The sequence below is a fragment of the Chenopodium quinoa genome, unplaced genomic scaffold, assembly GCF_001683475.1.
Source record: "Chenopodium quinoa cultivar QQ74 unplaced genomic scaffold, ASM168347v1, whole genome shotgun sequence".
Classification (NCBI taxonomy): domain Eukaryota; kingdom Viridiplantae; phylum Streptophyta; class Magnoliopsida; order Caryophyllales; family Amaranthaceae; genus Chenopodium; species Chenopodium quinoa.
In genome coordinates this window covers 2,259,548-2,403,726 of record NW_018743327.1, presented here as the reverse complement: position 1 = coordinate 2,403,726, position 144,179 = coordinate 2,259,548, and positions in this window count along the sequence as shown.

Below are 144,179 nucleotides of genomic sequence, written 5' to 3'. Positions count from 1 at the left end.
GAAGCAGAGACAGAGAATCATAGAGCAGAGAGAAAAATCAGCCAATCAGAAAGCAATCAATCATCAGGAAGACAGATATCAAGAACTAGATCGTCAATATATCATCAGCAGCAGAAACCATCAGACAAATAACAAAACCATGAAACATCAGCAGAATACTATCACAAGGAACATACAACAGCATAAATCATCAGCAGAAAAAGACACCAAGTGTGAGATAAAGCTATAGTGAACCATAAAAAGCAAGGGGGAGAAAAAAGAAGCATAGCAGACATAAGAATATTCCCCCAAGCTAAAAATGAGCTTTCCCCCAAGCTAAAACCAAGCTACAAGCTGGCAATGAAACAAAAGAAAAGCACTCAAGCATAAAAGGGAAGGTAGCTAATATGGTATCACTCGGCACTGTGGTGAGAGGTAGAATGAGTACTCCCCTCACTAACATCAGAAGAATCCTGACTAGAAACATCATCCATAAGCATAGGGTCCTTACCCTTAAACCCACTCGCCCCCAGCTCTATCCCTAGCAAAAAGGTGGGACCAATCATCAAGGACCGGCTCGCCCGATAACCCCCATCGGCCAAAAGTCTCAGGTGAGGGAAAAGGGTTAGGGTTTGCCGGATAGTATGCAAAATCGCACCCTCCCGGCCTCTTATAATCGTAAGAGGTCGGGGAGGACCCCTAATGGCATGGGGTGGTACATTAGGCCCCTCTCAATAAGGATAACACAACCTAGGGTCGATGGACTCATAAAATGGCTCCCACTAAGCCACGAGTCCTTGTTGGACCGGGAGGTACGGGTAGTTAACATATGGTTGGATATCCCCCCTTATGACATGTAAATTGTAGACTTGCCTAGCATGATAGTCATAGCCTAAAAAAAATCATACCCCAAAGGAAAACAATTTATAACATTATCTATGGAATCAATTTTTGCACGCAAAATAGACAAGTCAATAGTAGAAATGGTACAAGAAGAGGGAGGATTCGAGGATGTACCTCCCCGGGGTGAAAAGGGAGCAAGAGGGAGATATGGATTATGCCGTAGGTTAGGCAACAGAACTCTCTTGAAGGCTTGATTAATCGACACCTAGTTAGGTCTCCATGGAAGAGGGGTGTCCACACATCTAACCATAGCCTTGGGGTGAGGGATAGGGCACCAATCCATAGTCCTTGTAACTTTCCAAATGTACAAGTTTGCTTTAGTGGTGCGCTCCAGAAAACGTCGATTTATCATGGCATAGATGCTTAAGAAGTGGTAAGGGGCTTTCTCCCATTTATCATGGATTGGGACAAGTGACTCGAGAATTGCTTCATACCTCTTGTTGAGGGAAAGAATCAAAATGGTAATCATACCCCCTAGTTGGATACTTCCGGAGAGAAAAATACCATCTCTAATATCGATGAAACGATCAAGCAAATGCGAAGCGAAGTCAAAGATCGCCACCCCTTCCTCAAATGGCTTTTCCTTAAGCCACAACCAACTCAAACCCTCTCGGCAAATAGCACCAAGGGACTCCTTAGAGAAAAAGGCATATGTAAGAAGTCGGCTAAAATACCATAAAGCCGCATGAATTATTGTGCCGATTTTGAATATTGAGGACTATATGTGTCCTTAATAGAAATATGCCTCCACCACTTGAACTCATAATAATTTTTATCACGTTGCAAAGTTTCAAATGCCGGAAAAACAAGAGGGACATCCTCACTTGGAGTTGGAAATTTGAAAACCTCATTGAGATAGGAAAGAGGAACCGAATGATGTCTTCGAGAAGTTTCATGAACCTCAAGAGAAGAGAGGAATTCAAAAGTAATCTGAGAGTAGGTAGGAGCATGAAGGCTTAAGAACTCTTCTAACCCCAAATTTTGAGCCAAAAATCTCAAATCATCGTCAATACCCAACGAAGTAGTTGCCCACGAATCATAGAATCTAGTAGAAAAAAGTGTTCGAGTTGAAAGCTTGGAAAATCTTTCCCAATGCTCTTCTCTGGTGAACCCAATTCCACAAGTCTCTGTGATGTGGGGAGGAGGAGGAACCACCTTTCTATAGTTAGAGCATCTAGCCCTCTTAGCTCGACAAAGAGGAACCATCTACACATTCAATTGAAAAATGCTCTAGTGAGTAAGGACCATGAGCCACAATTACGCATCATGAGCAACACTCCAAACCATCATCTAAAATCAACTATGCACATCAACACATCCAAATCATTATAATCAAACAATAAGTCCAACAAAGGTGGTGCTAAAATTATAGTATTTTCAAGCAAAATCATCAAACACAAGTTCATATAATCACCAGAATTTCATCATCAACACAACAAATGAGGTACATAGTAAGCAATATGGATACAATAATAAGGCTATCACCAAATTAATTTAAGCACTCATGGACAACCAAGGTAGAAAATTTATCATAAGAATCAATAGAAATAAAGAAATCATACCTTAGATTGATGAGAATTCACAAAGAAATGGAACACAAAGCACTAACACACACAATCAATCCAAATTGCAAGCAACAAACCCCAATCTAAAGGGTACCCAAAAATCCCAATTTTAAGAAAGAGAATACCATAATGAAAGTGTTAAAATGGGGATTAAGAGTAATAATCAACTAGATGAAGTGAGAAATAGTGAAATTTCAGTAGTAAATTAATGATGGAAAATGGTGATGATGCTTGAACAAAATCCAAGTGAAAATAAAATGAGTGGAAGAGAGAGAAAAAGAAATAAGGTCGGTGCGTTTAAGGAGTAACAGCAGGGGTGCGCGGTCGCACGGCCGCGCACTGGTCGCGCGCGCCCGCACCTTTGTGGGTATGTGATCTTCCAAATCTCCTCTCGTGCGCACATCGGTGAGTACAAGGGGAATGATCATGATGAAGATTGAGGCAAGAAGTTTCTAAATCCAAGAATGAGGGTTCAACACTAGATTTTCATGAACCCACAAAACTTCAATTCTTACTCATGCTTCCAATTCATCATCTTGAGCACTTCCTCTTCAAAATAGGCACCAAAATTGTTGGAAATCCAATCAAAACCACGTAAAACACAATCAAGAAAGAAAATCAAATACGAATAGAAACAACAAAAAGAAAACAAAAATCAAGGAAAACAGAGATTTTGGTTAGAAACTCGGGTTGCCTCCCGAAAAGCGCTTATTAAACGTCATTAGCTTGACTTTCTCCACCCTTAAGGTGGATCATAGAGAGTCATATCATGAACAACTCCTTCAAAAACTCCATCATAGTAGCGCTTGAGCCTATGACAAGTGACTTTGAAAGTTCTTGAGAAATCTAAAGGAGATATTTCAACCGCACCATTAGGAAAAACCTATTGAACAACAAAAGGACCACTCCAACGAGACATTAGCTTCCCGGGAATTAATCTCATCCTAGAATTGTAAAGGAGCACCTTGTCACCAACATTGAACTCCTTCTTCTCAATAAGCTTATCATGCACTTCCTTAGTGCGAGTCTTATACATGCTTGCACAATCATATGCATCCAATCGAATTTCTTCCAACTCATGGAGATCAAGCCAACGTTTCTCACCCGCACTTGCCAAGTCGAAATTGATTTTCTTAATAGCCTAATGAGTACGATGCTCAAGTTCGACCGGAAGATGACAAGACTTCCCATAAACCAAGCAGTAAGGAGTAGTGCTAATAGGAGTCTTGAAGGACGTTCTATATGCCCATAAAGCATCATCTAGCTTATTCGACCAATCCTTCCTATTTCTTGCGACCGTCTTCTCAAGAATCAATTTGATTTGACGGTTAGACACTTCGACTTGCCCACTAGTTTAAGGGTGATAGGGGAGTCCGAAACGTTGATTAACTCCATGCTTCTTCAACATCTTGCGGAAAACGCTATGTACGAAATGAGATCCATTATCACTAATAACTGCCTTTGGGATGCCAAATCGTGGGGAAATTATCATCTTGAACATCTTCATTGCTACCTTATGGTCGTTTGTAGGTGAAGCAATATATTTCAACCATTTTGACACATAATCGACAGCAACAAGGATATATTAGTTCCTATATGAAGTAGGAAAAGGACCCATGAAGTCTATTCCCCATACATAAAAAATTTCCAACTCTAGTATAGGTTGTTGGGGCATCTAGTTCCTCTTTGAAATGTTACCGATCCTTTGGCATCAGTCACAACTCTTAACAAACTCCCAAACATTCTTGAAGAGATTTGGCCACCATAATCCGCATTCGAGCACCTTTGAAGCCGTTTTTGAAACACCCATGTAGGAAATATTTCAAGCATTACCCCAAACTTGAACCCCACTGTGATCATACACTAAAGCATGGTGGCGTCCAAAGGGAAGGTAGGTAGAGCAAAAGAGTCTCCAACAAGTTTTAGGAACTTATAAACCGTTCACAGGGTGAAGGTTACACCCCTTAACGATTCAGGAGATCGTTAACTCCAATAGGTCTGGAACCAAGACTGGAAGTTCGGAGAAGAAGGTACAAATTCAATCTAAAAGAGAAAGAACCTGCCCTAATAAGGCCTCTACTTTATTCTTCTCGTATTCATGTGCGCTTTCTGACTAACATGCAATCAATAAATTAACCCTAAACCTGTTTATCTATGTTGGTTGAATATTAATGCACAAACAAAACTATTATTGGCGATCACTTGAATCATAATCATATTAACCCTAAACAAGATTATTAATTTTCTTATTAAGCGTGATTACAAGTACAAATTCCCTTTAAACATGCATAAAAGGTGTGATCAAGCAATAACAATAAATAATCAAGCAACATAATAATAATCATAGTAATAATAATAATAATCATAATCATAACAATAATCATAATAATAAAAATCATAATCATGTTAAAGCATAATAATAGCAAGATCCTAGGCATTATACTAACAAGATTAATAACAAACCCTAGCATGTCACTAAACATTAAAGGTCATAGCTTTATCCCTAACATGATACTAACATGATATTAGGAAAGAAATAGGAAGCATCACAATAATCATACTTGATATTAGAAATATATTCTTTACCCTAAAATGATACTAGGAAGCAATAAAACACCCTAACATGATACTATGAATCAAAATAACAACCTAAACATGATTTCTATATCATAATATCAATAAAACAATTAAAGTACTTACTTGGATACCTCGTACCTCTTTCTAATAACAAAATACACACGTTAGTAACTTCAAGGAAAATATAAATTAAACAATCAAATTAAATAATTGAAATAGAGATTTTGGACCAAACCCTCAGAAATATCAAACCTTTCACATCTAGGGCGAAGGCAACTTCGAACTTGGCTAGGTGTGTCTAGTGCTAATGTATGAAGAATTTTATTTGTAAAAGGCTAGGCTTGAAAGAGGGAGAGAGATAATCAAAAAATTCTCGATGAGAGTTGATGATTTGAAAAAGGGGAGATATGAACTCTATTTATAGAGAAAAAAAAGAGGGTCAAAATATAAGAAAAGAAACCGAATTCGAATCGAAATAAAACTCGTTGGACAACAATTTTTGCGAATATTGTTTTTATAATATCTTTTGATCCAAAAGTCCAAATAAGGCATATAATATGTCGTTGGAAATCACTTGAAGTCTACTTTCTAACCCAATTATAATCAGATTAAAATCTTTTGTAGATAAAAATATATGGCCGAAATAGTGGAAGGGTGTCAGTTTTGGATAGAGTTTCATATTCCATTCATTATATCTTTTTCGTAATAGCTCGGATTTAATATTATAATATATCATTGGAAAGATAACTTCAAGATCTATCCAACCATATAAGATTTGGATAAAGATTATGAGGCACAAAAATAAAATCTGACTGTCTTTGAACATCTTTAAATTCGAATAGAATTAGGATTAAAAAAAAGGAAAGTTTTATTCAATTTCAAATTCTTTGATTTTATCTTTTCAAAAAGGATAATTATGATCTTTTAGAAAATTATAGAAGCTTCTAATTAATCCTAATTATTTTAGGAATAGCATTAGACCTTTGGACCCTCCACATGATCATTGGGCCGTAGGTAAGATCCGGTTCAAGTCCAGTTTAGTATTTTTGCCATAACTTCCTCATTATTCATCGGAATTGGGCTTATAATATATCGTTGGAAAGGTATTTTCAAGCCCCATCCAACTACACTATTATTGGACCCATATCATGGACCAAACTAAACTGGAATGCACGTTTTTCAAAAATAGGGTAAGAAAAGAAATATTTTCAAAAACAAAAAGAAGAAATATTTTATTAAAAACATCCTCATCACTAGACTTTTCACACTTTTGCTTTGTTCGATAATCTAATGACATGAAAGGTATTAATCATTGGGTTTGGTTTTGGGGAGACACATTTGGGTTTCTACAGAAGCCCCCACTTTGACGGAGTTTGGAGAAACGCAAGTTTTGAAAACAAAAGTCAAAGTAGCGATAGGGACGGAGAATGATTCAGAACTTTATGCGATCCTAAATCATTCTTGTAACGCCGATATCTCCAAACTAGTGTTAGTTAAAACATATAAGAGAGTTATGAAACGTGTATCTTGCACCGTCGAGCACACGTCTCTGGGGTAACCGATTTGTTGTTGCATTTGTCGTTGTGACAACCTTCCACAAGCTAGGTAACGCCATCTTGCTGTTTTGTCACACGTCTCTAAACAATAGAGCTTTTTTTATATGTCTACGCGTTTCTGAACAAAGAGATTCTTTTTAATATGTCCTCGCGTCTCTGAACAAAGAGCTTTTGAATGATATGCCCACGCGTCTCTGAGCAAAAGAGCTTTGATGATAGGTCCACGCGTCTCTGAACAAAGAACTTTGAATAATGTGCCCACGCGTCTCTGAGCAAAAGAGCTTTTTTTTGTATGTCCACGTGTCTCTGAACAAAGGAGCTTGAAAGGATTGTCCACGCGTCTCTGAACAATAGAGCTTTGATACTTCAATGTTTGTTGTGATCGTTTGGTTGGCTGCGCACATGAGCTTTGCTAAATAGTTGTATCCTGTAAAAATCAAAAGATTGTCAAAAGACTTTGCTAGTGCTTTTTTTAGGGTTGACCTAAGTCTTGATGTTTTTTTTCTTAGGGTTGACCTAAGGTGATTGACGGACTTGAGGTTGACTCAACGTGTGACGACTCACTTCATGTTACTCGTGTGTGCGTAGACTAAACTCAATGTGATAACACGGCATGACTCAATGTGCACATGACTCGTGTGTGCATTGTAATGTGATCGTGCGACTCGAAAATGCAAAAAAGCAAAAAATTTCCGTCATTTTTGTGGAGGGTACCGACTTTCTCCTGAACAAGAAAGACGCGAAAAAAGAAAGAAGCGAAGTTTTTGAATGCATGTTGAATGAGCTTAGTCAAATGTTGTTTGATACTATTTCTCAAGGTGCAAGGATTAATTCATCCTAGGCTATCTCAATTGTTGACTCCATGATGAAAGTATTTGGGTAACTTAGGAACGGAGGCTAAGCACTTCGTACTTTGTGATGCAATGATGAATGATGAGTGATTTTGTTATGACAAGGTATGCTTCAACGTTGTGTTAAGATTTCATGACGAAGGGTTCCTAAGGGAAGGACTATTTGGTCATGTATCTATGATGTGTGTGATAGTGACATTAAGGTTAGCCCGCAAAGACTAAGTGTGTGGAAAAATATTATTTCAAGAAGAGTCAAATGATGGTGACTCTTTAGGCTAGGTAAGTTAATAATGTAGGGATCTAGCCCCCAAGTCTAGATCTAAGTAGATAGGGATGAGCATAGGAGATCCCTTGATATGATCATGATGTAAGTGTGTGAATGTGAATATGAATGCATTTTTATTACGACCGCACCTCGATGTGAGGTTTCGTACATATTCGTTAAGAATCAAGCCGAACGTAGCTCTAGCCGAACCTCGCACAAGTGTGTATACTTCAAAAAGGTCTTTTTAAGGGTTGTAACGTGGTTAGGCTAAAGGTTATAGAAGAAAGGGATAAAGGCTCAAGACCCTAGATAAGCCCCCCAAGGTGTGGAACCTTGCTTTTGAATCTTTATATTATTATGCTTGAGGTTTCTCACTTTTGAGCTCTTTCTTTTTTTTTTGCTCTCTTTTTTTTTTTTTTTTTTATAAGTGTGGGATTCCCGATCATGCGGTCTATCACTCACTTGGCATTAATGTTTCTTAGGCACGGTACTGAGCACTCGATAAGAGACGTAATCTGAGATGTGTTCATATCAAAGACATTTTCATATCAAAGACATTGGAACACTTGCCCTTTTGTACACTTTTATTTTTTGCTTATTTTTATCAATTTTAATCTTTTGAATCGCTCAAGCTTTTGAAATTGCATAAGTTACACTCCATTCCATCCCAAGGTTAGGTAAATGTGGGTTGAAGAAAGAAAGGTCTATGGTTAGACGAGGCGTAAAGTTGTGTACCAAGAAAGTGATTATATATATAAAGGTGAAAGTGATACAAGCTACAAGGGGTGCCTGTAATCATGGGTATATCTTGTGCTTAGTTTAACATGATTTTTTTTTTATTTTTTTAATGCGATGTAATTAAATGATCATATCCAAGAAAATAAATGCTCATTTTTATTAAAGGAAAAGAAAGAAAAAAAAATCTACAAAGTAAATCTAAGGAAAAATAGAAGGTTCCTATGTTAGACTTATTGGGGAAAGGAAGAAATGAAAAAAAAAGAGAAAGAGGTCGCGAAATCTTGTCGTTGAAGCTCGCCTCGTGTCTTATGCTTTATCATCACTCGGATTTCTTTCCGTGTAGAGGTATTGGAAGCTTATTATTATAAATTAGATATTGGATGACCTCTTTTAACTTCCAACATCTCTCAGTATTATGACCCCTAACTTGATGGTACTTGCAGTGTTCATCTGGATTCCAACTAGGTAACCTCTTCTTAGGTGCGGGATCTTGAATAGGTCCAAAGGGAGTTATGAGACCTTTAGCATGAAGGCGATCGAATGTTGTGTCATAACTTATGCCAATAGGTGTAAAGGTTCTCTTTTGGTCTCGTTTGTTCATGTCAAGGACCTCATCCAAGCTAACGTTGTTCGAGTAGGTAGTTTTGGAAGAAGAAGGATTGTCGTTCTTCTTTCCTTTCCAGCCACTGTTGCTATTGTTACTAGCCTTGGCCTTCTTGTCACGCGAAGGAACATGAAGGAGATATGAATCAATGAGGTCTTGAACGCGATCTTTAAGGGAGAAACATACTTCGGTGGTGTGACCACGACCTCTATGGTATTAGAAATAAGATTTTGGGTCCCAATTGGGAGACCGTTTTTCAGGCGAAGGATCTAGACTAGGACCAATGGGGTGAATGAGACCTTGATCGTGAAGACAGTCAAAAGCTTTATTATAAGTCATCCCTATTGGTGTGTATTCTTCAACGATCCGTTTTACGCGTGGCTTAGGAGCATTGAGTTCTTTATTAAATCCTTGGTGAGAATTTTGTTCGATAACCATCATCCGATTTGCTAATCCTTCTACCACATTCAAGAGCATGGCAATGACAACTTGCAGTTTTCGAACGTCCTCTTTTAGACTTGACAAGTTTTCCCTGGTATTATCTAAGAAAATACTTTCATCCTCCTCAATCATGGCCACTTCATCAAGAGAGGTTGTTTTGGGTATTTTATACCCGATCAAGTGGCCCAATCAGAACCTGACACATGTCACTAGAAGGAGCGCCACCTTGGACCTTCCAGATGGTGATACGTGTCAGGTAGATACAGCCCTGATCTGGGGTATTTTATGATCCCAAGTGGACGAATAAGAGAGAGTGATACGTGTCGCCCTGAGAGACGCCCAAATGGCCTCTTAGGATGAATGACACGTGTCACTCAAATATCGTCTCTGAAATAGCGGCCTTCAAGGCCCAAACTCTGAGGGCGCCACAAAACGGCGTGCCCTAATCCCTAGGTCATCAAACCATAGGGAGGGCACACTTCCCAACGACCCTATAAATAGGGACATTACCCTCATTTATGGGGACACGTAACATTAATTATTGCAATTATTACTGAGCTGTCGTTCTCAAGAAACAGACAGCACCTGAGCTTGGAATCCAAGCAGATAACTTAATTTCCGCACGTTTTATTCCAAACCCTTTACTAACTTAATCTTCGAAGGCGGACCACCAACCTTCCGGCGGTCCGTTTGTTTAGCAGGTACATGATACCTTGTGAATCCAGTCTTGAGCTGTAACTCTCCCGAGGGACACATAAAACCCCGAAACATTTGGCGCCGTCTATGGGGAGAGTACCTCTAAGATGGCTTCTCAAGATAATCTTGTGCCGCCTCCAGAGACCAACCGGCCTCTGGAAGAAGTACATGTCCAGACGGACCATGACTCAGGTGACGACACTGATGCCGAAACCTATGTGGCCCCTAATGGGTCACAAATCTCTAAGCGCCTCCGTCGGAAAAACAGGCGGGAGCGCAATGCTAACTATCAGCCCTTGGACTGGGCAGCTTCGGCTACAAAACCTTGGGGAGCAGCCCTCTACGTTCTCGAGGGAAATAGCTGAGGCCGAACAACCGGCCAAGGTTAAAAATGTCATGGTTGGGACCTATGATGGTACTTCTAACCCTGAAGACCACCTCTTGGCATACACCCACCTCACGTACTTACAGGGGTTGGACGATGCTGCCTGGTGTCGATGCTTCCCAGCCACCCTGAAGGGCATAGCCCAGCAGTGGTTTGGCAATCTGCCGGCTGGTTGCATAAACAGCTTCAAGACGCTTGCGTTCTTGTTTTGGCAATCTTCCGGCTGGTTGCATAAACAGCTTCAAGACGCTTGCGTTCTTGTTTGCTTCTAACTTCTCTATGAACATCCCTGCAAAGAAAATGAGCCTTGATTTTGGCCTTGTGCAGCAGGGAGATAGAGAAGGGATGTGATCATACGTCAGATGGTTTAATCTGATGAGAATCCAGATACAAGGACTATTTGACGAAGTGGCTTTCACAGATTTTTTTCAAAGGTCTAAAGGACAGGTCGACTTTCTCGTTTGAACTCGTCCGTAAGAAAATCTTCACCCTCCAAGGAGCCTTGATGGAGGCGGACGCTTATATACAAGACACTAAGCTCTGCTCCTCTAATAAGCAGTCGGACTCTAAGAAGTCTGACCGGCAGAAGGAGAGTCGGCCTGCTCAGCTGTCTCTAAAACCAGAAGAGAGTAAAAAGAAAACACAAATCTGGGCGGTTGATAACTCCAATCAGCCAGCCCAGAAGAAAAAGAAAGAGTGGAAGCCGAACGTTCCAAGGTACGAGTTCCACAAGGACAACTACTCCATCCTCATGGAGATTAAGGATCGGCTGACTCTTGAGAAGCCGACTCCTATGAAAGGTTCCGCTGAAAATCGGAACAAGAACATACACTGTCACTACCATGAGGATGTCGGCCATGACACCAACGACTACTTCAGCCTCAAGTGGGAGCTTGACCGTTTGGCCGACAAAGGAGCGCTTAAATCCTATGTGAAGTCCAAAGTGGCTTCCAAATTGAATCTTGGAAAGTCAAGCAAAAAGACTCCCAAGCCTTCTATCAGCTCTGAAACGGATGAGGAACCGGTCTATACGATTGCAGGCGGATTCGCCGGTGGTGGTCCAACCATCCGGGGAAACAAGGATTATCTGAGAAGGATGGTCCATTCTGTTGATGAGGGACAGGCGGCTAGCACATTCGCCTTCCCTAAAATCATCATCACCGAGAAGAATAGAGGCAAAGTTCGTCGGCTGCATGATGACCCTGTGGTCATAGAATGAAAAGTGGCCAACCAATTAGTTGGTCGCATCTTAATTGAAATAGGAAGCTCCTCAAACATCATCAGATACAAATGTCTATCCAACCTACAATACAGGCTGGACAGTATGATGGATGTCTCCCATCCCCTTATGGGTTTTGGGGGAGGAGTTGCGCATCCGGTCGGACGCATTGATTTGACCATCCGACTAAGAGAAAAAGGTAGCGGTTAGCACATGACCATCCGGTTCCTGGTGGTCGAAGAGCTGACCGCCTACAACCTCATCCTTGGCCGCCCCACTCATAACGAGTGTAAGGCATTCATCACTCCAGCCCTCATGCTTGTCAAGTATGAGAGGGATGATGGAACTGTTGGCTCCCTGAATGGGGACCAGAAGACGGCTCGAGAATGCTATCTCTCGGACGTCAAGCCTGCGGCAGCTGCTGCTGTACAGGGCAAAGAGCCAATTGATCTTGATGAGGTTAAAGATGACCATCCGGCCCAACCAGTCGTTAAGAAACGAAAGCCTTATCCGCTAGTGGTGGTAAAAAAAAAAGCAATAGCAATCACTTACCGGGGAACGATTAGATGACCTCCGTCCCCAGCCGGCTAGTGAACACACTGATATTCCTCTGGACGACGGTCGTCCAAAGCAAACTGTTAAGGTGGGGACGGCTGCTTTTGCTAAGTTGGGCACAAGTCTGCTCCAACTCTTGAAAGAATTAAAGGACATTTTTGCCTTTGAAGTGGAGGAGATGCCAGGCATCATCCCGGATCTTGTTATCCATAAACTCGCCGTGGATCTAAAAAAGAAGCCCATTTGGAAAAAGAAAAGAAACCATGGCGAGGAAAAGAGGCGACAGCCGCCGAAGTTGAAAAGATGTTCGACGCTGGGTTCAATCGGCCATGTAGCTTCCGTGACTGGGTTGCGAATGTTGTGCTTGTAAAGAAGCCGAATGGCACCTAGTGCATGTGTGTAGATTACACTGACTTGAACAGAGCATGTCCGAAGGATAGTTATCCACTTCCAAAGATCGACAGTCTGTTCGATTCTACACCCTGACATGCCCTGATGTGTTTTATGGACGCCTATTCAGGCTTTCATTAGATTCCCCTGTGGAAAAAGGTTCAAGAAAAGACGACATTCGTCACTAATCAGGGGTTATTCTGTTACAATGTGATGTCGTTTGGTTTGAAGAATGCGCCTGCTACTTTCCAACGAATGATTAATACAGTCTTCCTTAATCAAATTGGGAGGAATGTAGAGGCATACATTGATGATATGATAGTCAAATCCAAACAGCAGGCGCATCACCTGTCTGACCTCTGAGAAACATTCGCCTCACTCAGGCGACCCAAGGTCGTGCTTAATTTAAAAAAGTGTGTCTTCGGTGTTGAGTCTGGGAAGTTTCTCGGATTCTTGATTAACCAAAGGGGGATAGAGGCCAACCCTGAAAAATACAGGCTGTAATCGACATGCAGTCGCCCCATTTTGTAAAGGAAGTTCAAAAATTAACCGGTTGTCTGGCAGCTCTGGGAAGATTTCTCAGTCGGTCATGTGACAAGTGCCTCTATTTCTTCCAGGAAATCGGGAAAAAGACTAGATTTGAATGGGGGGAGGATGCTAAAGCCGCCTTCCAAAAGCTGAAAACGCATCTGCACTCTTTGCCAAGGTTGGTCAGTCCCTTGCCATAAGAATTGCTCTATATGTATTTGGCAGTTTCAGATCATGCCCTCAGTGCTGCACTCTTACTTGAAAGAGACGACATCCAGCTCCCGGTCTACTTTATAAGCCACGTTCTTAGAAATGCAGAGCTTCGGTACCCCATGGTTGAAAATTTTGGTCTCGCCCTTTTCATGGCTGTTAAGAAGTTGAAACCATACATCTTAGCGCATTCGGTCACGGTCTACACTGACCAACCGATCAAGCGGCCAATGACAACCCTGGAGCCTTCTGGTCGAATGCTCAAATGGGCTATTGAACTACAGGGACTAGAAATCACTTTCGAACCAAGGAAGGAAATAAAGGGGCAAGCATTCGCCGACTTTATTGTTGAAATGACAAGGCCGGCTGAGCTAGATCATATCAATCAGGTTTGGAACGTGTATGTGGACGGAAACTCCACGATGAACGACTGTGGTGCAGGCGTAATTTGTCAGTCTCCTAAGGTTGACAAATATTAATATGCACTATGGTTCAAGTTTAGGCCTCAAATAATGAGGCCGAGTATGAAGCCCTGTTAGCCGGTATTCGGATGTGCAAGGCGGCAGGGGCAACAAGAATTGACGCTTGCTTTGACTCTCAATTCGTCGTAAGCCAATATAATGGTGTCTATGAAGTCACCCATCCGATTATGATCAAATACTTGTAGGCGGTTGATAAGTGGCATTTATGCCACTATTTAGATCCTCTAATTGCGGTATTTTTCTACGTTTGTCCCCTGTTTGTACCCCTTTTTCTCCATTTCTCTCTTTATTATGTTTTTGTGCTTTTCCTCGTGTTTTGTAGGCTTTTGGAGTTGATTTTGAGAGAATGAAGAGCTTGGAGAATTGGAGTTCATTTGAAGAGCTACAAAGGAAGTTAAGGAGCAAGCAAGCAAGGCCATGCGGACAGCGCGGGTCGCGCTTTCAGAATGGCGCGGGCGCGCCAAACCCAGCACGGGCGTGCCTAACATTGGGGTCGAAAATATTGGAGGCAGAATGTAGGCGCGATTTGGGCACGGCTTAGGCGCGGGCGCTCCTAAGATAGGCGCGGGCGCTCCTAAGATAGGTGCGGGCGCTCAAGGGCCTGAACTCCAAAACTAACCTTTGTTTACTCTTTTAGCCATAACTTTTGATCTACAAATTGGATTAAGGTGATTCAAGTTGCATTGGAAACTAGACTTTAAGAGATTTCTAACGGTAGGTCGCACGCCCACAGAAACCTTGTAGAACAGAATTTATGGCCGTTTGAAAATGAATGTCGCTGCCAGGCCAATCCCAGTGCGCGGGCGCGCACGAGCAGCTACGGGTCTTTTAAACGCTTCTTCGTCTCCTCTTTTTGGAATTTTTTGATGGTGGGTTTCTTTGGGGTTTTCTCTCTCCTCTTTGAGGGGTTAAACCCTAACATCTCTCCATCAATCTTCACATAAATTAGGCTTAGATTTAGTTTTAATCTTTGTTTTTATACTTTGTAATGTAGATTAAGAGTAATTTAGGGTATTTTAGAGAGAGAAAGTGAAGAGCTTCAATGGTGGATTGAAGAAGATGAAGATGCAAAGTGACATTGTTTCGGATTCCTTTGCAATACTTCAATGAGCATTCTAAACTCTATCTCATTTATTGTTCTTTCTTAATTTCTTGCTTGATTAGAGTAGTTGTTTAGTTTAATTGCTTCTCTTTGTTCTTATTGTTGGGTTTTGTGTTAGTTGTTCATGATTAGTGAATAATTCCCTTTACTAAGGGATTGGTGATAGCATGTGGTGAATCTTGAATGTATTAGGCTAGACAAATGTTGGTTATATGTGATTAAATATACCTTGTAACCATGTTTTACTAATTACTCCATGTGAATGGCCAATCATGTGTTGTAATTGGGTGGATTGAACTAAGTTATGACGATAGTGTACCTTAGGGATATCCATTAGGTGATCGATTCTGTGCAAAAACCTTAACTTTCATAGCTTATGACGATAGTATGAGCATGTGTTAAGTTGGGAAAGCCTTTGACCCCGATATGTGGTTAGATGGTATTGTTGGTATTGCCTTATATGAGATATTTGGTTTGCATGTAAACTCATTTCCATTGCCTAACTTTATTAAAGATCATTGTCATGTTTGACCCTCTCCCTTGGTGTTAGTTTAACTTAATATTAATCTCATTTTGTTTATTGTTCTATCCATCCTATCTCTTTGACCTAGCTTAATTGGTGGTGGTGTTGATAGTGTTTATATCGTCTCCGTGGTTCGACCCTCTACTTACCACTAAACTTGTTTAGTGTAGTTGTAGGTTTATAAATATTGTTTGGTTGAGGGTAGTTAGTCCAACGACCTAATTATCCTTCACCAGCGGTCAAGACTGAAGCTGGGACACTTGAAGACTTCAAGTAAAGCCAACTTCCCAGATCAAAAAATAATCAGGCGGATGCCCTGCCCAAACTGGCCTCATCCGCCTCATGTGAAACGCCTCGGTCAGTCTTCTGGGAAGTCATGGAAAAGAGAACTATATCTGATGAATACCCAATTGGAGTACTTGACCGAAGCTCAACCTGGATGGAAAACATCAGGGCATACCTAACAGACAGCACCCTCCCAGATTCACCTCAGGAGGCGACCGTGTTGAGAAAACGGGCTCTAAACTTTGAGATAAGTCAAGGAGAGCTCTTCAAAGCAGGTTTCATTAAGCCTCTTTTGAAGTGTGTGACCCTAGAAAGGGGGCAAGAAATCCTCGAAGAATTGCATGCTGGATACTGCGCCTCTCATATAGGCGACAGATCGTTAGCTGTCAGGGCTAGGTGACATTACTTATGGCCGACCCTAGAGTCAGATTCTATGTAGATGGTTAAAAAATTTGACAAGTGTCAAAAGTTTGGCAAGCTGATCCATCGTCAGGCCACTGACCTGACGGCCATCCACAGTCCTGTGCCGTTTGCTAAAAGGGGCATGTACATTCAGGGTTCATATACGATTGCTCCAGGCGGCAGGTGCTACATCTTATTGGCTGTGTATTACTTTACCAAATGGATAGAGGCAGAGGCAGTAAAAAAATCAAGACAAAGGACGTAATTTCCTTCATCTAGAAGAATATCATCACTCGTTTCGGGGTGTCTATGTCTATGGTTTTTGACAATGGTCCTCAGTTTGAGATCCTCACTTGAAGACTTGGTTAGGAGATCAGGAGATCTCCAATTATTTTGCATCAGTCGGCCGACCCCAAGAAAATGGCCAAATTGAAGCCTTCAACAAATTAATCTCAAACGGCATTAAAAAGAAGATTAAGAGAGTTAGCGGCCTATAGGCGGATGAATTACCACACGTCCTTTGGGCCATCAAAACAACCGCAAAAGGGGCGACTGGTGAGACCCCATTCCTCATGGTGTACGGGGCAGAAGTTGTCTTGCCTATTGAACACTATGAGCCGACTCTTCGAATTATGCTATGTGATGAAGAGGCGAACAGGGAGGCCATGCGCCTGTCATTGGATTCACTTCTAGAGCGCAGGGGCAATGCTGCCTTGCGCCATGAGATCTACCGTATGAGAATGACTCGAGCGTACAACAAAAGAGTACACAAGCGTCCTTTAAAAGTTGGGGATTTTGGGTTACGGAAAATGGAGGCAGTCGGTAGGGCGAATGAACAAGGTAACTAACCCCAAATTGGGAAGGCCCCTACCGAATATATGAAGAAGTAAGAGGCAGCACCTACCGCCTGGAAACACCAGACAACAGGAGGCTGCCCCGAACCTGGAATGTAGATAACTTAAAAAAGTATTACTTTTGAAATTTTGTAAAGTTTTTTGACTTGTTAATGAAATTTTGTCTTCATTTCATACTTGTCTTTATTTTCTTTTCCTTATTTCGAGCACCGGTTGTACAAAGTACAGAAAGACCATGCTCATAACAATGAAGGATGCCGCCTGCACTATGTGGTGGCGGATCCTACTTACCCCCTATGGTACCGACTGCACAATGTGCAGGCGGGCGAAAAGTTTTAATAGCGACGTTGGAGTATCACCTGCTTAATATGCAGACAGCCAACAGCGAGATTCTACGAGCTACCGCCTGCCCAATAGGCAGACGACTAAGCACATTCTTAATCTAAATATAATTTCGGGATCGTCTGCCCTAACAGCAGACGCCAAAAAGAGAACCCGACTGCACCAAAGCAGTCGACCTTAAACCTATCCTTAAGCTAGGTTAATAACTTAGTAGCTAATGTCCAAGTGACGAGAGGCCAATGGCCGGATGAAAAACTAAGCCCTTAACTTAGTTATCTTTTATTTTAAGCTAAGTAAATGACTTAGTGGCTATTTACTTCTTTAACCGAGGCCAATGGCCGGATGCATATTATTTAAACTACCGTCTGCTTCAACATGAGTATGACTGTCTGCTCCAACATGAGTCAGGCAACCAGCGACGTCCATTCGGGGGAATTCATCAAGGAGAAGCATCTCCCATTTGGGTGGCACATTGCTCTACAAAAACAACAAGCGGCCCTACCGAATGCGCTAAGGAAGCGCTCGTAGTCGTTTGATTTAATCTAAGTTGAAATCTAAAAAGAACCAAGTCTTCCGCATGTTCTAGTACAGACGGATGACGACCACTATTTCAGGATTAGAGGTTATCTTACCGCCTGTCCTTGCTATGGGGCAAGGCAGGCGGACAAATATTTTCTTAATTAAAATGTTAAGTTTAAAAACATAGCAATTTTTCCATATTACTCGAGGCCTTTTGGCCGGATACATTTATGGAACCTTTTGCTCTATATAGCCGTCTGCCGCTTGGTTTGGGGCAATCACCATAGTGATTGATTAGCTCAGAAACCATTCATACTCTTTAAAGTATAAAAATTTCTAAGTCAATCAATCCACTCAACCGAAACCAAGCGACATCCGACCAGGGGCAAGAGCATTCGCATGCTATACGGGTTAAAATACTTAGCCGAAATTCTATGCATAAAAATTGAAAGTATTGAAAATTTAAAATCTTAAAGACCAATATAAATAAAACCGGTCAAAAAAACCAGATGCTTCATAAAAATACAGTCGTCAAAATTGACCACTGAAAATGTTAACTGGCAAAGCCAGAAATTGTCAAATCACCCGACCCCTTGGTCGATAAAAGATACATTAATTACTCGGCACGTAGGCCGGAAAAGCAGAATAACTGGCCATTCGGCAGTAGAAAGAAAAAACATAAAGCTTAAAGATCAGGGAGCCTCTCAGCATTGGCATCCGCCTTGTCCTCCGGCGCATGCTCCTTTGATTCCTCATCTCCCTCCTGATCTTCCTCCTTGTCCCCAGAAGACGAGCCGCCAGACAAGCTGGACTCCTCAGAGACATTCTGGGCAGCCGCCTCCTTCTCGGCCGCCTCTTGAGCTTCCCTGAGGAGTTAGGCATTGAACTCGTCGTTTGCCTTATCAAACTGGGTCTTCCAAGTTTGATAATCGGTAGACGGCTGAACATCTGCCCAGGCCACACGCATGATGACCTCATTATCGTCCATCATTTGTTTGACCAAGGTCTGTTTCTCCTCCTCCATCAAGGACCTATACTTGGTCCGGAGTTGGGTCTCCTGGTTGCTCAACCGCCCTTGGAGTCTCTTGACCGTCTCCCCAAAGTTAGACGCCTTGGATTCCGCCTCCTTGAGAGTCTCCAGCTTCTCCTCAAGGCCCTTGACTTGCTCTTGGAGCTCCTTCAGCCGCTGCTTTGCTGCGTCCAAGTTTTGCTGGTTTTGCAGATTTGCTGACGCTTGGGAATACAACATATAAAGTATTAGAATCTCATTTTGAGCAATCTTAAACTGAGCTTTGTCCAGAGTAGAGGCAGCCCGAGCATTTGCTGCCTTTACCTCCTTGGTCTTCTCATTCAGTGGCCCTTTGAGACCGCTCACGCACAGCATAGTCTGCAGTCGTCCAAAACAAGGAAATTCATCAAAAACCATTCGACAAAAAATATTAACCATGTTATAAGAAAATTTTTTACTTCGCCAAGAAGCGCCAGAATGCCATCAAGGTCCAGGGTGCCGACCACTCTGACGGCAGCATTATCCTTAAGATCAAGCGTCTTGAGCATCCACCTGACCATCTGGAGGACAGTTGGCCTCACTGGGGCATCTATTAGTACAAATACAACTAAGTTAATACTTTGAACAAGGTTACACTTCATGAAGCGCATGGTCAGATGATCGGAAGATTTACCTCCTTCTCCCCCTGCGGCTTCGCTGCCGCCTGGTGTGTCGCCAGCAATGGTGAGTGGATGTTCGCCACTCTTCGACACTCGTTGTTGAGCGTTCGGCTTTGTTGGAGTCTGAGTAGGGGAAGAGGTGCTCGTTCCCTTCTTTGGCTTAGTAGCAACGTGTTTCTTGCGATTTTGAGAAACGTCGCCAGCCGACTGCTTGCGCAGTTTGGAATCCGGTTGAGAACAGGGGCAGGCTTTGATGAGGTACCCTGAAAAGAATTCTAAGTATGAGTGACAGGGTAAAGTCGTATCCCCTAATCAAAAGTAATTACCTAAGTCCTCTAACTAAAGTAGATAGGGAAGTAGGGTCGAACTCCACAGGGAAACAAGTCTTTCTATTCCTAATTAACTAATATAATCTAGATTATGAAGTAACCAATATATAAGTTGAATATGAAACGAAACTACGAAGATTGAGAATAGGGAGAAAACAATATAAAAAAGGATCTAGGGCATAGGTTCACTAATAAATAATATTCCAGGGTAGAATATAATAATCATTCATCAATGCATATATTAATCAGATTATAAAGGGCTTTCGCTACGTATTATAATCACATAATTAATTTACCGGTATTAAATCTCATCTTTCGAATCTCGACCTAACCATTTATAAATTAACCTTCCTATTGAAACTAGACCTAAACATCAATTCTCATCTGTCGAATCTCGAATCAATATTGCCAAACTCATGCATAAAAGATCTGCGTAAATCTAGTCACAGAGCATTAAATCAATCAATCGAAAATTAATCTAACATTGACAATTAACAATAATAAATTACCTCTTCATATTATTTATGGATCCCCATAAACCCTAGAAATAAAACTACTCACACATAATTAAAACCAAACTAATCAAGACAATTAGAGGAGACATGATCAAAGAAAGAGAATAAATTACTGAAATTAAACCAAGAGTTATATAGAGAGAAAATAATAATAAGAGTTTAAGAGAAGAGAGAAAAGAGTTAGAGAGAGAAAGTCTCAGAAAAATTAAGAAAGAGTAAAAAGAAGGTAAAGAAAAGTACTAAATTCGTTTTACGGAGAAGTATTTATACTCCGTAAGAATCGTAAACTAAAACAAACTTAAACGACGCTAATCGTCTCCTAACAATAACACGCGCCCAATCGGGCGCCAGCCTTTGCTTCCCTCGCCCGGCCGGGCGCGCCTCCGGGCGCCAGCCTCTTTGGTCGGGCGCCGACCTTTGCTTCTCCCGCCCGGCCGGGCGCGCCTCCGGGCGCCAACCTCTTTGGCAGGGAGGCTCTCTTGGGCCACTATTTGGACTACAATTGGGCTCCAATTCTTCAGGCCAAACTGGGTTTCCTCTTTGGGTCTTGAATACTCGGTCCAAATGCCCCGGTATCACACATACCAAGCCCTTAATCTCAGGAAAATACTTCAAAAGTGTAAATCCCTGCAAAAGTCAACTAAATATACGAAAACACTAGAAAACACCAATTAGTAATAAAAGTGGCTCTAAAGAGCCAAAAACACTACTAATTATGACCAAGGAATGGGGGTAAAATACTATATAAAATAGACACATCAATGAGTCTTTGAGACAAAATATACAAAGTGTTTCATTGAAGAAATTTTTCAAGAGTGGAACAGTTCGTTACCTTAAGAGTGCCGCCTGGCGGCTGTTCATCTACCTGCTAGAGGATCGAGCGGTAGAAAGTGGCAGAGATAGCTAGCTTCTTGTGAGAGGGAAGCTTTGCCATTCCTTTGTCTGCAACAAACAACAAAAAGAGTTAGCAATGAAATAAATAAACAAAGTGGGTAGCAAAGCTAACAAATTCATGCAGCCAGCTACCTCTCGGCATCTCAGTACTAAGGCCGCAGGCGGCCAAGTACGTCCCGTCCAAGAGCCACTCAAATCTGGGAATATAACTTTGGGAGGTGACTTCCTTGACCCCGTCTCGTTGTTCGTTCGGACAGCCACATTAAAAAGGCCCCGATCAAAAATTTCCTCGTGTGCCCGCCTGGGAACAGGCGGAAGGGCTTTCTTACCAGCCAAGAGGAGCGGATACTGGGTCCAGCGGTTGTACCGCTTGTTTCTTTGGAGGTCTGGGGAAGAGACTATGTAAAATTTAGTTCTCCAGTTCTTCCATTTGTTCTTTTTCCCCAGCGTCATCATATAACGGGTATGGCTGGTCAGAGTAAACCAACCGATCCCGCTTGGATTGGGAATCCTGCTCAAGTAATGCATATGAGCAAACGCCTCAAAGCTAGGCTCCACCTCCAGCATCTCATAGGTGGCAACGTAGCCCAAAATGTTGACCTCAGAGTTGGGAGCTAGTAGCCAGTTACCCAGCTGGTATCCATCCAAAATCCTCTCCACAGCCGGATAGAGAGGGAAGCGTCGTAGCAGCCAAAGCACTGGTCACCATAGCAGGCCAACTCAAACCATTTCAGGTCAAGTGACCATGTCTATAGCATTCGGCACGGACAGAAGAAACCCTGTCCCATGACATGGGTAGGAAGAAATTTGGGAAGATCATCCTTCATGATCTTTCGCCTGCCTTCTGGGACGTGCAAATAATAAGGCGCACGTTCATGCTGCCTGGAAGCAGATAGCTCCTCCCAGCCTTCTCCCTTCTTAGCGGAGAGGGACTCTCTAGCATCTTGAAGATTTGACTGCGCCTCCTTCGAGTCAAGGGGGACGCAATTGGAAGATGAAGATGTAGAGTCATCATCAGAGCTCTCTTCAGATCTGGGGGCCCGCTGGCTGGAACCAGCAGTGTCCTCCCCCTGCTCATCATCCGACACCAATCCACTCGGCCCGGGGTTCTCATATTCTTCGTCACACTCCTCCAAGAATGAGTCATTGGGAGTGCTGACCGTGCTAGGGGGTTCCCTACTTATTTCAAAGACAGGCGCCCTAATGGAGCCGTTAAAAAAGACAGTCTCACTATCCGAATGGTCCCAAGAACCATCCGTCCTATATCTCCTTGTCGTCTGCTTTGTTCTGGCCATTGTTGTATTGCAGAGGCACAAACAATGTCGGATTTGGAGATGTACTTAAAGCAAAGTTCTCGAACGAGCATTCGGCACTCCTAGTTCTAGATTCAGCCATCCCCGGTGACCGATTAATCACTAATCTAGGCTGTGCCGGGTGCGTTTGGGAAACCATTTTTGATAAAGAAACAATGCAAAGAAATAAGTAAAGAAGGGATCAGGCGGTTACCTTAGAAGAAGGTAACAAGAGTCGTCGGTCTGGAGCGTCTGTTTGAGCAGGCGAACTAAGAGGGACGACTGTCGGATGCTGAAGAAGTCAAAGTCTTTGCAAGTCAAATTCAAAGATTCTCCCAAAGATTCACACAAATGTGAATTCAAGGGAGGTCAACCCCTCTATTTATAGAGGGGGTAAAATGTTCAGGGTAAAACCCTAGAGCCAAGTGAATAGTAAAAAGTAACTTTTAGGCCATTCATAGCCTAACACCCGTCATAGGCGTCATGTGCCAAGCATGTGACCCCTGTGAGGGGCAAATGTTTTGGGTATTTTATACCTGGCCAAGTGGCCCGATCAGAACCTGACACATGCATTGGAAGGGGCGCCACCTTAGACCATCCAGATGGTGACACGTGTCAGACAGATACAACCCTGATCTGGGGTATTTGATGATCCCAAGTGGACCAATAAGAGAGAAACACGTGTCGCCCTGAGAGACGCCCAAATGGCCTCTTAGGATGAGCAACACGTGTCACTCTGATATCGTCTCTGAAATGGCGGCCTTCAAGGCCCAAACTTTGAGGGCGCCGCAAAATGGCGTATCCTAATCTCTAGGTCATCAAACCCTTGGGAGGGAACACTTTCCAAGGACCCTATAAATAGGGACATTCCCCTTATTTATGGGGACACTTTACATTAATTATAGCATTTATTACTAAGCTGTCATTCTCAAGAAACAGACAGCACCTGAGCTTGGAATCCGAGCAGATAACTTAATTTTCACACGTTTTATTCCGAACCCTTTACTAAATTGATCTTCGGAGGTGGACCACCGACCATCCGGCGGTCAGTTTGTTTTGCAGGTACATGCGACCTTGTGAATCCAGTCTTGAGCTATAACTCTCCCGAGGGACACAAAAAACCCTAAAACAGAGGTTATATAAGCTATGTCGATCATGGGCTCACCTACAGGTGTGATAAGAAGTGAAGGATCGAAGGATGTTTGATCTTCTGCGATGGCTAGAATCTCGGAAGTTTTATTGTCATCGATTATATCTTAAATAGCTCCTTTGAGTTTCCAACACTCCTCAATGTCGTGACCTTTTCCTTGGTGATACTTGCAATGCTTATTAGGATCCTACTTAGGTGGCCTGGCTTTTGGAACTGGATCTTTGATAGGTCCTATGGGCATGACTAGTCCTTTGTGGTGTCGCTTTTCGAAAGCTGTTTCATAACTCATACCAAGTGGAGTGAGCACTCTTTTCGACCTTTGGATTCGTGGTTTATAGGTGTTCGTAGCATGTACTTTGTTAATGGGAGAGGAAGAAGAAGGATGGTCGTTGTTCTTTCCTCTCGCACTATTATCTTTCACAATGTCATCTTCAATGTCAATGCCTATATTATAAACAGCCTTGAAAGTATTCAAGTTCTGTTGGTATTTTAAGTGTTGTGCATATTTTTCTTGAAGGTTCTTGATGAACATCCTTACAGAATCTTTTTCGGTAGGCACCTTAACCATATTAGCAGAAGTTTCCCTCCATTTGTTGAAGAATGAAGTGAACCCTTCGTTTTCTTTTTGTTTTAACATCTCAAGTTGTCTGTGGTCTATTTCGTCTTGGATGTTACACTTATATCTATCTATGAAAGTGTTTGTTATGGAATCCCAAGAAGAGGTTTTCTCTTTGCCTAGGGAAAAGAACCATTGTTGACAAACGGTTTTAAGAGATAAAGAAAAAAAAGGAATGAAAGACTTTCCTATCAATACCCTTAATGTTCATTATGGTCTCGAATGCCCTTAAGTGGAAGTAAGGATTATCTGTTGGCTGGAACTTAGGGATGTCATTGGCATTGAACTTCTGTGGAAGAAGCTCCTTGTCCACTGAGACCCCTTGTGAGCTAATGCCCTGGAATCTATAGTCATTGGATATTTTGCTCAAGCTTTCTTGCATGAGCTCCATTTGTTGTTTTTTCACAGGGTCTTTGATTTGGAGGGTTAAAGTCTTCAACACCTCAGTCACGTCTGCCATTTGCTTCTTAAGCTCCTTGACTTCTTCTTGACTTGCCATTATCTTCTTAGCTTTTCTTTTTCGACTGACTGGTTTATCAAAAACTTAAACTTGAATGAAGGTGTTGTCCTTGATTAATCGCCCTTCTCTCCTTGACCAAGTACTGTGGAAAGGGAAATTAGGGATAAGTTTTTATTATTTATTATTTATTTTGACTCAAGCTCTATTCAACATGGAAGATAATGTGGAAGAGAATGGGAATAGATTGGACCCCCCACTTGAATGACAGAAAACGACTCATGCATGAACCTAAGACATGGTCATGGTGACATATATAAAGTGTGTGCTAAGACTAGTGAGTTTAGGTGACATATTAAGACTCGTGTCATGACCATGTGGCTAGACTATGTGACTAGACTCAAGCAAAGACTAATTTAAGACTTCATGTATATGCATTAAACTGGAGAGGTTGTGGTATTTTAGTCATAAATTTTGATCTGTGACTCTGATTGGGATGAAACCAACGCCAAATTAAGGATAAAAATAATTGGGATGAAACCAACGCCAAATTAAGCTTGTGCAGTATACGGGAATAAAAATCCGGGTTGATTTAAAGGAACTATGACTCGATTTTAGACATATTTATTAGCTCAAATTAATTAATAAATTAATTAAAAAAATTCCTTTAGTCCTTGGTTGGTTTACTAAGACTTATTTATAAACACAAGTCAAACCAAACGGTTAGTTTAGTCACTTAATAAGTATGCACAAGCAAATAATGCACAAGTAGTCAAGTAGTCACGATATGATGCAGTGAGTTTGCAACCTAACCATGGCTCTAGCTCTATAAAGTTCAAGGATATGGGTTAGTCAAAGAGGGTCCATGGTTATGAGTCTAGATGCACCGCACGGAAGCCTTACCTTTGGAAGGGTTGGCGTGAGTGGATGGGACCCTGCGAGTTAAACTCGCTTCCATGGTTCGGTGAATTCAACATTCTCGGATGTACCCTTTGTTGCTCAAAGCGTTCAATCAGGTAGATGGAGCATGAATTCCCAGAGGGTTATGTCCATATGTAGAACACATATGGGTTTCAGAAAAGGGAGAAAAACTCAATCAGGAAGTAGAATCGAGCCAACAGTGCTAGAACTGGTCGAAAAAAGAACTCATATTTCTGGTTCGGTATTGGAAGAACGCAGTGTCATCCAACAGAGACAGTCGCCGCAATAAGAGCCTTGTCGCTCAGCAACATAGCCTTATCTTCGGCGATAGGCTCTGTTTTTTAGACGCCAGTTCCTACATGCCTTAGCAGCTTTCTGTGTTCGTAAAATTTTCCAATTTTTCGCAACATTATGTCAATCCTAGTTGTGAAAGATATTCCTCAAATTTCCTACGTGTAAAAATCCTATGTTTTTTACTCATTACGGATGGTTTATCCGATGAGATCCTTTTTTATGCATATGAAAATAATGTTAATCAAAATTATGCATATGAAATACTTAAATTTTTGAGTCTCACCCACTCATTCTAAATCATTGCCGAAATAAATTTCAAGAATTAAAATAGAAATCCTCCCTAGTGGAGTCGCCAAAACCTATAGGGAATATTTCAAGCATTACCCCAAACTTGAACCCCACTGTGATCATACACTAAAGCATGGAGGCGTCCAAAGGGAAGGAAGGTAGAGCAAAAGAGTCGCCAACTAGTTTTAGGAACTTGTAAACCGTTCACACGGTTAAGGTTACACCCCTTAACGATCCAGGAGATCGTTAACTCCAATAGGTTTAGAACCAAGACTGGAAGTTCGGGGATGAAGGTACAAATTCAATCTAAAAGAGAAAGAACCTGCCCTATTAATAGGTCTCTACTTTATTCTTCTCGTATTCATGTGTGCTTTCTGACTAACATGCAATCAAAAAAATTAACCCTAAACCTGTTTATCTATGTTGGTTGAATATTTATGCACAAACAAAACTATTATTGGCGATCACTAGAATCATAATCATATTAACCCTAAACAAGATTATTAATTATCTTATTAAGTGTGATTATTAGTTCAAATTCCCTTTAAACATGCATAAAAGTGTGATCAACCAATAACAATAAATAATGAAGCAACATAATAATAATCATAGTAATAATAATAATAATCATAATCATGACAATAATCATAATAATAAAAATCATAATCATGTTAAAGCATAATAATAGCATGATCCTAGGCATGATACTAAAAAGATTAATAACAAACCCTATCATGTCACTAAACATTAAAGATCAAAGCTTTAGCCCTAACATGATACTAACATGATATTAGGAAAGAAATAGGAAGCATCACAATATTCATACTTGATATTAGAAATATATTATTTACCCTAAACATGATACTAGGAAGCAATAAAATACCCTAACATGATACTAGAAATCAAAATAACAACCTAAACATGATTTCTATATCATAAGATCAATAAAACAATTAAAGTACTTACTTGGATGCCTCGTACCTCTTTCTTATAACAAAATACACACGTTAGTAACTTCAAGGAAAATATAAATCAAGCAATTAAATGAAATAATTGAAATAGAGATTTGGGACCAAACCCTCAGAAATACCAAACCTTTCACGTCTAGGGCGAAGGCAACTTCAAACTTGGCTAGTTGTGTCTAGTGCTAATGTATGAGGAATTTTGTTTGTAAAAGGCTAGGCTAGAAATAGGGAGTAGAAATTCTCGATTAGAGTTGATGATTTGAAAAAGGGGAGATATGACCTCTATTTATAGAGAGAAAAAAGAGGGTCGAAAAATAAGAGAAGAATCCGAATTTGAATCGAAATAAAACTCGATGGACAATAGTTTTTGTGGATTTTATTTTTTTCATTTCTTTTGATCCAAAAGTCCAAATAAGGCATAAAATATGTCGTTAATGCTCTTGAAGTACACTTTCCAACCCAATTAAAATCATATTAAAATCTCCAGTGGATAAAAAGATAAGGCCGAAATAGTGGAAGGGTGTCAGTTTTGGATAGAGTTTCATATTCCATTCATTATATATGTTTCGTTATAGCTCGCATTTAATATTATACTATATCATTGGAAAGATAATTTCAAGATATATCCAATCATATAAGATTTGGATAAAGATTATGAGGCACGAAAATAAAATCTGACTGTCTTTGAACATCTTTAAATTCGAATAGAATTAGGATTAAAAAAAAAGGAAAGTTTTATTCAATTTCAAATTCTTTGATTTTATCTTTTCAAAAAGGATAATTAAGATCTTTTATAAACTTATAGAAGCTTCTAATTAATCCTAATTAGTTTAGAATAGGATTAGATCTTTTGACCCTCCACATGATCATTGGGTCGTAGGTAAGATCCGGTTCAAGCCCAGTTTAATAATTTGGCCATAACTTCCTCATTATTCATCGGAATTGGGCTTACAATATATCGTTGGAAAGGTCTTTTCAATCCCCATACAACTACACTATTATTGGACTCATATCATGGACCAAACTAAACTGGAATGCACATTTTTCAAAAATAGGGTAAGAAAAGAAATATTTTCAAAAACAGAAAGAAGAGATATTTTATTAAAAACATCCTCATCACTAGACTTTTCACACTTTCTCTTTGTTAGATAATCAAATGATATGAAAGGTATTCATCACTAGGTTTGGTTTTGGGGAGACACATTTGGGTGTCTACACCACAACTCGGATCTGAGTGGCACATCTTCAATACACTAGGTAACTCCTCATTTGGAACACATCTCCTCAATAACCCATCAAGACCCCTTTATAAAAAATCGGTTCATCCCATACATAATGCCTAGCCTCCCTCTTGAGCTTTTTTCTTCGATTCTTGGAAAATGAAAGAGGAATTTCCCCACAAGCAAGATAATTCACCAAATTGGAAACCCATGGGAGTTCCTTCACATCTATAGCATACAAAGATTTATCTAACATTCAATCTTCAATGGGAGACCCATCATCTTGAACTTGAAAATCCTCAAGTCTAGATAGATGATCCGCTACTACATTCTCCGGTCCTTTCTTATCTCTAATCTCAAGGTCAAAAGTTTGAAGTTCTAATACCCAACGAATTAGCCTTGGCTTTGATTCCTTCTTCCCAAAAAGATATTTAAGGGTCGCATGATCGGTGAACACAATTGTTTTAGACCCTAACAAATAGCAACGAAATTTTTCAAAGGAATGAACAATAGCCAAGAACTCTTTCTTTGTTGTAGTGTAATTCCGTTGAACTCCATTTAGAGTCTTGGACATATAATAAATCACATGAAGTTTCTTATCAACTCTTTGACCTAAGACTCCTCCAACGGTCGTGTCACTTGCATCACACATTAACTCGAATGGTAAATCCCATTTTGGAGCTTGAACAATATAAGTAGAGATTAGAGCTTTCTTCAACTTATTGAATGCCTCCGAACACTTATCATCAAATACAAACTCGGCATCCTTTTGAAGAAGATCATTGAGAGGCTTTGCAATGAGCGAGAAATCCTTGATGAATCTTCTATAAAACCCGGCATGGCCTAAAAATGATCTCACACCCTTCACATTAACCGAGGGTGGAAACTTTTCAATAAATTCAATCTTTGCCTTGTCCACCTCTATGCCCTTGTGAGTAATTTTGTGCCCAAGGACTATGCCTTCTTCAACCATGAAATGACATTTTTCCCAATTCAACTCCAAGTTCACTTTCTCACACCTTGCCAAGCACTTTTCAAGATTTTCAAGGCACACCTAAAAGGAAACTCCACCTACGGAAAAGTCATCCTTAAACACCTCCATCTCCTCCTCCAACATATCTCCAAAGATACTCATCATACACCGTTGGAAAGCGGCGGGAGCATTACAAAGGTTAAATATCATTCTCCTATAGGAAAAGGTACCATAGGGACAAGTAAAAGTAGTTTTCTCTTGGTCATTGGGATGAATAGGAATTTGGAAAAATCCCGAGTAACCATCAAGGAAACAATAGTACTTGTGCATCGTTAGTCTTTCAAGCATATGATCAATGAAAGGAAGAGGGAAGTGATCTTTCTTGGTGGATGTGTTTAGACGTCTATAGTCTATACACATTCGCCCGAGGACCCTATTTATAGGGAGACTTCCTCCATTTGGAGACACGTTTTACCATTTATTACACATTTACTCTTTGAAAGAGACATCTCAAGCGTGGAATTCGAGCAGATACCCACCTATATTTCCGCACCTTTTTACTCCTATTCAAGTTACTAACTTGATCATCGGAGGCGGAGCTCCAACCACCCGGAGTCTTCGTTGTTTTGCAGGTACAGCCCACGCCGGACCAGACTTTGTGACGTTACTCTCCCGAGGGACAAAAACACCCAAAGCAACAGCTTTTTGAATCAAATGAAAGTCAAACTAATTAAAACAAAGCTTTTTGATTAAAATGAAAGTCAAATGCATTCTACAAAAGTAATTGAATCAAAGGAAATTAATACACATTCAAAAAAAGCTTCTTGTATGAAATGAAAGTCAAACACATTAAAACAAAGCTTTATAAATCGAATGAAAGTCAAATGCATTCAACGAAGCTAATTGAATCAAATGAAAGTCAAATATATTCAAATAAAGCTTTTTGAATCAAATGAAAGTCAAACACATTCAAACAAAGCTTTCTAAATCAAATGAAAGTCAAATACATTCTGGTCGGGATACAATAGGTTGTTAAGCTACCACCCTAACCAAATTAGAAATTTATAATACCTAAACTTACACTAAACTAGTTAGTGGCAAGTAAAGGGTCGAACCCAAAAGCACTAAGTGTATCAATTTGTGCTAATTATACTACTAGGAAAGCTTGTGAGATAGAGAGAGGTTCAACTAAACACAACTAAGAACAAATAACTAAAACTAGGGAAAGTGGAATCCAATTACATCAATACATTCAATAACATCATACAATTAGATCAAAATGACCTTGATTAGGAACAATAAACACATTTAACTCACTCTCGCACAATTAAACATGTTAATTATCCTACTAAACTAATTCACTCTCGTGCAACTAGCCTAGCAAAGATATGGAAGAAATTAGACCTCTCAACCAACTCACTCTCGCACAATCGATTGAAAGCACAATTAAGAACATAGAATCAATTAGCTAGAAAGATTCTAATACATAAAAGAATCATCCATACACAATAATCAAGAAACAATTCCATACTAATCATAATCAATCATTCAATTTATTAACATAACCTTCATCCATTTCCCTAGAACAAAATCTAAGCTAACATAATGAAGAAAGACATGGAAAACAAGGTAAAATAAGAATAAAAACAAGATTAAACAAATAAACTAATTAATCTACTCAAGTCAATAAACAAATAGCAAAAACTAAGAATTAAGCAAGAAATAAAGGTGAGAGAAAGTTCAAAAATTCTCATTGAATAGATGAGAAGAAGTTTCACAAAGTTGCTTCTTCAACCCCTCAAAAACTCCATGGAAATCCAAGTTTTCTCTCTCTACACTACTCCTAAACTTACCCTAAGAGAGAGAAAATAAAGGCTAAACTAAAACTAATCTATCTAAAATAAAATGTTGATTGATAAGTTAGTAGAAAATAACCCCCAAAGAGGGTATTTATAATACAAGCTAAAATAACATAAAAGCAATTAAAAAAGAAATAAAACTAAACTAAAACAAATAAATTAACTAAACTAAAAGCCAAAAAAAAAACTACAATCAAATAAAAGAAAAGAAAATGAAAAGAAAAAAGAAAACAAACCCCAAAACCCACAATTCCCGTCCAAACCCACGAAACAACAACCAGACTCCTTTCTCCTTCCCTTTCGAAATGGCTGCTCACATTCTCCATCATCAACAGCAAACAATCATCACCGTTCATCGAAAATCATCATCAAGCATCACCAAATCGCAGATTTTGGATTAATTGAAGGAATCGTGGCCGTCCGATATTCATAAAAATCACGTGAAAAGCTCGTGATTGACCCACAATTGCGCGCCCGCACAGAAGTCGCGCAAAGCTTCTGCCTCGACTCTTATTTTGGACTCCATTTTGTGCGCTTTCTGATAGGGCTGCGCGGCTGCGAATTGGTTGCTCTATCAGTTTGGGTGTTGGGTGAAATGCGGCTGTAATTGGTGAGTAATTGGATTGGAGATTGGTGGTCGATTATGGGTGAAGGGCTGGTGGTTGTCGAATTGATACGGTGGTTGATTGTGGGTGAAGGAGGTTGCGGTTTATGGGAGCAAGGGATTGGCAGGTGATGTTGGTTGCGGTTTTGTGTGGTGAAAGTGGTGGAACAGGGGAGAAATGCGTGGTTGTGGAGGCTGTTGTTGGTGATTTTGGTTGTTTTGCATGGCTGTGGATTGGAGTTGAGGTGCTAGGTTGGTTGTGACGGTTTATGGGAGCGGGGAAGTAGGTTGAGTTGTTGCGCTGTGGGAGCAGGGGATTGTGCTGGTTTGCTGCAGTTGGGTTGGTAATTGGTGGTGAAGTGCGTTGTTGTGAGAGTGGTTGATTGTGACGGTGGCTGGCAGCAGGGGAGTGTTGGTGAGGGGTGATTAGAGGTGTTTTGGTGGTTCTTGGTGTATTGAGGTTGGTGTGGTGGTGTTGGTTTGGTTGTGGCTGAAGGTGTTGGCTGTTGTTGTTGTTTGGTGATGTTGTTGCTGCGTGAGGTGTGGGTGTGAGAAGGAGGAGCAGGAGCTGCGGCGCGAATTGCCTCGAACTTCGAACCCCAAACACGATTTGAACTTGAAACTCGGAACACCTACAACCAAAAACACGAGGGTATTACCACGAAATAAAATAAAATAAAAATAAAAATAAAAATAAAATAAGATAAATAATATAAAATAAAATAAGGTAAGACAAATAAAGTAAAATAAAAAGCTAAAACTAAATAAATAATAAAATTAAATGAAATAAAATAAAATAAAATAAAACAAACTAAAAACTAAAAGAAAATAAATAAAATGAGAGAAGCGGGAAATTATTAACTAAAACTAAAAAAATAAACTAAAAACTAATAAAAACTATTAAAATACTCAAAATAAAGATAAAATACGAGAATAAGCAAATAAAAGAAATAAAGAACAAAATGGGCTAAATTATTGTAAAATAAGCCGGAAAGTGACTCAATAAACACCCTAAAAGTGACATAAAAGTTACTTATCAAACTCCACCAAGCTAAACTTTTGCTCGTGCTCGAGCAAATTAACATGAAACACGAGAGAAGGAGAATGATTTATTCAAGCAAATCAAGAACTTTAAAGGAGACAAGAATGTACACTAACTCACTTTCGTAGGAATCACGGTCAATTTTAGCAACTAAAGACAAGCCCTTTAAACCCCTAGATCGCCCTAGAGGACGAGTGTGATCTCGTGAGGGTGTCCTAAGAGTTTAACCCACAACTCTAAACAAAAACCAAGGCAAGGCAATAAAAAGAAAAAGAAAAAGAAACATAAAAAGAGAAAGAAAACACAAAGTCATATTTGGACAAGAGATAGGAACAAACACCAATGAATGCAAGTCTTTCTAAGTAGACAAATGTATGCACGTTCCAAGATGTCAATGGTTGATTGAAACATAACATATGCTAAGCATAGAGAACTAATGAGGACTCAATCCACCCTAGCCCCAACCAATCGGGCCGCGTTCTCTCCACTAGCTTCAAATCAACCCTCAAGCTAGCTTCTCATGATTCCACGAAGGAACCGGAAAAAGATAAAGAAATGAAAAACTTTGAGAAGGTAATCCCGACATCTCAACTATGCATACTCTCTCCATAGGTTTGAAGTCTATCTCCCTCCACCGTTCTTTGACCTAACCCCACTAAAGTCTAAGGGTCTTTTATTTGGTTGTAAAATAAGGCTAAGGGTTAAGGCGGGGTACAAATTTAAAAATTTGGGTGATATTTTCTAAGTGAAGCAAAAGAGTGGCCTACTCTCAAAAACAAACTCAAGAAGTCACAAAATATCAAATAAAAATACCAATAATGCCATCTCCCCCAAGCTTATTCAACACTAACACAATATATACAAAAAAAATGAAGGAACGCTCCCCCCCAAGCTTGAACGAAGCATTGTCCTCAATGCTTAAACTAGGGAAGAAAACGAAACCAAACTAAAATATATTTGTGATTTTTGTTTCTTTTTCAAATAATTTTTTTTCAAGATCTTATTTGGTGTCCTTGCCTTTTTTTCAACTATGGACAGCTTTTTCTTGAAACTTTATTTGATTTTCTTGAATTGCATCTTTCTTCTCAAACTTTTTGCATTTTCTTTTCAAGCTCAACTTTCAAGACCTTACTTAAACCAATTCACAAGTTTTCTTGCTCATGATCAACACTCTCAAAACTCAAACCTCACATGCCAATGCTTCACTAACTAAATGGGTTGGTAAACATAGGCCATTAGGTTTGTAACGCGGTTTAAACAAGAGCGGGAAACATTAGGCTCAAATTGGTTAATAAGTAGGTCGATGCAAGATGGAAAACCAAATTTGTAACAAAATAAAAAGAAGATAAAGAAAAATGAGAAAAGGTGCCCTTCTCCTCCCCTAGAGAGGCTCGGTCACGATCTTGGGAGCTAGAGGTCAAAACTAGGATTAAGACATGCATAGTCAAGGGTCCTAAATAGCCGCTCAACAAGGTGATGAAGGCTAGAACAAATGAAGCTCACAAGGGATTATAACCAAATAAATACCAACCAAGGGTTTCAAATCCACTATAGAGAGCAACTCCATCTTACCACATTCCCGTGAACTAAGGCTTCATGGACCCCTAAAAGTTCTTAACCGACTACCTTAGCATATAGTATCCTAGAGTCAACCAATGACACTCTCAAACCGTGCACACATTTACCACTTAGGAAGAAAAACATTCAAGAATGCAATTCCCAAAATAGAATGTCCAAAATAAGAACAAACAAAACACATTTTTGCCAAAATTACCTTGAAAGTAAACAAAAATCTTTTTGGACTTTTCAAAATATAAGAAAAAGACATGGAAATGCATATACTCAAGTGCATGGCATAAATGAATCAACATCCCACCAAAGCATGATAGAATACCCTCCCCCAAGCTTGAGTGAGACAATATACTCAAATATAAACAAAATAATCCATGGGAGGGGAAAAGAAAGAAATCAATCCAACAAACCAACACAAGTCCAACGAGTCACCAACCATTAGAGAAAGAGCTAGGAAAGATATTACCGGATATTGGTGGGTGTAATTACCCGCAAATGAACCAATTTCACCTTTCAAAGCCGATTTCCTCTTGAATTGAATCTCGATTTCCATATGCTAGCAAAAATAGGCGTCAAACTTCCTTGATTCTTGATCCAAACCAATGCATAAGTGTATATCAAGTCATGTACCTAGAAAAAAAGCACACAAACATTTCCATGAGAGAAAATCTAATCTAAAAAGAAGAGAAAATGAAAACAATAAAAACCTCGGGTTACTTCCCGAGAAAGGCTTGTTTAACGTCCAAGCAAGACCGCTCTAGTAAATAATATTGCAACGAACGCAAGAGCTTATCAAATGCACTACTACACATTTCATATGATAACAAGTAGGAAAATGATGGGAGGAGGATGCGCAACAAGATTATTGCACGTAAATGAGGAGGAAGATGCCAAAAGAAAGAAGAAAAATCAAAAGAAAAATCAAGAAAATAAGAAGAGAAAGAAGAAGAGAAATAAGGAAAAGAATAAAAAGGCAAAACCTCCTCAAAATCTTTTTGGGTGGCATAATCACCCATTTCCTCAATAATAGGAGGATGAAAAGGAAAAGTCTCATCAAACAAGAGAGGATCCTCAATAGGCTCTTTGATAAAAGAAGGGAGGAACATGGGATAGTAGGAGATATGGTCAAATTTCCTTGACAAAGGGACATGAGGAAGGGGAGGAGAAACAATGGTCTCAAAAAGCCTCACATCTCCAATGAGGGCATGAAAATCAATCATAGAATCATCAAAAGAATTACATCTCCTTCAAACAAAAACTCTCCAATAGAAATAACCTCATCCTCCTCTCTGTCACAACGATGCACAACCACTCCCTCAACAAACTAAAAGCCTAGAGTCTCAAAACCATGCATGAAAGGATGAAGGTTTCTCTCAAACTCATCCCTTTCCCATGAAGCATTGCCAATGAACTCTCTCAAAAGGCTATAATGCTTTGTTACTCTTTCTACAAATATACTAGAAATAGCCTCAAAAGAGTCCAAAGACTCATGGATAGAAGGGTCACAAACATGCAAGGTAGACTCATCAAGATGGGGTAGGGGGTTGGAATCCTCAAAATCGACAGTTTCTTCATTCACAACTCTTCCACCATAACTCAAGGGACTCTCAATCTCTCTTGATTGCTCAAACTCATCATCATCATCCTCATGAATTCCCTCATTCAAAAATGAAGATGGCTCACTCACATCCTCACCATGGGAAGCTCTCAAAGGGGGTGAATATGGGGAAGGATGGCATTCAAGCTCTAATGGGGAATGAAAAGGATCAAAATCCTCAAAAATCCTCTCATTACAAGAAAATCTCCGCTCACCTTCACACCCATGGCCTACATCATCCTCAAAAACACTCTTACACTCCAAATGAGGTGCCTCACATCCATTTACATCAACCAAAGCACTTATCACTTGGGTAAGCCTCACTTCTCTCAATTTTGTTCCTCTTGAAGCTCTTGGAGTTGTTGGGTGAGATATTGCATTTGAGAAAGAATTTGGGCATCAATGTTATTGGGTTAAGGTTCATGATCAAAGTCAAATTGCACATCATCAAAATTAGCACAAACCTCATCAAAATGAGCATAAGCGGGAAAGGTGTCAATTTGCATACTTGGATTATCACAAGGCACATAAGAAGTATCAAAAGAATTCATGCAAAAATTAAAAGAATCTTGGCATTGAGAATCAAAGCAAGAAACATGAGATTCTCTATCAAAAGAATCCCTAGCAAACCATGTGAAGAAATCCCAAGCATCATGCATAGACAAATGACAAAATCTACCATTATTCATGTCCTCAACCATTCCACTAGAATACTCATTCATGCCCCAATAAGCTATACCACAAGCATCATTAAGAGAACACCCATGGTAACTAAGAAAACCATCTAGTCTTTCAAAGTAAGCATAGAAGGGTTCACCATCAAATTGAGGAAAAGATAAGCATGCCATTTTTATACAAAGAACAAAGAAAAGAAAACAAAAATCAAATTATATACAAGAACCTAGCTAATCTAATCAACACAAACTAATGAACGCCTTACTCCCCGGCAACGGCGCCAAAATTTGGTCGGGATACAATAGGTCGTTAAGCTACCACCCTAACCAAATTAAAAATTTATAATACCTAAACTTACACTAAACTAGTTAGTGGAAAATAAAGTGTCGAACCCAAAAGGACTAAGTGTATCAATTTGTGCTAATTAGACTACTAGTAAAGCTTGTGAGATAGAGAGAGGTTCAACTAAACACAACTAAGAACAAATAACTAAAACTAGGGAAAGTGGAATCCAATTACATCAATACATTCAATAACATCATACAATTAGATCAAAATGACCTTGATTAGGAACAATAAACACATTTAACTCACTCTCGCACAATTAAACATGTTAATTATCCTACTAAACTAATTCACTCTTGTGCAACTAGCCTAGCAAAGGTATGGAAGAAATTAGGGCTCTCAACCAACTCACTCTCGCACAATCGATTGAAAGCACAATTAAGAACATAGAATCAATTAGCTAGAAAGATTCTAATACATAAAAGCATCATCCATACACAATAATCAGGAAACAACTCCATACTAATCACAATCAATCATTCAATTTATTAACATAACCTTCATCCATTTCCCTAGAACAAAATCTAAGCTAACATAATGAAGAAAGACATGGAAAACAAGGTAAAATAAGAATAAAAACAAGATTAAACAAATAAACTAATTAATCTACTCAAATCAATAAACAAAAAGCAAAAACTAAGAACTAAGCAAGAAATAAAGATGAGCGAAAGTTAGAAAATTCTCATTGAATAGATGAGAAGAAGTTCTACAAAGTTGCTTCTTCAACCCCTCAAAAACTCCATGGAAATCCAAGTTTTATCTCTCTACACTACTCCTAAACTTACCCTAAGAGAGAGAAAATAAAGGCTAAACTAAAACTAATCTATCTAAAATAAAATGTTGATTGATAAGTTAGTAGAAAATAACCCCCAAAGAGGGTATTTATAATACAAGCTAAAATAACATAAAAGAAATTAAAAAAGAAATAAAACTAAACTAAAACAAATAAATTAACTAAACTAAAGCCAATAAAAACAAAACTACAATAAAATAAAAGAATAGAAAATGAAAAGAAAAAAGAAAACAAACCCCAAAACCCACAATTCCCGTCCAAACCCACAAAAAACAATCACACTCCTTTCTCCTTCCTTTTCGAAATGGTTGCTCACATTCTCCATCATCAACAGCAAACAATCATCATCGTTCATCGAAAATCATCATCAAGCATCACCAAATCGCAGCCTTTGGATTAATTGAAGGAATCATGGTCGTCCGATATTCATAAAAATCACGTGAAAAGCTCGTGATTGACCCACAATTGCGCGCCCGCACAGAAGTCGCGCACAAGTCGCGCAAAGCTTCTGCCTCGACTCTGATTTTGGACTCCATTTTGTGCGCTTTCTGATAGGACTGCGCGGCCGCGAATTGGTTGCTCTACAAGTTTGGGTGTTGGGCGAAATGCGGTTGTAATTGGTGAGTAATTGGGTTGGAGATTGGTGGTCGAGTGTGGGTGAAGGGCTGGTGGTTGTCAAATTGATACGATGGTTGATTGTGGGTGAAGGAGGCTGCGGTTTATGGGAGCAAGGGATTGGCAGGTGATGTTGGTTGCGGTTTTGTGTGGTAAAAGTGGTGGAACAGGGGAGAATTGCGTGGTTGTGGAGGCTGTTGGTGGTGATTTTAGTGGTTTTGCGTGCCTGTGGATTGGAGTTGAGGTGCTAGGTTGGTTGTGACGGTATATGGGAGAAGGGCAGTAGGTTTAGTTGTGGCGCTGTGGGAGCAGGGGATTGTGGTGGTTTGCTGCGGCCGGGTTGGTAATTGGTGGTGATGTGCGTGGTTGTGAGAGTGGTTGATTGTGACGGTGGCTGGCAGCAGGGGAGTGTTGGTGAGGGGTGATTGGAGGTGTTTTGGTGGTTCTTGGTGTATTGAGGTTGGTGTGGTGGTGTTGGTTTGGTTGTGGCTGAAGGTGTTGTTTGGTGATGTTGTTGTTGCGTGAGGTGCGAGAAGGAAGAGCAGGGGCTGCCGGCGCGAATTGCCTCAAACTTCAGACCCCGAACACGATTTGAACTTGAAACTCGGAACACCTACAACCAAAAACACGAGGGTATTACCACGTAATAAAATAAAATAAAATAAAAATAAAAATAAAATAAGATAAATAATATAAAATAAAATAAGATAAGACAAATAAAGTAAAATAAAAAGCTAAAACTAAATAAATAATAAAATAAAATGAAATAAAATAAAATAAAACAAACTAAAAAGTAAAAGAAAATAAATAAAATGAGAGAAGCGGGAAATTATTAACTAAAACTAAAAAAATAAACTAAAAACTAATAAAAACTACTAAAATACTCAAAATAAAGATAAAAGACGAGAATAAGCAAATAAAAGAAATAAAGAAAAAATGGGCAAAATTATTGTAAAATAAGCCGGAAAGCGAATCAATAAACACCCTAAAAGTGACATAAAAGTCACTTATCACATTCAAAAAAAAACTTTTTGAATCAAATGAAAGTCAAATGCATTCAACAAAGCTAATTGATTCAAATGAAAGTCGAACACATTAAGACAAAGCTTTTTGTATCAAATAAAAGTCAAACACATTAAAATAAAGTTTTTTGAATCAAATTAAAGTCAAATGCATTCAACGAAGCTAATTGAATTAAATGAAAGTTAACACATTCAAACAAAGCTTTTTGAATTGAATGAAATTCAAATGCATTCAAAGGAGCTTATTGAATCAAATGAAAGTCAAACACATTAAAATAAATCTTTTTAAATCAAATAAAAGTCAAACACATTCAAACAAAGCTTTTTGAATCAAATAAAAGTTAAATGCATTCAATGAAACTAATTGAATCAAATGAAAGCCAAAAACATTTAAACAAAGCTTTTTTTTTTATTAAATAAAAGTCAAACACATTAAAAAAAAAAGCTTTTTTAATCAAGGAAAATTTGAATTTTGGTACCTTGAACATGAGGCTAATTGAATTTTCATACCCGTTTAAATTTATTTTTAAACTGGTACCTCCAAAAACACATAACTATAGCTTTCAGTACCTCCGTCTATGTTCCGTTATGTTTTCCGTTTGTGGCGTCCATTATCTAATTATTTAATAAATCAAATTATTAAAAAAAAAGAAAAAACATTTTTAAATTAAAAAAAAACATAAAAAATTTAAAAAACCACCAGCTACACTTCCCAGCCACATCAGCTGCCGCCGTCGCGGCCAGGCAGGAAGCCCAGCCACAGCAGTTGTTGCCGCGGCCAGGCAAAGGTACCCATAACCCCACCACCCACGAACCCCCGAAACCCACCACCCACAATCCATGAACCCCGAAACCCACCACCCACCACCCACAACCCACGAACCCAGAAACCCACCACCCCACCACCCACAAACCCCGAAACCCCTAGAAAACCACCACATCACCGCGACCAGGAACGAGGAAAGAAGGGTAGACGGTGGATGGTTGCACTAGCGTTTAGGGGAAGGGGAAAACAAGGAGGGAAAGGGAAAGGGAGGGGGTGGGGTGCCGCGGCCAGGAACGAGGAAGGGAGGGAAGATGGTGGTGGTTGCGCTAGGGTTTCGGGCAAGGGGAAAATAGGGAGGGAAAGGGAAGGGGTGGTCGGCGCCGGTGCCAGATGAATTCGGCCACCAACAACCGGAAGCCGGCGCCGGCGCTGGTGGCAGTGGCTGATTTACTTTATTTTATTATTTTTTAAGGTTTTTTTTTATTAAAATGTTTTTTTTCTTTTTTTTAAAAAAATTAAATTATTAAATAATTAGATAATGGGCCCCACTAACGGAAAACTTAACGGAATTGGACGGAGGTACTAAAATCTACAGTTATGAGTTTTTGGAGATACCAACTTAAAAATAAATTTCAAATGGGTACGAAAATTCAATTAGCCCCATATTCGAGGTACTAAAATCCAAATTTTCCTTTAATCAAATGAAAGTCAAATGCATTCAACGAAGATAATTGAATCAAATGAAAGTCAAACTCAATCAAATAAAGCTTTTTGAATCAAATGAAAGTCAAACACATTCAAACAAAGCTTTTTGATCAAATGAAAGTCAACCACATTCAAACAAATCTTTTTGAATCAAATGAAAGTCAAACACATTCAAACACAGCTTTTTGAATCAAATAAAAGACAAGCACATTATACCATAACTTTTTGAATCAAATGAAAGTTAAACACATAAAAACAAAGATTTTTGAATCAAATGAAAGTCAAACACAATAAAACAAAGCTTTTGAATAGATGAAAGTCAAAAGCATTTAATGAAGTTAATTAAATCAAATGAAAGTCAAACACATTCAAACACAGCTTTTTAAATAAAATGAAAGTCAAACAAATTAAAACTAAGCTTTTTGAATCGAATGAAAGTCAAATGCATTCAACAAAACTAGTTGAATTAAAGGAAAGTAAAACACATTCAAATAAAGCTTTTTATATCAATTGAAAGTCTAACACAATAAAAAAATGCTTTTTGAATTGAATGAAAGTCAAATGCATTCAACGAAGCTAATTGAATCAAAAGAAAGTCAAATACATTCATATCAAGCTTTTAGAATCAAATGAAAATCAAACACATTCAAACAAAGCTTTTTAAATCAAATGAAAGTCAAACACATTCAAACAAATCTTTATGAATAAAATGAAAGTCAAATGCATTCAACAAGGATAATTGCAACAAATGAAAGTTAAACACATTCAAACAAAGCTTTTTGTATCAAATTAAAGTCAAACACATTAAAATAAATCTTTTTCAAAAGAATGAAAGTGAAATGCATTCATCAAAGCTAATTGAATTAAATGAAAGTTAAGCACATTCAAACAAAGATTTTTGAATCGAATGAAAGTCAAATGGATTCAACGAATCTAATTGAATCAAATGAAAGTCAAACACATTTAATAAAAGCTTTTTGAATCAAATGAAAGACAACAAATTCAAACAAATCTTTTTGAATAAAATGAATGTCAAACATATTCAATCAAATCTTTTTAAATAAAATGAAAGTCAAACACATTCAATCAAAGCGTTTTGAATCAAATGAAAGTCAAACACATTCAGCCAAAGCTTTTTGAATCAAGTGAAAATCAAACACATTCAAACAAAGCTTTTTGAATCAAGGGAATGTCAAACACATTCAAAAAAAGCTTTTTAATCGAATTAAATTAAAATTGCATTCAACGAAGCTAATTGGATCTAATGAAAGTTAAACACATCCAAATAAAGCTTTTTGAATTAAATGAAAGTAAAAAAAATCAATCAAAGCTTTTTAAATAAAATGAAATTCAAACATTTTCAAACAAAGTTTTTCGACTCAAATCAAATTCAAACACTTTCAAACAAAGTTTTTTGAATCGAATGAAAGTTAAATGCATTCAACGAAGCTAATTGAACCAAATGAATGTCAAACACATTTAACCAAAGCTTTTCGAATCAATAAGACAAACAAATCAAACGATGCTTTTTGAATCGAATGAAAGTCAAATGTATTCAACAAAGCTAATCGAAACAAATGAAAGTCAAACACACTCAAACAAAGCTTTTTGAATCAAATGAAAGTCAAACACTTTCAAACAAAGCTTTTTTAATCAAATGAAAGTCAATCGCATTCAAACAAATATTTTTGAATCAAATGAAAGTCAAACACATTCATTCAAAGTTTTTTGAATCAAATGAAAGACAAGCACAATCAAACAAAGCTATTTTAATCGAATGGAAGTCAAATGCATTCAATGAAGCTAATTGTAACAAATGAAAGTCAAACACATTAAAACAAAGCTTTTTTAAATCAAATGAAAATCAAACACAATAAAATAAAGATTATTAAATCAAATGAAAGTCAAATGCATTCGACGAAGATAATTAAATCAAAGGAAAGTTGAACATATTTAAAGAAAGATTTTTAAATCAAATGAAAGTCAAACACATTCAAATAAATCTTTTTGAATCAAATGAAAGTAAAACTAATTAAAACAAAGCTTTTTGAATCGAATGAAAGTCAAATGCATTTAACAAATCAAATTGAATCAAAGGAAAGTAAAACACATTCAAACAAAGCTCTTTGTATGAAATGAAAGTAAAACACATTAAAACAAAGCTTTATGAATCGATTGAAAGTCAAATGCATTCAATGAAGCTAATTGAATCAAATGAAAGTCAAGTATGAATGAAAGTCAAACACATTATAACAAAGCTTTATGAATCGATTGAAAGTCAAATGCATTCAACGAAGCTAATTGAATCAAATGAAAGTCAAATAAAATCAAATAAAGCTTTAAATCAAATGAAAGTCAAACACATTCAACCAAAGCTTTTTTAATCAAATGAAAGTCAAACCCATTCAAACAAAGCTTTTTAAATCGAATGAAACTCAAATGAATTCCACAAAGCTAATTGAAACAAATGAAAGTCAAACACATTCAAACAAAGCTTTTTGTATCAAATTAGAGTAAAACACATTAAAATAAAGGTTTTTGAATCGAAGAAAAGTCAAATGCATTCAACGAAACTAATTGAATTAAATAAAAGTTAAACACATTCAAACAAAGCTTTTTGAATCGAATGAAATTCAAATGCATTTAACGGAGCTTATTGAATCAAATGAAAGTCAAACACACTCAAACAAAGTTTTCTGAATTAAATAAAAGTCAAACACATTTAAATAAAGCTTTTTGAATCGAATGAAAGTCAAATGCATTCAACAAAGCTAGTTGAATTAAATGAAAGCCAAAAACATTTAAACAAAGTTTTTTTTATTAAATAAAAGTCAAACACATTAAATAAAGCTATTTTAATCAAATGAAAGTCAAATACATTTAACGAAGATAATTAAATCAAATGAAAGTTAAACTCATTCAAACAAAGCTTTTTGAATCAAATGAAAGTCAAACACATTCAAACAAAGCTTTTTGAATCAAATGAAAGTCAACCACATTAAAACAAATATTTTTGAATTAAATAAAAGTCAAACACATTAAAAAAAAGTTTTTTGAATCAAATGAAAGACAATCACATTATAACAAAGCTTTTTGAATCAAATGAAAGTCAAATACAAAAAAACAAAGCTTTTTAATCAAGTGATAGTCAAACATAATCAAAGAAAGCTTTTGGAATAGATGAAAGTAAAAAGCATTCTATGAAGCTAATTAAATAAAATGAAATCCAAAAACATTCAAACACAGCTTTTTTAACCAAATGAAAGTCAAACTAATTAAAACAAAGCCTTTTGAATCGAACGAAAGTTAAATGCATTTAACAAAACTAATTATATCAAAGGAAAGTAAAACACATTCAGACAAAGCTTTTTGTATCATTGAGAAAAAGCTAGAGAGAGAAAGCTCTGGTTCTGTGACGATTTTCATGGTGGTTTGATCTGAGGTTGGTTTCTCACTCAACTCTAATTATCATGGCTAAAAAGAAGAAACGAGCTACTCCACTCCCTCGATCTCTTGCTTTTGGATCTCTCACTTTTGCTGATCTTACTCGATTGAAGAACTTGAATGTGAACACCATCCCGGAGGTTGAAGATGAAACTGAGTTGGTTTCTCCGCCAGCTCATCTTGTTCATCCATCAGGTGGTAGGATCACTAGGGCTGAATTGAAGATTCTTGAGGATTCATTTGCTGCTGCTCAGTTGCAGAAATCAAGTGAAGTGGTGCCTAGGTTTTCCCCGGTTACTGTTCCATTGCCTGAAGCTACGGCTGTGCAACCAAATGATGCGATTCCGATTGTTTCTAGGTCTGCATGTCATCATGAACACCCTGGATCAGTTAATCAACCCAGGAATTCTGAGAATTGGTCGAGCCTGTTTCGTGGTAAACTGACTGCTAAGGGTGCTGCTCTAAATTTTGTGGCGCCTATTTTGAAGAGTGGAAGGCCTGTGGCCCAAATCCAAGCAGAGGAAATCGCAGAAGGTAACTCTAAGTGGTGAAATGTAATTATATTTTATGTTGGATTTTATCCTACAATTGCTGTTGTTTATAAATTCATTGCCCAAAACTAGAGTAATTTTGCTAAACCTGAGATTTTTTGGCATGACGATGGTTATTTTATAATCAATCTGTGTTCAAGTGATGATAAGAATGTTGTTCTAAGTTCAGGGCCACATATGTTTAATAATAAGCCTGCTATTGTTAAGCCATGGACTGATAAATTTAATTTTCAAGCTGAGATACTTAGAACTGTGCCTCTATGGGTTAGATTTCCAAATTTGCACCTGAATTGCTGGGGTGCAGAAACTTTAAGCAGAATTGGTAGTACAATTGGGGTGCCATTGTTTTCTAATGAGTGTACAACTAGGCAACTAGAGTCTCCTTTACTAGAGTGCTCATAGAAGTTGATATAACTAGACCTCTGCTTGCTAGTGTGACTGTTGAAAGCCCTATGGGTGAAGTGCTTGAGTTAAAGGTGCAATTTGAATGGTCTCCACCCTTCTGTAAGAAGTGTGATTAAGTGGGGCATGACTGTAATGCTCTTAGGGTCAAGCCTAAACCTAAACAAACTGTGTCTCAGCCAGTTAAACCCCCACAAGAAAAGGTTTGGGTCCAGAAACAACCTGCTCCAGTTCCTGCATCAGCTGTGGTTACTGAACAGGATCAGGAAAAGGACTAAACTACTTATTTCCAGCCTGTTGTTACTCCTGCTCATACCTCTTTTGCTGCCTATTCTGATGCTGATTGGAGGGTGGTAAGCAAAAGGGCTAGATCTCATGCTGCTGGTATTCATTAGAATATACCTAGAACTAATAATGCTTACTCTGTTTTGCTAGAAGATGAAATTGCTGAAATTCCTAACGGGGGTGATGGTAATCCCCCTCTAGTCTCATGATTAATACAACTTGGAATATTAGGGGTCTTAATGACCCTAATAAGGTGACTGCTGTAAAGTAGTTGCTCAGTGATCACTCTATTGATGTTATGGCTATTCTTGAAACTAAAGTTAAAGTGCATAAGTTTGAAGTTATGAAAAGGATATTCGGAAGAGCTTGGGAATGGATTTGTAATCATGCCTACTCTCCCAAGGGTAGGATTTGGGTTGGTTGGAAGCCAGATGTTGTGTCCCTTGATGTTATTACAGTTGCAGAACAATTTATTCATACAATTGTCACTACTAAGGATTTACAACATCAGGTTGCTTGCACTTTTGTTTATGGTCTTCATTCTATTTAGTATAGATCTGCTATGTGGGCTGGAATCAAGGCCTTGGGTAATATTTAGTTACCCTGGATTTGTATTGGAGACTACAATTCTATCCTCTCTTCTGATGATAGATTTAATGGGAATCTAGTTACTGATTATGAAGTTAAGGATTTCAAGGATTTTGTGCATGACTTGGAGCTTGTTGAAATCAAGAGTAAAGGCTTCTTCTACTCTTGGAATAATTAGGGTCATGGTATGCATAGGTCTGCTTCTCGAATTGATAGGGGGTTGATTAATGAGGCTTGGGTGCTGGCTTATGGTCAAACTGAAGCAGTCTACCTCCCTCCTTCTCTCTCGGATCACTGTCCTGTTCTAGTTGATGTTGCTCACTCAATTGCTGGAAAAGGAAAGCCTTTTAGATTTTTGAACTGTCTTGCCTCTCATCAAGATTTCCTTGAAGTTGTGTCCTCTCACTGGAATGTTCTTGTTTCTAGGAATGCTATGTTGCAGGTTTGGAAGAAACGAAAATCTGTCAAAGCTGGTCTTAAGAATCTAAACACTAAACATTATGCTAAAGTCACTGACAGATTAGAAGAAGCTAGATTCACTTTAGCTGAGGTTCAACCTCAGTTAGCAGAGGATATTACTAATGTTTCTCTCCAAACTCAGGAAGCTAGTAGAATTGAAGAAGTGAAGTTTTGGATAAATACTTATGAGAGTATTCTAAAGAAGAAATCAAGAGTAGATTGGATCAAGCTTGGGGACTCTAATTCTCATTATTTCTTTTCTATTCTTAAGCAAAGACAGAATAGGAATAGAATTGATTGCATTTACAATAATGATGATATTATTCTTAAGGATCTTGCTATGGTGCAAGCTGAAATTATTGGTTTTTACAAGAAGTTGCTTGGTTCTGCTGCTAGCACTTTGCTAGCTGTTGATATTGCTGTGGTTAGGGATGGGAAACAACTTTCTTCTGAGGATATTGCTATTCTCTCTGCTCCTATTTCTCACGCTAATATTGATCATGCTTTGGCTAGTATTGAGGATGATAAAGCTCCTAGTATAGATGGGTTCAATGCTGTGTTTTTCAAGAAAACTTGGAATCATGTGAAAACTGACGTTTACAAAGCTGTTCTAGATTTCTTTAACACTGGTGTGATAGAGAAGTCTTGGATCTGTACCACTCTCACCTTGATCCCAAAAGTTCAGAGCCCTTCCTATGCAAAAGATTACAGACCTATATCTTGATGTACCTTAGTTTATAAATTGATTTCTAAGGTCATTACTGCAAGGTTAGCAAAAGTTGTGGGGTCAGTTGTAAATGATGCTCAAGATGGTTTTATCCCTGGGAAACACATTGGTGACAACATAATGCTTGCAACATAATTAATCAAGGGTTAGTCTCACGAATATGTTACTCCAAGGTGTATGTTGAAAATTGATTTAAGGAAAGCCTATAACTCTGTGGATGGAGCTTCCTTCACACTATGCTTGGTGAACTTGGGTTTCCTAATAAGGTCATTAGCTGGATTATGGGCTGCATCACCTCTATTTCTTACTCAGTTATGATCAATGGTTACCCTTCTGCTCCTTCTCAAGCAAGAAAAGGATTAAGGCAAGGTGATCCTATGTCTCCTTTTCTTTTTGCTTTATGTATGGAATATTTGTCTAGGTGTCTGCAGGACATGACTAAGGATCCAAATTTTAACTTTCATCCTAGGTGTGGAAAACTTGGGATTACTCATTTAATGTTTGCAGATGATCCTCTCTTATTTGCTAGAGCTAATTTGGATTCTGTTAAGTTTCTTTTCATGGCATTTCAGAAATTTTTTATGGCTTCAGGCTTATGTGCAAATCTGGATAAAAGTGATGCCTATTTTGGAGGTATATCAGATCAAGATAGATTTGAGCTTCAGCAGGTCCTTGGAATGGCTAATGGTACTCTTCCCTTTAGGTATCTTGGTGTGCCCCTTTCCTAAAAAAAACTCACTATCTCTGATTGCAGACCTTTAATTGAAAGGGTCACAGGTAGAATTGACACTTGGGCTACTAAACACTTATCTTATGCTAGTAGATTGCAATTAGTTAAGAGTGCCCTCTTTGGAATTCAAGCTTTTTGGGCTTAGATCTTTGTGTTGCCAAAGAAAATTATCAGAGAAATGGAGTCCAGATTTAGATGTTTCCTTTGGTCTGGGAAAAGTAACCCCACAAAGAAAGCTTTAGTGGCTTGGAGATTTATGTGCTTACCTAAGACCTGTGGTGGATGGAACTTAACTTCGTTAGAAGATTGGAACAAAGTTGTTGTCACTAAGGTGCTTTGGGAAATGGGTTCACATCTACTATTTCGCTAGTAAGAATTTGTGGACTGCTCCTATTCCTAAAAAGGCATCTTGGATTTTGAAAAAGATCCTTGCTTCTAGAGATATTGTGAACAACATAGGTGGATGGTCAAATGTTACTGTAATTGGTAAAATGCAGATTAAGAAGCTCTACAGTATCATTAAGCCTCAGGGTCTCAAAGTTCCCTGAAAGAGAATCATTTGCAATAACCAAGCTTCTCCAAAAAGTATTTTTATCACCTGGCTTGCTGTGTTGGGCAGACTTGTTACTAAGGACAGACTTCTGGTATGGCAAATTAATTGTGACTCTTTCTGTTTCTTCTGTGCTGATGCAAATGAAGCTGTGAACCATTTATTTTTTTATTGTAGTTACTCTAAAGTAATTTGGGCTTCAATGTTACAGGCTCTTGGTTTCACTAGGTCTGTTCTTAGTTTTACTGATGAACTGCAATGGATTATAAAGTATTGTAGGAATACTGATGTCAGAAGTAAGCGTATTGTGATGTGCTTCTCTGAGACTATCTATAATATATGGCTGCAGAGGAATGCTCTGATGTTTACAGGGAACTGCAAACCAACTTCTGAGTTGATTAAAGAGATTATTTTTCTTGTTGCTTGTAGATGTAATAGCTCTGATAGATATATGTTGTATTCGTCTTAGTTGTGTTGTCCTGGTCCCTGTACTTAGTGTTTAGGGTAAAAATACCCTAGACACGTGGACTAGTAAGAGAAATCCACGTGTCGAGCTCAGGATGGCCCATGTGGCTTAACATCCTCTTGACACTTGGCGCCCTCAGATACATCTCTGAAATGACGGCCTTCAAGGGCCCAAATCCCTAGAAGCGTCGTTATTCGGCACAACCCGCTGAAATTTAGGTGACCTAAGTAGGGGCACGTTATCCAAGGACCCTATAAAAAGGGAGATATTTCCCCACTTTGGAGACACATTCAATCATTATTACACCTGCATTCTCTCACATCAGAGAAAGACATGAGCTTGGAATCCAGGCAGATCCCCACATTAATTTTTGTTCTCTTTATTTCCTTTCAAGTTATTGACTTGATCTTCGGAGGCGGAGCTCCAACCACCCGGAGCCTCCGTTATTTTGCAGGTACAGCTCAGCCGGATCAGGATTCGTGATGTAACTCTCCCAAATGAAAAAAACACCCTAAACATTTGGCGCCGTCTGTGGGGAGAGTACCTCGAAGATGGTTCAAGAGTCTGTACCACCCCCTAACCGTCTGCTGACGAGTGCTAAATCGGTCGCACAATTTAGGCTCATTCAAACACATTTATAACAAACACCTCACTCAAACAAGTACAATGGCAAGCAAGGGTTCGGTCCACGGAGAACGGGAATCAAATGCTAAATAATCTTAATGCTCAAGCTAAATCGAAATCAAGGTATAAGTGGTGATTAACTAACAAACTACAACTAAAGGTTGAATTCAAGGGATTAAAACACTAGGGGAATGGGATTCACTCAACCAATAGCAATTAGGCAAATAGGGAGGAATGAGGGTATGGAATAGCAAAGACCACATGCAAGATCAACATCAAACGATATGAAAACAACTCAGATTACTAAGCTTAGATCCCTCATTAACTTAGCAACAAAAGATACATAATCATATTGCAATAGGTAATGAAACATTCAACTCACATTTCCATGTCGAACTAAACAATTCATGCCATCAAGTTCAATAATCTAGGTTAATTACTCCTATCATGAAGAACTAACAAGCAATCCCATATAATCAAGTTTAGTCGCAATCCATCATCAAAATCACTCCTAAACTCACATAATCACAAATAGGTTGAGTTTCACCCAACCCCTAGCCAAGAGGACTACTCACAATTCATTGTGAGTACATGCAAATTCCAAGTTTGGATTATAAGAGATTCTAAGATTTGGAAAAACAAGTGATTATCTATAGACAAAGCTAACATGCAACAATAATATATCAAGATTGAGAGAAAATCAAGTGCTTACAAAACAAAGAAATAAATCAGAAAATAATGAAGGAAAAATGAAAGAAGTTACTATTGAAGCTTCAAAAATGTTGGATAATTGCTGAAATTCTTGAGATAAATCTTGAAATTTGCTTCTACAATGATTAAATTTGAGAGTTTCTAAAACTAAATCAACTAATTTAATGAAGTTGCTAACTAAGAGAGAGTATCTTTTTTTTGCTGAAAACTATTCTACTGTTTTTCTTCCCTCCCCTCGAAAAACGATCTCAAAAGGACCTTAAATAGTCCGTACAAAATTGGCTGAGATCGGGAAAAGGTCCGACCGAACTCTGGGTAGATTCGGTCGGACTCAGGGTAGGTTCGGTCGAACTCTGTGTAGGTTCGGTCGAACCTCCCTGATCCTTGTTTGGTTGAACTTTTGAGGTTCGACCTCTCCTGCAAAATTGATGAAAACTGGTTTGACACTGCCTTCACTGCACCCAGGAGGTTCGACCAAACTTTTCAAAAGTTTGACCACACCTAGGTTCGACCGGACCTTTCAGAGGTTTGGCCACACCTCCTTTTGCACTTCCTTTTCTTGCTTCCTCTCCTTCCCTTTTGCTCCTCTTGCCTTTGTCCATGGCTTCCATACATGGCCAAGGGGCCTCCCACCGTGCATAGGACCGTCATGGAACCTGCAGAAGATACTAAAGTTCACGAGAGTATGGGGATGATAAAATAATGCATAAAGATTATCAAAATAAGCGCAAAATAAGCATTACTTTTCATCAACACATAAAGAAGCCATAAGAGGATAAATGAGGTGGAAAAAACTAAGAAAAATAAGAGGAAAAAGACCTAAATGCTACCCCTACATCAAACTCCCCCACGCTAAGCCTTTTCTCTCCCTCGAGCAAAGCAAAGGAAAATGAACAAGGGAGAAAGAATTAGTTATTCAAACATGCAAGGAACAAAAGAAAAACCGAAATTGCTTTTAGCAAAAGCAACAAGCCATTTAAACCCCAAGGTCGCCGATGAGGACGAGTTGTGATCTCGTGAGGGTTTCCAAAGAGCATACCCCACAACTCTTACAAAATTGTGTTCAAGACAAACCAAAAACAAGGGAAAGAGAAACAACAAATCCAACACAAATCATAGCCAAATCGAGATTTTGGAGATAACAAACATGAATGAGTGTCAAACTTTCTGAGTAGTAGAAATGAGCCTGCAAGGGGATGCCGAAAGTGGATTGAAGGATAAGTCATGCTAAGCATAGAGAACTCAAACATGCACCACTCCCCCCGCATTCCATACAATCTTATCGCGTTCCCTCATCTAGATTCAAATCCGCCCTTGGAGATAGCATCAAGTGACTCCTCGAAGGAGCCGGAACAAAGATAAAACACTGCAAAATTGAGGAACCCGACATCTCACCAAGTCATGCCTTCTCCATATGCTTGAGTTCCAACTCCCTCCATCGACTAGTGACTCAACCAACCTAGGTCAACAGGGCATTGAAAGGGTTGTAACGTTGGCTAGGGGGTAAGGGTGTGGAGGAATTTGGAAATTGGTGCTTAGCCTAACCGTGAAGCAAGGGTGATCAAGCCTCTTTTTCAAAATCAATCATCAACCAATTTTCAAACTACGTTGCCACAATCTTGAACTATAATGCCAAACACTTTTGAGCTTTCGATTTCCTCTTACAATTCATCAACTCTTCGTTTGTCACATTCTATTTGTTTTTTTTTTTCCTTTTTTTTATTTTATATTTTTTTTTATTTTATTTTTTTTTATTATTTTTTTTTAGCTTCAAAGGCTTTTTCTAGGATTTACATTTGCTTTTCTTGAACACATATTCACAAAAACACTGCTTCACTTTCCAAGTAGAACTATTCCCTTCCAAATTTCAAATCAAAACTACAATAAGCCCTCATGGCTTGAGCTTCACGATTCTAAGGGTGAAAGTAAAACAAAAGGGCCATGGGCTTGCAATGTGCTATAATCAAGGAGGGGAAGACTCAACATGGTAAGGGCAAATGCAACCCAAAAATACAAAAGATAAAAAAAAACTAATACTAGAAAAAAAAATAGTCACCGAATGAAGAATGCCTTTGTCATTCGTAGGTTAGTTCGGTCTCGAACTCGGGAGCCAGACGCCAAGTTCTAGATCTAAGCATGCCTTGGTGAGGATCCTACGCCGCTCATACAAGTAATGTTGGAGGCTTGAACAATAAAGCTCACATCGGGTTACAAAAACCATCTCTAGGGCTTCAAATCCCCTAATGAGAGCAACACCTTCTTACCACAAACAAGTGAACTTGGGTTCGATGGGCCTAACAAGTTCTAGAACAACTACCTTAGCATGAACATGTCCTAGAGTCAACCAATGGCAATCCTGAAGCATGCAAACTTATAACACTCAAGAAGCAAAGCATTCAAACACACGAGTCAACATTATTATGCTCGAAATGAAAATGAAACAACTAAGCTTTTCGTGGTTTGCCATGAATAAAAAGGAAAATCTTTTTCATTTTTTCACATTTTTCGAATTTTTTTTTTTATTTTTTTTAATGCAAGGAGTACAAGAGAGATAAGAGGCTAGTAAACATATAATTCTCAATCGACAAACAAAGATCGTTCGGCATCAATACCAACGATCACCAGATTCCGTGGAATCAAATGCAAACAACCTCGAACAATCAACTCCATTCTAGTCTAAACTAATTATGCACACAAAGAAAAATAAAGGAAAGTAGGGAAAGATCTCACCAAATGCTGCTTGAAATAGAACACAAGGCAAAATTGCGATCTCACCAAGGTTTCCGGAGCTTGAGTTGCTCCTTATTCTATCATTTTGTGCTTCCGTTTTCAAGCTACAAGGAAAGTGAGCCAAAAGAAAAGAAACACTACAACTATACAAAGAAAAGTTAGTGAACAAAAGGAAAAGACTAGAATCATAAACAAAAGAAAATGATTGACAAAAAGCTATCTACAAAATTTGGATTAAGGGATTTGGATTTTGGGATTTGGATTATGGGATCAAGAGAGAAGAGGGAAAGACAACTTCAATTTTATTTTTTTTTATTTTTTTATTTTATTTTTTATTTTTTTTAATGAAATGAAGCTTCATAACATCATCATCATAAGAATATTACCAACCAAAAATCATCACTAACTACAATAAATTTATTATCCCAGATGGTTCTCCATATGCACAAGCTACCATCCTACCACACTACCCTCCTATGTACACTTCAACCAAAAGGAACATCCTCCCCCACGCTAGTCTTTTGCACGTCTCGAGCAAAAGGAAAAGGCATGAAAGTCCGGGGGGAAAAGGGAAGGAGAGAACCCTCATTGGGGGTTTCTATCCTCCCGTTCCTTAGGAGGGTTCATGAAATCAAACCCCGGGCGATCCATGAATGGATGGAAAGGTTGGTTAAAGTGCTCATAGGGCCACCCTTGTGTACCCCAACCACCATCAAAAGGATTCGGGGTTGATGGACTTGCCGGATCATAGGCGTAGTCACACCCACCCGGCCGATAAGGGTTGTACGGTGGGGTACCAACACGTTGGGATGGGTCGATAGGACCTTCCCAATAAGCATAGGTGTTGGGGGAGGGTTTGTTAGGGTCATAGGGGTCCCAATGTGGAACTGGACCCTCTTGAGGCGGGTGGTAGGGATAGTTAACATAGGGCGTTTGAACGCCCGCTTGCACAAGACTATCATAGTTCATCCTTGCGTAGTAACCCCATTGTTCAATAGAAGCCTGATTATCATAACGAATACCACCGAGGGTACTACACAGGGCACTCATATCAAAAGGAGAAAAGGAAGAAGAAGAAGATGTCTCACCTCCCCCACTAGGGGGGGAAAGGGATGCTCCACTTGGTAGACCGGTTGAGGGTGAGGGATTGCACCGCGGACTTGATTTTTCCTTAATTCATCAGGGATGAATTTTCGCGCAATCTTCCACCTTAGCGGGTTGGAAGGGTCTACCGAAGTGTGAGGAGGATCCGGGAGGACACACCATTCTTCTCCATTATCAACCAAGAGGATAAATTTGCGATTCTGGGTGGTGTAGTTGATGAAGCGTTGGTTGCGGAAAGCAACAATAGAAAGAGCATAAGGAGGGTAGCCGACGACCTATTCTTCTTTGTTTTGGATCACATGGGGGAGCAAATCAATTTGGTCCTTGTAAGCTCCACCATTCAAAGAAAGGGAAATGAGGGTGATCATGCCCCCCATGTGTATCTCATCACCAAGCCGCCCATCTCGAGTGTCCAACAATCTCGAGATAAAAGTGGTGGAGCATTTGAACTTTAAACGCTGAGGATTGTCGGCCAAGTAAAGGCAAGCTACCTCATCTTTCACCATAGAGCCGAGGTTTGCCTAGAAGAATACGGAATACTGAAGGAGCCGGGCAAAGTATCTCAAAGCAATATGGATGATGTTGTTGACCTTTGCGGTGTTAGTGCGAAAGACGGGCTTGGTGGAGATGCTCCGCCACCATTCTTGTTCATCATAGGGAATGCGACACATTGAGGTCATATCGGAAGGTCGATGCAACCCGGTTGCTTGCCAATGGAAGATCTCATTGAGCTCACTCTCGGTTAGGGAATGGTCTTCGTTGAACATACGAAAGTGAAGAATAATTTGAGATTCATTCCCTTCATCATCTTCTTCAATGACTTCCTTGCGGAGGGAAGCAAGGAACTCCAATGTGACGCGCTCATAGGTGTGAGCGTGGAGGTAAATGAACTCGCCCCAACCAAAGTTTTGTGCGAGCCGGACTACTTCATCCATGATGCCAAGCTTTCTTAAGGTGTTCCCGCAGAAGAACCTTGTAGATCGTATGGGACGGTCTATGAGGGTTTTATAGACATCCCAAAAGTGTTTGTTTGGAGCGATGATGCCATGATCATAGATGTCGGGTGGAGGTGGAAAATTGGACGATGAAGATTCACCCGTCCTCTTCCTCTTGGACTTGCTTTTGCCGAAAAGATGCATTGTGAATCTACAAAAATCGCCAAGAATTAACATTAGGAAGATTCAAGCCAAAAGGAGACACAAGAAGCTCGCCAAAATAAAAAGTGTGTGCAATGAGAGTAAAAGCCATGAGTTGTGAAATAGATGTAGACGGTAGCAACAATACAATTCAAGGCATTAATGGACACTTATAAACCAAGGCATGAGCTAAAAATCCTATGGCAATCGACTGCAAATCCTAAGAAAACCTAGGCGAAATTAGGCATGATGTCCCCTAAAATTCATGAAATCCACTCAAAACTCATCGAAATCAAACCGAGAACAATGAGTAATAGTCACAAAATTCCATCCAACTCAAGAATTTCTCAATCAAAATGTAGCATGAACAACCTAGTGAAAGATTACCACATTCAAGCAAACAAATTGAAATCATGAAAACCCAAGTCATACATGCATATTCATCATGAAACAAGTTCTACTAACAACAACCAACCAATTACAACAAGGAAATCCCAATAACCACTTAAATCTAACAAGCCATGACTAACAATATCAATTATACCACATATCATACTTGAACATGTAAAACATGGTAAAACAAAGAGAAATTGAAGAAATGAACTTGCAAATGCTAGAATAACCATACCACAATTGATTGGAAGTAAGTATAAATCAAGAAGTTTCAAGTCACTCAAACCCTAGAAATTGGGGAAAATTTGAGGAGATTGTAGGAATTGAGTAGTGGATGTTAATGAAGTGAGGAGGGAAAAAGATTGGAGTGATTTTTATGGAGATTTGAGGTTGAAGGAGGGGTGACAATGGAGTATTAGGGTGAGAAGGAGAAGAGAAGAGAGAGAGAGAGCCGAAAGTATGAAGTAAGAGCGAGAAAGCAGCGGCTCAAGCCTATTAATTCTGGGCAAGCTCGAAAAAGGTTCGGTCGGACCTTATGAGGTTCGGTCGGACCATAATAAGTTCGACCAAACTTTTGAAAAGTTTGGTCGAACTTTTGGATTTTCCAGAAACTGCCAGAATTCAGCCTAATTTGATTTCCAGAACAGGAGCGGCCGAACTTTCTGGGGTTCGGTCGGACCAGCATAGGTTCGACCAAACTTTTAAAAAGTTCGGTCGAACTTTTTGATTTTCAAGAATCCGACAGTTTTTAGCCCATTTTGAGTTCTAGGGGAGGAGCGGCCGAACTCTTGGGTGGTTCGGTCAAACTTTTGCAAAGTTCAGCCGAACCTTGTTGCAGTTTGGTCGAACACCCCTAAATCCCTCTATCTGAAAATTTGCACAAAACTTCCCCTCAAGACACACTAAAATACAACACAATCATGCCTAAGGTATATGGAAAACGCATTCCTTTTTAAGGCAAGACAAACAAGAATACCAACACAAACCAAATACACACAAAACCATCAATCCAAAGTTGTGAAACAAGGAAAGAAAACATCAAGCAAATAGAATAGAGGAGGGTTAGAAACTCGGGTTGCCTCCCGGAAGCGCTTCTTTAACGTCACTAGCTTGACGTACTTCACACACTCAAAAGATGAGATTGCATTGCATTGACTCAATCAAACCAACATGAGCATCCTCATAATAAAGCTTGAGGCGATGCCCATTGACCTTGAATGACCTCGATCCATCCAAATCATTTAGCTCAACGGCTCCATGGGGGAAAACCTCCTTAACGGTGAATGGACCACTCCACCTTGACATGAGTTTTCCGGGAAATAGTTTCATCCTTGAATTGTAAAGCAACACCTTATCTCCAACATTGAAGGTCTTCTTTTCAATTTGCCGGTCATGCCACTCCTTTGACCGGGTTTTGTACAAGCTTGCACAATCATAAGCATCCATCCGTAGTTCCTCTAACTCATGCAAGTCTAGCCACCTTTGTTCACCCGCACTCGCCAAATCAAAGTTGATCTTTTTGATAGCCCATTGAGCACGGTGTTCAAGTTCAACCGGAAGGTGACAAGACTTACCATATACAAGCCGGTAGGGGGTAGTGCCGATGGGGGTTTTGAAAGCGGTTCTATAGGCCCAAAGGGCATCATCTAGCTTTTCCGACCAATCTTTCCTATTCCTAGCCACTGTTTTCTCAAATATTACCTTGATTTGGCGATTGGAAACCTCCGCTTGCCCACTTGTTTGTGGGTGATAAGTCGTGCCAAAGCGTTGATGGACCCCATTCTTTCTTAGCATCTTTTGAAACACATTATGAATAAAATGAGAACCATTGTCGCTAACCACTACTCTAGGGATCCCAAATCTTGGAAATATCACCTTTTTGAACATCTTCATCACTACCTTGTGGTCATTAGTTGGGGAGGCAATGGCTTCAACCCATTTAGAAACATAATCAACCGCCACAAGGATGTATTGATTCCCATTAGATGAGGGAAAAGGTCCCATGAAATCAATGCCCCACACATCAAACACCTCAAGTTCAAGAATCGGTTGTTGAGGCATTTCATTTCTCTTCGAAACATTACCGGTTCTTTGGCAAGAGTCACATGTTTTCACAAAACCCCATGAATCTTTGAAGATATGAGGCCACCATAACCCGCTTTGTAGTACTTTCAAGGCTGTTTTGTTGGCACCCATGTGCCCTCCACAAGGATCAGAGTGGCACATCTTCAAAACACTCTTCACTTCATCATTTGGCACACATCTACGGTGTAAACCATCTACTCCTCTTTTGAAAAGGATCGGATCATCCCATATGTAATGCCTTGCTTCCCTTTTTAACTTCTTCTTCTAGTTCCTTGAAGCATTTGGAGGAAACTCCCCACAAGCCAAATAGTTCACCAAATCCGCAAACCAAGGAAGATCTTTCTCGGCCAACAAGTAAAGCACATCATCTTTTAACTCATCACAAATTGGGACCCCATCGTCATTATCTTGCACGTTCTCTAACCGGGATAGATGATCCACAACCACATTTTCGGCCCCCTTTTTGTCCCGAATCTCTACATCGAATTGATGAAGTGATAGCACCCAACGAAGAAGACGAGGCTTGGATTCTTTCTTTGCAATAAGGTACCTAATGGCTGCGTGATCGATATAAACAATAGTTTTGGAACCAATGAGGTAGTTCCAAAACTTCTCAAAAGCATGAACCACGGCAAGAAACTCTTTCTCCGTTGTGGTGTAGTTCCGTTGAGCTTCATTCAAGGTCTTAGACATGTAGTAAATTACGTGAATCCTCTTCTCTACCCTTTGCCCCAATACTCCTCCAATCGCAACATCACTTGCATCGCACATAAGTTCAAATGGCAAATCCCATCTTTGCCCTTGCACAATTGGAGTTGAGATTAAAGCCTCCTTTAATTTGTTGAAAGCTTGGAGACACTCTTCATCAAAAATAAAGATGGCATCTTTTTGAAGAAGAGCATTTAGGGGTCTAGCAATTTGTGAGAAATCCTTGATGAATCTCCTATAGAACCCGGCATGCCCCAAAAATGACCTTACTCCTCCCACATTGATTGGTGGCGGAAGCGTTTCTATCACTTCAACTTTGGCCTTGTCAACCTCAATCCCTTTGCTTAAAATCTTGTGACCAAGGACAATTCCCTCTTCCACCATAAAGTGGCATTTCTCCCAATTCAAAACCAAATTGACCTTCTCACATCTTGTCAAGCACTTGCCCAAGTTGGACAAACAATCCTCGAACAAAAGGCCCCCTACCGAGAAATCATCCATGAAAACTTCCATTTCGGCTTCAAGCATGTCCCCAAAAATACTCATCATGCATCTTTGGAAGGTTGCTGGTGCGTTGCAAAGCCCGAAGGGCATCCTCCTATATGCAAAAGTTCCATAGGGACAAGTAAAAGTTGTTTTCTCTTGGTCATCCGGGTTTATAGGGATTTGAAAGAAACCCGAATAACCATCAAGAAAGAAATAATACTTGTGCTTGGTTAGTCTTTCAAGCATTTGGTCGATAAAAGGGAGAGGAAAATGATCCTTGTTGGTGAATGCATTTAGACGTCTATAGTCTATGCACATCCTCCAACTAGTCACCGTTCTAGTTGAAATGAGATTACCATTCTCATTTTCAAATACGGTCATTCCTCCCTTTTTAGGGACCACATGAACGGGGGAAACCCATCTAGAACTCGAAATTGGGAAGATGATGCCGGCATCAAGGAGTTTGGTGATTTCTTTCTTCACCACCTCCCCCATTTGAGGATTGAGTTTCCTTTGCCTCTCAATGGAAGGCTTAGCACCCTCCTCAAGTGTTATGTGGTGCATACATTAAGCGGGGCTAATACCTTTGAGGTTATCTATGGTATAGCCTAAAGCACCTTGGTGATCTCTCAAAACACCACATAACATTTGATTTTGGCACTCGTTCAAAGAAGAATTCACAATAACCGGAAAAGTTGAATTGGGGCCCAAAAACTCATACCTTAGGTGTGATGGTAGAGGTTTCAACTCTACCATTGGAACACCCTTACCTTCTCTTGAGGTAGCTACTTCTAATGCATCATGCGTTGTGATTCCCATGCACACTTGCTCATTGCTTGATTCTGTACTTCCTTCAAGCATTTCTTCATATAATGCCATCTCTTTGCTTTGGTCACCTATCTTTTCCTTGTTCAAAAGGACATTCTCAAGGGCATCGTTAGTAGTGAGCAAGTGCTCATGCATAGAAGTTACAATAGAATCAATAGTATCAATCATCATGCAATTATCAAGACTAGAGCTTGGATATTTCATGCTCTCATTCAAATCAAATTATATCACCTCATCTCCTACTTTTAGTGAAATTTTAGCACTTTGAACATCTATTAAAGCACCCGAAGTAGCAAGAAAAGGTCTTCCTAGAATTATTGGAATGTTAACATCTTCATCCATCTCTAACACAACAAAATCCACCGGAATTACAAACTTTCCCACTCTTAGGGAAACATCCTCTACCTTACCCTTTGGAAATTTAATGGATCGATCGGCCAATTGTAGGGTAATGTTAGTGGGTAGAAGTTCCCCTATCTCAAGTCTTTGATATACCGAATATGGCATAAGGCTAACACTAGCCCCAAGGTCACACAAGGCATTATCAATTTGCATTTTATATATTGCACAAGGGATTGAAACGTTACCGGGATCTTTTAACTTTGGTGGCATCTTATTCATGATAATAGCACTACAATTCTCGGTGAGATTCACCGTTTCCACCACATCACACTTTCTCCTTCCACTCAAAATATCTTTTAAAAACCTAGCATAGTTAGGCATTTGCTTGATAGCATCGGTAAAAGGGATTGAAAGGTGAATTTGCTTCAGTGTTTCAAGGAATTTTCCGAATTGCACATCTAATTTGTGTCTCACAAATTTATGGGGATATGGAAGTCTTTGCAATTGTTTGGTTTCTTTTTCACTCTCTTTTTCTTTTTCATTCTCTTTTTCTTTTTTCATTCTCAGAGGCTTTCTCTTCTTCATGCTCAAAATCACTCTCAAGGGGAGGCTCACTCATGTTCATTTTCTCATTGTTTTCCTTGGGGACACTCTCTTCCAACACTTTCCCACTCCTAGCTGATATAGCATTCACCGGTTTCTTGGGGTTAAGTCCTTGGCGTTGAAGTTTAGAAGTGCTAGCTCCTTCTTTTAAAGCATTGGCCAATTGAGAAATTTGTGTTTCAAGAATTTTGTTATGGGTCATTACTTCATTAAACTTCTTATCACTAGTGGCCATGAAAGTGTTGAACATTTTGGCTTGGCTTTCCATCATCTCTTCTAGGCTAGACTTTTGTGGAGGTGGTTGAGTGTAACAATTGTCTTGTTGTGCTCTAGGACCTCTCACATTGGAATTAGCATTTTGGTTGTTAAAGCCTCTATTACCATTATTATTCCAATTGTTCCGGTTATTAGAACTCCCCCCTTGGTGGTATTGGCCTTGATTTCCATAGTTTCCTTGATTGTTATGATTATGGTTACCATAACCACTTTGTTGGTTGTAATTACCTTGGGGATTTTGGTCCCTTTGGTTTCTACCACCCCATTGGTTGTGGTTGTGGTAATCATAATCATTTCCTCTTTGATTGAAATTATTCCCTTGCCCTCTTTGATTGGGTGGTAAGTATCGTTGGTTGTCATTCCTAGGTCTATTATCATAAGACAAGGCATTTACATGTTCATTTTCATACTCATTACCATCATAATTAAGGGGTTGGGATTGGGAATCAAAATTACAAGAAGATGTATCATGGTCATAAGACCCACAATTATCACAAAATAAGCATCCACTGGGCATGTTATTAGATGTAGAAGTAGAAGGGTTAGAACTCATACCTCTCCCCTTAGATTGGGAGGAAAAATCTTGGCGCGAAGTGGAGGACTCAAGCTTAGCTTTGATCGATGACATCTCCTTTCCAAGATTTGTAATTTGGGATGTCAAGTTGTTTATAGCATTGAGGTGATCTACCGAATAAGCCGCCCCCCACTCTTGCTTGTGGATTCTCTTTCATTTTCTTGCCAATCCATGTGGTGCCTTACCACATCTTCAATGATCTCAATCACTTGATCTTCGGTTTTATTCATGATTGGCCCACCGGCTCCCGCATCCAAGCCAGTTTTGCCTTGAGAACTCAAGCCTCCATAGAAGATTTGTAAAACTTGGTATGTTGGGATTCCATGGTGAGGGCACTCTCTTTGGTACTCCTAGTACCTGTCCCAAGCTTCATAGATAGTCTCACTACCCCTTTGCCGAAATCCTTGAATTAGAGCTCTTGCCTCGGCCGTCTTCATTTAAGAGTAGAATCTCCCGAAGAAAGCCGTGGTGACCTCATCCCAAGTCCTCAAAGAATTGGGTCTCACCTCCTTCTCAAGCCATTCGAGAGCCCTTCCTATTAAGGAGAAAGGAAATAGTTTTAGTCTCACAAACTCTTGAGTGACCCCATTCACCTTGATCGTGTTGCAATATTTCTCAAACTCATTCAAATGTGCAAGAGGGCTCTCGTGTTTTACTCCACTAAATTGTCTCCTCTCAATCAAATTTATCATTGCGGGCCTAATCTCGAAGTCATTGGCCGGGGTGTTTGGCGGAGCAATCCCACTTGAAGCTCTATAAGCTCCCAGAGTTCCCATCTCCTTCAAAGGTCTTGGAGGTGGTGGTGGTGGGTTGTCACCCATTGGATTTCTTTGTGGTTCCGGGTTGGACTCTCTTCTTGGGGAAGTGGAGGACCGCGAATGAGATCTCCTTTTTCTTCTAAGGGTTTGCTCAATCTCGGGATCGTAAGGCACCAACTCACGATGTTGAGTCCTACGCATACGCACTCAACAAACACAATTAGTAGCAAGGCTACAAGCGTAGCCAAAAAGGAAAACAACTCTTTTTGTGTTTTTTTTTAAAGGTGAATTAGACTCAAGCAATCAAATAGCAATCAACAACACCGTTCCCCGGCAACGACGCCATTTTGACGAGCGCTAAATCGGTCGCACAATTTAGGCTCATTCAAACACATTTATAATAAACACCTCACTCAAACAAGTACAATGGCAAGCAAGGGTTCGGTCCACGTAGAACGGGAATCAAATGCTAAATAATCTTAATGCTCAAGCTAAATCAAAATCAAGGTATAAGTGGTGATTAACTAACAAACTACAACTAAAGGTTGAATTCAAGGGATTAAAACACTAGGGGAATGGGATTCACTCAACCAATAGCAATTAGGCAAATAAGGAGGAATGAGGGTATGGAATAGCAAAGACCATATGCAAGATCAACATCAAACGATATGAAAACAACTCAGATTACTAAGCTTAGATCCCTCATTAACTTAGCAACAAAAGATACATAATCATATTGCAATAGGTAATGAAACATTCAACTCACATTTCCATGTCGAACCAAATATTTCATGCCATCAAGTTCAATAATCTAGGTTAATTACTCCTATCATGAAGAACTAACAAGCAATCCCATATAATCAAGTTTAGTTGCAATCCATCATCAAAATCACTCCTAAACTCACATAATCACCAATAGGTTGAGTTTCACCCAACCCCTAGCCAAGAGGACTACTCACAATTCATTGTGAGTACATGCAAATTCGAAGTTTGGATTATAAGCGATTCTAAGATTTGGAAAAACAAGTGATTATCTATGGACAAAGCTAACATGCAACAATAATATATCAAGATTGAGAGAAAATCAAGTGCTTACAAAACAAAGAAATAAAATCAGAAAATAATGAAGGAAAAATGAAAGAAGTTACTATTGAAGCTTCAAAAATGTTGGATAATTGCTGAAATTCTTGAGATAAATCTTGAAATTTGCTTCTACAATGATTAGATTTGAGAGTTTCTAAAACTAAATCAACTAATTTAATGAAGTTGCTAACTAAGACAGAGTATCTTTTTTTTGCTGAAAACTATTCTACTGTTTTTCTTCCCTCCCCTCGAAAAACGATCTCAAAAGGACCTTAAATAGTCCGTACAAAATTGGCTGAGATCGGGAAAAGGTCCGACCGAACTCTGGGTAGGTTCGGTCGAACTCTGTGTAGGTTCGGTCAAACCTCCCTGATCCTTGTTTGGCCGAACTTTTGAGGTTCGACCTCTCCTGCAAAATTGTTGAAAACTGGTTTGACACTGCCTTCACTGCACCCAGGAGGTTCGGCCAAACTTTTCAAAAGTTTGACCACACCTAGGTTCGACCGGACCTTTCAGAGGTTCGGCCACACCTTCTCTTGCACTTTCTTTTCTTGCTTCCTCTCCTTCCCTTTTGCTCCTCTTGCCTTTGTCCATGGCTTCCATACTTGGCCAAGGGGCCTCCCACCGTGCATAGGACCGTCATGGAACCTACAGAAGATACCAAAGTTCACGAGAGCATGGGGCTGATAAAATAATGCATAAAGATTATCAAAATAAGCGCAAACAAGCATTACTTTTCATCAACACATAAAGAAGCCATAAGAGGATAAATGAGGTGGAAAAAACTAAGAAAAATAAGAGGAAAAAGACCTAAATGCTACCCCTAAGAGTGACATAAATTTCACTCATCATCTGCGCGACGACCCAGAAGTCTTTACAGACCAGGAGGATGAGGATCCTTAGGTCGAAACCTTTACAGCCGATAATGGCTCACTCAGAATCAAGAGCATCCGGCCAAGAGATATTCTGGAGCGAGGTGCCTCCCAGGCGGGTACAAGTCGACCCCCTGGGCAGCCGGAAGGGGAAACCCATACGGCCGCTGGATCAACACCTGTTACCCGAGACGAGCTCATGAGATTCATGACAAGTTTCAAGGGTGAAATTAAAGAGCTGATCACCCAGAGTCAGGCTGGCCCAAGTAAAGGTCATTCGGCCAAGAAGACTCCTCTAGAAAACTAAAGAATTACATGAATATGCTCAAAAAGTTGGTTTCAAAAAGGAATTACAATTCTATTTATAAGCAAAGAAGAAACCGGCAAATCCCGCGCCCGCGGCAGCATAAAGCTGCACCCGCGGTTCCAAGGCCCGCGCCCGCGGCTAATACCCTGCTCCCAAAGCTCAATCAGGGGGCCTCGGTCTCTCTGAGATGGAGCGCCTTCTCCAAGTTTCCCGCGCTGATCACCTAGAGCCGGGATGGCCCAAGTAAAGGTCAGTCGGCTAAGAAGACCCCTCTGGAAAAGGGGTAGTTAGTCAGAGAACGGAAGCCCACTCCTTATCCATAGGAGAAGGCAGCCGGGACCATTGATTGGTCGAAAATTCTTCTTCCTAAGAGGAATACCAACAACACCCGCCGGACTCAGCAGCCGGTGGGAAGTGAAAAATCAACTCTTGATGCCTGGGAGATTATCAACTGGAAGAGAAATCAACAGTTGTCTGGATCGGCTTCTACATCGAATTTTCCAGATAGCTTTAACAATACTTCTGCGGGGAATGCACCTTCCTTGCATGAGAGTCAGACAGGCGGTAATACCGTCCACTCTGGCCCTCAGATGATCGGGGCTGCAACATATGTACCTTCTCAGGTCTATGGTCAGTACCCACCTTACTATATGCAGCCGGCTCTCTTCGGAGGTCAAGCGGCATACCACAATGTCCAGCCCCTGGACTGGCAGCTTCGTCTGCTCTACCTGGGTGAACCACCTTCTGCGTTCACCCGGGAAATAACCGAGGCGGCCCAGCCAGCCAAGGTTAAGAATGTATTGGTTGGTACCTATGATGGTACCACCGATACGGAAGACCACCTCATGGCTTACACCAACCTCATATACCTGCAGGGATTGGATGATGCCACTTGGTGTCGTTGCTTCCCGGCTACATTGAAGGGCATTGCCCAACAATGGTTTGGTAATCTGCCAGCCGGGTCCATCGATAATTTTAGGAAGCTTGCTTTCCTATTTGCTTCAAATTTCTCAATGAACATCCCTGCTAATAAAACAAGCTTGGACTTGAGCACCATTAAGCAGGGGGAGAGAGAAGGGTTGCGCTCCTATGTCAGGCGGTTCAATCTAAATAGAATTCAGATTCAAGGACTGTCTAATGAGGTAGCTTTTACAGACTTTTTCAAAGGTCTGAGAGACGGGTTGACTTTTAATTTCGACCTAGTCAGAAAAGGGGCTTTAACCTTACAGGCGACTCTGATTGAGGCAGAAAGCTACATTCAAGCTACTGACCTCTGCTCGCCTGGTAACCAGTCGGACTCCAAGAAGTCCGACAAGAAGAAAGACAGCTGGCCTGCCCAGCCGGCCAAAAAGAAAGATGAAAGCAAGAAGAGAAAAGAAATCTGGGCGGTTAGTGATTCTAACCAGCTGTCCCAAAAGAAGAAGAAAGAACTTAAACCGTATGTCCCCAAGTATGAGTTTAACAAGGACTGAAACTCCATCCTCATCGAAATTAAGGATCGGCTATCCCTAGAGAAGCCGAATCCAATGAAAAGTTCCATCCAATCAAGGAACAAAAATATATTCTGTCAGTACCATGAGGAAGTAGGCCATGACACCAACGACTGCTTCAGCCTTCAACGGGCGTTGGACCGTCTGGCTGACAAGAGAATGCTGAAGTCCTACATTTCAAATTCCTCAGCCGGGACAAAGAAGAAGAATAAGGGTCAGTCCTCTAAGACTACCCCCAGCCTGCTAGTAGTTCGGATATCGACAAGGAGCCGGTCTACACAATAGCAGGCGGGTTCTCATGTGGTGGCCCTACCATCCGGGGCACCAAGACCCATCTTCGAAAGATGGACAAAGATGATGATGGGCAGGCGTCGGCAAGCTCCTCCTTCCTAGATGTTCTGATCACTGAGAAGGACAGTGGCAGTGTTCGCCGTCCGCATGATGATCCGATCGTCATTGAATGTAAGGTTGCCAACCAGCTGGTTGGATGGATCATTATTGATACCGACAGCTCATCAGACATCATCAGCCTCCGGTGCCTGCAGAAGCTTAAATATAATGACAACAGCTTGCATCCAGTTACCCTCCCCTTAGTCGGCTTTGGGGGTGGAATGGTTTACCCAGTCGGAAGGGTTGATCTACCAATCCGGCTGGGTGAGAAAGGAAAGGGGCGACACCTGGTCGTTAAGTTTTTGGTAGTTGAGGAGCTGACCGCCTACAACATTATTTTGGGTCGGCCAACCCTTAACGAATCCAAGGCTGTAATTATCCCTTCCCTCATGCTCATCAAGTTTGAGAGGGATGACAACTCTGTTGGTTCCTTGAATGGGGATCAGAAGACGGCCCGGGAGTGCTATCTCTCAGCCGTCAAAGATACCGTGGCCCCAGACGGCCAGGAACCAATAGACCTTGACAATGTCAAGGATGCCGATCCAGTACCAGCCCCACCAGCAGCAGGGAAGAAAAGAAAGGCTCCTATGCTGGTGGAGGTGAAGAAAGAGAAAAAGTAGCAATTACTGACCGGTGAACAGTCAGATGAGCTCCGTCCCCAACCGGCTGGAGAACATATTGATATACCTTTAGACGATAGCCTTCCGGAGCGTACCGTGAAGGTTGGGACGATTGCCTTTGCTAAGTTGGGTGCAGACTTGCACCTTCTGCTGAAAGAATTCAAAGGCATTTTTGCCTTTGAAGTGGAAGAGATGTGATGAGTAACATTTATGTTACCCTTAGGGGTAGTGTATTGGTCTCTTTTCTCCTGTTTTTCTAAGGTTTTTCTACCTCTTTTCTCCTATTATGGCTTCCTTTTTTTTACGGATGAAAAGTATGCTTATTTGCGCTTGTTTTGATAATCTTTATGCATAATTTTATCATCCCCATGCTCTCGTGATCTTTGCTATCTTTTGCAGGTTCCATGGCGGTCCTAAGCACGGTAGGAGGCCCCTTGGCCAAGTATGGAGGCATGGAAAAAGACAAGAGGAGCAAAAGGGAACGAGAGGAAGCAAGAAGAGGAAGTTCAAGAGGAGGTGTGGCCGAACCTCTATGAGGTTCGTTCGAACCAAGGTGTGGTCAAACTTTTGAAAAGTTCGACCGAACCTCCATGGCAGTTTCAACCAAGTTTTCAGCATGTTTACAGGAGGGGTCGAACCAGGAAAGTTCGACCAAACAAGGATCAGGGAGGTTCGACCGAACCTACCCTGAGTTCGGCCGAACCTACCATGAGTCCGACCGAACCTACCTAGAGTTCGGTCGGACCTCTTCCCGTTTCAGCTGACTTTTTGCGGAGCTTCCTAAGCAATTTTGTAAGGGGTATAAATAGATTTTTTTGCTTATTAAAGAAAAAGATTTTTTCAGTTTAGAATAGATTTTTAGGTTAGTTTTAGGTTTTAGAGAGAGAAACTCTCAAAATTTTAGAGAGAGAAAGTGAGGAGCACAATGGTTTTCATGGATTTTGGATAATCAAATGAGGAATTTGAAGATCTCCATCTTATATCAATGAGCATTTCTTACTTTCTCTTCTCTTATTGCTTTATTTAGTTGATTTCATTATGCTTGAGTAGTTTCCCTTCTACTAGGTGTTGAGTGTGGCTTTGTAATGATTATTTGAGTTATTTGAGATAAATTTGAAGATAATTGTGTGATTAAATTGATTGAATTGATGTTGGCATGTTGTTTGTTTTAGATTGGATTGATCTCCCATGATAGCACACTTAATTGCATATTGGTTTTAGTTTGACAAGGGATTGTGAATTAGAATTGATATATTTGATTGCATTTTGGGTAACTTTCTTCTATGCACCTAGTCAATGAGGGATCTAGGCTAGGAATTTGAGAGATTACTTTTGAGTGTAGTTAATTCTCATTATAATTATTTCTTTGCATGATTGATTATCAAATGGATTCTCATTAGCTTATTTATTGTTCTAAGTGGATCTTTTCCCCTAGTAGACTTTATCATACCTTGTTCTTTATATGTGTTTTAGTGTAGTTGTAGTGTCCTTTATCCGTAAATCGACTTCGGCATAGCTTAGGCATTAGATTAAGAACAATCTAGCATTACTGTTCCTTGTGGTTCGACTCCGAACTTACCACTAGACTTGTTTAGGGGTTAGTTTTAGGATTTATAAATTTATTTGATTGAGTGTGGAATGTGCGACCGTTCTAACGCCCATCAAAATGGCGCCGTTGCCGGGGAACGATGTCAATGCTTGATTGTTTTTTATTGCTTGAGTCTAGGTCTTTGTGTATACTTTTTTTTATTTGTTTATTTATTTTTTGTTCGTTTGATTGTTTTTGTTAAAAAAAATTAAAAAATGGCATGTTTCTCATTTCCTCAATATGATAATGAGCCTTTTTGTGATTATTTCAATAGACTTGAGGGACTTGTAGATGGTAATTGTTATAGTCTTTGGGAGGCTTCTGAGATTTGTTATTTTGGTTTAAATAAGCAAACTAGGGATATTGTTGAAAGCATGTATAATGGTGAATTTAAAGCATTATCAACTGATGATGCTTGGGATTTTTATGTATGGTTTGATAGGGATGTTTACAATAAGGATAATCATATTTCTAATATTGATGTGCAATGTGTCGATTCTTCTAATGTTAGCATGCATTCCCATGATTTGTCACATGATCTCATTAGTGAACCTAGAACAAATGATTTCAACTCTATTTCCCCTATTGTTCATGATGATGAGGTGCATTCCAATGTTGATGAGCATGGTGTATTTCATTATTCTTCATTATTTAGCATGCCTTCTTGTGATGTACCTTTTTCTCCCAATAATGAATCTTGTGATGATGATTATACTCATCCTTCTAAAGTTGATGCTTACAATCTTGGTTGTGATCCTTCTCCCCTTGTTAACCCTCAATTTTCTTCATACTGTGAGTGTCCGATTGATTATTTAGAATCCCTTATTAGGTGTGTTGAGCTTGATTCTACTTTTGGGCCAAGTAAGGAGTTGTTTTTAAATTCTATGAGAAGTCAATTGGAGATGGTGAATAGGAGTGAAGAGCGTATTGAGGAGGTAATAAGGAGAAAGGAAGAGCTAGAAAGCCAATTGTCATCTTTGTTGCATGATCTTGAATGTTTCAAATCCCATGTGTGTATTGAAGATGATGATGATGATGTTTTTGTGCAATCAAAAGATTGTGAGGAAGACAACAATGAGCTTTTGAGTGAAGGAAAGAGAGTTGAGAGTGAATTAAATGATGATTTTATGAATCAAAACCCTCTTTCTTATTTTGACCAAGTGCATGTTTGTGATTCCTCTATTCATGAGTATTTGGTCTCATTTGAGATTATGTCCCATTTATTTTGTGAGGTTCAAATGAAAAATAATGACATTTTGAGTGAGTTCATTGAGAATGCTTCATGGGAAAGAGATGAATTTGAGATGAATTTGCATCCATTCATGCATGGTTTTGAGATCTTAGGCTTTCAGATTTCTAAGGGAAATGTTGTTTATCGTCGTGATAGGGAATTGGAAGATGAGGTTGTTTCTCTTGGAGATTGGTTGTTTGAGGGAGATGTAGATCACAAATGTTCTTCTTTTGAGAATTCAATGATTAATTTTCATTCCCTTATTAGTGATGAGAGGCAAGGTGGTGAAAATGAGATCATTTGTGAGACCATTTCTCCTATCCCCCCACGTCATCATATTCCATTTTCAAGAAAATTTGATCATGTTCCCTCCTATCCCATGTCACTCCCTTCTTTTCTCAAAGAGCCAATTGGGGACCCTCTTTCTATTTGTGATCTTCAAGCTCCCCACTCATCGATTATTGAGGAAAAGGGTGATTTTTCCACCAAAAAACATTTTAAGGAGATTTTTCCTTCCTTTTCTTTTTCTTCTTCTTCTTCTTCTTTTTTTGAATTTTCTTTTGATTCTTCTTCTTCTTTTTCTTGGCATCTCTCTCCTCATTTGCGTGCACTATCCTTGTTGCACGTTATCTTCCCGTCATTTTCCTACCTTCTTTCTTATGAAATGTGTAGTAGTGCATTTGATAAGCTCTTACGATCCTTGCAATATTATTTACTAGAGCGGTCAAGCTTGGACCTTAAGCAAGCCTTTCTCGGGAAGTAACCCGTGTTTATTGCTTTCATTTTTTTATTTTTAGAATAGTTTTTGGCCTCATGGAAATGTTTTTGTGCTTGGTGCTAGGTACATAACTTAATATACTCTTATGCATTGGTTTGGATCAAGAATCAAGGAAGTTTGACTCCACTTTTGCTAGCACATGGAAAACAAGATTCAATTTTAGAGGTAGTCGGCTTCAAGAAGGTTTAATTGGGTCATTTGCGGGTACTATACCCACCTAATATCCGGTAATATCCTTCCTTTCTCTTCCTCCAATGATTTGTGACTTGTTGGACATATGTTGGTTGGTTGGATGACTTTCTTTCTTTTCTCCTCCCATGGATTCTTTGGTTTAAAGTTTGAGCATGTTGCCTCATTCAAGCTTGGGGGAGGGTATTCTATCATGTTTGGTGGAATTTTGATTCATATATGCCATGCACATTTGTATATGCATTTCCATTTTCTTTATTTTGAAAATTCCAAAAAGATTTTGTTTCTATCAAGGCAAATTTGCAATGTGTTTTGTTTTATTCTTACTTTTGACATAATACGCTTGGACTTGTATTCTTGAATGTCTTTATTCCTAAATTATAAAGGTATGCACGGTTTGAGAATGTGTTAGGTTGACTCTAGGATATGATATGCTAAGGTAGTTGTTAAGAACTTTTAGACCATGAAGCCCTAGTTCACTTGCTTCTGGTAAGATGGAGTTGCTCTCTATGGTGGATATGAAATCAAGAGTTAGTTATTGCTATCCCTAGTGAGGTAAATTGTTCAAGCCTTCATCATACTGTGTTGAGCGGCATATTTGGATCCTTGGCTATTGCATTCTCGTATCTAGAACTTGACTTTTAGCTCCCAAGATCGCGACCGTGCCACTTTAGGGGATGACAAAGGAATTTCTCTTTTTATAGGATAGATTTTCTATTTTTGAGTTTAGTTTATATTTGCCCCTCTTGCTAGCCCTTTTGAGCCATAAACCTTCTTTTCTCTAGCCACAATACAAGCCTTGAAGCCTTGGTTTCACTTTATACCTTTAGTTTTGTGAAGCAATTTAGTTTTCGAGCTTGTTTTATTGTTTATGGTGCAAGTTTAGAATTATGAGTTTATTTGCAAAGCAAGTATGTGTTGTATATAAGTTTGTGCATAAAAGCAAATGCATTTTGAGAAAAAGTCGTCCAAAGTTAAAGAGGCAAGGACTTTTAAATGAAAAAAAAAATTGTCGAAAAAAAAGGTAAAAGAAGAATGAAAAGCACAAAATGATTTTGTTATAGTTGTTTTTTTTCCCTATTTTTGTTAGTTTGTTTTAAATAAGCTTGGGGGAAATTTATTTTATGAGCATAGTTGGTACTTTTGTTTTGGATTCGTTTGGATCTTGTGGAAAAAGTTCCACCCGAGCTTCACATGTAGGTTTACCACCAATTTCAAAAGTTTTCCACACCTTTACTCTCCTAGCCTGTGTAGTACAACCTTGAAAGTCCTTTTGATCCAAGAGGGTTAAGTCATTTAGTGGTGGCAGGAAATAGGAATCAAGCCTATAGAGCGAGTTTTCATAGCCAAGATGTTGGGTAACCTTCTCATGTTTTGAATTTCTTACTTATTTTCCGGTTCCTTCGTGGAATCATGAGAAGCTAACTTGAAAGTGGATTTGAAACTTGTAGAGAGGTTGTGGTTTGATTAGTTGGAACAAAAGGTGGAATATGTTTCCGTTAGTTCTCTATGCTTAGCATATGCTATGTTTCAATCAACCTTGGACATCTTAGAACGTGCATACCTTTATTTTTTTTTAGAAAGATTGACATTCTTTAGTGCTTGTTCCATTGTAAAAATCCACTTAAGAACGCTTGTAACCTCTCTTTTACTTCAATTTATTTTATCTATTTGTTTATTGCTTTGCCTTGATTTTTGTCAAGAGTTATGGGTTAAACTCTTTACGAGAGCATACTCGTCCTCTAGAGCGATCTATGGGGTTTAAAGTGCTTGATGCATGCGCTAAATGCATTCGTGATTCCTACGAAAGTGAGTTAGTTTATATTCTTTCTCTTCTAGTTTTATTTTATTTTATTGTTTTTTTTTTTTTTAAAAAAATACATCGTTTTCCCTTGTGTTTGTTTTGTTTTGCTCGAGGATGAGCAAAAGTTAAGCTTGGGGGTGTTTGATGAGTGACATTTATGTTACCCTTAGGGGTAGTGTATTGGTCTCTTTTCTCCTGTTTTTCTTAGGTTTTTCTACCTCTTTTCTCCTCTTATGGCTTCCTTTTTTTTACGGATGAAAAGTATGCTTATTTGCGCTTGTTTTGATAATCTTTATGCATAATTTTATCATCCCCATGCTCTCGTGATCTTTGCTATCTTTTGCAGGTTCCATGGCGGTCCTAAGCACGGTAGGAGGCCCCTTGGCCAAGTATGGAGGCATGGACAAAGACAAGAGCAGCAAAAGGGAAGGAGAGGAAGCAAGAAGAGGAAGTTCAAGAGGAGGTGTGGCCGAACCTCTAAGAGGTTCGGTCGAACCAAGGTGTGGTCAAACTTTTGAAAAGTTCGACCGAACCTCCAAGGCAGTTTCAACCAAGTTTTCAGCATGTTTATAGGAGGGGTCGAACCAGGAAAGTTCGACCAAACAAGGATCAGGGAGGTTCGACCGAACCTACCCTGAGTTCGGCCGAACTTACCCTGAGTCCGACCGAACCTACCCAGAATTCGGTGGGACCTCTTCCCGTTTCAGCTGACTTTTTGCGGAGCTTCCTAAGCAATTTTGTAAGGGGTATAAATAGATTTTTTTGCTCATTAAAGAAAAAGATTTTTTCAGTTTAGAATAGATTTTTAGGTTAGTTTTAGGTTTTAGAGAGAGAAACTCTCAAAATTTTAGAGAGAGAAAGTGAGGAGCACAATGGTTTTCATGGATTTTGGATAATCAAATGAGGAATTTGAAGATCTCCATCTTATATCAATGAGCATTTCTTACTTTCTCTTCTCTTATTGCTTTATTTAGTTGCTTTCATTATGCTTGAGTAGTTTCCCTTCTACTGGGTGTTGAGTGAGGCTTTGTAATGATTATTTGAGTTATTTGAGATAAATTTGATGATAATTGTGTGATTAAATTGATTGAATTGATGTTGGCATGTTGTTTGTTTTAGATTGGATTGATCTCCCATGATAGCACACTTAATTGCATATTGGTTTTAGTTTGACAAGGGATTGTGAATTAGAATTGATATATTTGATTGCATTTTGGGTAATTTTCTTCTATGCACCTAGTCAATGAGGGATCTAGGCTAGGAATTTGAGAGATTACTTTTGAGTGTAGTTAATTCTCATTATAATTCTTTCTTTGCATGATTGATTATCAAATGGATTCTCATTAGCTTATTAATTGTTCTAAGTGGATCTTTTCCCCTAGTAGACTTTATCATACCTTGTTCTATATATGTGTTTTAGTGTAGTTGTAGTGTCCTTTATCCGTAAATCGACTTTGGCATAGCTTAGGAATTAGATTAAGAACAATCTAGCATTACCGTTCCTTGTGGTTCGACTCTGAACTTACCACTAGACTTGTTTAGGGGTTAGTTTTAGGATTTATAAATTTATTTGATTGAGTGTGGAATGTGCGACCGTTCTAACGCCCATCAAGATGCCAGGTGTCAGCCCGGATCTTGTTGTCCACAAACTCGCCGTGGACCCTTAAAAGAGGCCCATCCGGCTGAAGAAAAGAAATCACGGCGAGGAAAGAAGTCAGGCGGCAGCTGCCGAAGTTAAAAAGCTGTTGGGTGCTGGGTTCATTCGGCCATGTAATTTCCTCGACTGGGTGGCGAATGTTGAAGCCGAATAGTACCTGGCGTATGTGTGTTGATTACACAGATCTGAACAAGGCATGTCCCAAAGATAGTTATCCGCTTCCTAAGATCAACAATCTGGTCGATTCGACAGCCGGGCATGCCTTGATGAGCTTTATAGATGCCTACTCCGGCTTCCATCAGATACCCCTGTGGAAGAAAGATCAAGAAAAGATGGCCTTCGTCATTGATCAGGGGCTATTCTGTTACACTGTGATGCCGTTTTGCTTGAAAAATGCGCCGGCTACGTTCCAACGGATGATTAATATGGTCTTTATTAATCAAATTGGGAGGAATGTAGAGGCATACATTGATGACATGATAGTCAAATCCAAGCAGCAGGCGGATCACCTTGCTGATCTCCGAGAAACCTTCACCACACTCAGGCGACATAAGGTTATGTTAAATCCTAAGAAATGCGTCTTTGGTGTTGAGTCTGGGAAGTTTCTCGGATTCCTGATTGATCAAAGGGGGATAGAGGCTAACCCTGAGAAGATACAGGCGGTGATTGACATGACGTCACCCCGCACTGTCAAGGAAGCACAGAGACTAACCGGTTGCCTGGCGGCCTTGGGGAGATTTCTCAGCCGGTCAGGTGACAAATGCCTCTACTTCTTCCAAGCAATCAAGAAGAAGACCAGATTTGAATGGGGGAATGATGCTGAGGCGGCCTTTCAACGGCTGAAAGAACACTTGCACTCTTTGCCAAGGCTTGTTAGTTCACTGCCTAGAGAAGTTTTATACATGTACCTAGCCGTCTCAGATCATGCCCTCAGTGCCGTTCTCCTTGGTGAGAGAGACGGTGTTCAGCTTTCAGTCTATTTCATTAGCCAAGTTCTAAAAAATGCTGGGCTCCGGTACCCATGGTAGAAAAATTTGGCCTTGCCCTGTATATGGCTGTCAAGAAGTTAAAACCGTATTTTCTGGCTTATCCGGTGGTAATATACACCGACCAGCCCCTCAAACAGCAAATGTCTACTTTGGATTTATCCGGCAGAAAGTTGAAATGGGCTATTGAAATGCAAAGTCTTGTGATCACTTTTGAACCTAGAAAGGCAGTGAAAGGTCAGGCGTTTGCCGACTTCATTGTTGAAATGACACGACTGGTGCAACCGGATAACATTGGCCAGGTTTGGAAAGTGTATGTAGACGGAAGCTTAACGAAGTACGGCTGCGGTGCAGGAATTATATAATGAGTCTCCTGAGGGGGACAAATTTGAATATGCACTGCGGTTTAAGTTTCAAGCCTCAAATAACGAGGCGGAATATGAAGCCCTGCTAGCCGGAATCCACATGTGTAAGGTAGCAGGGGCATCTAAAATTGACGCCTATTTTGATTCACAGTTGGTCGTCAGCCAGTATGAGGAAAAATATGAGGCAACTCATCCGGCTATGATCAAATATCTTCAGGCAGTCAAAGAAGAGGCTGGGGCACTTGAGGAATTCCGTCTGAATCAAGTTCCTAGGTCAGATAACAACCAGGTGGATGCGTTGTCCAAATTTGCTTCCTCCGCCTGCTGTGATACTCCTCGGTCGGTCTTTTGGGAAGTTCTTGAAAAGAGAAGCATACATAAAGAGCCCATTGGAACCTTGGACCGAAGATCTACCTAGATGGATGGCATCCGGGCATATTTAGCAGACGGCAAACTTCCTGATTCACCACAGGAGACAACCGTCATGAAAAAGCGAGCAACAAACTTTGAGTTGAGAAACGGAGAGCTCTTCAAGGCGGGTTTCCTCAAACCTCTATTGAAGTGTGTTACCCCGGAAAAGGGGAAAGAAGTTCTCGAAGAATTGCATGCTGGGTACTGCGCCTCTCATATAGGCGGTAGGGCCCTAGGCGTTAGAGCCAGGCGGTATTACTTCTGGCCTACTCTTGAAGCATACGCCAAAGAGTTAGTCATAAGATGTGACAAATGCCAACGGTTTGGCCCTCTTATCCACCGCCCGGCTACTGATCTGACGGCAATCCACACCCCAGTCCCATTCGCTAAATGGGGCATGGATATCTTAGGCCCTTATACGCCTGCTTCAGGCGGAAAGCGCTACATTTTTGTGGCTGTGGATTATTTCACCAAATGGGTAGAAGCTGAGCCGGTTAAAAACATCAAGACAAAGGATGTCATCTCTTTCATCTAGAAGAATATCATCACCCGGTTTGGGGTACCTATGTCTATGGTGTTTGATAATGGTCCTAAGATTGAGACCCCCTAGCTCAAGACTTGGTTGGGAGATCAGGGTATCTCACATTGTTTTGCATCAGTCGGCCGACCCCAAGCAAACGGCCAAGTTGAAGCATTCAACAAACTCATCTCAGACGGCATAAAAAAGAAAATTGAAAGAGCCGGTGGTTTATGGGCAGAAGAGTTAATTCATGTCCTATGGGCCATCCGAACTACTGCTAAAGGGGGCAACCGGAGAAATCCCATTTCTTATGGTATACGATGCTGAAGCTGTCTTGCCCATTGAGCACTACGAGCCGAATCTCAGAGTTATGCTCTATGATGAGGAGGCAAATTGGGAGGCCATGTGGCTGGCATTGGACTCCCTCCCGGAACGCAGGGGCAACGCTGCCCTGCGCCATGGGATATACCGTCTGAGAATGACCAAAGCTTATAACAAGAAAGTGCACAAGCGCCCCCTGAAAGTGGATGACTTTGTGTTACGAAGAATGGAGGCAACCGGTAGGGCCAATGAGGCTGGAAAGCTAACCCCCAATTGGGAAGGCCCTTACCGGATCTATGAAGAAGTCAGGAATGGCACATACCGTCTGGAAACCCCAGACGGCCGCCGCCTGCCTAGAACTTGGAGTGTAGACAATCTAAAAAAGTACTACTTCTAAGAATGTATAATTTTTGTAAACAGTAAGTCAATTAATGAAAATTCAAGCTTTGTTTGCAGATTTATTTTGCCATCTTTATTGTTCGTCCGCCTGGGCAATACCTAGACAGACCCTGTGCTTAACTTACTTAGTTTAGTTGAATATTATAATTGCTTGTCCGCTTGGGTAAAACTCAGACGGACTCTTTGTTTGAATAACTAAGTTTGATACTTAGTGTAATCTAATAATAACTAAGTTTGATACTCAGACGGATTATTTGTTCAACAAAGTTTGCGTAAAAACTAGGCACAAAAACGCTTCGTGGTTATACAACCGGTCTCGAACAAGACCAAAGGCCAATAAGGCAGGGTGGTTGCTCATTTTACAAAACCGCCTGTCCCAACATGGACAAAGGCGTCCGGCGACACCCCTCCGGGTGCAATCGTCGCAGAGAACAGACTATTTGTCGGTTTATGTACCAACGCAGATGGTAAAAATTGAACGACCAAATTGGTCAGCTCATAGCCGTTTGACCAGAATAATCTAAAGAACGATTAGGTTATCAAATACCGGATGCCCTGAGGCATCAGTCGGTCATTGGCTGAAGTTCTTACTTAGGTTATTTATTCCAAAGTTGCACTCACTACCCCTATTGGGGCAAAAGATTATGTGTAATGGCTACATGTTAACCCTAGACGGAATACAACCGCATGGGAAAGAAGCTCAAAGCACCCGTTCTATTGGCCGACTGTGCACTTGGTTTGGGGCAATCACCATTGTGATTGATTGACCTATAAACACTCCATACTTCTCCTAGTATCAAGTGTTTTCAAGCCAATCAATCAATTTGAAATAAAACCAACCACACAGCCGCCCAGGGGCAAGAGCACCCGGACTGCAAATTGGAGCATGCTTTTTTAAGTTAGGTAAAATATTAAAGAATTGCAAGCATACCAAAAAAATTTCAAATTGAAAAACTCATAACGCAAACATATGTAAATACCGACTAAGTCGGAATACTTCAATAATATTGAAAATGGCACAAAGGCCAGAATAAGTGTTAACCGGATACCTCCGGTGAAGAAAGAAATAAATAAAATGTTAACCCAACTCCTTTAGTTGGTAAAGATACAACAATACACGTCATACAAGCAGGCAAAGAAACGAAATGGCATACTGCCGCAGAAAGTAGAGAGGCTTGCCTAAGGCTGAGTTGGCTGCTGCTCCGGCTGAGCTTGACTGGCCTGGCCCTCGTTATGCTCATCCGCCGGCTCCTCGTTGTTAGAGACTTCATATCCCTGCTCAGCAGCCCAATCTTTGAAGTGAGGCGGTGGAGCATCACTTAGTAGCTGGGCATCATACACCTTAGTGGCGTAATCATACCTCAGCTTATAGACCTCAAAGTCTATTTCTGGGTAAAGGAGACTCCAGGTGATCTTCAGCCGGGCCAGGTTGTCGCGCCACTCTCCTCTATCAGCTATTTTTGCTCTTGGGCAAGCTCGTCCGACTGCTTGTTTTGCAGATTGACAAGCTCAACCCTCAGGCGGTTAACGTCTGTTCAGAGTTGGGCGTTTTCCTTATCAACATATTCTAATGCCTTGAAATCTGATTTGGCTACCTTCGGTCGCTTATAAAGGTCATCAGCCCGGCTGTTAGCTTCGTCGTTTGCAGCCGTCAAACTCCGGATCAGCTCCTCCTGTTTCAACTCTACTGCTTTAATCTTTAAATTACACATATAATCAGTATATTCAGCAGAGTTGAGGTTTTCAAGGGCCCTCCGTTTGGCGTCATTTACCTCTTCCTGTTTTCGCCTGAAGGGGCCCCGGAGGCCGTCCACTCTCAGCATCACCTGAGACAAGAGCAATCGGTTTATGAGTTACTTAGCAGAATTAAATATAAAAGATATCAAGGTTGTGGGATCTATTACCTCAGCCAGCTGACCCATTATCCGGTCGAAATCCACGAGCTGCAGATCAGGTATGGAGTTCTTCTCGGACCGGGTGAGGGTCCTCACCATCCGTATTGCAAAACCCGCAAGATCCGACTCGTCAGAAGTCAGATCTGCACCAAAAGTAATACTCTGTGAGACAAGAAGCAGCATAGTCAGCATTCATCCGTTGCCGACTGCTGACCGACCCCTTAGAGGGGTCAACCTTGGTCTTAATTCTCATAAAATCAAGTGGCCAAGGTATTTCAATTCGCCCCTTACCTTGGGTTTCCAGATGGGTCTCCGGCTTCTGCCTCTCCCCAGGCGTTGCCGCATCGGCTGCAACATTAGGTGGCTCGCCACCCTTCGATGCCGTAGAGGCATTCGGTGCTTTCTGCTGCAAGCATTCCGAGCATTCGCTCAGAATTTTCATTACAGCAGGCGATTTACCCCCAGTCGTTGGACGATCGGAATGGGCAGAAGATTGTTTCTGGGGAGGAGGATCTCTTCCTGCGGCTTTCGCAGCCGGAGTTTTCTCGAGATCATCTCCTTGCCTTTTGAGCAGCTTGGAGAAAGATCGTGGAATTTTCTGGACGGAATCCTGAGAAATAAGCAAAGGGTAAGTATACCCAACCGTCAAAAAAAAAAATTGCAACATCAAGTGAGGCGGTCTTACCCCGCCTTTTTTGGAGTCTTTCGCTTCGACGGCTTCCTTTTTGGCAAGCGCAGCAGCGCCGCAGACTTGGCCGGAGTCTTCCCTAAGTCGACCATTCTCAAGGCGTCGTCTGAAAGAACAAGAACTTATGGTTAGAAGAAATTATGGCAAGTTTGCAATAAAAATGAAATAACAATCATTCCGGATGAGAAGTATTCTACCCCTGGGAAACATTGTACTCAGCCCGCAGGCGGACAAGAAGCACTTGTCCTTGTTCTTGGGAATTATGATGTGAGTCCCATCCCCCATGGGCTCAGTTGTTGTTTCAAAAAATCTCGGCTCCATTATTTGCTCCCGGGCCTTAGTAGATAGCACCGGGAGAGGGCATTTACGTCCAAGAAGAGCCGACTTAGTATTGTACCGGCATAGTGTCCGGTTGTGTCTTAAGGTGGGGGAAGAAACCAAATAAAACTTGTTCTTCCACTCGGACCATTTGGACACTTTGTCCAAAGTCATCAGGTATTGGGGCAAGGTAGTCAGAGTATACCATGCCCCATGGCCGCCTGGGGCCTTGCTCAAGTAGTGCATATGAGCGAAGGCGAAAAAGCTGGGGTTTATATTTTGAAACTCGTAGGCGGGGATGTAACTAAGAATATTCACCCAAGAATTGGGGGTGAGCTGCCAAAGCCCAACATCGTACCCCTTAAAAATTTTCCTAATTCCGGGGTGGAGGGGGAACCGAAGGCCGGCATCGATAACCGCCACGTAGCAGATGAAGTAGTCGTCTGCATGGTCAATATCATCGCCCCAGGCCATTACGGCGTCAGCCGGAGGAACGATAATCTCCCAGCCCCTTCCAAAGGGGTGCTTTTCTTTGAAGGCCATGAATCCGCTCTTGAGGAGGGCGATGTTACCCGGCAGCATCCGGGTCCTTTTAGGGTTGGGGTTGTCAGCGACCTTAGGCGGCTGCTGATAGTCAGCCGCAAAATTATCTTGGTCAGAGCCGGAAGATTCGGCCCTTGACCCTTCGCCGGCCTCAGCATCGCCGGCTTCATTAGAGGAGGCGGTACCCTCGCCGCCTACCTCTCGTACCCCGGAGCTCCCGGAAGTAGAGGGAGCATCTTCGTCAGATCCGCTCTCCTCCTAATCCCTCTGTTCCCCGTCTGGGAAAACCTCATCGGCTGGCACTCTCATAATGCGCCGGCTTTTAGGCCGTCTGGCCGTTTGTTTCGTTCTGGCCATTGTGTCCTGCATAGACACAGAGAGGGAGGAATTCGGAGATAAGCATATTGGTTCCGACAGTCCAGAAAAGGCACCCTCTGTTCTAGACTCAGCCGTTCCGGGGGATCGACTGAGTGTCCTAGGCAGTGTCGAGTGAGTGGATCGAGAACTCATTTATATTCTCTAAAAAGCTAGGTATACAGGCGAAGAAAAATGGTATACAAATTGAAAGGGAGAAAAGCTAAAATGGTACAGGTGGTTACCTCGCTTTTACTCTGAAAAATCAGAAAACCGCTAGAGCCGGTAAACCGGATGTTGAACTGCTAGCACACGGAAGCTTGAACCTGTTGTGATAGAGACGGAAGCAGAGGATCTCCCTCTAGAATCTCTCTTTTTCTCTCTCTAAAAAGTCAAATGTGAATGTAAGGTGAGAAAAAAGGGGGGGTAACTTTCTATTTATAGAAGTTGAAAGCGGAGGGAAATCTTTGATATGAAATTCAAATTTTTACCCGTTACTGTTCACCTATGAAAGGTGGACACGTGTCACAGGCCCCACGTGATATGCACGCGCGACCTGTGAGGGGCAACTGTTTAGGGTAAAAATACCCTAGACACGTGGACTAGTGAGAGGAAGCCACGTGTCGAGCTCAGGATGGCCCATGTGGCTTAACATCCTCTTGACACTTGGCGCCCTCAGATACATCTCTGAAATGACGGCCTTCAAGGGCCCAAATCCCTAGAAGCGCCGTTATTCGGCATAGCCCGCTGAAATTTAGGTCAAGTGACCTAGGTAGGGGCACATTATCCAAGGACCCTATAAATAGGGAGATATTTCCCCACTTTGGGGACACATTCAATCATTATTACACCTGCATTCTCTCACATCAGAAAAAGACCTGAGCTTGGAATCCAGGCAGATCCCCACCTAAATTTTCGTTCTCTTTATTTCCTTTCAAGTTACTGACTTGATCTTCGGAGGCGGAGCTCCAACCACCCTGAGTCTCCGTCATTTTGCAGGTACAGCTCAGCCGGATCAGGCTTCGTGACGTAACTCTCCCAAGGGACAAAAACACCCAAAACACTTAGTACCCTTCCTAGAAGGTGCCTGAGTCCTTAAGTCCAGTTAGTGTTTCTGGTTCTTCCTAGAAGAAGGCTAGGTTTAAACTGGAAACTGTTTTCTTTTGGTGTTTGTTTGGCCTTGTTGGGCTCTGTTGTGGTTTGGGTGTTACAGCTTAGCTATTGTGTAAGTTGTAATCTTTCTCTTTGGTAATAAAATTTCTATTTACCAAAAAAAAAGCTTTTAGTATCAAATGAAAGTCAAACACATTAAAACAAAGCTTTTTAAAATGAATGAAAGTCAAATGCATTTTACGAAGCTAATGAAAGTCAAACACATTCAAACAAAGCTTTTTAAATCAAATGAAAGTCTAACACGGTCAAACATATCTTTTTGAATCAAATGAAAGTCAAATTAATTCAACAAAGCTAATTAAAACAAATAAAACTTAAACACATTCAAACAAAACTTTTTGTATCAAATTAAAATCAAACACATTAAAATAAAGCTTTTTGAATCGAATGAAAATCAAATGCCTTCATCGAAGCTAATTGAATTAAATGAAAGTTAAACACATTCAAACAAAGATTTTTGAATTTAATGAAAGTCCATTGCATTAAACAAAACTAATTGAATAAAATAAAAGTCAAACACATTCAATCAAAGCTTTTTTAATCAAATAAAAGACAACAAATTCAAACAAATCTTTTTGAATAAAATGAATGTCAAACACATTCAAACAAATCTTTTTGAATAAAATGAAAGTTAAACACATTCAAACAAAGCTTTTTGAATCAAATGAAAGTCAAACACATTCAGCCATAGTTTTTTGAATCAAATGAAATTCAAACACATTCAACAAAAGCTTTTTGAATTAAATGAAAGTCAAACACATTTAAAGCAAGCTTTTTAAATCGAATTAAAGTCAATTTGCATTCAACGAAGTTTATTGGATCAAATGAAAATTTAACACATCCAAACAAAGATTTTTGAATCAAATGTAAGCCAAAAAAATTCAATCAAAGCTTTTTAAATCAAATGTAATTCAAACATTTTCAAACAAAGTTTTTCGAATAAAATGAAATTCAAACATTTTCAAACAAAGCTTTTTGAATCGAATGAAAGTTAAATGCATTTAACGAAGCTAATTGAACCAAATGAATGTTAAACACGTTTAACCAAATCTTTTTGAATTAAATGAAAGACAAACACATTCAAATGATGCGTTTTGAATCGAATGAAAATCGAATGTATTCAACGAAGCTAATCGAATCAAATGAAAGTAAAACACACTCAAACAAAGCTTTTTGAATCAAATAAAAGTCAAACACATTCAAACAAAGCTTTTTTAATTAAATGAAAGTCAATCACATTCAACCAAATATTTTTGATTTAAATGGAAGTCAAACACATTTAAACAAAGTTTTTTGAATCAAATGAAAGACAAGCAAATTCAAACAAAGCTTTTTGAATCGAATAAAAGTCAAATGCATTCAACGAAGCTAATTGTAACAAATGAAAGTAAAACACATTAAAGCAAAGCTTTTTGAATCAAATGAAAGTTCAACACAATTTGAATCAAATGAAAGTCAAACACATTAAAACAAAACTTTTTGAATCAAATGAAAGTTAAACACAATTTGAATCAAATGAAAGTCAAACACAATCAAATAAAGCTTTTACAATCAAATGAAAGTCAAATGCATTCTATAAAGCTAATTAAATCAAATGAAAGTCAAAAACTACTTTTTGAATTAAATGAAAGTCAAACACATAAAAAGAAAGTTTTTTGAATAAAATGAAAGTCAAATGCATTCGACAAAGCTAATTAAATCAAAGGAAATTTGAACATATTCAAAGAAAGATTTTGAAATCAAATTAAAGTCAAACAAATTCAAACAAATCTTTTTGAATCAATTGAAAGTCAAACACATTCAAATAAAGCTTTTCGAATTAAATGAAAGTCAAACAGAATAAAATAAACTTTTGGAATATAATGAAAGTCAAAGGCATTCAACGAAGCTAATTAAATCAAATGTAAGTCAAACACATTCAAACAAAACTTTTTAAGTCAAATAAAAGTCAAACTAAATAAAACAAAGCTTTTTGAATCAAATGAAAGTCAAATGCATTCAGCTTTTTAAATCGAATAAAAGTCAAAGCTTTAAGGGTTTTGTTTCTAGACAGAGAAAATCTAGCTTCTCTCTAACCCTTTGGAGAAGGATTCGGTGGTTTCCTTCATCGGATTTTTTCTTCAAAGGGTTAGATTGGGGAAGCAGGTTTTTGTTCTTCAACTTCCTCAAAATACAAACCCTAAGAGCTTTTGGAACTCTCACATCCTTTCCTCGACCTTCAAGATTGAAGAAGGGTTTGTTGTTCCGGCGGTTAAGTTGGATGAATCGGCTATTGGGCGGTGTTTCGGGTCTAATCTATTTCCCAACAGCCGTAAATTGCTGAAAGTGTTGATTTTTTCATTCGTTGGGCTGATTCTGGGTTTTTGGTGCTTTGATTTTCCAAATCAAACCCTCGATTTTCTGTATTTTCATTCAAAAAATGTTGTCGGTCTGTGAGCTAGTTCGCCGGTGACTGGGTTTTTTCTAGTCTAGTTCGCCGGTGACGGGTCTAGTTCAGTGGGTTCAGGGTGCATTTCAAAGTGGTCGGCGAGTTAGTAGATTTGACGGTCGTCTCTCAACCCCTAATTGGTGTTCTGTTGTCGGGGCTTTGCTATTTTTTTTTGGGTTTGGCGTTCTCCGGGGGTTTTCTGGTGCTTGCGGGAATTCTACTTGGAGGTTGAACTCGTGTTTGGGTTGGTGGCAGCTCCCCTGAATTGCAGATTCGTAGAGGCTGAGGTATTCCCTGATGTTCTTCATTTGTAAAAGGAAGGTTGAATAAGTGTTATTTTGCCCCTTTTGTTATCTTTGTGTAAAATGGGAATTGCTTCTTTGGCTGTAACTACTTTCTAGGTGTCTTGTATTACTTTTTCAGCTTAGGCTTCCTAGTGATTAGTGTTGTTTGTTGATGGTTCATGGTAGCGATCCTTTGTCCTGTTTTGTATTGTATTCTTGCCATGATGCTGTCCTAGCAGACTGGTTTCTGGGTTGTTATTTAGCTGTGATATTATGATTATGCCTATTGATGGTGGATAGCTGCTGGAGGTTGGTTGCCATGGTTGAGTCTTGGTCTTGTTAGATTGCTTGGTGTGTAGTGGGTTGAGGCCCTATTTTTAGTGTTGTCTCCTACCATGAGGTGGTAGTTGATGGCCTGGATTGTATGGTGGGTGGGATCCCTATTACTACCTTGTTTTTTTTACTTCTGGACGGACTCCTTTTTATGCCTCTTCCATTATGGTAGTTGTTGATCTATTTTTGTCTCGTCATCTTATGCTTCTTTGCTTTGCTTGAGCCTCCTTGGGATTGTGTTGCTGGCTGATGGTTCATGGTTGCAATCCTTTTCCTAGTTTGTACTGCATGTATGCTGTTGTTCTGTCATGGCAGGCGGTCTTCGAGGTTGTTATCAAGCTGATTTTATGGTGATACTGGTGGGAGGTGTATTTCTTTGTTTTATTTGGTGGAGGTTAGCTGTCATAGTTGAGTCTTGGTCATTTTAGCTTTTCTTGTTTTTCCCCGGGCTCCTTCTTATGCCTCTTCTGTTGTGATGGTTGTTGATCTACCTTTATCCTTTTATCTTATGTTATTCTGTTTTACTTGAGCCTCCTTGAGTTTGTGTTGTTGGCTGATGGTTCATGGCTACGATCTTTTGTTCTGGTTTGTACTGCATGTATGTTATAGTTCTGTCCTGGCAGGCTGGCTACGGGGTTGTTATCAAGCTGTTTTTATGGTGATGCTAGTGGATGGTGTATGCTTTGTCGTTGTTTTGGCGTGGTGGAGGTTGGTTGTCATGGGTGAGTCTTGGTTATTCTAACCTGCTTGGTGTGTAGTGGGTTGAGGCCCTATTTTTAGTGTTGTCTCCTAGCATGAGGTGTTAGTTGATGGCCTGGATTGTATGGTGGGTGGTATCCCTATTGCTACCTTGTTTGTTACTTTTACCAGGACTCCTTTTTATGCCTCTTCCGTTGTGATAGTTGTTGATCTACCTTTGTCGTGGCATCTTATGCTTCTCTGTATTGCTTGAGCCTCCTTATGTTTATGCTGTTGGATGATGGTTCATGGCTCTGATCTTTTATCCTGGTTTGTACTGCATGCCTGTTGTTGTTCTGTCCTGGCAGGCTGACTGCGGGGTTGTTATCAAGCTGCTTTCTATGATGATGCTGGTGGATGTTGTATGATTTCAAGCTAAGCTGATGCTTTATTATGTTCACATTATTTGTTATCTTTGGTGTATGGGTTTTTGTTTACCCACTTTTGATTGTAGCTTCGGTTTCCTCTCCAGTTAGAGGTTGCGTAGTTGTTGTCTTTGTTTTACCTTTGGGCTTTGGTTTTGTTGCTTCTTTGGCCCAGAGGGCATGTACCGAACTTTCATTTCTTGTAGTTGCTACTCATATGGGTAGTAACTCTTTACCTTCGGTAATAAAATTTTTTATTTACCAAAAAAAAAAAAAAGTCAAATGCATTCAACAAAACTAATTGAAACAAAGGAAAGTAAAACACATTCCAACAAAGCTTTTTGTATCAAATTAAAGTCAAACACATTAAAAAAAAGCTTTTTGAATTGAATGAAAGTCAAATGCATTCAACGAAGCTAATTGAATTAAATGAAAGTTAAACACATTCGAACAAAGCTTTTTGAATCGAATGAAAGACAAATGTATTCAACGGAGCTAATCGAATCAAATGAAAGTCAAACACACACAAACAAAGCTTTCTGAATTAAATGAAAGTCAAACACATTCAAATAAAGCTGTATAAATCAAATGAAAGTCAAACACATTCAAACAAAGCTTTTTGAATCGCATGAAAATTAAATGCATTAAACAAAGCTAATTAAATCAATTGAAAGCCAAAAACATTTAAACAAAGCTTCTAGTATTAAATAAAAGTCAAACACATTAAAATAAAGCTTTTTGAATAAAGTGAAAGTCAAATGCATTCAACGAAGATAATTGAATCAAATGACAGTCAAACTCATTCAAACAAAGGTTTTTGAATCAAATGAAAGTTAAACACATTAAAACAAAGCTTTTAGAATCAAATGAAAGTCAACCACATTCAAACAAATCTTTTTGAATGAAATGAAAGTCAAACACATTCAAACAAAGCTTTTTGAATCATATGAAAGACAAGCACATTCAAACAAAGCTTTTTGAATCAAATAAAGTCAAATACATAAAAACAAAGCTTTTTGAATCAAATGAAAATCAAACACAATCAAACAAAGCTTTTGGAATAGAATGAAAGTCCAATGCATTCAACGAAGCGAATTACATCAAATGAAAGTCAAACACATTCAAACACAACTTTTTGAATCAAATGAATATCAAACTAATTTAAACAAAGCTTTTTAAGTCGAATGAAAGTCAAATGCATTCAACTAAACTGATTGAATCAAAGGAAAGTAAAACACATTCAAACAAAGCTTTTTGTATCAAATGAAAGTCAAACACATTAAAACAAAGCTAATTGAATCAAATAAAGCAAAGTACATTTAAATCAAGCTTTTTGAATCAAATGAAAGTCACACACATTCAAACAAATCTTATTAAATCAAATGAAAGTCAAATACATTTAAACAAATCTTTTTGAATCGAATGAAAGTCAAATGCATTCAACTAATCTAATTGAAAAAATAAAAGTTAAACACATTCAAACAAAGCTTTTTCTATCAAATTAAAGTCAAATACATTAAAATAAAGCATTTTGAATCGAATAAAGTCAAATGCATTCAACAAATCTAATTTTATTAAATGAAAGTTAAACACATTCAAAAAAGCTTTTTGAATCAAATGAAAGTCAAATGCATTCAACGGAGCTAATTGAATCAAATGAAAGTCAAACACATTCAATCAAAGCTATTTGAATCAAATGAAAGAGAACAAATTCAAACAAATATTTTTGAATAAAATGAATGTCAAACACATTAAAACAAATCTTTTTGAATAAAATGAAAGTCAAACACATTCAAACAAAGCTTTTTGAATCAAATGAAAGTCAAACACATTCAGCCAAAGGTTTTTGAATCAAATGAAATTTAAACACATTCAAACAAAGCTTTTCGAATCAAATGAAAGTCAAACACATTCAAATAGTGCTTTTTAAATCGAATTAAAAACAAATGCATTCAACGAAGCTTATTGGATCAAATGAAAGTTAAACACATCTAAACAAAGCTTTTTGAATCAAATGAAAGGAAAAAAAATACAAACAAAGCTTTTTAAATCAATTGAAATTCAAACATTTTCAAACAAAGTTTTTCGAATCAAATTAAATTCAAACATTTTCAAACAAAGCTTTTTGAATCGAATGAAAGTTAAATGCATTCAACAAAGCTAATTGAATCAAATGAATATCAAACACATTCAACCAAAGCTTTTCGAATCAAATGAAAGATAAACACATTCAAACGATGCTTTTTGAATCAAGTGAAAGTAAAATGTATTCAACAAAGCTAATCGAATCAAATAAAAGTCAAACACACTTAAACATAGATTTTTGAATCGAATGAAAGTCCAATGCATTCTACAAAGCTTATTAAATCAAATGAAAGTCAAACACATTCAAACATTGCTTTTAAAATCAAATGAAAGTCAAACACATTATAAGACAACTTTTAGAATAAAATGAAAGTCAAATGCATTCAACAAAGCTAATTAAATCAAAGGAAATTTAAACATATTTAAAAAAAGATTTTTGAATCAAATGAAAGTCAAACACATTCAAACAAATCTTTTTTACTCAAATGAAATTCAAATAAATTCAAACAAAGAATTTTGAATCAAATGAAAGTAAAATGCATTCAACGAAGCTAATAGAATCATAGGAAAGACGAACACATTCCAACAAAGCTTTTTGAATCTAATGAAAGTCAAACACATCTTTTTGAATCAAATAAAAGTCAAACACATTAAAACAAAGCTTTTCTAATCGAATGAAAATCAAATGCATTCAACGAAGCTAATTAAGTCAAAGGAAAGTAAAACACATTCAAATAAAGCTTTTTGAACCAAATGAAAGTCAAACACATTCAATGAAGCTTTTTGAATTAAATGCAAGTCAAACCCATTCAAACAAAGTTTTTTGAATTGAATGAAAGTCAAATGCAATCTACAAAGATAATTAAAAGCCAAACACATTCAAACAAAGGTTTTTATATCAAATGAAAGTTAAACATGTTCAAACAAAGCTTTTTGAATCGAATGAAAGTCTAGTACATTCAAACGAAGGTAATTGAATCAAATGAAAGCCAAACACATTTAAACAAACCCTTTTGAATCAAATGAAAGTTATTTAAACAAAGCTTTTTAAATCAAATGAAATTCAAACTCATTCAAACAAAGCTTTTTTAATCAAATGAAAGTCATATGCATTCAAGAAAGCTAATTGAAACAAATAAAAGTCAAACACATTCGAACAAAACTTTTTGTATCAAATGAAAGTCAAACACATTAAAACAAAGCGTTTTGAATCTAATGAAAGTCAAATGCATTCAACAAAACTAATTTAATTAAATGAAAGTAAAACACATTCAAACAAAGCTTTTTTAATTAAATGAAAGTAAAACACATTCAAACAAAGGTTTTTTAATCGAACGAAAGTCAAATGCATTAACAAAGCTAATTGATTTAAATGAAAGTAAAACACATTCAAACTAAGATCTTTGAATCAAATGAAAGTCAAACACATTCAAACAAATCTTTTTGAATAAAATGAAAGTTAAATATATTCAAACAAATTTTTTTGAATCAAATGAAAGTCAAACACATTAAAACTAATCTTTTTAAATCAAATGAATCTGAAACACTTTCAAACAAGGCTTTTTGAATGAAATGAAAGACAAACACATTTAAACAAAACTTTTTGAATTGAATGAAAGTCAAATGCATTCAACAAAGTTAATTGTAACAAATGAAAGTCAAATACATAAAAACAAAACTTCGTATTGCTGAAGCTGGTTTTTCTCACTCAAACACATTTGGGGTTTGAGTTTTGTTGACTTTCTCTCCTTTAAGGCAATTTCAATGTCGATTTGCTAAAGCTAGTTTTTCTCACTCAACATCCATTGATCATGGCTCGCAAGAAGAAGCAATCAAGTCCTTTTCCTCAAACCCTATCTTTTGGTTCCCTAGCTCCCTCACATCTTCATCGATTGAGTAGTGTTAATGTGACTGCAAACCCTTACTCTATTCCAGAGTTTGATGATGAACTCGAGCTGGTTACTCCACCTGCTCATCTTGTTCATCCTTCTGCTAGTAAAGTTACTCGAGCAAATTTGAAGACCCTTAAGCATAATTATCAACTGTTTCATAATCAAAATTAGCAGAAATCCAATGTAATAGTAACTAGATTTTCCCCGGTTACTGTTCCATTGCCTGAATCAACGGCTGAGCTTCCAAATGGTAATGTTCCTGTTGTTCCTAGTTCTGAAGATCACCATGAACATCCCCTTTCATCTTCTCAGGCCAAAAACTCTGAGACATGGTCAAATCTATTTTGAGGAAAACTGACTGCTAAAGGTGCTACCCTGAACTTTGTGGCTCCTGTCCTGAAGAGTGGAAAACTTGTAGCTCAGATTCAAGTAGTAGAGATTGATGCAGGTAATTCTAAATGGTGCAATGCGATTATCTTTTATGTTGTTGGATTTTATCTCACAATTGCTGTTGTTCAATGGTTTATTGCTCAGAATTGGAGCAATTTTGCTAAACCTGAAGTTTTCTAGCATGACGATGGTTATTTTATAATCAATTTGTGTTCAAGTGAGGATAAAAATGCTATTCTGTTTCTGAGTTCAGGTCCTCATATGTTTAATAATAAGCCTGCTATTGTTAAACCATGGAGTGATAAATTCAATTTTCAAGTTGAGATACTTAGAATAGTCCCATTATGGGTTAGATTGCCAAACCTACCTCTGAACTGCTGGGGTTCAGATACTTTAAGTAGAATTGGTAGCATAATTGGGGTACCTCTATATGCTGATGAGTGTACAACTAGACAACTCAGGGTTTCTTTTACCAGAATGCTTATAGAAGTTGATATTATTAAGCCCCTCCCTAGCATTGTGACTATTGAAAGCCCTATGGGGGAATTTTGGAGCTAAAAGTTCAGTTTGAATGGTCTCCTCGTTTTTGCAAATAAAGATAAAGTTGGGCATGATTGTAATGCTCTGAAGCCAAAGGTTGCTCCTAAAGCTCACACAAGGCAAGATGAGAAAGCTCAACCAAAATAGAAGAAAGTCTGGGTTCAAAAGTAGTCTGTCCATGCTACAGCTGCTAGCTCCTCTGTCCCAGCTCCTGCAACTATTCATGTCCAGGAAAATGCTAAGCAACATGATCTTGTCTGTCAGCCACTTGTTACCCCTGCTCATACATCTTTTGCTGCCTATTCTGATGTTGATTAGAGAGTGGTGAGTAAAAGATCTAGACCCCATTTAGCTGATGGACGGTTGAATATTCCTAGTAGTTCAAACACTTATTCTGCTCTTTTGGAACATGAAATTGCTGAAATAATTCCTAGTGAGGGTGATGGTAATCCCTCTCCAGGGGAATGATTATTCTTTCATGGAACATTAGGGGTCTTAATGACCCTAATAAGGTAACTTCTGTTAAGAAGTTGCTTTTTGAACAATCTGTAGATGTGATTAGTATTCTTGAAACTAAAGTGAAAGTGAGAAATAGTGTTAAGTTATAGAAAAAGTTTGGTCCTGCTTGGTCTTGGTTTTGCAATTACTCTAGTTCTCACAAGGGTAGAATTTGGATTGGTTAGTTGCAAGATAAAGTTACTTTGAGTATTCTTTCTTCTCATGAGCAATTTGTCCATGTTGATATTTGTTCTAAGGATTTGCAGCATCATATTGTGTGTTCCTTTGTGTATGGTTTACACTCTATTCATGATAGAGTTCCTCTTTGGAATGATATTGGTAACTTAACTGTTGGTCCTGCTCCTTGGCTTCTCATTGGTGATTTTAATTCTGTCCTTAATGATGGTGATAGGATAAATGGTAACCCCATAACTGACTATGAGGTTAGGCATTTCAAGGAGTTTGTTGTGTCTCTTGATCTTTGTAAAATTAAGCGTATGGGTTGCTTCTTTTCTTGGTCTAATAAAAGTCCTGGTGAAAGCAGAACTGCTACTAGAATTAACAAGGGCTTGGTGAATCAAGCTTGGCTTTTTGCTTATGGCTCTATTGAAGCTATTTATCTGCCTCCTCTTTTATCTAATCATAGTCTTGTTTTAGTTGAAGTATGTAAGTATGCTCCTGGGAGAGGTAGGCCTTTTAGATTTCTAAATTGCTTAGTTGATCACAAACACTTTTGCTCTACAGTTGAAGCTAGTCGGGAGCAGGTCACTACTTCTGCTGCTATGACTGATGTGTGGAAAAATCTTAAGACTGTCAAGCAGTGTCTTAAGAACCTTAATACCAAGAATTTTGCCAATATTGCTAAGAAGGTGGATCATGCTAACACTGCTTTTGTTCAAATTCATGAGAAACTTTCTCTAGATATCTCTAATCCTTCTCTACAGCTTTAGGAATTTGATGCTATTGATCAGGTTAGATATTGGATGCATATTCTGGAGAGCATTTATAAACAAAAATCAAGGGTTGATAAGATTAAACTGGGTGGTTCTAACTCCCAATATTTCTTTTCTGTTATGAAACAAAGGCAAAGTAGAAATAGTGTTGATTCTATTTTTACAGATTCTGATGTTCTTCTGAAAGATCTTGCTTTGATTGATAGTGAAATTGTGGGTTTCTATAAAGCTTTTTTAGGTACTAGAGCTACTTCTCTTCTTGATGTTAATATTCATAATATGAGAGCTAGGAATCAATTGGATAGGAATGCTATGGATATTCTTATTGCTAGTTTACTCATGCTGAGATTGATTATGCTTTTGCTAGTATTGGTAATGACAAGGCCCCTGGCATTGATGGTTTTAATGTTGTCTTCTTTAATAAGCTTGTCACCTCATTAAGCATGACATTTATGCTGCTTGGCACCTCATTAAGCATAACATTTATGCTGCTGGTTTTTCAGTTCTGGTGTTATTGCTAAGCAGTGAAGCTGCAATACTGTCACATCAGTTCCTTAAGTTCAGCACCCTTCTTATGTCAAGGAGTTTAGACCAATAACATGTTGTACTATGGTTTATAAACTAATTTCTAAGGTTCTCACTAACAGGATTGCTTAGGTTATTGGTTCTATTGTTAGTGAGGCTCAAGCTGGCTTTAATCCTGAGAAACATATTAGGGACAACATCTTACTTGCTACTGAGCTCATTAAAGGGTATTCTTATAAGTTTATCACTCCTAGATCCATGCTTAAAATTTATTTCAGGGAAGCCTATGACTCAGTAGAATGGAGCTTTTTGAAGACTGTCTTGGAAGAAACTAGTTTTCCTAACAAGGTGGTTGATTGGATTATGGCTTGTGTCTCCTTTGTCTCTTATTCTATTATGGTGAATGGTTTTCCTTGTAAACCTTTTCCTGCCAAAAAAGGTTTGAGGCAAGGTGATCCTATGTCTCCTTTTCTCTTTGCTTTGTGCATGGAATACCTCTCTAGGTGTTTGGTTGAAATTACTCAAGATCCTAATTTCAACTTTCATCCTAAATGTGAAAAATTAGGAATAACTCATATGATGTTTGCAGTTGATCTGTTACTTTTTACTAGAGCTGATCCTATATCTGTCCATCTTCTCTTGGATGCTTTTCAGAAATTTTCCAGTGCTTCTGGTCTTTCTGCTAACCTCAGTAAAAGTTAGGTTTATTTTGGTGGAGTTACTAAGATTGAGCAGGATAATCTGCAGACTATTTTAGGCATGAGCAAAGGTAATCTTACTTTTGGGTATCTTGGTGTTCCTTTATCTTCTAAGAAGCTGACCATTACTCAGTGTAGGCCCTTAATTGAGAGGGTTGCTGCTAGAATTGATAGCTTGACTGCTAGACAGTTGTCCTATGCTGGCAGGCTTCAACTTATTAAAAGTGTCCTCTTTGGTATCAAGGGTTATTGGGCTCAGATTTTTATTTTACCAAAGAAGATCTTAAGAGAAATTGAATCCAGGTTTAGGGTGTCTCTTTTGACTGGTAAAAGTACCTTTTCTAAGAAGGCTCCTGTCTCTTGGCCTCTTATGGCTCTTTCTAAAGTTTATGGTGGCTAGAATATCACTCTTCTTAGTGACTGGAATAAGATTGCTATCTGCAAGATCTTTTGGGATTTAGCTCATAAATCTGATAATTTATGGGTTAAATGGATGCATACTTACTATTTCCATAACAAAGATTTGTGGTATGCTCCTATTCCTAGCAAATGCACTTGGGTTTTGAAGAAAATATTAGGTTGTAGGGATATCATTGATAGAATTGGTGGCTGGTCTTCTGTTATGCATGCTGGTAAAGTGTGCATTTCTAAAATATATGCTCAAATCAGACCTCAGGCTGCTAAGGTTAGCTGGAAAAGAATCATCTAAAATAATTTTGCTTCTCCTAAGAGCATTTTTATTACTTGGCTAGCTTTGATGAACAGGTTGGTCACTAAAGATAGATTGCCGCAATGGAACATCAATTGTGATCCTACCTGTTTCTTTTGTCAAACCAATAATGAGTGTGTGTCTCATTTGTTCTTCCTTTTTCCTTACTCCAAAAATATTTTGGAGCAAATTCTTGCTTTACTGAAGTTTCAAAGACCAGCTCAAGATCTTCAGGCTGAACAACAATGGATTCTCAAAAACTCTAGGAGATCTAGCAGTAAAGATAAAGTTTACATCATGTTCACTGTACTTGTCTGCCCACAGAGTTGGTGTTTAGGGATATAGTGTACAAAGTACCTGTTAGATGCAATGATGTTGATAGGAAACTGCTTTTATTGTGATGTCTTGGTTTAGTCTGGTTTCTATCAGTTTTGAGTCTGATATGCTTTCTTGGTATGTAAACGGTTCTGCTGTTCTGCTTCTTTTGTCCAGTCCAGCTGTTTTTTTCACTAAGTCTAGGAGAAGTTGTGTTTTTCTGTATTGTGCAGGATGTTTGCTCTTTGTATGCTAGTTACAGGTTTTGTCCTGTTTCTCTACTTCGCTCTTGTTTGTCTGGTCCTAGCTTCAAGAACCCTTCCTAGAAGGTGGCTGGAAGCTTGAGTCCAAGTTGTCCCTTTTTCTTTCTCTAGAACCCTTCCTAGAAGGTGGCTAGAGAAGTTACTGGAACTGGTTTTTAGGTGGGTGTTTGGCCTTTTTTTCAGGTCTTGTGGTGTTGGGTGCTAGTTATAACTTAGCTTTTGTAAGTTGTAACTCCTCTCTTTTGGTAATAAAAATTTCTATTTACCAAAAAAAAAGTCAAACACATAAAAACAAAGCTTTTTGAATCAAATGAAAGTCAAATACAATCAAACAAAGCTTTTTGAGTAAAACGAAAGTCAAATGCATTCAACGACACTAATTAAATAAAATGAAAGTCAAACACATTAAAACAACGAATTTTGAATCAAATGAAAGAAAAACACATTAAAACAAAGTTTTTTGAATCGAATGAAAGACAAATGCATTCAACGAAGCTAATTGAATAAAAGGAAAGTCAAACACATTCAAACAAAGCTTTTTGAATTAAATAAAGTAAAACACATTCAAACAAAGCTTTTTGAATTAAATGCAAGTCAAACACATTCAAACAAAGCTTTTTAATCAAATGAAAGTCTAATACATTTAAAAAAGCTTATTGAATATAATGAAAGCCAAACACATTTAAACAAAGCTTTTTGTATTAAATGAAAGTCAAACACATTAAAACAAAGCATTTTGAATAGAATAAAAGTCTAATGCATTCAACAAAGCTAATTGAATCAAATGAAAGATAGAGACTTTCAAACAAAGCTTTTAGAACCAAATGAAAGTCAAAGACATTCAAACAAAGCTTTTTAAATCAAATGATAGTCAAACACATTCAAAAAAAGCTTTTTGAATCAAATGAAAGTCAAATGAACAAAGCCAATTGAATAAAAAGAAAGCCAAACAAATTTAAACTAAGCGTTTTGTATTAAATGAAAGTCAAACACATTAAATTAAACTTTTTGAATCAAATGAAAGTCAAACACATTCCGAAAAAGGTTTTTGAATCAAATGAAAGTCTACCACATTCAAGCAAATATTTTTGAATCAAATGAAAGTCAAACTAATTCAAACAAAGCTTTTTGAATCAAATGAAAGACAAGCACATTTAAACAAAACTTTTAGAATCGAATGAATGTCAAATGCATTCAACGAAGCTAATTATTAAAAATGAATGCCAAACACATTAAAACAAAGCTTTTTGAATTAAATGAAAGTCAAACATAATCAAATAAAGATTTTTGAATCGAATGAAAGTCAAATGCATTCTACGAAGATAATTAAATCAAATGAAAGTCAAACACATTCAAACACTACTTTTTGAATCAAATAGAAGTGAAACACATTCAAACACTGCTTTTTGAATCAAATGAAATTCAAACACATTAAAACAAAGCTTTTTGAATCGATGAAAGGTCAATTGTATTCAACGAAGCTAATTGAATAAGAGGAAAGTCAAACACATTTAAACAAAGCTTTTTTAATCAAATGAAAGTCAAACACATTCAAATAAAGATTTTTTAATCAAATGAAAGTCAAATGCAATCAACAAAGCTAATTAAATCAAATGAAAGCTAAACACATTCAAACAAAGCTTTTTATCAAATGAAAGTCAAACAAATTAAAACAAAACTTTTTGAATCGAAGGAAAGTCAAATGCATTTAAGGAAGCTAATTGAATAAAATGAAAGTCCAACACATTCAAACAAAGAATTGTGAATCATATGAAAGTCAAAAACATTCAAACAAAGCTTTTTAATTAAAATGAAAGTCAATCACTTTCAAACAAAGCTTTTTGAATCGAATGAAAGCCTGAGGCATTCAACAAAGCTAATTAAATCAAATGTAAGTCAATAACATTCAAACAAAACTTTTTGTATCAAATGAAAGTCAAACACATTAAACTAAAGCTTTTTAAATCGAATGAAAGTCAAATGCATTGAACAAAAGTAATTGAATCAAGTGAAATACAAACATTTTTAAACAAATCTTTTTTAATCAAACACATTGAAACAAAGCTTTGTGAATCAAATGAAAGTTAAACACATTGAAACAAAGCTTTTTGAATTGAATGAAAATCAAATGCATTAAACAAAGCTAATTGAATCAAATGAAAGTCAAACACATTCAAACAAATCTTTTTGAATAAAATGAATGTAAAACACATTCAACCAAAGGCTTTTGAATCAAATGAAATTTAATCACATTAAAACAAGCTTTTTTAATCAAATGAAAATCAAACAATTCAAAGAAAGATTTTTTAATCGAATAAAAGTCAAATGCATTGAACGAAGCTTATTGGATTAAATGAAATTTAAAATACATTAAAACAAAGCTTTTGAATCAAGTGAAATTCAAACATTTTCAAACTAAGCTTTTTGAATCAAACGAAATTCAAATGTTTTCTAACAAAGTTTTTTGAATCGAATGAAAGTTAAATGCATTTAACGAAGCTAAATGAATCAAATGAATGTCAAACACATTCAAACAAAGCCTTTCGAAGTTTTTATAATCATGTTTTTCAAGGTTTATTTTGGCTTAATTTTCTGGTTTAAGTTGCTAATTAGATTAGTAGCTCGGTTTTATTTATTTTAATCCCGTTTTTAATGTAGAGTTTGGCCTAGAACCCAGATTTTTGCCTAAGACTAGTGAATTTTGGGTGGAAAACGTGTTCTGGAAAGGTTTTTATCCCTAAGGGGCCTGTGATTTTAGCCAAATTTGACCAGAAATGCCTTTTTCGAGGGGTTTTTCGTTTTTGATGAAAATTTTTAAGTCTTTTCTAACCTTGAAATTAATGGCATAAATTGTTGATTATATGGCTGATTATTTGCATTATTTTCTGCATTTTTATGTCCCCTTAAAGCACACTTACTTGGTAGTATTTGATGCTTAAAGGTTGATTTATTTTCACATAATTGCAAACTAATTGCTTTTTAGTGTGAAAGTGTTAATTTTGAGGCTTCCTAAGTGTTAAAGATTCAATCTTTATTTTTGATAAGTGATTGGAACTTTAAAAACCACTAAATTCCATGTTATTTTGTGTTAAACTTTGATGTTTTAATCACTTTAAGTTGATTGGAAACATAAAGTTTTGATTTTTGTGATAAAAATTTCGTTATCTTCATGTTGGAAGATATAATTTTCAAGGATTCACAAAATTTAGATGTTGGAATTTTCATTTGAACATTAAAGTTCATATTTTTCCAACTTCCCTTTACTTTGTCAAATTCTCAAGTTTAATTTAAATTGATTAAATTGAAAGTGAGAAATTGCCTCAATTTTATTTTCCACCAAGCTAAACCAATTTAATTAAGAATGGTTCTTGGAATTATATTGGTTATTTGCACCTTGAAAATTTTATTAAGTTAGACTTGTTTAAAATTTTATCTTGCTCTCTAAATTAGTTCTAAAATTAATTTAGAATGAATTATTGTTGTCTCGTGAAAAGGGATCAAATCTCGAGGCCGTGGCACGGAAAATGAGGCAATGCATCACCTTGGCGAGCCGGGCTGCACAACAGCCCATATGTGGCTGCCAAGGTGGCAGCGCCGCCTTGCTTGCGGCCACACGCGCGGCAGCAGCCACGCACGGCAGCAGCACGCGGGCTGCAGCAGCTCGCGGCCGTGTGCCGTGGGTCGTGTGTGCGGTTTTTTGGGTGTGTGCGTATGCTTGGTGCGGTGAGGTGACCGCCGTAGTTGGCTTGATGTTAATTATTTTTCCGTTTATTTATTTTAATTAATTTTGTTTATTTTAATTAAAATTTTGGGAGGTAGGCCTCGGTTTTGAGCGGCATTGGCAAATTTCATTTTGACAAGTTTGGGTGCTACCGACTTAATTAATTAGATTAATTAAGGAAATAAGGAATTTAGTGGGAGATTCAATTACTAATGACGTAAAATATATAATCGATTAAACAACTTTGACTAGTTTTAATTAGGCGTGTTAATCGGATTAACCAACTAGATTAGTTACAAGTGCGCGCGTTGTTTAAATGCATTTTATTTTGTTTTAATTTGTAAATTGCATGGGCCATTCAAAAATAGTGAATGGATGAATGGAATATGTATATTCTCTCTCACAGGTTTTGTAAAATGGCAACTAGTGGGACCCGATTAGGATAGAAAATACGGACTACGTGCCGTTATGTATTTTTGTAAATCTAAATACGGTCTACGCAGCGTTAAGTATTTTTGTACTTTAATATTTAGATTATTCCTAGTTGTAGACACTAGTTTTTGCATAGTGTGGTTAAGTCTTGAAGACTGCGTATCTTGGAAGACAAAGCCTTGAATTGCAAATGAAGACCTTTTGAAGATATGAAGAATTCAAGGGGTCATGCTAGTTGCCAATATGCATCTATAATTTCGCTTTATATTTTATGCTTATATATATATGTCTGAATTATTTGTTAGATGCATGTTTAGGTTTTCTTGATGTTGCAATGATTAGTTAAGTTCACTTAAATCAACCAACATAGAAATCCTAGGTCCCTAATAATATTGAGTCAAACTTGCCTTTCCAAAACAACACTTACTAACCGAACGAGAGTGATAGTAGACTACGCCAAAGCGAGGTGCCATCACTTCTTCAAGGGGCATAAGGCACACCGGGTGTGCACGTTGGTTTTGGTTTAACTCATCGGTATGAGTGAGGAGTCCTCACATACCGTGGCAAAAGAGACACATCGTCAAAGATGCATTAGATGCGACGATGTCTAATCAAGAGTAGCTTAGAGCCATTAGCAAGGCAATGCTTACCCTAGAAGATTGAGTGTTTAAGACAAGCCAAAGCATGCTTAACCACTCTTTGTTTCTTCGGATCTTGGAATCGCCTTATTTTCGCCAAATAGGGACAATTATTATGCGTTAATAAGACGTTTAATAAGATTGAAGTTTGCATGAATGCTATTAAATTTCAAACTTATTATGTTCTTGATAAATGGTTATACTAAGCACTTATATTTATAGTATTCTAAATCAAATAATATTGTTTCCATGATTGGTAAAGGAAATCCTTGAGAATAGATCTCAAAGACAGGAAAAACATTTCTAAAATACAATTCTCATAAATGACTTTTATAACTAAATCCGAAAGGATGGTTGGACATCATGTATTCAAAATACTAGGTAGTTTTGATAAAACATGAGGAATTGAGTTGCAATCTCAAGATTGACAACCAACGTATCTTTTCGCATCATACATAATTGAGTAGGACTCATTGATGTAGTAATTCGAGTAAGAATTAATGGAAAAGATGGAACTTTGTTTTACGGCGCACTAGGTGCTTGATTAAGCCTAACAAAGTATAAGAATCAAGGTACTTAAAGAAATGATTCTTAAAGTAAGATTATGAGATATTGTATGATAAGAAATATAAGAAAGAAGGAACGAAGAAAAGGAATTAGATTTCATTTTAAACTCATGAGTTTATGTTATTGTAGTTAACTTAGCAATTCGTTATCTTCACAAGTATCGGATACTTCTTGAGTGTTCCACTATGATAGTGACCTCAAACTATTGAAGTTAAGCTAAGTTATCGACTTACAAGCTTAGAATGAAGCAAGAAGAGCTACATCAGTTGTAAGGTCGTATGTTTTGTTTAAAGACCTTTTAAGCCAAAGGCTAGAACAAGTAATGGTTATTATGTTCCACAATCAGCAACTGATCCGTTTACACACGGAAAGACTCACATTCAAAGTAATGAGCAATAGTTGCGAGATTTATTTGAATGGCATGGTTATCCAAGCATTGGGTCAAGAATGCCTAATTATAAACAAACATTTCCCTAAACATGATAAACTCACTAAGTTCAAGTCATGGGCTTGATTTGCATTCCGAACATCTTTAGTAATGTCACATCGACAAGAACGTACTCAAAGGCTCTATTAAATGGCTCTTGATAGTTGCTTGATTTGGAATTGTTCTAAGACAAGCAAGTCTTACTTGTTGAAACCGACAAAACAGAGAGCTATTGTTCTTGGTATAGACAGTTGACTCCGAAGGCTAAAGAGGATTCAATTACTTCAACGTTTAACAAAGAATTTGAAAGGATATGGCTATATTCATCAAATGTGAACAAACTTGACTTGAGTAGCTCAAGAGTTCAGTGAAGTACAGAATCAACTTGGCAAGATATCAAAATGTCTAGATTAGATCGAGCGATGTTTGCTTGAGCCAAGCGTGACTATCTCAAAGTTATGAATGGAAATTTTCATAAATAACTCCACAAAGAACATAGTGTGTCTTCATGGAGACCTCGGTGTCATTTGAAAATGACTCGAACAATGATGGTTCACAACCCTTCCTATAAAGTTCTTAAAGATTTGCACAAATGACTAATGTTACACTAAACAATGTGTCGAAGCTAAGAAAGGACACCATATTCAGTTATGGATAGAAATAAATTCTAAAAGTCTTTTCAAGTATATGTCTAAGGCTCTTAGTCTCAGTGGGAGTTCACTAGCTCAGTGGGAGCAAAGTGGCTCAGTGGGAGCTAGGTGACTCAGTGGGAGCTGAATGGCTCAATAAATACTATGATAGCTCAAGTAGGAGCTAACTGTTTGTTTCACAACGAACATTTACCCAAAGACAATATACATGTTTCTTTATAAGCATTCAAGTGAGACTACGGGTATTACCTCCACATCCTAATTGAGAACAAAAATTGTTTGTTTCTCTAAGTAGTGTCTTTCTGGAAAGTAACACATTTCCAAAACGATAAGTGGGAGAAAAATGAACTCGATGACCATCGATCTTAGCAACAAACTAGAACTGAGAATCTCGGAAGACCTTAAAGGACTTCGTGATAATGCTTGATCAAGAATACTCAAAAGGACTTTACAAGTGCCTTAAAAGAGAATTCATTACTCACAAAAAATTAAAGATGTTGGAGTAAGATCAACATAATAAAAGGGCTTTGAAAGCACCTTAAAACTCAGTGTTTGATGCCCCGTATAGGTATAGAATTCACCAAAGGCTTGGATTGAATCTTATAAATTTTCTATTAAATTAGAAACAAACCTAAGACTTACAAGCATACTATTTACTATTAGATAGTAATGGAATAATGTCTTGTAAGATAGCTACGACAAATCCAAATTCCGAATAATGGTTAAAAGCCATGAAAATCCGAAATAGACTCCACGTTTGAAACTTGATTAATTTGCATGAAAGGTGAAAGACCCATCGATTGCAAATAAGTTTTCAAGGAGAAAACTAACAAATGTGGAAATGTATATGCATACATAGCTAGATTGGTTGTAAAGGATATAATTAATTTCAAGGAGTTGATTTTAATAAAATCCCATTCACCAATCGGAATGCTCAAGTCTTTTCGTGATTGATCTAGCAAAATTGCGCATATGAAATATGGCAAAATAGATACCAAAACCGCCTTCCCAAAATGGAATTTTGGAAGTGACTATGGAATAGTCTAAGGGTTTTGAAAATCTAAATAATGCTAGATTTGAAAGCAAGCACATGGAATCCGTCATAGGATTAAAGGGAGCATTGCATGAAGGAATTGGAACGTGTTTTCTCATAAAGTTAATAAGAGGATTGACTTATGGAGAAACATAAAAAATTCTGATGAACAAGAAGTTTATTGGGAGCTAAAGTAATGGTCCAACAAGAAGTTTACGAACTATATTGTGAAACAACCATCAAATGCTAAATGTTTAGATTTGAAAGTATTTTCGACAATTGACCGAGCTAAAGACGATACTTAGTATATGTTGGGAATTAAGTTCTATGGTATAGACTTAATTAAATGTTTAAATGAGTAAAAGAAATTACCATGTTAAACATGAAGGACTTTGAAAGGCTTTTGACCCATATGTATGAAGCTAAGTAAATGCTTGAACTAAGTATAAGCTAGGCTAAGTACTAGATCAAACAAGAAAGACTGTAGTAAGAGACTTTCAATCATATCATACAGCGAACAATTTGGCAAGACTCAGTGTAACTGTATGAGCTAAATGTCACATGGATGGAATAAAATTGAGATATCATTCTAGAATTAAATCCATCATGTAAGGCTATGATATGGATTCACCAGATGACTTACATGCTTAGAGCATGTGAAGTTTGTATATAATACCAATCGACATTAATCTAAGTATTAGATCATTAGATTATAGTCAAGAACATCCAAAGAACTTAGATAAGTAGTTGGATGAGTTCTTGACGCATGGAAACAAATATAATTTGTGTTTTGATGTTGCAAGCACAAACCTTAACAAGGATTAGATCCTTAGCAAGGAAGCCATTTATAAGCACGAGGCAAGAAGTGTCGTGGCTTGAGAATGGTAACATGGATGTGCATCCATGTATAATGTGCGGGAATATAAGGAAAATTTCCATGATCACAAGTGATTAGGGTATCCCAAATTGTTGTGAGTTGCTTGGAGTAAAACCCAAGCAAGGCATCATCAGGGAGTCTACAAAAATATATGTTGAGAATATTGTTGCCATAAAGGCAATAATAAGATAGATGTTAAATGGAAAGGTTCGTTGTTGAACATTAATGATTGTAGGTTGTCAAGTAGAAGGTCTCAAATCATGAAAATGAGTGGGAGCCATTGCTTGGACAATAAATCCTGAATCACATGTAATCCATTCACACTCTCAAAATTTTATCATCTTATTATGGAAATGGTGGATAATGAAGATGCTAAGGTTTGCAAAGTAATTTTAACTAAACCTTTGCAATAAGTGAACGACAACATTCATAATTGCATGAAAGAAATCAAGTATATCAAATATGGGTGTGATTTCTATGAATGTTTTATGAAGAGTATTACTCTTTAAACATTTGGGAAAACCCATTTATCATAAGATGAAACATTGTGAAGTTTCATAGTGGAATAAAATATTTCTAAATATTCCACAAAACTATTTAATTGTGGTTTAGAATTAAATAATGAGTCCATTCGATTTTAATAAATATTCAAAATAGGGTATCAAGTCAATGGCTTGGATAAAGAAACACCTATTAAGTGAACGTTGAATATTTTAATCGAAAATTATCCCTAATCAAGGTCATATTTTGTGGACGATTGATGACCATCAGAGATTAGTTTGTAGTATGATTTGTAGCACCGTTTCTTGTGCTATGAGGATATAAATAATTTGCACAGGTATTACTATCAGAACTCTTTTCCTTTGACCATGAGTAGTGGGAGATCTCTTGTTTGAGTACCGGTCCGCTTTGGTATCCGCCAAACGTCTGCCGTAACAGGGGATTATAAAGACAGATATTGGGCGGGTGAGTCCTCTTAGTAAGAGAAGCTACATTACAAGACTAGAAATGCCCCCCTACTAACAATAGGGAACATGTCTTGTTGTTTACAAGGCCTCTCGAAGAGCAAGACTGTGAAAAATGCATGGCCGTGCTCAAATGGATTTTAGAAATCATCTGCTTATTAACAGTCAAACTCGGATTTCGAGAAACACTTCTGGACGTAACAGAGATGACTAGTAATCGTACTCTGTAGTTCATGAAGAGACATGAAGAAACATAGGATAAGGGCTATACACTAAATGCACACTTGTCCGGAAGGACAAGTGAGAGATTGAAAGGAATAGTGTCCTTGGAACAAGTGTATTATTCTGATAGGGGGTTCAGAATTTTTAGAAAGCTAATATATTCAGTAAGGTCAAGTGATCGGAATGCCTGGGTGGAGGCCGCTTCCGATCAGTAATATTAGTATAATTAATATTACAGCTTAATCTTGACTGAACCATTCGGGTCACACCCAAGCAAATATATGCGAACCAACTCGACGAATTAATTCGGAAGAAATTAATTTGTCGCCCGAGTGTTAAATAATTAGACGTCGGTAATTCGAGCTTAGAGCGTCGAAACCGATCGTCGGAAGTGGATTCTAAATGATAAAAGACGAGACGCGCAAAATAATAATAAATCAACACTATTCCCGAAAATACCCCGAGCATCAAAATGCTAGGGGCAAGACGAGCTGGCGCACCGTGCTGGCAGCCACGGCTAGGCACAGCAGCAGCCACGCCGCGCCACGACAGCAGCCGCAGCCGCACCGCGCCACAGCAACAGCTGGTGCGGGCTGGGCTCGGGCCGTGCTCAGGCTTGGCTCGTGACTTGGCTCGGGCCATAGGGCCATGAATAAGGGGAAGCTTAGATTATGGGAGTAACTGGGGTTGCCATGTGGCACAAGGTGAGGGAGAGAGTGGGGAGCAAGTTTGGTCCCCATCTCCAAGTGGTCCTCACCTACTCTCTCATGTATGCTTGACACTTGTTGATTTATTACTAGTTTGCTTAATAATTTTATTTTAGCTTGAAAATAAAATGTGAAAATCTCATTGTCCCACATTGATGGGAGAGATTTTCATACTCCCATCATTCCCTATAAATACCCAACTTGGGGCATTGGAAATGATGCTTGAGTGGGAGTTAAAAAGGGCATTCCATAATTTTGGGAAAACTCTTAAACTCATATAACACTCGGGTGTTGGTCGGACCTCGTTAACCCCCAGGTAGTAGACCTTAAAGTTGTGTTCGCCTTTTTGTGGGTGGATACTGTCGGAGGCTTTCAAGAAAGAGCCCCGGTTTTTGGGCGAAGCTCGCTTCAAGGGTAAGATTCGTTATCTTTTCTTTGTGATTATTTATTTATGCTTTATGATTTTAATTATTGCGAGTGGTTCCTCGGGTCGGGGTTTGTTTCCGCGGTGAGTCGGACTCACCAAACCCCAACAAACAAAGCTTTTTGAATCAAATGTAAGTCAAACGCATTTAAACAAAGCTTTTTAAATCAAATAAAAGTTGAACACATTCAAACAAAGCTTTTTGAATCGAATGAAAGTCAAATGCAGTCAATGAAGCTAATTAAATCAAATAAAAATCAAACACATTCAAACAAAGCTTTTTGAATTAAACGAAAGTCAAACACATAAAAAACAAAATTTTTTAAATCGAATGAAAGTCAAATGCATTCCACGAAGCTAATTAAATCAAATGAAAGTTAAACACATTTAAACTAAGATTTTTGAATGAAATGAAAGTCCAACACATTCGAACAAAGCTTTTTGAATCAAATGAAAGTCAAACACATTAAAAAAAAAGCTTTTTGAATCAAATGAAAGTCAAACACACTCAAACAAAGCTTTTTAAATTGAATGAAAGTCAAATACATTCAACAAAGCTAATTGAATCAAATTAATGTCAAACACATTTAAACAAACTTTTTTGAATCAAATTAAAGGCAAACTCATTCAAACAAATCTTTTCGAATCAAACAAAAGTTAAACGCATTCAAACATAGCCTTTTGAATCAAATGATAGTCAAACAAATTGAAACAAAAATTTTTGAATTGAATGAAAGCCAAATGCATTCTACGAAGCTAATTGAATAAAATGAAAGTTAAACACATTTAAACAAAGCTTTTTGAATCAAATGAAAGTCAAACACATTCAAACTAATAATTTTGAATAAAATAAAAGTCAAACACATACAAACAAAGCCTTTTGAATTAAATGAAAGTTAAACACATTCTTAAAACTTGTTAATAGTGTCCTTTTTGGTGTTCAAACCTATTGGGCTTAGATTTTTGTTCTTCCCAAGAAGATTCTAAAAGAAATTGTGCTAAGATTTAGGGTCTTTCTTTGGACTGGAAAAGCCAATCCATCAAAGAAATCCTTAGTTTCTTGGTCTCAAGTTTGTCTCTCTAAGGTTAGTGGGGGGTGGAGTGTCATTTCTCTCCCTGAGTGGAACCTTGCTGCTATCACCAAACTTCTCTGGGATTTGGCCCATTAAGCTAACAACCTTTAGGTCAAATGGGTTCACATGTATTATTTCAAAGTGAAACCTTGGTGGGGTATGCCTGCTCCTAAGAAGTGTTCTTGGTTGCTTAAGAGAATTCTGAAATGTAAAACCATCATTGACAATATTGGTAACTAGGATCCTGTCATGCAAGGTGGCAAGGTTAAGATAAAAAAAAAATTATCATGCATTACTAATCAGGTCCCCAAGGTGGTTTGGAAAAGAATTATTTGCAAAAATATTGCTTCTCCAAAGAGTTTGTTTATTACTTAGCTTGCTGTCAGAATTAGACTTGTTACTAAAGATAGATTGCAGAGCTGGAACATTCAATGTGATCCTGTCTTCTTTTTGTGTAATAAAAGCTTAGAATTAGTGCAACATCTTTTCTTTGAATGCTCATTTAGTAACAGGATTTGGAAACCAGAGCTGTCAATCAATTTGATGCTGAATTTGAGTGGATTTTACAAATTTGCAGGAAGCCTAGACCTAAAAATAGGCTGCTGGGAATGTGCTTTGTTGAGTTTGTGTATCAGATCTGGCTGCAGAGGAATGCTGTAGTTTTCACAGGGTGTTGCAAGACTACTGCTGGTGTTTTTAGAGAAATTCTATTTGTTGTAGCTTGTAGGTGTTCTGTCTCTGATAGACAGTTATTTGTATTATAGTTTGGTTTGTTGCGTTTTTTGTGTTGTTCTGCCTTTTTGTCTATTCCTACTGCTTGGTATGTCCTTCAGTTGAGTCTAGGAGAGGCTTGTTTTTGTTGTTTCCTGTTTGCTTTTTCTGGCACCCTTCATAGAAGGTGGCTGGAAATTCGTAGGCAGGGTCTACTCCCTTTTTCCCTTAAGAACCCTTCATAGAAGGTGGCACCTTGGGATCTAGGGGCAGTTTGGGGTTTGTTTTCCTGGTTTCAGGTATGTGTAGTTTGGGGTTGCAACTTTTCTTGTAAAAGTTGTAATTTTCACCTTTTGGTAATAATAAATTCCATTTACCGAAAAAAACAAAAAAAAAAGTTAAACACATTCAAAAAAAGCTTTTTGAATCAAATGAAAGTTAAACACATTCAAATAAAGCTTTTTAAATCGAATGAAATTCAAATGCATTCAACGAAGCTAATTAAATCAAATGAAGGTCCAACATATTTAAACAAAGCTTTTTGAATGAAATGAAAGATAACATATTCGAACAAAGCTTTTTGAATCGAATGAAAGTCAAATACATTGAACCAAGCTATTTGTATTGAATGAAAGTGAAACACATTAAAACAAAGCTTTTTAAATCATGCATTGGGGCGTTGACTCTGCATTGACTTTTCTCTCTTCTTTCTCTTCTCATGGTGGTTTGAGCTTTGCTTGTTTCTTTAGCTAGATTTGTCTGGAATGGGCAGGAAGAAGAAGTAATCCACCCCCATTCCAGAAAATAATGTACCCCAACATAATCAGAATAATTTAGCTTCTTTGATTACTTCAAATAAGGATCAAAATCAGTTGGAAAATTCAAGGTTTTGCTGGATCTGCATTTGTAATTTCAGAAGATTATCTTCAAGAGCTGGTCACTCCTCCAGCTCATCTAGTTCATCCTACTGCTAGCATATTTGTTGGCTATTGAGAAGCAACATTCATCTTTGATGGCTATTGAGAAGCACCATTCATCTTTGAAGAAAATTGATGAGATCTAAGTTCGATCTACTATTCCATTGGTTTCAGCGGGGAATAATAATCATTCAAATGAGCATATTTAATAACCTTGTAAGGATTCTGAACTCAATTTTGGATCTATTGCTCAAGATATCAATAGAACAGTACCTAGGGTTAATGTTCCATTTCAATCGAGTACTATTTCATTGGATTTGGGACCCGATTCTTTGGCTGGTACCTTTAATGGTAATTTTGATTAATATAATGGACAATCTAATGAGAATCAAGCTAAGGTAGATAATCCATGGAGTAAAGAGGCTCAGGGTAAGCTTACTTCAAAAGGGCTCAGCCTGTCCTTTGTGGCTCCTGTCATTAAGAATGTAAGACTATAGCTCGGTTGCAGAATTTTGAGTTGGAATAGGGCAACTGTAAATGGAAGAATGCTATGGTATTCTATGTGGTTGGATATTACCCAACCATTGCTGCTGTTCACAGGTATATTGCTGAAAATTGGAAATCTATTATGAAACCTGATATATATATTGGCATGATGATGGGTATTTCTTGATTAAGATTTAGAACTCTAATGATTTGAATACTTTTTTGACTGTTGTACCTCATATATTTTTAGGCAGGCCTGCTATTGTTAATCCTTTATCTGACGAATTTAATTTTCATAATGAATTGCTTAGAAATGTTCCTTTGTGGGTTAAATTGCCTAATTTGCCTCTTAATTGCTAGAGTATTTAGACTTTAAGTAGACTAGGTAGTGTTATTGGTGTTCCTATATGTGCTGATGAATGTACATCCAAGCAGTTGAGAGTCTCCTTTGCTAGGCTATTAATTGAAGTTGATGTTACTAAACCTTTACATGGAAATGTTTGGGTGAAGAGTCCTGCAGGTAATCTAGTTGAACAAAAGGTTATACTTGAATGGGCCCCTCCTTTTTGTAAGAAGTGCAACTTGGTTGCTTACAACTGTGAGCAGCCTGTAAAGCTTGTGTCTCAATAAAAGGCTGCCGCAGGAAAGCAGTCTCATAAGGAACAAGCTAAGGTTTGGGTTCCTAAACAAGATGCTCATGTTCCTAATACTACTATTCCTACACCTGCCTATATCTTTGTTCATGGTGTTGTGGTTATTATTCCTGCCCCTAATGGTCAACAACATGATTCTAATGGTTAGAGGGTTATTGGTAGGAAGAACAAGAGTCATGGTGGTGCTCCTGCTGTTAGTATGGGTAATACTAACTCTTTCTTTGCTTTGGGTAACAATACTGGTCTATTTCCTATCGAGGGTGATGGTAATCCCCCTCTAAGATCACGATTGTCCTATCTTGGAACATAAGGGGTCTTAATGACCCTAGCAAAGTAGCTTCTATTAAAAAGCTACTTGCTGAACATTCTGTTGATGTCCTTAGTATTCTTGAAACTATAGTTAAAATTAAAAATTGTGTCAAGCTTCAAAAGAAATTTGGTATAGCTTGGTCTTGGATTTGCAATTATTCTACTTCTCCTAAGGGTAGAATTTGGATTGGTTAGATGCAGGACAAGGTTAATCTGATTGTTCTTTCTTCTCATGAGCAGTGTATTTACACTACTATTGATTCTATTGACTCTTAATCTGAATCAAGAGGGTTATTCTTTTGAAGAACCAATTACATTGATTTTTGGTCCAATATGGTTCGAACTTGAAGGGAAAAGTCAAGGATGGTCCACTTGTTTGATTATCAAGGAATAGATTTTCAAGAGTTTTGCTTCTAAGTTTTTACCTTTCACTTGAGAGGGTTTTTCTTAGTTTAAGCATCTTAAGTTTTCTTTATTTTCTTGTATTTTATTAGAGTTAGAATTCCTAAGTTGGTAGGAAGTATCTTAATTAGTTTCTTACTTGGAGACCAAGCTAAGGGAAGTTTCCTACTTCTAATAGGTTTATGCTTGGGGACCAAGGTTTATGCTTGGAGCCCAAGGTCTATGCTTGGAGCCCAAGGTTTATGCTTTATTGTAGCTTATAAATAGAGGTTGGTCGTGGCCTTTCTTCCACACACAACCTGAAAAATTCAATACAAGTTTTATAGCTTTGTTTTGCTTAATTTCTTACAAATCTTTTGCTAGTTTTCAATTCAAGGAGTTGTTTTGATAATTAGAATGTTCAATACTTAGTTCTAGGAGTAGTCTAAGTCTTGTTCATCAAAATACTTAGTTCTAGGAGTAGTCTAAATAATTTGAGTAGTCTTTAATTCGTTCCAGAAGTGGTCGAATTACAAGTCATATCCGGTTCGTTGTTCTTCAAATTGTTAGAATTTCCTATCAAGTTTGGATAATTGGTTCTAATTGTGATATTTAGATTCTTTATAAGTTTAAAGTATTTAATCCACATCAACTCTCAACATCAGTTTTTCTACACTTTTGTCTATGGGTTGCACTCTATTCATTATAGGCTGCCTCTTTGGAATGAGCTCTCTAATCTTGTGGTTACTGGTTCTCCTTGGTTGATTATTGGAGACATTAATTATGTTCTTAATGATGACATGTTCAATGGCAACCTTGTTACTGATTATGAGGTTAAGCATTTTAAGGATTTTGTTATGAATCTGAATTTGCATGAGATCAAGAGTAAAGGTTCTTTTTATTCTTGGAACAATAAAAGGCATGGTGATACTAGAATTGCTACTAGGATTGATAGAGGGCTTTTCAATCATGACTGGTTACATTCTTACAATCAGGTTGAGACTATTTATCTGCCTCCTTATTTATCTAATCATTGCCCTATTCTTATTGAGTTATATAGGCAACAATCAGAGAAAGGTAGGCCTTTTAGATTCATGAATTGCCTTGCTTCTCATGATGATTTTAGGCCAACTGTTAGGGCTTGCTGGAATCAGGAAGCTGGTTATTCTACTATAATGAGTGGTTGGCTGAATTTTAAGTTTGTTAAGCAGGGGCTTAAGGGTTTAAACATTAAGCACTTTGCTAATATTGCTAAGAAGGTGGATGAAGCTCACCCTTTATTATCTCAAATTCAAGACAAACTTGCTGTTGATTTTGGTAATGTTGATTTGCACTCTCAGGAAGCTGAGGCTATTTAGAATGTTAAGCATTGGATTAATATTCAAGAAAGCATTTACAAGAAGAAGTCAAGGATGGATTGGATCAAGCTTGGTGATTCCAACACACAATATTTCTTCTGTGTAATGAAACAATGGCAAAATTGGAACGGGATTAATTCTATCTATATTGAAAATGGTGTCTTGCTAAAGGATCCTGATCTTGTTCAGAATGAGATTCTAGGGTTTTATAAGGATTTGTTGGGGTCAAAGGTTGCTTCCCTGCCTGCTGTTGACCTAAGTACTATGAGATTTGGTAAGCAGCTTGTTTTGGGTGTTTCTGTCCCTCGGGAGAGTTACGTCACAATGTCTGGTAACTTGAATAGGAGTAAAAAGGTGCGGAAATTTAGGTGGTTATCTGCTCGGATTCCAAGCTCGAGATGTCTCTTTCAAAGAGTAAATGTGTAATGAATGGTAAAACGTGCCTCCAAATGGAGGAAATCTCCCTATTTATAGGGTCCTTGGGGATTGTACCCCTGATTAGGTAATCAAGCCCTAATCATTGGAGGGCTGCACCGCATTGCGGCTTTCTTAGGATTTGGGCCATGAAGGCCACCTTTTTCCCATTCTTTTGGAATGACACGTGTTAAACAGGGGTTGGTCCATTTTGGACTAACCCTAGGGTGACACGTGTCACTTTCTGGTTGGACCACTTGGCAGGGTAAAATTACCCCAAACACATCTTACTATTAAGGCCATTGGCATTCTTTCTGCTCCTATTAGCACTGCTGAAATTGATCATGCCCTTGCTATGACTGGCAATGATAAAGCTCCTTGGATTGATGGGTTTTATGATGTCTTTTTTAAGGAAGCTTGGTCTATTATGAAACATGATGTTTGTGTTGCTATCTTTGAATTCTTTAATCATTGCCTGATTGCTAATCAGTGGAATTGTACCACTATTACTCTTGTTCTAAAAGTGCACCACCCTTCTTATGTTAAAGAGTATAGGCCAATTGCTTGTTGTACTATGGTTTATAAGTTGATTTCCAAGGTTATCACTAATAGACATTCTCAGGTTGTTGGTTCTATGACTTTCCCACTAAGCCTTTCCCTACTTAGAAAGGGCTCAGACAAGGTGACCCTATGTCTCCAATCCTCTTTGTATTTGTATCGAATATCTGTCTAGATGCTTGGTGGAAATGAATGTGAATCCTAATTTTAACTTTCATCCAAGATGTGAAAAACTCAAGATAACTCACAAGATGTTTGCTGATGATTTGCTTCTATTTGCTAGAGTTGATCCCATCTCTGTTCAGTTTCTTTTTCAAGCCTTTCAGAAATTTTGTAGTGCTTCTGGTTTGGCTGCTAATCTTAACAAAAGTGAGGTCTACTTTGGGGGTATTCCTGAGGCTTATAGAATTTTCTTGCAGAATATCCTTGGAGTGGCTAGGGGTTTTCTTCTTTTTAGATATCTTGGTGTCCCTCTTTCTTCTAAGAAATTGACTATTGTTCAATGTAGGCCTCTTTTTGACAGAATTATTGCCACAATTGAGGCCTGGACTGCTAGGAATCTCTTTTATCATGGTAGGCTTTAGCTTATTAAAAGTGTTCTTTTTGGCATTCAATCTTATTGGTCTTAGATTTTTATTTTGCCTAAAAAGATCCTTAGGGAGATTGAGTCTAAATTTAGGGTGTTTCTTTAGACTGGTAAGGATGTCTATTCAAAGAAAGCACCTGTATCTTGGCAGCAAATGGCTCTTCCTAAGGTTTATGGTGGTTGGAACATCACTATGCTTGGTGATTGGAATAAGGCAACCATTTGCAAAGTTCTTTGGGATTTGGCTCACAATCTGATAATATGTGGGTCAAATGGGTTCATATTTTCTATTTCAAGAACAAAAACCTCAGGACTGCTCCTATTCCTAATAAGTGTTCTTGGGATTTTAAGAATATTTTGGAGTGTAGAGAGCTTATCGATAGCATTGGTGGCTATGCATAAAGGGAAGATGAGCATTGCCAAGGTGTATGCTAAGATCAGACCCCAAGCTCCTAAAGTGCCCTGGAGAAGAATTATTTGCAATAACCATGCTTCACCCAAGAGTCTTTTTATTACTTGGTTAGCCTTGATGAACATGCTGGTTACTAAAGATAAACTGTTTAGCTGGCAAATCCAATGTGATCCATTCTGTTTTCCTTGTCAAGCTCAGAATGAAAGTGTTTCTCACTTATTCTTTGACTGTGCTTTTTCTAACAGTATTTGGCAACAGGTTCTGAAGCTCTTGCAGTGTTAGAAATTGTCCAGCAGTTTGAGCAAGAGCAGCAGTGGGCTCTTCAGTTTTGCAGTAAAGCTACTAAAAGAAGGAAGCTATATCTTATGTGCTTTGCTAAAACTGTACATTGCATTGGGGTTGAAGAGAAATTCTGTGATGTTTACAGGCAATTGCAAAATTGTTGCTACTTGTTTTAGGGATATAATTTTCAATGTTGCCTGTAGATGTAGTGAAGAAGAGAGAAAATTTATTTTGCTGTAATGTTTTTTTTTATTGTTTAGCCTATTTTATCTAGTCCTGCTGTTATTCTGCAACTGAGTATAGGGGGAGGTCTGTTGTGTCTGTTCTACAGTTTGTAGGTTGTGTGTTGTGTGTCTGCATGCAAGTTGCTTGTCCTGTTTCCGTGCCTTTGTTCTTGTGTTGTCTGCTCCTGGTTTCCAAAACCCTTCCTAGAAGGTGGCTGGAAGCCTAAGTCCAGCTTGTTCTTGTTTCTCACAATAAAACCCTCCCTAGAACGTGGCTATGGTAGTTATTTCGGGGTTTTTTGAGTCCCTTGGGAGAGTTACAGTTCAAGACTAGATTCACAAGGTCGCCTGTACCTACAAAACAAACAGACGGCCGGATGGTCGGGGTCCGCCTCCGAAGATTAAGTTAGTATAGGGTTCGGAGTAAAACGTGCGGAAATTAAGTTATCTGCTCGGATTTCAAGCTCAAGTGTTGTCTGTTTCTTGAGAACGACAGCTTAGTAATAATTGTAATAATTAATGTAACGCTTTTCCCATAAATGAGGGGAATATCCTTATTTTTAGGGTCCTTGGAAAGTGTGCCCTCCCAATGATTTGATGACCTAGGGATTAGGGCACGTCGTTTTGCGGCTACCTCAAAGTTTGGGCCTTGAAGGCCGCCGTTTCAGAGACAGTATCTAAGTGACACGTGTCGCTCATCTTAAGAGGCCATTTGGGCGTCTCTGAGGGAAACACGTGTCGCTCTCTCATTGGTCCACTTGGGATCATCAAATACCCCAGATCAGGGTTGTATCTGCCTAACACATGTCACCATCTGGAAGGTGCAAGGCGGCGCCCCTTCCATTGACACATGTTAGGCTCCGATTGGGCCACTTGGCGGGGTATAAAATACCCTAAACATTTGCCCCTCACAGGTGTCAGGCTACGAGTGGCTGAAAAGTTACTTTTACTATTCACTAGGGTTTTACCCTAAGCATTTTACCCCCTCTATAAATAGAGGGGTTGACCTCCCTTGCATTCACATTTACGTGAATCTTTGGGAGAATCTTTGAACTTGTCTTGCAAAGACTTTGACTTCTACAGCATCGGACAGTCGGCCCCCTTATTTTGCCTGCTCAACTAGATGCCCAAGACCGACGACTCTTATTACCTTCTTCTAAGGTAACCGCCTGATCTTTTCTTTACTTATTTCTTTTGCATTTTTCTTAATCAAAAAATGGTTTCCCAAACGTACCCGGCACGGCCTAGATTAGCGATCAGCCGGTCACAAGGGACGGCTGAATCTAGAACTAGGAGTGTCGAATTCTTGTTCGAGAACTTTCCTTTAAGTACATCTCCAAATCCGACAGTGTCTGTGCCTCTGCAGGACACAATGGCCAGAACAAAGTAGACAACAAGGAGATATAGGACGGATGGCTCTTGGTACCATTCGGACAGTCAGACTGTCTTCTTTGACGGCTCAATTAGGGCGCATGTCTCTGAAATAAGTAGGGAACCCCCTAGCATCGTCAGCACTCCAAATGACTCATTCTTGGAGGAGTGTGACGAGGAATATGAGAACCCTGGACCTTGATGGCATTCTGGGGCTTCTTTGCGAAGTAAAACTTCTAATAACTTGGTTAATATATATTTTTTTTTGTCGAATGGTTTCTGATGACTTTCTTTGGTTTGGACGCCTGCAAGCTATGTTGCGCGTGAGCGGTCTCAAAGGGCCACTCAATGAGAAGACTAGGGAGGTAAAGGCAGCGAATGCTCGGGCCGCCTCTACTCTGGACAAAGCTCAGTTTGAGATTGCTCAAAATGAGATTCTGACACTTGATATGTTGTATTCCCAGACGTCTGCCAATCTACAAGTTCAGCAGAACTTGGACGCGGCAAAGCAGCGAGTGAGGGAGCTCCAAGACCAAGTCAAGGGCCTTGAAGAGAACCTGGAGACTCTCAAGGAGGTGGAATCCAAGGCATCTAACCTGGGGGAGACGATCAAGAGACTCCGAGGGCGGTTGAGCAACCAGGAGACCTAAATCCAAACCAAGTATAGATCCTTGATGGAAGAGGAGAAGCAGGCCCTGGTCAAACAAATGATGGATGATAATGAAGTCATCATGCGTGCGGCCTGGGCAGCTTTTGAGCCGTCTGCCGATTATCAAACTTAGAAGATCTAGTTTGATAAGGCAAATGACAAGTTTAATGCCCGGCTCCTCAAGGAAGCTGAGGAGGCGGCCGAGAAAGAGGCGGCTGCCAGGATTGTCTTTGAGGAGTCAGATGGTCTCCGTCCCCACGCGGCTGGTGAGAACATTGGTATCCCTCTGAATGATAGATTTCTAGAGCAGACGGTTAAGGTGGGGACGGCTGCATTTGAAAGGCTTAGTGCAGATTTGCATCACCTGCTGAAAGAATTCAAAGACATCTTTACCTTTAAAGTAGAGGAAGTTCCAGGCATCAACCCGGATCACGCAGTCCACAAACTCGCCATGGATCAATAAAAGAAGCCCATTCGGCAAAAGAAAAGAAACCACGGCGAGGAGAGAAGTCAGGTTGCTGCAGCCGAAGTAAAAAAGCTGCTGGACGCTGGATTCATTCGGCCATGTATCTTCCCCGACTCGGTTGTGAATGTTGTGCTTATAAAGAAGCCGAATGGTACCTGGCGTATGTGTGTTGATTACACAAAACTCAACAAGGCATGTCCAAAGGACAGTTATCCGCTTTCAAAGATTGACAGTCTGGTCGACTCTACAGCCGGTCATGCCTTGATGAGTTTTATGGATGCCTACTCCGGCTTCCATCTGATACCCCTGTGGAAAAACAATCAAGAGAAGACGACCTTCGTCACTAATCAAGGGTTATTCTGCTACACTGTGATGCCGTTTGGCTTGAAGAATGCGCTAGCTACTTTCCAACGGATGACTAATACAATCTTCATTAATCAGATTGGGAGGAATGTAGAGGCGTACATTGATGACATGATAGTCAAATCCAAGCTACAGACGGATCATCTTGCTGATCTCTGAGAAACCTTCACCACACTCAGGCGGCATAAGGTCATGTTAAATCCCAAAAAGTGTGTTTTTAGTGTTGAGTCTAGGAAGTTTCTTGAATTCCTGATTAATCAAAGAGGGATAGAGGCTAACCCCGAGAAGATACAGGCTGTAATTGACATGAAGTTGCCCCGCACGGTTAAGGAAGCTCAGAGGCTTACTAGTTGCCTGGCTGCGCTTGGGAGATTCCTCAACCGGTTAGGTGACAAGTGCCTTTATTTCTTCCAGGCAATCAGGAAGAAGACTAGATTTGAATGGGGAGATGATGCTGAGGGGGCCTTTCAGAAATTGAAAGAACATTTACACTCCTTGCCAAGGCTTGTCAGTCTCTACCAAAGGAGACGCTCTTCATGTACCTTGTCGTCTCAGATCATGCCCTTAGTGTTGTTCTCCTTGCGGAGAGAGACGACAATCAGCTCCGGGTCTATTTAATTAGCCATGTGCTCAGAAATGCTGAACTTAGGTACCCATGGTTGAAAATTTTGGCCTCGCACTTTACATCGTTGTTAAAAAGTTAAAACCATACTTCTTGGCACATCCGGTGGTGATCTATACAGATCAGCCCCTCAAGCGGCCAATGAAATCTCCTACGAACCAAGAAAGGTAGTGAAGGGTCAGGCGTTTGCCAACTTCATTGTCGAAATGACAAGGTCGGTTGCTCTAGATAACCTTGATCAGGTTTTGAAGGTGCATGTAAACGGGAGCTCTACTATGAACGACTGTGGTGCAGGCATAATCTGTGAATCCCCGGAAGGGGACAAATATGAGTATACACTACGGTTAGAGTTTCAGGCCATCAAAAAATGAGGCGGAATATGAAGCCCTGTTAGCCGGTATCCGCATGTGTAGGCGACAAGGGCAACAAAAATCGACGCCTGCACAGACTCTTAGTTAGTCGTTAGCCAATACTATGGTGTGTTCAAAGCCACCCATCCGGCTATGATTAAATATCTGCAGGCGGCCAAAGATGAAGAGGGGATACTTGAAGAATTTCATCTAAGTCAAGTGCCCCGGTCGAAGAACAACAAGGCGGATGCTTTGTCAAAGCTGGCATCCTCCGCCTCTTATGATGCGCCTTAGTCAGTCTTTTGGGAAATAAAAGAAAAGCGAAGCATATTTTATGACGAACCCATTGGAATTCAAGACTGAAGTTCTACTTGGATGGAGGGCATCCGGGCGTATCTCATAGGCGGCACGCTCCTTAATTCACCCCAGGAGGCAGCCGTGCTAAAAAAGCGTGTGACAAACTTCGAGATCAGAGAAGGAGAGCTCTTTAAGGCGAGTTTTTCGAAGCCCTTACTGAAGTGTGTAACCTTGGAGAAGGGGAGAGAAGTTCTTGAAGAACTGCATGCGGGATACTGCGCCTCTCACTCAGGCGGCAGATCGTAGTTGTCAAAGCCATGAAGCATTATTTCTAGCCCACTCTACAATCAGTCTCCATGGAATTTGTTAAAAAATGTGACAAGTGCCAAAGATTTGGCAAGCTTATCCATTGCCCGGCTACTGATCTGAGGGCAATCCACAGCCCGATCCTGTTTGGTAAATGGGGCACGGACATTCTAGGTCCGTATACACCTGCACCAGGCGGAAAACGATATATTCTTGTGGTTGTGGATTATTTCACCAAGTGGATCGAAGAAGAGGCGGTCAAAGGCATCAAGACAAAAGATGTGATCTCCTTCATTTGGAAGAACATTATCACCCGGTTTGGGGTACGTATGTCTATGGTATTTGATAATGGACTACAATTTCAGACGCCTCAGCTCAAAACTTGGTTGCGAGATCAAGGGATCTCACACTGTTTTGCATCAGTCGGCCGACCCCAAGCAAACGGCCAGGTTGAAGCCTTCAACAAACTCATCTCAGACGGTATTAAGAAGAAAGTTGAAAGAGCCGGTGGTTTATGGGCTGAAGAATTAATTCATGCCCTGTGAGCCATCCGGACCACAGAAAAAGGGGTAACCTGCGAAACCCTATTCCTCATGGTTTACGGTGCTAGAGCCGTCTTGCCCATTGAGCATTATGAACTGACTCTTCGAGTCATCTTATATGATGAAGAGGCATATAGGGAGGCCATGTGGTTGGCATTGGACTCCCTCCCGAAGCGCAGGGGCAATGTTGCCTTTGCGTCATGAGATGTACCGTTTGAGAATGACTAGTGCTTACAACAAGAGAGTGCACAAGCGGCCCTTGAAAGTTGAGGACCTTATGTTACAAAAAAGGGAGGCAACCGGTAGGGCCAATGAACAAGAAAAGTAACTCCTACTTGGGAAGGTCCATACCGGATTTATGAAGAAGTTAGAAATGGCACCAACCGCCTGGAAACTCCAGACGGCAGGTGCAGGGAATATTTCAAGCATTACCCAAACTTGAACCCCGCTGTGATCATGCACTTAAGCATGGTGGCGTCCAAAGGGAAGGAAGCTAGAGCAAAAGAGTCGCCAAAATTTTTTAGGAAGTTTTAAACCGTTTACAGGGTGAAGGTTACACCTCGTAACGACCCAAGAGATCGATAACTGAAATAGGTCTGGAACCAAGACTGGAAGTTTAGGGAAGAAAGTACAAATTCAATCTAAAAGAGAAACAACCTGCCCTAATAATAGGCCTCTACTTTATTCTACTTGTATTCATGTACGCTTTCTGACTAACATGCAATCAATAGGTTTACCCTAAACCTGTTTAAGCTAAGTGGTTCAATATTAATGCATAAATAAACTATTATTGGCGATCATGATGTGAATCAAGAGCGAAATTATTTTGAAGAGCCAATTACATTGATTTTGAGTACAATAGGGTTCAAACTTGGAGGGAAAAGTCAAGGATGGGTCATTTGTTTGATTATCAAGGAAGAAGGAAATTTTATACTTTAGTTTTTCCACAGTTTTGCTTCTAAGTTTTTGCCTTTCACTTGAGAGGGTTTTTCTTAATTTAAGCATCTTAAGTTTTCATTATTTTCTTGTATTTTAGTTAAGTTACAATTCCTAAGTTGGTAGGAAGTATCTTAATTAGTTTCTCACTTGGAGACCAAGCTAAGGGAAGTTTCCTACTTCTAATAGGTTTATGCTTGGAGCCCAAGGTCAATGCTTGGAGCCTAAGGTTTATGCTTTATTGTAGCTTATAAATAGAGGTTGTTCGTGGCCTTTCTTCCACACACAACCAGAAAAATTCAATACAAGTTTTATAACTTTGTTTTGCTTAATTGCCTACAAATCTTTTGCTAGTTTTCAATTCAAGGAGTTATTTTGATAATTAGAACGTTCAATACTTATTTCTAGGAGTAGTCTAAATCTTTTTCATCAAAATACTTAGTTCTAGTAGTAGTCTAAGTAATTTGAGTAGTCTTGAATTCGTTCTAGGAGTGGTCAAATTAAAAGTCATATCCGGTTCGTTGTTCTTCAAATTGTTCGAATTTCCTATCAAGTTTGGATAATTGGTTCTAATTGTGATATTTAGATTCTTTACAAGTTAAAAGGATTTAAATCCACATCAAATTGGTATCAGATCTTCAAAGGTTTGATCGATCTACAACTCGTTCAAGTCGCACTTGTTCTCGGAGGATCAGTATTTTCTGTTAACTTCAGAGGGCTCGTTCTCCTTCTTTCAGAGGTCTTTTAAGGTGATTTTTTGTTTTTAATTCAAGTGAAATTTTGTCTACTTTCTTCCTAAAAAATTTCAGGATTTTCAGAGTTACATTGCTGTTAAACTGGATCGTTTTCCGCAACTGTGTCAGTTTTAGTCCGATTTGATAGTTATTGTTGTTTGTGTGCAAATTTGTTCCAAGTTGTGTTGCGATTTTTGCTTTGTTTTGTGCACGTATTTTGCATATAAATCATGGCATACGAGGCTTTACAAAATTTGGCTGATATGTTTAAAGAGAAACTTGAGATTATGGAAGAAAAGATGACTGACCGCAATGATGCAAGGTTTGAGGCTTTTGCTAAGTTACTCCAAGGTAATAAAAAGAAGAAAAAACATGATAGTGATAGCGATGCTTCTGGTAGTGATGATGATAATCATCATAGCAAACATAAGATCGATGATTGAGGAATCAAACTTGATGATTTCACGGGTCTAGGAAGCCCCGAAGATTTTCTTGAGTGGGCGAGACAATTGGAGAAAATTTCAGATTATAAGGGTTTTGATGATGTTAAAAGTTTCAAAATTGCTTATATTCAACTCACTAAGAATGCAGGAATTTGGTTTGATAACTTAAAGGCTCAACGTGCTAGAGCGGAGAAGGAGAAAATCAAGACATGGACGGTGTTGAAGAAGATGAGCTCTAAATACCTTCCACATGATTTCGAACAAACCCTATACATTCGACTCACTTTGTTGTCACAAGGTAGTAAGAGTGTTAATGAATATATTGCTGAATTTGATTTACTAACCTCTCTTTGTAATTTGGAGGAGAAAGAACCATTGCGAATTGCTAGATTCCTCAAAGGTCTTAATATTGCTAGGAAATTTGAGTTGAGTGCCTATGAGTCATTCAATGATGTATGCAAGCGAGATTTGAAGATTGAAAGTCATTGGCTCGAAGATAAGAAGGACATTGGTGTAAAGAGTCCTAGTAACAAGAATTCACAAGGGTTCGAGGCAAAAAAAACTTTTAAAGTTCTAAGAGTGGAGACAAGAAGGTCGTCAAGGTGGCCAAAGAGGAATTTTAAAGTCGAATTAGGTGTTTCAAGTGTCAAGGAAAAGGTCACAGATCCGATCAATGTCCTACAATGAAGGCTCTTACATTAAAGCAATATAGACAAATGGAAGAGAAGGAGGAACATATATCCTTTGAATGTGAAGATGAGGAGTCCGCAACTAAGGAAGAGCACACTAATGAACAAGAAGAGGATGAGGCTTTTCCCGAGAGTGACGATAATTATCTTTTGATAAGGAAGATCCTTCATGCCGAGGCTACTCTCAATAACTCTCAACGTGAGAGTTTGTTTCATACTCGTTGCAAAGTAGGTGATACTTCATGTAGAGTGATTGTGGATAGTAGTTCGTGTACTAATGTAGCTTCTACAGAGATGGTTGCTAAATTCCAACTTCCTACAAGACCAAATGCAAAACCATACAAGTTGAGTTGGCTTGATGATTCAAAAGGACTCCAAGTGAAGAGGCAAGCTTTGGTGAATTTTTCCATTCGCTATTAAAAAGAGGAGTTATGGTGTGATATTATTCCTATGAGTGCTTGTCACCTTCTCTTAGGTAGACCATGGCAATTTGATCGAAAAGTTACACATGATGGTGTATCTAACACATATTCGGTTAAGGTGGGAAACAAGAGGATCAAACTTCTTCCTTTATCTCCTATTCCAAGCCGCAGTAAAAAAAAAAAAAAAAAAAAGGGGAAACACGGCTCCACTTTGTTCGTGAATGCTAGGGAACTTGAAAAAGAAGTTGAGGAGGGAGCTACGGTTTTTGCTTTGGTAGTAAAAGAAAGGCAGCCCACTAGTTCTTCTACGGATAAATATGTAGGGGAATTACTAGAAGAATTCAAGGATGTTTTCCCGGATTAGTTACCTAAGGGTTTACCCCCTTTGCGTGGAATAGAGCATGTTATTGATCTTATTCCCGGAGCTCCTCTACCTAATAAGCCCGCATATAGGTGTAATCCTACGGCTTCCCAAGAGCTTCAAAGGCAAATCGAAGAATTGATTGAAAGAGGCTATATTCGTGAAAGCATGAGCCCTTGTGCGGTTCCGGCTTTATTAGTGCCAAAGAAAGATGGTACATGGAGAATGTGTATTAATTCAAGAGCGGTCAACAATATTACTATCAAGTATTGTTTTCCCATGCCTAGATTAGAAGACATGCTTGATGAGTTACATGGTTCTACCATATTTTCGAAGATTGATCTTAGAAGTGGATATCATCAAATAAGGATTCGAGAAGGAGATGAGTGGAAGACGACTTTCAAGACTAAACAAGGCCTATATGAGTGGATGGACATGCCTTTCGGTCTATGCAAGGCGCCTAACACTTTTATGAGGCTCATGAACGAGGTACTCCGACCCTTCTCAAATAAATTCATTGTCGTTTATCTTGATGATATATTGGTCTATAGTATAGACAAAATTGAGCATATTTCTCATCTTAGAAAATTATTTGAGACTTTGAGAGAACAACAACTATATGGTAAACATGAAAAATGCTCATTCATGGTCACTAGTATTTCTTTTCTTGGATATATTATTTCGGGAGAGGGTATTGCAGTAGACCCCAAGAAGGTAGTTGCTATTTCCTCGGGTAGCTCCTAGAAATATTCGTGGAGCACGTAGTTTTCATGGTCTAGCATAATTCTATAGAAAGTTCATTAAAAACTTCTCTACCATTATGGCACCTTTCACGGAGTTGATGAAGAAAGGGGAATTTTTGTGGACTAATGCGGCACGACAAGATTTTGAAACTATCAAAGAGAATTCGTGTCATACTCTGGTTTTAGCTTTTCCAAACTTTGATAAATTGTTTGAAGTTGAATGTGATGCAAGTGGAGCAGGTATAGGTGCGGTTTTACTTTAATAAAAACGGCCTATTTCATATTTTAGTGAGTAGCTAAGTGGCGCAAAGTTGAATTATTCTAACTATGATCATGAGTTTTATGCTATTATTCGTGCTTTGGATCATTGGTCTCACTACTTAAGACCAAAACCTTTTGTGCTACATTCGGATCAAGAAGCATTGAAGTTTATACATGGGCAACAAAAGTTGAATTATGCTAAATGGGTTGAGTTTCTACAATCTTTCACTTTTTCTACGAAGTACAAGGAGGGTAAAGCAAACATTGTTGCCGATGATTTGTTAACAAGAGCTTATTTGCTAGCCATGGTAGATGCTAGAATCATTATCTTTGATCACATACTTGGTTTATATGCAACCTGCCCAGATTTGGCGCAAGAATATAAGAATCCCTCACGCAACTTTGTTCTTCAAGATGGATTTTTGTTTCAAGGAAATAGACTTTGTATTCCACAATGTGGTGTACGAGAATTAATCATTAGGGAGGTGCATAGTGGTGCAATTGCAGGTCACTTTGGTGTTCACAAAACGGTCGACATGCTTAGTGAGTATTTTTATTGGCCGAAGATGATTAAAGATGTTCAAAGTGTGATCTCGAGGTGTGCTACTTGTCAAAAGGATAAAAGTTCTTTTTCTAAAGGTTTATACACACCTCTTTCAGTGGCTGATTTTCCGTGGGATAGTGTTAGCATGGATTTCATTGTTGGACTTCCACGAACCCAAAGAAGAAATGATGCAATTATGGTTGTGGTTGATAGATTTTTAAAGATGGCGCATTTTATTCCAATGCACAAAACCGATGATGCTCAACATGTGGCAGACTTGTTCTTCAAAGAGATTGTTCGTCTTCATGGAGTTCCTAGAAGCATAGTTTCAGATCGAGATTCAAAGTTCCTTAGTCAGTTTTGGAAGCGTATATGGAGACTCCTTAGAACGAAATTAATGTTTAGCACTTCTCATCATCCTCAAACCGATGGCCAAACTGAGGTCACAAATCGAACCTTGGGTACTTTGTTAAGAGGATTGGTGGGTAAGACCCAAAAAGATTGGGATATGAGAGTTTATCATGCGGAGTTTGCTTATAATCGTTCTCCTTCATCTACTACTCATCAATCACCTTTTGAGATAGTTTATGGAGTTAACCCTTTCTTACCGATTGATTTGTTACCTTTGAGCAAAGAGGATATTCATGTTGATGCTAAGAAGAGGCTTGAGGTTTTCAAGAAGACATGTGAACAAGTCAAGGCAAGGTTTGAGAAGATGAATAACTTATACAAGGCTTGGTCTAATAAGAAGCGCAAGCAACCTACATTAAAACCGGGAGATCTTGTTTGGTTACACTTGAGAAAAGAAAGATTTCTAAGCAAAAGAAAGAACAAACTCATGCCTAGAGCTAACGGTCCCATTGAGGTGTTAGAAGAATATGGTGAGAGTGCCTATAAGCTTGACTTACCAGGTGAATATGGGAATGTAAGTGCTACTTTCAATGTTGGTGATTTGCCTCCTTACTTGGATGATGTGAATTTGAGGGAAAATTCTTTTGAAGAAGGGGAGAATGATGTGAATCAAGAGGGAAATTATTTTGAAGAGCCAATTACATTGATTTTGAGTCCAATAGGGTTCGAACTTGGAGGGAAATCTCAAGGATGGGTCACTTGTTTGATTATCAAGGAAGAAGGAAATTTTATACTTTAGTTTTTCTACAGTTTTGCTTCTAAGTTTATACCTTTCACTTGAGAGGGTTTTTCTTAGTTTAAGCATTTTAAGTTTTCTTTTTTTTCTTGTATGTTAGTTGAGTTACAATTCCTAAGTTGGTAGTGATTTGGGTATTTTACCCGGCCAGGTGGCCCAATCAGAAATTGCCACGTGTTAGTGGTAACTAGTAAAGGTGCCATCTGGACCATTGAGATGGTGACACGTGGTGGGCGAACATTCTTCTATTCTAAAATCATTGATTATCCAGCATGGACCATTAAGAGAGCGACGCGTGTCACCCTAAAAGATGCCCAAAAACCTTTTGGGCTCAGTGACACGTGTCACTCAGGCATTTCCTTTGGAATGGCGGCCTTCAAGGGCCCAAACCTTTAGGCGCCGTTTTGCGGCGTGGCCTAATCCCTAGGTCACCAGATCCTAGGGAGGGCACACTTTTCAAAAGGACCTTATAAATAGGGACAATTCCTACATTTATGACAACGGATACACGCAATACGAGACAACACGTCACTTTCACATTTATTACTGACCTGTCGTTTTTAAGGAACAGACAACACTTTACCTGAGCTTGGAATCCTAGCAGATAACTTTATTTTTGAATGTTTTACTCCGAATACTTACTAACTTAATCTTCGGAGGTGGACCACCGACTATTCGGCGGTTCGTTTGCTTTGCAGGTACAGGCGTCCTTTGCTTAATCCTGTCTCAGTGGTGTAACTCTCCCAAGGGACAAAAACCCCCGAAACATTTGGCGCCGTCTGTGGGGAGAGTACCTTTGAAATGTCTTCACAAGTCCCTGTACCAAATCCTAAGGCCAATCGGCCTCTAAAAGACATAGTGGTCCAGACGGACCATAACTCAGGGGATAACGCTGACGTCGAAACCTATGTGGACCCTAACGGGTCCCTCATCTCAAAACGCATCCGCAGTGGGGAAAAGCAGGAGCGTCACACTTATCAGGCGGGGCCAAGCAAAACTGCTGGTCAGCCAAAAAAGACCTCGGTGTGGACGGGTGATCCTTCCCAGGTGGCAGGATCGACTCCCGTCACTCGAGATGAGCTCATGAAAATCCTGAGCAGTCTTAGGGGTGAAATCAAACAACTCGTCTCAAAGAAGTTGCCTACTCATAGAAAGGAGCAGTCGGCCAAGAAACCACCCCAGGCTGGCAAACAGAAGTCGCTCAAGGACCGTCAACCGACTCCTCATCCTGCCCCTACGGAGAAGGCTCGGCCCCAATTCGACCTTACTAGGATCCGTTTCCCAGAAACGGGCACAAGAAAAGCCATCCGGCACATACTGCCGGATGGTAGTAAGAAAACATTCTCTAATGCTCGATAATACATTGAGCAGAAGAAGACCCAACTATCAGAGTCGACTTCAACGTCGACCTACCATGATAGCTTCCGGAATACCTCTGTGAGGTATTCCCAGTCTGTACATGAGACCCCAGCAAGCAGCCCACGGGTTCATTCCGGCCCTCATATGATGCAGTCGGCCTAGTACATGGCTCAACCATTGTACTAGTCGCCGGCTTTTCCTTACATGCAGCCTACCTTCTTTGGAGGACAGGCGGCATACGGCAACCAGCCGATGGACTGGCAGCTCAGGCTGCAACACCTTGGAGATCAACCCTCTGCCTTCTCCAGGAAAATAACTGAAGCCAAACAGCCGACCAAGGTTAAAAATGTTCTGGTTGGAACCTATGACGGGACCTCCAACCTAGAAGACCACCTGCTAGCATACACCCACCTCATGTATTTACAGGGGTTGGATGATGCCGCACGGTGTCGTTGCTTTCCAGCCACCCTGAAGGGCATAGCCTAACAGTGGTTCGGCAATCTGCCGGCTGGTTGCATTAATAGCTTCAAGACGCTTGCGTTCTTGTTCGCTCTAAACTTCTCTATGAACATCCCAGCCAAAAACACAAGCCTCGATTTGGGCAATGTACAGCTGGGAGATAGAGCAGGCTTGCGTTCCTATGTCAGGCGGTTTAATCTGGTACGAATCCAGATTCATGGGCTGTCTGATGAGGTCGCCTTCACATACTTCTTTAAGGGTCTGAAGGACGGGTCTAATTTTAAGTACGAACTCGGCAGAAAATAAATCTTAACTCTGCAAGGAGCCTTACGAGAGGGGAAACTTATATACAGGCGACCGAACTCTGCTCCTCCAATAAGCAGTCGGACCATAAGAAGTCCGCCCGACAGAAGGAGAGTCGGCCTGCTCAGCCAGCTCCTAAGCCAGAAGAGAGAAAAAAGAAAAAAACAAATCTGGGCCATTGATAACTCTGATCAACCGGCCTAGAAGAAGAAAAAAGAGTGGAAACCGTACGTCCCAAGGTAAGAGTTCTACAAGGATTGCTGCTCCATCCTATTGGAAATTAAGGATCGGCTAACTCTTGAGAAGCCGACTCCTATGAAAGGTTCAGCTAAAAATCGGAATAAGAACAAGCATTGCCATTTCCATGAGGATGTCGGCCATGACACGAACGACTACTTCAGTCTCAAGCGGGAGCTCGATCATCTGGCCGACAAAGAACAGCTGAAGTCCTATGTGAATCCAAAGTGACTTCAAAGGCAAATCCGGGGCAGTCCAAGAAAAAGACTCCCAGTCTGCTGTGAGTGCCGAAACTGATGAAGATCCAGTATACACCATAACAGACAGATTTGCTGGTGGTGGCCCGACCATTCAGGGCACCAAGGACCATATGAGAAAGATGGTCAACTCTGTTGAGGAAGGAGAGGCGGCAGGCACATCCGCCTTACCGAAAGTTGTCATCACCGAGCAGGAAAGAGGCAAAGTCCATCGGCCGCATGATGACCCTGTGGTCATTGAATGCAAGGTGGCCAACAAGCTGGTTGGTCGAATTCTGATTGACACATGAATCTCCTCAGACCTCATCAGCTTCAAATTCTTATCCAATCTCAAGTACAAACCAGATTGCATGATGGAGGTCTCCCAAACCCTTGTTGGGTTTGGGGGAGGGCTTGTGCACCCAGTCGGACGCATTGATTTACCTGTCCGCCTGGGAAGTAGGGGAGACGATCGGCACATTGCCATCCGTTTCCTAGTGGTTGAAAAGCTCACAGCTTACAACCTCATCTTTGGCCGCCCCACTCTAAATGAGTGTAAGGCTGTGATCATCCCTGCTCTCATGCTGCTCAAGTATGAGAAGGATGATGGAACAGTCAGTTCCCTTAATGGGGACCAAAAGACGGCTCGAGATTGTTATCCCTCGAACGTCAAGCCTGCGGCCGCAGCATCCGGCCGGGGAAAGCAAATGATCAACCTCGACGATGTCGAGGAAGAACAGTCGGCCCCACCAGCCAGAAAGAAAAGAAAGACTGATCAGCTGGTAGTGGTCAAAAAAGAAAAACAATAGCAATAACTGACCGGGGAACGGTCGGATGATCTCCGTCCCCAGCTTGCTGGCAAACACATTGATATCCCTCTAGACGACAGCCACCTAGAGCGGACGATTAAGGTGGGGACGGTTGCATTTTCAAAGCTGGGTGAGAGCCTGCACCAGCTGTTGAGAGAATTCAAAGACATCTTTGCCTTTGAAGTGGAAGAGATGCCAGGCATCAGCCCAGATCTCGCTATCCACAAACTCGCCGTAGTACCTAAAGAGAAGCCCATCCGGCAAAAGAAAAGAAACCATGGCGAGGAAAGAAGTCTGGCGGCAGCCGCCGAATTTAAAAAGCTGCTTGACGCAAAGTTCATTCGGCCGTGCAATTTCCCCGAATGGGTAGCTAACGTTGTGTTAGTAAAAAAGACGAATGGAACTTGGCGCATGTGTGTTGATTACACAGACCTCAACAAGGCATGTCCAAAGGATAGCTATCCACTGCCTAAGATCGACAGTCTGGTCGATTGAACAGCTGGACATGCGTGATGAGTTTTATGGACGCCTATTCAGGTTTCCATCAGATACCCCTGTGGAAAAAAGATCAAGAAAAGACGGCATTCGTCACTGATCAGGGGTTGTTTTGTTATACGGTGATGCCGTTTGGTTTGAAGAATGCGCCTGCTACTTTCCAACGAATGATTAATACGGTCTTCATTAATCAAATCGGAAGGAATGTAGAGGCGTACATTGATGACATGATAGTAAAATCCAAACAACAGGCGGATTATCTTGCTGATCTCCGAGAAACATTCGCCACAATCAGGCAGCATAAGGTCAATGCTAAACCTAAAAAAGTGTGTCTTTGGCGTTGAGTTTGAGAAGTTTCTGTTTTGATTGACCAAAGGGGAATAGAGGCCAACCCTGAGAAAATACAGGCGGTAATCGACATGCAATCGCCCCGTGCTGTGAAGGAAGTGCAAAAGTTAACAGGTTGCCTAGCTGCCTTGGGGAGATTCCTCAGTCGGTCAGGCGACAAGTGTCTCTACTTCTTCTAGGCAATAAAAATGAAGACCAACTTTGAATGGGGGGATGATGCAGAAGCGGCCTTTCAAAAGCTGAAAACTCATCTGCACTCTTTGCCAAGGCTTTTTAGCCCTATGCGCAAAGAGAAGTTCTTCATGTAATTAGCCGTCTCTGATCATACCCTCAGTGCCGTTCTCTTAGCTGAAAGAGACGGCATCCAGCTCCCGGTGTATTTCATTAGCCATGTTCTAAGGAACTCAGAGCTTCGGTACCCCATGGTTGAAATATTTGGCCTTGCCCTTTACATGGCCATTAAGAAGCTAAAACCCTACTTCTTGGCGCATGTGGTAGAGGTCTATAATGATCAATCGATTAAGCGGCCACTCACAACCTTGGAGTCTTCTAGACGAATGCTTAAATGGGTGATTGAAATGCAAGGATTAGAAATCACTTACGAACCAAGGAAGGCAATAAAGGAGCAAGCATTCGCCGACTTTATTGTCGAAATGACAAGTCCGGTTGCACCGGACAATACTGACCAGGTTTGGAAAGTGTATGTGGACGGGAGATCCACTGTGAACGGCTGTGGTGCAGGGCTTATCTGTCAATCTTCTGAGGGAGATAAGTATGAATATGCACTACGGTTAAAGTTCCAGGTATCAAACAATGAGGCCGAGTATGAGGCCCTGCTAGCCGGCATTCGGTATTGCATGGCAGCAGGGGCAAAGAAGAGTGACGCTGTTTTGATTCTTAACTAGTCGTACACCAGGTCAATGGAACGTACAAGGCCATTCATCCGACCATGATATAATATTTGAAGGCAGTCAAAAGTGAAGTTGGGATACTTGAGGAGTTCCATCTAACTCAGGTGCCCAGATCTTCAAACAATCAGGCGGATTCTCTGTCAAAACTAGCATCATCCGCCTCCTGTGAAACACCTCGGTCGGTTTTCTGGGAGGTTATGGAAAAGAGAAGTATATCTAATGAAGACCCCATTGGAATTCTCGACCAAAGCTCTACCTGGATGGACAGCATCCGGGCTTATCTTACAAACGGCACGCTCCCTGATTCACCCCAGGAGGCGGCTGTTCTAAAGAAGAAAGCGACAAACTTTGAGCTGAGGCAAGGGGAACTCTTCAAAACTGGTTTCTTGAAACCCCTGTTGAAGTGCGTTACCCCAGAGAAGGGTAAAGAGGTTCTCGAAGATTTGCATGCGGGTTTCTGCGCCTCCCATATTGGCGGCAGGTCTCTAGCTGCCAAGGCCAGGCGACTCTATTTCTCGCCTACTCTTGAGTCGGATGCCATGGAAATGGTAAAAAAATATGACAAGTGCCAAAAGTTTGGCAAGCTCATCCATCATCCGGCCACAGACCTGACGGCCATCCACATCCCAATACCCTTTGCCAAATGGGGCATGGACATACTTGGGCCTTACACAACGGCTCCAGGCGCCAAGCGCTACATATTGGTAGCTGTGGATTACTTTACCAAGTGGGTAGAGGCGGAGGCGGTCAAAAACATCAAGACAAAAGATGTCATTTCTTTCATCTGGAGGAATATTATCACTCGTTTTGGGGTACCCATGTCTATGATTTTTGACAATGGTCCTCAATTTGAGACGCCTCAACTCAAGAATTGGCAGGGAGACCAAGGGGTCTCAAGCTTCTTTGCATCAGTCGGCCAGCCTCAAGCAAACGGCCAGGTCAAAGCCGTCAACAAGCTAATCTCAAACGGGATTAAAAAGAAAATTAAACGGGCTGGTGGTCTTTGGGCGGATGAATTACCACACGTCCTCTGGTCTATCAAAACGACTGCTAAAGGAGCAACTAGAGGAACCTCGTTCCTCATGGTTTATGGTGCAGAAGTTGTCCTTCCCATTGAACACTATGAGCCGACTCTTCGAGTCATGTTATATGACGAAGAAATTAACTGGGAGGCCATGCGGCTGGCATTGGACTCACTTCTAGAGCGCAGGGGCAATGCTGCCTTGTGCCATGAGAGTTTTTGTCTGAAAATGACACGGGCTTACAACAAAAGAGTACACAAGCATCCTCTCAAAGTGGGGGACTTTGTGATACGGATAATGAAGGCAGTCGGTAGGGCGAATGAACAGGGGAAGTTGACCCCAAATTGGGAAGGCCCCTACCGAATATATGAGGAAGTAAGACAGGGCACCTACCGCCTGGAAGAACCAGACGGCAGGAAGCTGCCTAGAACTTGGAATGTAGACAACTTGAAAAAGTACTATTTCTAAGTACGAATGTAAATACCTCAAATTTTGTCATTTCAAATTTTGCTAATGAGAATATGCCTTCATTTCCCAACTTGTCTTTTTTATTAGTTTTGCCAGTACAAAATACAGACGGCCAATATATTTGGTAAGCATCTGTCCCAACAGCAGACGCCCCAATCTCTCATTCGGGCGAATTCGTCGAGGAGAAGCATCTCCCATTTGGGTGGCACATTGATCTACAAATATATCAAGCGACCCTACCGAATGCTAAGGCAGCATTCGCAGTCGCTTGATTTAATTGAAAGTGAAATCTAAAAGGCAAAAAATTTCTAACTATTCTAGCATAGTCGGAAAAGGGTCACTGTTTCATAAGTAGAGGCTATTGAGGCATTAGGCTGGATGCGCCTGTTTTTGCTCTGGGGCAAGATAGGCAGAAAATTTAAACAGATCTACAAGTCAAGTTAACTTATGAGGCCTTTATCCAGATACGCTGTTTCTGCCCAAACGCAGGACAGGCGGACGATTACTTGCGAAGAAAACGAGCTAAAATACTTAGCAGATTAAAAAAAAGACCTGTGGGTCGGATGCGACTGTTCTTTGCTCTAGGGGCAAGACAGGCGGGTTATTCTTCTTAAGTAAAATTTTTAGCAAATTTGCTAAAGAATTTTGTATTTTGTTTGTGCCAATGGCCGAATGAAAACAATTATTCATTAGCTCCGGATGGCCGTTTGTCGTGTGGTTTGGGGCAATCACCATAGTGATTGATTGACTTAGAAAACATGCATACCCTTCTAAGTATCAATAATTTCTAAGTCAATCAATCCACTCAACTGAAATTATTCAACATCCGTCCAGGGGCAAGAACATTCGCATGGTATACAGGTTACAATACTTAGCCAAAAAACATGCAATGAAATTTTTTTAAAAAACAACAATATAAATAACTTCAGCCAAACGTCCGAAGGATTTCAAATTAAAAAGCCCAATCGCCACCAGACGACTGGGTAAGATTGTATGCTGGCAAAGCCAGAGAAACTGTTAATTTACACGACCCCTCGGTCAGTAAAGATACACAAATACTCGGCACGCAGGCCGGAAGATGAAATAAATGGCCATTCGGCCGCAGAAAGAACTTATAAAAAGCTTAAGGGGCAGGGGAGTTATCAACATTGGCAACCGCATCTTCACCTGCCGGTTGCTCCGCATTTTCATTCTCCTCGTCCCCCTCCTTTTCCCTAGAAGAGCATGATGAGGAGCCGACCTCTTCGCCATCAGCATCAGCCTTGTTCCCCTCCTCTTCCGCCTGGCGAAGAAGTTTAGCATCGAAATCCTTGTTTGCTTGATCAAACTTGGACTTCTAGATGCTATAATCAGCACCCGGCTGTACCGCCTCCCATGCCATCCGCATGATGGATTCATAGTCTTCCATCATTTGTTTGACAAGGGCCTCCTTCTCCTCCTCAGCTCGGGACTGTAACTTGGCCTTCAGATGCTTATCCTGGTTCGACAGCCGCACCTCCAGGCGGCCAACCCGCTCCTTGGCCCTCTCGCCTCTTTCTTAGCCTCTTAAAGAGGCTCAAGCTTTTCCTTAAGGCCTTTAATTTCGGCCTTAACGTCATTGATTTCGGAGCGAGCCGAATCAAAGTCTTTCTTCACCTGCAGGTTGGCGTCCGCCTAGGAATACATCATATAAAGGGTCAGAAGCTCATTCTGAGTAATTTCAAATTGAGCTTGGTCTAAGGCGGACTTGGCTCGAGCTTTAGCGGCTGTTACCTCTTTAGACTTCTCCTGGATTGGCCTTCTTAGCCCCTAGATGCGCAGCATAGCCTGAAAATGAGAAAAGAGTCGAATGGTCAAGACTAGTCGGATATGTGCGTAAATACTAAGGATATTAAGCTAACTTTTTACCTCACAGAGGTTCCCCAAGATGACATCAAAGTTAAGGGTGCCGACTCCCCTTACGGACGCCTTGCCCTCTAGGTCAAGCACCCTCAACATCTCCTTGGCCATTTGGATGACGTTCGGCCTTTGCACAGGAGCTGCAAAATTAAAAAATAATCAAAGAAGTTCTAAGAGACTATCTTGACATAGAAATTTAGTAAAGGCGCGGTTTATACCGTCCGGCTGAACCTCCTCCTCCTTCCCGTGGCGCATCTTCTCTCTTGCTGAGCCGACAGCAGTGCTGGGTTGCTTAAAGCCACCCTTCGATGCCTGAGTAGCATTCGGTTTGCTGACCTCCCTGTCAGCTTTGAGAGTAGAGCCGTCCCCTCTCTTGGGCTTGTGAGCAATGTGCTTCCGGTTCTTCCTGGATGCACTCACATCATCAGCCCCAGTTTTTTGAATCTTGGGCTGGGATTGCTTGGAGGGAGAGGGCCTGGTGGAACCACTCTACATGAGCATAAAGAAAGGCGTCAGAAAAACAGGCAGGCAAAATTTAACCTTTGTTGAAAAATATACCAAGTGTCATAAATAGCTACCTTCGGAGTCCCGGCTGTTTTCTGTCTGTCACTCGCCCGATTAAGGACGTTTGAGCGATATTTTGCTGCTAAGACGACAACCGACTTCCTTATTGCCGAGACCTTTTCCATAGCTTTGTCTTCACCAAAAGTAGGAGTTAGACTTTATAAACATACATTGAAAAATAATTTAAAGGTTGCATAAAATCAGACGGCCGACTACCTCTCGACATCTCAGAGCGTAGCCCACAAGCGACCAAGAACACCCCATCTTCCAGCCACTTGTAAAGGGGAATGTAGCTCTGGGGGACGGCTATTTTCTCCCCCTGCTCATTTGTCCGAACGGACACTTTGAACAAACCCCGGTCAAAAATTTCCTTTTGGGCTTGCCTAGGGAGAGGGGGCAAGGCGCTCTTGCCAGCCAGGAGGGGCGGATCCTTGTTCCACCTGTTGTTATTTTGGTTCAGTCGGCTATCAGAGGAATGGACTATGTAGAACTTTGTTCTCCAGTCCTTCCACTTGTTCTCCTTTCCAATTGTCATCATGTACCCCTTGTAGGTGGACAAGGTGTACCAGCCTTCGCCTCCCTTAGCAGGCGCTCTACTGATATAAGACATGTGGGCGAATGCCTCAAAGCTGGGATCCACCTCCAACATTTCACATGCGGCAACGTACCCGATGATATTGATCCATGAATTCGGGACGAGTTGCCAGATACCCAGTTGATATCCGTCCAGTATTCTCTCCATGGCCGGATGGAGAGGGAAGCGTAGACCATCCTGAAGGACCGCCTCGTAGCAGCCGAAGGCTTGGTCCTTTTAACTGGCCAGGGTCGGCCAGGTTATCGTGTCATCCTTGTTGGGAACGGACAAGGAAAAGCCATGACCCATTACGGTCTTGCGCTTGAAATTAGCAAGACCGGATGTCATAGAGGTCCGCTTGCTTTGCGGAACATGGTGATAGTAGGGGGCGCGTTCCAAGAGCCTAGAAGCACTCGGCTCCGCCTAGCCTTCCCCCTTTTCCACTGACAAGGATTCCCTTTCAGTGATGATTTTTGCTCGGGCCTCCTCTGAGGTAACAGAGGCATTATCAGAAGATGACGAGGCTGAATTGTCATCAGAACTCTCCCCATAGCTAGGGGACTGCCGGCTAGGGCCAGCAGGGTCCTCCCCTAGACTCTCCTCCGATGCTTGTTCTGAAGGCTTGGCCTGGTACTGGCTGTCGGCTTCCCGTAGTATAGTATCACTAGGGGTGCCGCTTGAAGAAGGGGAAGAGTAATAAGTTGGAGTAAGGGGAAGGTCAGAAGAAGGGTTTGGGGGTGCTCAGAAATTTCGCTAGTAGGCACCCTAATGGAGCCGTCAGAGTTTACAGTTTCACTGTCCGAATGATAAAAGGAACCATCCGGCCTATATCTCCTTGTTGTCTGCTTTGTTTGAGCCATCGTGCCCTGCAAATGCACAGACACTGTCGGATATGGAGATGTACTTAAAGGAAAGTTCTCGAACGAGCATTCGGCACTCCTAGTTTTAGATTCAGCCGTCCCAAGTGATTGGCTGATCTCCAACCTAGGCCATGTCGTGTACGTTTGGGAAACCATTTGATAAATGAAACATGCAAGAAAGAATAAAAGAAAAGAGCAGGCAGTTACCTTAGAAGAAGGTATTACGAGACGCCTGGTTGGCTGAAGCAGATGGACAGAAAGCCGAGCGTCGGATGCTTGACAAAGTTTAGGTCTTTGAGAGTCTTTGAAAGTCAAAAGTCTAGAGATTCTCCAAGATTCGCAAAGGTGTGAAAACAAAAATGGAGTCAAACCCTCCTATTTATAGAAAGGGGAAACCCTAGTTATTCCCCCCAAAATGCAATTTGAAAATCCGTCCAGTTGGGGGATGACACCTGTCACAGGTGTCATGTGTAATGCACGTGACCCCTATGAGGGGCAAATGATTTGGGTATTTTTACCCGGCCAGGTGGCCCAATCAAAAATTTCGACGTGCCACTGGTAAAGGTGCCATCTCGACCATTGAGATGGTGACACGTTGTGGGCGAACATTCTTCTGTTCTAAAATGATTGTTGATCCAGCATGGACCATTAAGAGAGCGACGCGTGTCACCCTAAAAGATGACCAAAAACCTTTTGGGTTTAAGAGCCCAAACCTTGAGGTGCCGTTTTGCGGCGTGACCTAATCCCTAGGTCACCAGATCCTAGGGAGGGCACACTTTTCAAAAGGACCCTATAAATATGGACAGTTCCTACATTTATGACAATGGAGACACGTAATACGAGACAACACGTCACTTTCACATTTATTACAGAGCTGCGTTTTCAATGAACAGACAGCACTTTACCTGAGCTTGGAATCCGAGCATATAATTTTATTTCCGCACGTTTTACTCCGAATACTTACTAACTTAATATTCGGAGGCAGACCACCGACCATTCGGCGGTCCGTTTTCTTTGCTGGTACAGGCGTCCTTTACTAAATCCAGTCTTAGTGTTGTAACTCTCCCAAGGGACAAAAACCCCCGAAACTGGTAGGAAGTATCTTAATTAGTTCCTTACTTAGAGACCAAGCTAAGGGAAGTTTCCTACTTCTAATAGGTTTATGCTTGGAGCCCAAGGTTTATGCTTTATTGTAGCTTATAAATAGAGGTTGGTCGCGGCCTTTCTTCCACACACAACAAGAAAAATTCAATACAAGTTTAATAGCTTTGTTTTTCTTAATTGCTTACAAATCTTTTGCTATTTTTCAATTGAAGGAGTTGTTTTGATAATTAGAACGTTCAATACTTAGTTTTAGGAGTAGTCTAACTCTTGTTCATCAAAATACTTTGTTCTAGGAGTAGTCTAAGTAATTTGAGTAGTCTTGAAATCTTTCCAGGAGTGGTCGAATTACAAGTCATATCCGGTTCGTTGTTCTTCAAATTGTTCGAATTTCCTATCAAGTTCGAATAATTGGTTCTAATAATGATATTTAGATTCTTTATAAGTTTAAAGGATTTAAATCCACATCAGATCACTTGAATTATAATCAAATTAACCCTAAACAACGTTATTAATTATCTTATTAATCGTGATTACAAGTACCAATTCCCTTTAAACATGCATAAAAGGTGTGATCAAGAAATATCAATAATAATAAATCAAGCAACATAATAATAATCATAATAATAACTATAATCATCATCAAAATAATAATAAGTAACATAATCATATTAATGCATAATAACTGTTCCAGGTATGGATCAAAGGGTTTTGCTGGATGAGCTAGGTCCCGTCAACAACCTACAAAAGGCAGCACACGTAAACTGCCCCTGGGGGTGGCTCGAAAAACCCCCCTCCGAAGCTTAAGTTAGAGAGTGTTTAAAGAGAGAAAGTGTACTTAAAGAGATATAGAGAATGTAGTAAATTTAGTGTCTTACCTCTATTTATAGGCGTACCATCTCCTTTATAGAGAGTTCAGCCTGGTCAGCCCTGCGGGCTGACTCCACCAGGCTAATGAGCCCTCCTTAATTGCCTTCTCGGCAGTGAGTGCGCACCCTAGGGGCTGGGCGATAGTTCAGCGGGAGCTATCCTATACAACTAGCCCATTAAGAGGTGGTATGAGGTCACTCATGCCGACTCTTTATATGCAGGTACCGTCTTCTTAACTAAGCCTAGCTGGAAGGAATAGCTCAGCAGGAGTTATCGCCTACAACTAACCCCTCAAGAGATAGCGTGAGGTTTTTTCATGCCAACTGTTCTGAGCGTGTATCCTTACCGGTCGTGGCTAACGGGTCACTAGGCTGAATTAACATGTACACTCCTAGCCCCTCAAGTCTCTAGGGTGTTGATGCGGCTTGAAGATTTGGGAGGTTAGGTTCTGATTTTTGTAGTTGTGTTATCGCACTATATGTATGTCAAAGATAAGTTCTATTTCTAAGAAATGACAAGCTCATGGAGAGGAATTTCAATCACTCCCGCTGAAATTTGAGAAATGACGAGCATGCAGAGAGGAATTTCGATCACTCCCGCTGAAGTTTGAGAAATGACGAGCATGCAGAGAGGATTTTCGATCACTCCCGCTGAAGTTTTAGAAATGACGAGCATGCAGAGAGGATTTTCGATCACTCCCGCAGAAGTTTGAGAAATGACGAGCATAAAGAGAGGAATTTCGATCACTCCCGCTGAATTTTGAGAAATGACGAGCATGGAGAGAGGATTTTCGATCACTCCCGCTTAAGTTTGAGAAATGATGAGCATGCAGAGAGGATTTTTTATCACTCCCGCTGAAGTTTGAGAAATTACGAGCAGGTAGAGAGGATTTCCGATCACTCATGTTGCATGCAGAGAGGATTTTCGATCACTCCCCTGAAGGTTGAGAATTGACGAGCATGTAGAAAGGATTTTCGATCACTCCTGCAGAAGTTTTTTTTTTTTTTTTTTTTTTTTTTATGGCGGGAACCGTATTTGCATGAATGGGACACGTGTAGACGATCCGGGATGTTAGTTTGATTTTACTGAAGTGACATGGCTGTTTGGTTTTGCCTTGTGTCTAACCGCCCATTTATTTCGTATTAATTTCACTGTCCCCCTTTTCACTTATCTTCTTTACTCCTTTTACCTTTCATCTTCCCTTCTTCATTACTGTTATCATTTTAAAATTTTCGCTCTTCGTCCTTTCTCTTCCAAACGATCGTGTTCCTCCATTGTTGCGGCAAGTTCTTGCTTCCTCGTCTTTATTTTTGCCTTAGTTTCTACTTTATTTGTTTTTCCCTCCTTAATTCTTGTCTCTTACTGACTTGTTTCCCTTTTGTTCTTCTCAATTGCAGATTTGAACTTTCGTCTCGCTCGGGCTTTTGTGTTCGCCATTGTTGTTGTACTCTATTGCTTCTGCAACTTTTCTCCTAAAGGTACTTACATTGTGCCTTTTGTTGTTTGTATTTACCCAATTTTGCTCCTTTTTTCTTTTCGTTCACAAGGTTGTGTCTTTTGATTCTTCACAAATGTCGTTGTTCAATTTCTTCTCCTTGTTGTTGTAACTGCATTCTTGATTTTTTTCTCCTTATTCCTTCGTTGTTCTTGTTTCCTAAACTGATCTTTTGATTTTCGGTGCCCCATTACTTTTTCTTCTCTTTGTGGGCTTGTGTTTCTTTTTAGATTTCAAAATGAATGAGCCTCAAACGACCACTAGATCGGATTCTCCTTCCCGATCCTCCCTTTCACGTGAGCGCCCTGCGCACACTTCCCCTATTTCTCCTTCTCCTTCTTCTTCTCCTATTCCTGTACAAACAATTATGCTTTCTGACTTTCCCCCCGCTGCGAGCGGGATGGGTACTGCTGCGACTCCTGTTGCTGCGTCTAGGTCAGGCAATAGTCATCCCGCTGAGGGTAGCGCTTTTCGCCCTTTCTAGCGCGAACCCCGTCCTGACTTCTTTGATCCTTTTGCGAGCGGGTGCTCATGCTGGATGGGATTCCTTCATCCCATCTCACCCGTTTGAGGATGCGCGCAATGCGCCATAATATGTTAGCTGACGCCGTCAAGGCTAATCCCCCTGACGTGTCTCTTGTTAGCCCCATTACCCATGTTCAGCCTTTAAACATTTTTGCTTGGCTTGATAACATAGCTGAAGTGCATAGGTTTGACCATTATGTAGTGCGAGGTGGCAGCACTGAGACTCCATCACTGTCTCCTTCTCGAGCTGTTCGATCGAGCGGGATAAATGAGTCTTGTGGTGACCGCTCCTATTATGATTGCAAGCCCACTTACGTTGTGGAGCCCGTAAAGGAGGGCAGAGCCGAGTTTTTTCTAGATGACAAATGTTATGGGCCCAAAAATTGTGTGCTGGACTCCAGCTAGCGTAAGGATGCTAAGAGGTTGTTCCTGGCTGTTGTTGGGCAGAAATTCTATGGTTTAGGGGAGGGTTACGAGCTGGTTCTCCCTGGTGATGGTGCGAAGCTATCAGCTCCTCCTGCTGGTCATATTGTTGTGTTCGCTTCACAGCTGGATTTGGGCTTGAGGTTCCCTCTGTACCCCACCCTGGAGAAGTTGCTACGTGCCTTCATTATCTATATATCTCTGGTGCATCTTGCTTCCCTTCATACTTTGATCTGTTTGCTGTTGTTTTTAAGTTTTCGAAGGTATCTTGAGTCCCTGCATCTGTTCAAGTCTTTGATGAGCCTGAAGAGATCTGCTTCTGGGACAGAGTCGGGGAGGTATTATGTTGCTCCTAAGGAGAGCAGGGTCTTGTCCTACCCAAAACTTGGCCGTTTCAGGGACTGGACTAGAAAATTTTTCTGGGTGAAGGTGCCTTCTAATTTTGCTGCACTGCGCAACTTCAGAGAGATCCGCACTAACATGGCTGGAGTTACCGTCTCCCCTTCTAAGCCTTTTCATGAGACAGAGGCTTTTGTGGCTCTGTAAGGAGTGGGGACTGGTGACTCTAAGTTCCCCAAGATTTGCCTGCCCAACACCATATATTTTGTGGGCAACGAGTAGCTCTCTGCTATGCGTTTGTGTCGTACTCATGAGTTTGGTAAGTTTTTAACTTTCTGCCCTTTCTTTTTCTTCCTCTTTTTTATTATATATTTTGTCTCTTTGCCTTATTTGGTTTTTCCGCCCTTTCCCCTTTTAGGCTACGACAAGTTAGACAAACTTATGCTTAGGCTAGCTGATAATTGGAAGGACCCTTTGACTGCTACTCTTAAAAATCCCCCTCAGCTCTTTGACACACTAGAGGTGTATGCGGGCTCTCTGAAGGGTGAAGTGCATCAGGCTCCTGCTGAGCTGCGGGTTGTTGTTAGCACTGCAGCTACTGCTGAGCGTGCTAGGTTCAGCCGCGCTGAAGTTGAGCCTTCGTCCTCTACTTTTTGGAGTAGGCGTGAGACTCGGCCTGCCCCTCAAAGGGCGACTTTAGAATCAGAGGCGTTAGTGGCGCCTGATGCTTCTCCTGAGAAATAGTTTGTCGCGGCTTCCGGCCGGGTGACACCTAAGACTTCTACTACTAAAAGACAACGTGATCATGCTTCTGATGATTAAAAAACTACTGCTAATGATTTTGTTGATAGTGTTCTCTAGTTTCCCCCTGAGGGGGCTGAGACCGCTGCTTTGGGTAAGAAACCCATTTCTTCTGCCGAGCGTGTTCTTTTCTTTCCTTCTAATGTTGATGATGTCACTGCTGCGAAGGATACTGCTGTCCCACCTATTGCAGCTACTGACTTCCAGCTCCCTGACGAGACTATCATGGAGCTTCCCAAATTTTTGTCGCGTCCCTCCGGGTTGAGAGGGCCGCTTCGAAGCGCTTCAAGAGGTGGGCTCTCCCGGGTAGGGGGTTCTCACCAGCAGGATCGTCCAGTTATTGACTTGGAGGATGATCTAATGTCCCCTGCCCTTGCTAGAGATGAGCCTGAAGCGAAAAAGGCTCACACCTCTCCTAGTCCTGATCCTCTTGCATCTACATCTGCCAACACTAGGATTTCAGGTGGGAATGCTGATAGGGGGGGTGAACACTCAGAATTCCAGTGAACTTAACCATTATGTTCACCAATTCTTAAGTGATGCTTTTGAGAACCCTCTGTCTGCTACCTTAATTTCTGTTGGAGGAACTTTCCGCCCTACTGGGGCTATTGAGTTTTCTGAGGTTCCCATTGATGTTCATCTTCGTCCTATACTCTGCCCTGCTGGAGCTGAGAATGCTCCCTTTCGGCCCCTGATGAATGTGAGGGCAGATGAGTCTTTGTTTGTGGACAACCCTGAAAAGGGTGGTACTTTGGGATACTGTTTGACTTAAGGAGTTTTGTTTGCTCGCTGACTCTACGCGCGAATCAGTTAGTCTTTCCATTGCTATGGCTTGTCATGACTTGCAGAAGGTTAGTTTCTGCTTCTGTCTTTTCCTCTTTTTTTTACTGCCTTGTTTTAATTTGCTTTTGACTAATTTCTGCCTTAGTTTACTCCTTTCCTTTTTTGTCTTTTGTGTACTTGTCAGGTCTGTTGGAGATTTATCCAATGCCTTGCTGTTAGTGGAGAAGGAGTATCAGAATCAGGGCGTTATTCTTTCTCTGAAGAATTTGGAGGTCCAACAGGCTCAGGCTGAGAGAGATGTTATGGCCAATGAGGTGACTCCTCTCAGGGAGATGGCGGACGCCTGCAGCTCCAGTTGCGAGAATTTCAGCTCACTCAGACCAAGTTGAAGAGCTACGAGGAGCAGTTAGGGACCTCTCAGGCCAGGGTGCAGACGCTGGAGGCAGAGATTGCAAATCTGTGAGCTGGACACATAACTGAACTAGAAGCTGCGAGGAAAGAGGCACTCAAATCTTTTGCGCTTTCCCCTGTTTTTGCTAAGCTATTGGCTGATCGCCATGATGGTGGATGGGAGGTTGCAGCTCGGTGCGTTGCCAGCTTGTATGGTGAAGGCAGGATCGTTTCAACGCTTTCTAGACTAAGGTTGAGGCTACAGGCGTGCTTGGTTTGTTTGATCTCCTTGCTGAACACCCCTGTGTTGCCGGCTGCAAGATTCCCAACCAAGCTGTGCTAAACTTGGAAGTTCCTCTCTGCCCTGACGTCGCTGCGGCTATTGGAGTGGAGTCCTTGGCTGATGATCAATAAAGGTTATGGCGGCTGTAACCTTCTTACTCTAGTGGTTCCTCTAAGTTTCCCTCACCCAGATCTGTTGTAACTAGGTAGTTTTTGTTACTATCTTTGGGGTGTATAGCCGCAAAAGATTATGTTTCCTTGTGTCTTCTCTGAATACTTTGTTTTTTGTTGCTGGGTCAGTCCAGCTTAACTTGAATTTGTGTTTTCTAGACCTTACTTGGTGAGTGTTTCCTTATCTTGGTGGGCAAGGGCTCAGCTTTGTCTATATTGTAACTGATCTGCTGAATGTTTACTCTGCCCTAGTGGGCAGGGGTTCAGCTTTATATTGCATGAGCTTTGCGATCTTCTTCTGCTGTTTTGCCTGTTATTTATTTCGTTACCTGCACATTTTCCTAGAACCAAGTACCCTATAGCAGTATCTAGGTCTTTTTGTATAGCATCCTTTTTTATTACATTTGGTGAAGCCTCGTAGGTTGGGCCTCCCTGTCTTCTTAATTTGGCTGCTAAGTGCTTTTTTCTTCTTTGTCCTCTACTGTGCTTTGGTAGGA